General features: G+C 55.5%; 5 protein-coding genes across 9 annotated transcripts in view; 3 read left to right on the forward strand and 2 right to left on the reverse strand.

Moving 5' to 3' along the window:
* The first annotated feature begins 1,350 nt into the window (after window positions 1-1,350).
* Window positions 1,351-2,281, forward strand: SMIM44 (small integral membrane protein 44). Its single transcript, XM_082623378.1, has 3 exons — window positions 1,351-1,445; window positions 1,626-1,836; window positions 1,978-2,281. The coding sequence occupies exons 2-3, from the start codon at window positions 1,635-1,637 to the stop codon at window positions 2,214-2,216; spliced, it is 441 nt and encodes a 146-aa protein (XP_082479504.1). The 5' UTR covers window positions 1,351-1,445; window positions 1,626-1,634; the 3' UTR covers window positions 2,217-2,281.
* A 1,781-nt stretch (window positions 2,282-4,062) lies between these two features.
* LOC309804328 (small integral membrane protein 24-like) lies at window positions 4,063-7,003 on the forward strand. Its single transcript, XM_082621686.1, has 4 exons — window positions 4,063-4,317; window positions 4,925-5,036; window positions 5,298-5,363; window positions 6,553-7,003. Exons 1-4 carry the CDS (start codon window positions 4,251-4,253, stop codon window positions 6,683-6,685), a joined length of 378 nt encoding a protein of 125 aa, XP_082477812.1. The 5' UTR covers window positions 4,063-4,250; the 3' UTR covers window positions 6,686-7,003.
* Window positions 7,004-8,296: 1,293 nt separating this feature from the next.
* On the forward strand, window positions 8,297-10,897 carry LOC309804329 (small integral membrane protein 24-like). The gene is made up of 3 exons (XM_082621687.1): window positions 8,297-8,449; window positions 8,541-8,652; window positions 9,824-10,897. Exons 1-3 carry the CDS (start codon window positions 8,371-8,373, stop codon window positions 9,921-9,923), a joined length of 291 nt encoding a protein of 96 aa, XP_082477813.1. The 5' UTR covers window positions 8,297-8,370; the 3' UTR covers window positions 9,924-10,897.
* Window positions 10,898-13,014: 2,117 nt separating this feature from the next.
* On the reverse strand, window positions 13,015-83,942 carry NFIC (nuclear factor I C). Of its 5 annotated transcripts, none has more exons than XM_082621071.1 (11): window positions 83,820-83,942; window positions 67,599-68,130; window positions 41,254-41,325; window positions 37,469-37,543; window positions 36,550-36,673; window positions 35,791-35,915; window positions 28,689-28,814; window positions 26,466-26,650; window positions 25,735-25,882; window positions 23,651-23,736; window positions 13,015-19,438 (listed from the first exon to the last, which is right to left on the reverse strand). In XM_082621071.1, exons 1-11 carry the CDS (start codon window positions 83,820-83,822, stop codon window positions 19,421-19,423), a joined length of 1,494 nt encoding a protein of 497 aa, XP_082477197.1. In that variant the 5' UTR covers window positions 83,823-83,942; the 3' UTR covers window positions 13,015-19,420. The 5 variants fall into 5 exon arrangements, with proteins under 5 accessions (XP_082477197.1, XP_082477196.1, XP_082477200.1 ...); XM_082621070.1 differs by lacking the exon at window positions 83,820-83,942 and adding an exon at window positions 77,455-77,591; XM_082621074.1 differs by lacking the exons at window positions 23,651-23,736; window positions 83,820-83,942 and adding an exon at window positions 77,455-77,591.
* A 50,193-nt stretch (window positions 83,943-134,135) lies between these two features.
* Window positions 134,136-140,095, reverse strand: part of CELF5 (CUGBP Elav-like family member 5) — a gene marked incomplete at both ends in the record, with an annotated part of 47,374 nt that continues 41,414 nt past the window's right edge. Inside the window, 4 exon segments of the mRNA XM_082621231.1 lie at window positions 134,136-134,315; window positions 134,317-134,357; window positions 136,657-136,800; window positions 139,434-139,517. Coding sequence (XP_082477357.1) covers window positions 134,136-134,315; window positions 134,317-134,357; window positions 136,657-136,800; window positions 139,434-139,517 — 449 coding nt within the window.

Consider the following 140,095-nt stretch of genomic DNA (forward strand, 5'->3'; position numbering starts at 1 on the left):
GGAACCAGGACGAAGACCAAACAGATCTCTTGTTATCTCACAGCGTCACCCTCGGGCGCTAGCTGCGGGCCCCCTCCCCCATTTATCCCCTGGCCCCCAGCCCCTCTCGCCAACTCGGCCACCACTTCAGCCTTTCTCCCTTCTCCAGTTTTCCTTCTGCCCGTCAGCATAGACAGGCTGTAATTTTTTTTCTTTTTTGAATTTTATTTACTATTTATACAGCAGGTTCTTATTAGTTATCTATTTTATACATACTAGTGTATATATGTCAATCCCAATCTACCAATTCATCCCATCACCACCCCCTCCGCCATTTTCCCCCCTTCAAGCTGTAATTTCTTAAAAACATGAACCACCACCATCCACAGCCCTTCCTGACTCCATGACTTGCAGCTCTCTCAAACCCGCGCCAACTAGGACCGCCCCTCCTGTCTCCAGAACCGTCCTTGCCCACAGGTGACCTCCCAGTGTCGAAATATGGTGGTCACATCTCAGTCTGCGCCCTCCCCCTCTCAGCAGCTTCTGACCCGGCCAGCCACCCTGTTCCTGGGAAATTCTCAGGGACTCCGCCTCTGGGCCCGCCTCCATCTCCCGTTCCTCTCCCTCACTGGCCCAGGGCTGAGTCCTCCGGCCCCACCCACACCCCCGCCCGGGCGGTCTCATCCACTCTTGGGGCTCGAACCCCATCTATGTCCCAATGACGCCCACTGTCCTGACTCCAGCCCGGGGCCTCCTCTGAGCTCTTGACTCGGGGTCCAGTTTGGACATTTCCACTTAGATATCGATGAGGCATCCCAAACTTAGCATGTCCTTAGAATTCGTCGTTACCTCCCAAAGTGGCTCCTCCCACAGGAAATGGAACCTCTATCATTTCAGGTGCTCAGCCTGCAAACATCGGGGTTTGATCAGTTTAAGATCTACCCCAGCTCTGTCCATTGCCCCCCCCCCCCGCCAAGCCTCTGCCTCCACCTGGTCCAGCATCATTATTGCCCACCTGGACCAGCTCAATCCCTCCTCCCCATCCCTGGCTCCCATCCTCAGCCCACAGTCTGTCTTCCCCACAGCAGCCACCGGAGGGCGCCCGTGAGCACCTGAGTCAGGTCCCGTCCAGCAAGCCCAGCAAAGTCCTGCCCCAGGGCCTTTGCACCGAATGTTTCCTCTGCCTGGAAAGCTTTGGTACTCCCATGGCCGGTTCCCTTCCTCCTCTGGGTCTCTGCTCACATGTCATCTGAACATGGCCTTGGCTGCTCTACTGTGAGAGGCTGCTCTATTAGACCATGGTCTCCCCCCACAGTACCCTCAAACCACTCTTTGATTTCTAACACAATATATCACTTACTCTAAGGTTATGCATTTCTCAGAGTCTATCTCTCCATCTTGAACGTCAGCTCCACGAGAGCAGGGATTTTCCCAGAAGAGGGAGCATCCTGTGCAAAGGCCCTGAGGTGGGGATGGACGTGCAGGGTAGCACCTGGCATGGTTGGAGCTGAGCGAGGGAGGGGGCCAGTGGGCGGAAGTGATTTGCAACGTGATCCATCCAGGCAGATGGAGGCCAAATCCTCTTACCCAAAAGCTCCTTAATACTTCCGCCCGGCGGGTCACCACCTGGCCGACCCCTGCTCCAGGTGGCTGCCATGCCAGTGCTGGCAGTCGAGGAGGGGATGGAGGGCTGGAGCCCGGCCTCGCCACTCTACGAGGAGTACCGCCCACCGCCGCTGGACACCATCCGCCTCCCCAGGTACGCGCTGTACCTGCTTCTGGCTGCATTCGTCGTGGTGGCCGTAGCCTATGCCATTGTCGGGCATCTCATCAAGGACCTCGCCCACGACCTGGCCGGTGAGCCACTACCCACTACGAGCCTGGCTTGGGCTAGTGCTGGGCCACTTGGTGGGGGGGTGTCCGAGGGCCTCTCCTTGCCAGGGAGGGGGCAGAGGGTGGCCGGGCCCGGGGATGCTCCTCACCAGCCTCCTGCCTCAGACTGGGCATTCGGCCCGAAGCCGCACCAGGAGGATGCCCCCCGGGAGCTGCCCGAGAGCCCCGAGGACGAGAGTCTAGAGGAGCTGGACCTGCAGCTGGCGCTGGCCTGGCGGGTTGACGAGGACGCTGCTCGGGACAGCGAGGGGGCCCCCGCAGAAGCCACCGCCCGGCCCTGCCACCACCCCTCCATTGCCTTCAAAGACCCACCAGCCCGAAGCTCCTTCTGGAAGCTGGGCTGAGCCAGGCGCTGCCCTCCAGCCTGGGAGCCGGTTCCAGCCCCTTTGGCGGTTGTATAAACCGGACTTGTGCCCATCGGAGCCCTTTCACCTTTGATCTGCGCTGTCTTGACAGAGAACGTTCTCTTTCTTGGCTGGTGGACTCTAGTGGCTGGACACTGATTTTTTTAAATTAATTAATTTTATTTTTAATTTATTTTTGGCTGTGTTGGGTCTTCATTGTTGTGCGCGGGCTTTCTCTAGTTGCGGCGAGTGGGGGCTACTCTTCATTGCGGTGCGTGGGCTTCTTCTCATTGCGGTGGCTTCTCTTGTTGTGGAGCACGGGCTCTAGGCACGTGGGCTTCAGTAGTTGTGGCATGTGGGCACAGTAGTTGTGGCTCGCAGGCTCTAGAGTGCAGGCTCCGTAGTTGTGGTGCACGGGCTTAGTTGCTCTGTGGCATGTGGGATCTTCCCGGACCAGGGCTTGAACCCATGTCCTCTCCATTGGCAGGCGGATTCTTGACCACTGCGCCACCAGGGAAGCCCTGGACACTGATTTATTTCCACACTCTGGTTTCCCCCATAGTCCCAGAGCCTAACTCCACCCGGCCTCCACCAAGCCCTTGGCAACCTGTAAACCAAAAAATACTAAGATTAAAAATAATAATAACAACAATAATAGTAGCCAACCCTTAGCTAGAGCTTCAAATGTGCCTGCTGTTGTATGCTAAGCAACCCCCTTCCTTGTACTAACATTATCTCGTTAAATCCTCTGAGGTATGATTTATTGCACCCATTTATCAGATGGGAAAACAGAGGCACACAGCCCAGAAATGACTCGGTCAGAGTAGAGAGAACGTTTTGCGGAAAGAGGCTGGCCCAGCGACCTGCCTCGGAAAGCAGAAGCCTGCTCCGCTGGGCTCCTCCACCTCAGAATCTTCTCAGCTCCCGTCTCTCACCTCATTCCTGGTTCGGCAGCTGGATGGGTCTGTCTTTGGGGGTCCTGACTTCCTAACTAGACTGAGGGCTTCCTTCGCTCCTGAGTTTTGCATGGGCTGGGGCACACAGTAGGAGCTTCACCTGTGCCTGCCTGGCTGGTCGAACTGGGCTTGTCCTGGGCTCCACTGAGTGGCCCTCGGGCACAGCGACCGTGGTCAGACCTCGGGAAGGGAGGGGGCTCCAGGAATTCGCAGGCACTCCGTACATGTGTGGGCAATGATGCTGGTGCTCCCCCAGCCCCTAGGCGTCCGATGGAGGTCTCAGGCCTGGAGAAGGGCCAGGCCTCCCCATCCCAGCCTTCCTGCCATGTGCTTGGGCTGTGGCTGTCCCGTGGCAGCTGGGGTGGGGTCCCCATTCGCCCGGGCAGGGCCCCCTATCTAATCAACCTGGGGATCAAGGTTGACACGCAGGAGAGCCAGGAATCTGAGTCATCAGCTATCCCAGGGGCCCCATTCTCCGACCACACGGTAGCAACTGGGTTTGGAGGTGGATGGTGGCCCATCCCTTCTTGCCCTGTTTGCTCCCCCTGGAGCTGGCTGTGGGTCCCCAGGGGTCGGGGACCCAAGAGGAGCCAGTATAAGCTGGTGGTGGGAGAGACCCGCGTTTACATCTAGCTCTGGCTGCTTCTGCCCAGCCTGATGCTCCTGGCTTCCCTGGCTTCTCTGTAAAACGCAGGTGGCAAAATTTCATGGTGCATGCAGAGAAAGGATCGTAATGATGTGTAAAAGCACTGAGCCGGGAAGGAAGCTCAGGGCCAGTTCAGCCCGGCGCCTGTGGCGGGGAGCCTGGGGACCCTGAGGCTGGCGGTCTTGGGTGGGGTGCAGGGCAGAGGGGCCGGACTCCCGTGTTAATCGTTACACCAGGTCCAGAGTCTGCCCTCCTGGAAGGCAGGGGAGAGGGGGTGGATGCCAACCAGGTGGGGCAAAGGGAGGGGCCCTCTGGTCTGGGCCTGCCCCGCCCCCAGAACTGCCTGCCCCCTTATCAGGGGCTGGGCAGGGTCTCCCCTGATCCTGACCAGACTGTGCACTCCCATCCCTGGACTGCTGGATCCTCCGTGCCATGGGGACCCTGGAGACCCTTCTCCTGCTCAGCGCCCTGCTCCTGTCGCCGGCTGAGGCCCAGCAGGGTAGGGCTTCGACCTCTGGGGCGGGGGCGGGAGGACGGGTTGTGGGGATGGGCTTGGACACAGGCTCGCCATCTCCCCCTTTGATGAAAAACCAAGGCCTCCGAGTGGGCAGGCAGAAGAGGAATGGGGTCAGGCCCCTCTTGGAGGCAGCCTCCCTAACTCCCCCACTCCCTCTGGGCCTCCCACCTCATCCCTGAGCACCCCTTCCTCTCAGAGCCCCGTCCCCTTCTCTAAAACCCACCTGGGTCACTGCCTGGGACCTGGGTTCAATCCCTGGTCAGGGAACTAAGGTCCCAAAAGCTGCGGTGCAGCCAAAAAAAAAAAAAGGAAATAAAAATTTTAAAGGACTTCCCCGGTGGTCCAGTGGTTAAGACTTAGTGCTTCCACTGCAGGGGGCACGGGGCACGGGTTCGATCCCTGGTCGGGTAACTAAGATCCTGCATGCCGCAGGGCGCAGTCAAAAAACAAAAACAAAACCACCTGTGAAACCCAGCCCCTTTCCAAGACTCCTCTGTCTGAGCATCCCCTGCACCCTTCGCCCCCTGTCCTTTCGGGGGCCCCCCACCTTTCCCATTTCTGAGTCTCCTCTGCCCCAACCTCCTAACAGCCTCAGAGCGCCATCTGAAGCCATGGCTGGTGGGCCTGGCTGCTGTCGTGGTGTTCCTGTTCATCGTCTTCATCCTCATGCTGGCCAACCATATCTGGTGCTCCAAAGAGAGGTGGGAGCCCCTTTCCCCACCCTCCATCTCCTCCCCACACCCCAAAGCGCTGGGCACCCCCTCCTACCTCATGACCCTCTCTGGTCCCTTTCTTGTCTCCCCATTTCCCTGCTCCCCCTGCTCCCACAGCTCAGGACAGCCATGCAGCTCCCCTCTCTTGCTTCCTGGAGTCCCCCCAGCCTGGGGGAGACTGAGGCTGAGGCTGCCCCCACTTCCCACCCTTCACCCGCCCTCACCCCTCCATCTCCATCTCTTCTGCAGAACCGAGGATGAAGAGGAGTCCGCATTCAGGATGGATCCCTGCTTGAACGAGGAGGTGGACCTGAGGTACTGCCGTGTGAGCATGTGTAGACGTGTGTGGGGGTCAGGGGGTCTGCGTGAGGCCCCTCCTCGAGGAGGGGAGGGGTGGGTGTGCGCGGATGACCTCTTTCTGTCCTTGAACACCTCAAGCACGTTCCTGCCCCAGGGTCTTTGCACTTACTGTTGGTTCTACTTTGTACACCTTTCCCCATATCTTCTGGCTGGCTCCATCTCTCCTTCAGTCCCTGCTCAGATGTTTCTTCCTCACAGAAGCCCACCTTGACCACCAGCCTTCCTCACACTCTCTCCGCCACAGCCCTGCATCTGCCTTTGCATGTATCACCAGCTGAAATTATCTTAGTCATTTACCGGTTTCTCGACACTAGATAGTGGCTTCCAGTAAGTGAACAGAACTTAGCTTTGGTCCTGGCTCTGGCCCCAGGGCCTGGCACAGGGCCTGGCACACAGTAGGCACTTAATAAATACCTGTTGAACAAGACTGTGGTGTGGGATTGTGTAGGGACTGTGCACAAGTGTGTGATTTGGTGTGGGTGACTCTCCTGGGCTCAGTGTCTCCCATGATCCTGGCTCAGGGATGCAGGCAGGGCTGGGGGCTCTTTCAGGGCAAGATCCCAATTTGGGCAAAGGCTTGGGGACAGAAGTAGGAGCTCAGGAGCTGGGAGGACACTATCCTGGCTGGGAGATTCTCAGCTGAGCCCAAGATGCCTGAGGGACAGGTGTGGGCCAGACTGTGCTTTGTCTACGACCCAGCTCAGCCCCAGTAAAATGTGATTCCTACTCCCAGGATGTGCTGGAGGTTCCAGATCCCACAGGTGCTCCTAATTTGTAGTTTCCTCCCTGCCTTATTCATTCCTCCATCCATCCATCCATCCATCCACGCATCCACCCATCCACCCACCCACCCATCCATCCGTGCATGCATCCGTCCATGCATCCTCCCATCCATGCATCCTCCCATCCTTCCTTCCTTCCTTCCTTTCTTCCTCCCATCCACCCACCCTTCCATGGGACAATTGACCCTTAGTTTCTGCCTTTGTGAAATGGAAATAACAAGGCTGCCTTGTTAGGGCTGTTTTGAAGATTCAACAAAGATTCTTTTTGTAAAGCGCTCATCATAAGACCTGGCACAGGTAAGTGTTCGTTAAATGGGAGTGACTGTTTCTTATTGTGGTCTGGGGCCTTTGTGTCCCTACAGTAAAGAAGACAAGAAGGGGAAGAAAGAGAAGGAGAAAAAGGCCGAGAAGGAAGGAGAGAGTAACTTGGGGCTGGAGCTGGAGGAGAAAGAGGAGCGCAGAGACCAGGAGAAAGTCAAGAACATGGCTATGTGAAGACTCCTCAGCCGCTGCCTCCAGGCAGCCCCCCAGGGGTGCCCCTTCCACACCCTAGAAGCAATGACCTGAACCTGAAGCCACTGCAGTGACTCCATCTGGGGTTGAGAGTACAGCGTCCTGAATGAAGAGGCTTGGGACCACCCCTCCCGCTCAAGGAGGGATCTTTGTGCGTTATGTGGTCTATATGTGTTATGATTTGTACCACTGGGTGATTCTTCTTGCATTTGGAGAGCACTCCTGGTTACTGAGAAAACCCAACCCCTGCAATTTCATGGCCCCACCTGCTTCTACCCATTGCCTGATTTCTTTGCCCTCTGCCTGATATCTATCTGCCAGAGCCTCCTCCCTCCCACTCAGCTTCAGGACCAGTATCGGCCAGGGACTGCCTCTCGGTGAAGAGCCCTTCAGAAGGGCTACTGTCAGCCCGTGGGACTTAGTTTCCCCTTGAGGAGACAGCTTTTGGGGTTGGGGGTAACGCCCAGGCAAGGGTGGGAAACCAAACTCCACGGTGCCCAGATACACTGGGCAGATTAAGCGCTCCCCCTGCAATCTCGATTCTGCTGTCCCGAGCCCCGAGGGCCGTCTCCTAGGAAAGCCTTGCTCCCCCCCGCCCCAACCCAGGGTTTTGGGTCACGTGACTCCATTTCTGGGAACTGGGTCTTGGAGGGTGCGGTGCCCCCGCGTGCGCGATCTTGGAAAGGGATCTTGGAAAGGGATCCTCCCTGTTTCCAACCTCCCCCCTCTCCTCACTTTCTACGGGCCCTGGACCTTGCCCTGGATGTTAACCATTTCCTAATGAGAACTTTGATAAAGGCTGGCATTTAGGGCTCCCTTTTGGAGCAGGTAGCTGCCGTTGGTAGGATCCAGTCCAGAAGGCGGGGAGCTTCTGTCTGAGAACATCCCAGGATCGTCCACTAGGGGGCAGAAAAACCATAAATTAAAAAAATGTAATAATCTCCCTAATAGGTGCTCCCACTGAACGCCTAGCATCCTTATGGTCTCTGTCTCAGTCAGTTTGCAATTAGTCTCATTTTCCGGCTGAAAATACTGAGACTTAGACAGAAGGAAGCCACTGGCCTAGCTCTCCCTGGCTGTTGCTGGCAGAGCTGGGATGGAAGCCCAGGCTGCCCAAAGGATGGGGCATGTGCAGGCTCTGGCTAAGGTCAAATTTGGAGGTTCATGTCCCAGGATGGGAGAGGTCTGGGGTAGGGGGTGTTCCTAGCTGGGAGAACTATGTTCTTTGGGGATGCTGTGTGGCCAAGGGGAAGTGGCCTGACCTCTCTGAGCCTCGAGTTGTCTCCTCTTCTGCAACGTGAGGACAAGAGTTCTGACCGTCAGAGTGTGAGGCTTGAAGGAGGTGCCGGAGCTCAAGAGCCACTGCAAGACCTGGCACATAGCAGGCGCTCAGGAAATGAGTTCCCCATCTTTCCTGAGCCTCCCCTCCCATGTCCCTGGCCGTGGGGAGTGACCGGGTCAGGATAGGCCTCAGGGAGATGGGGGCTGGGACGGACGCTTGGGACCCTGAGCCCCTCCCCATGGTGCCCGGAACCCAGTGAGGGGGCCCCACCCCCGACTTCCTGCGGCACCGGCCACATCCTGCCCTGGGGTGCCCTGCGCAGGCCACTTCCCCCTCTGGCTGGGGCGGCAACCTGCTGGACAGGGGCGAGGACAGACGGAGAAGGATGGATAGATTCTGGACGACCCCTGGCCAATTCTCCCTTCTCGCAGCTCTGGTCCCGAGGCTGGTTCAGGCCCAACCCTGTAAGGCCCTGGGAGGGAGTGGGAGTGCGGTGGGGAAGAAAGTCCCAAGCTGGCGGCCAGGCTGCTGACCTCGCCTTGCTCCCACCCGCAGTGGCCCAGCGGAAGCCGTGGCTGGTGGGGCTAGGGGCTGCGCTGGCCTCCCTGTTCCTCATCTTTGTCCTCACCTTGGTCTATGCCATCTGGTGCAGCGAGCCCGGGGACAGGTGGGTCCTCATCTTTCTGAGCCCCTCCCTCTCGAAATCTCTAAATCTCTCCTCTGTAAGCCCCTCCCCTCTATGAGTCCCGCCCCCTAAGCCCCTCCCCGTGTCGGGCCCCCTCTTAGCCCCTCCCCTCTCCGAACATCCTCCAAGGAAGCCGGGCAGGACCAGGGGGTAATTCTTTTTTTTCTTTTTTTTATAAATTTATTTATTTATTTTTGGCTGTGTTGGGTCTTCGTTTCTGTGCCAGGGCTTTCTCTAGTTGCAGCGAGCGGGCGCGGGCCTCTCACTATCGCGGCCTCTCTTGTTGCGGAGCACAGGCTCCAGATGCGCAGGCTCAGTAGCTGTGGCTCACGGGCTTAGTTGCTCCGCGGCATGTGGGATCTTCCCGGACCAGGGCTCGAACCCGTGTCCACTGCATTGGCAGGCAGATTCTCAACCACTGTGCCACCAGGGAAGCCCCAGGGGGTAATTCTTTGATTCAGAATCCATGGGGGCCTCACATAACCTCACTCTCTTCTCTCCTGACTGCCGACCTGCAAAATGAGGGTGGCTTCCTCACAGAGAAGCCCATCCCTAATATGTGTTTCAGTTGGGGTCTGTAAAATCTTTTTTGGGGAGAAGGGGTCTGTAAAGTCTTTTTTGGGGGGAGGGGGTCTGTAAAGTCTTTTTTGGGGGAGGGGGTCTGTAAAGCCTTTATCACCCCCCACGCGAAACCCATCCATTTATCCATCCAACTGTCCTTCCCTTCCTCCCTCCAGCCGTCCATCATCCATCCATGCATCAGCCCTCCCTCCCTGTCTCCCTCTGTTTCTCTCTCCTTCCCTCCCTCCAGCATCCAATCCTCCATCTGTCCACCCATCCAACCACCCACCTTCCCACCACCCATCCACCCATCCGTCGGTCCATCCCCCATCTCTCTGCCTGTCCACTCACCCACGGTTTTGAAACCCCTTATTGGTTTTGGCTCATGCAGCTCACCTATGGGCTCAAGCACTTCCTTCGTGTTCAAACGGGGCGGGTGTCCTAAGCTGCCTGAGCCTCGTCGTCCCCTTCCTTACCATGGGAACAACAAGGGTGCCTGCAGGACTCAGAGGTTCTGTGAGCATTGTAAGAAGCCCGGAACACTGTCTGTCCTTATTAACTTGGGTTACCTGGGCCCTTCTTGTCTCCACAGCAATAAAGAGGAGGAAGAGGAGACTGTGAGAAATGAGGAGAAGGAGGGAGAGGGCGACTGGGGGTTGGAAATGGAGGAGAGAGGGGCCTCCGAACCATGAAGCAATGGCAAGCTCCTCCCCGTGAAGGTTTCCCACTCATCTCCTCCAGGCAGCCACCCAAAGATGCCCCAGTGCCTTCTCCATACCCTATCAGCAAGGACCCGGCCTTGGGGCCAGTGAGATGACTCCATCTGGGATTCAGGGTAAAGTGGCCCTTGAGTGCAGAGGACCCAGGACCTGCCCCAAGTCCCTCTTGGAGGGCTCTCTGCGTGTCACCTGGTGGCCCTGTACCCGTTCCCAAGCTTGGTCTCCATCTGATGATTCTTCTTGAGCTTGGAGGACACCCCTGGTACAAGGAACAACCCACCTCCCCGAGACCCCCTGCTATCTCGTATCTCTACCCAGTCTGCATCGCTGGCAGCTTTTGGCCCTTTTGATTTCTTCTCCCACCTCCGATTTCTATTGCCCTTTGGATATCATCGGAGAAGCCAGGTCCTCCTCTTGCCCACGTGCAAGCTCTTCCAAGAGTTTTCCAGGCCTGCTTCGACGAATCCATAGGAGTCACTTGTTTCCCAGCCCCCCTCCTGGCCTCGGCTTGCTACTCTTGAACGTGAACTTTGAGCTGGCTCAGAGCAAGGCCGTTTCCTGAGAGATGAGGGCTCCTCCTACCTTGTGCTGATTTCGGGGCACAGTCCTGGAGGCTGGGACTCCCAGGGCCTGGGGTGAGGGTGCAGGAGTGCGAGTAGTGGGGGGGGAGCAGCAGCACCACCCCTTCTTCCAGTCCTGCACTCCTTGTGGGGAGGCGCCATGGAGAAGGGGAAGGAGTTGGAGTCCCCACTTCTTTGCTGTGTAGCCCCGAGGCAAGTAACTTAACCTCTCTGTGCCTAAGTGTCCTGTCCTGTAAAAGGGGAGGATAATAGATTCTTCACAAGTCGTCATGAGGTTTGAATGAAATACGGTCTACAGAAATCCTGAGCGCAGAACCCAGCAGCCCAAAAGCGTCTAATAAATGTCGGCTTTTTGTTATGCTGAAATGGTGAAGATGGAGCGGGGCAAATGGGCCTCCCACCACAGACTCGGGGGATCCTGAAGGTCAGAGGGTGTTTTCCGACGGCAGCTCTGGGAGGGCAGTTTTCCGCCCTCCAGTCTCCTCTGTGCGAGGTCCGGGGCTTCCGGGTGGGTGGCAGTGTTGAGGGGGTCGGGAAGGGAGAAGGGAGGGGCTATCGGGGCTCCTCCCCTTCCTCAGGGGGCGGGACTTCCCCACTAGGGGGCGTCGAGGGGCGTTTGGAGGGGCGTTCTTTTGGTTGTCGCAAGCCTGCCCCTTTTATGGCGTTTAGTGGGGAGCCAGGGCTGGGACAGCCCCTCAAAGCCAAAAACTGCTTCACCCCAGGGGCCAATGGATGAAAAACACTGAGGCTTTCCTTGAGATAAAAGTACAGATTGAACCCCCAGCCCGGCTGAGACGCGGCCCCAGGATGAATCTCCAGCCCCTGGCTGAACCCTCCATCCCAGCTGAACGCCCACCCCCGGACTGAGCCCCTCACCCAAGATGAGATCCCCACCCCGCAAAGAAGCTCCTGCTAGAACTCCCCTTCCACCCCTCCGCCAGGAGAGCCGGACTGTGGGGATGCGGGTCAGCTGACCCCTCCATCCGGGATCCGCTTTCTGGGTCCAGGTCCTAGGTCCTCCCACAGGGGGGCGCCAGAACCTCGCAGCTGAGCGCAGAAGAGCCCACCCCTCTTGGGGGTGGGGCATGGGAAGGGTACGTGTCCATCTTGGAGGGGGTCTCGGACTCCACCCCTGCCCCCCAACGATTGTGTCTTCTGTGCCTGTTACTGGGCAGCAGCGTGGGGCTGCGCACCTGCGCGTCAGCGTCGGCGCACCGCACCTGGGTCCCTCTCGGTGCGTCTTGCCTTCGCTTCGTGCCTCAGTTTCCCCGCCAGTGAAAGGGGATATAAACGTCCTTCCCGGGGAGGCTTGTGGGTAGGATGGAAGGAGCCTGTGCAGTGGAAAGCTTTGACTGCACGTCTTGGGGGTCCCTGGGGGACTTGGAATGGGGGCCAGGATGGGGGACAAGGTTTCAGACCCCAGCCTCCAAGGAGAAGTGACTGCCCCTCACATCCATGATGCTTCCCTGACCCCAGCCTTTGAGGAGCCCCTGTGGCTTCGGGGTAGGAGCTGGACATGGATACTGCCAGCTCTGAGTGGTCAGGGGTGGTGTGGAAGAGACGGGGGTGCTGGGGTGCTAGGAGGGCTAGCAGGGGCTCTGCCCAGGCAGGTAGAGAGGGCTTTCTGGAGGAGAGGGTATTGGCACCAAGTTGTCCTGTCCTACCTCTGCTCACTGCCCCCCGGGGCTCCCACCTCCCTCCTGGGGTAAAAGCCCAAGTTTCCCCGTGGCCCACAAGGCCCTGGATGACCTGCCCCGTCCCCTCCCTGCCCTGACCTCCTCCCTCTCTCCACCTCGTTCACTCTGCTCCAGACACACGGGCCTCCTTGCTGTTCCTCCAACACACCAGGCATGGTGCTGCCCCAGGGCCTTTGCATGGGCTGTGCCCTTTGCCTGGGAAACTCTTCTGCCAGATTTTCAGGGGGCTGTTTCTCTCCCCCTATTCAAATCTGTTTAAACGTTACTTCCTCATGTGAGGCCGACTCTCCTATCCCTTATTCTGCTTCATTTGTTTCCTTGGCACTTACGTCCTCCGACATTTACTTATTTTTATTGTTTATTGTTCATTTTCCCAACTTGGAACTGTAAGTGCCATGAAGGCAGATCATTTGGGGTGTTTTTTTGTTCTCCACTGTGTCCCCAGTACTTGGTACCCAGCAGGTACTCAGGAAATCTTTGTTGAATGAATGGGAGTTTGCTAGGTGGAAAAGAAACAAAAAAGAGGGAAGACATTCTGTGCATTTTTGGAGCACCAACTGTGTGCCAGGCTCTGTCCTTGAAGCCAGGTAGGAGGTGGAGTTCCCTGTGCTTGGCACAGAGCAGGTGCTCCATAGATGCCCGTGGAATTTGTTGATCAAGGACTCTGGGAGAATCCCGGAACTGGTTTCCTGAGGCCGCCTGCCCTCCAGCCTCTTCCCTTCACTTTGGTACAGAACACAGAAGAGCCCGAATGGAACACAGAAAGGAGGACCCAAGACAGCTAGAAAGAGTCGAAGCATAGCTTGTTTAATTTTTATACATTTTTTCTTTTTTTTTTGCCTTTTATTGAATCTTTTATGGAACCCCCCTTTTTCATTTTTTCTTTTTTTTTTTTTTTTTGCATAGGGAAACAAACAAAATAATAACAGCCAGAGTCACTTTCTGTAAATGGTACTTAGGTAGGCGCGTCGGCGGAAACCAAAATGACTGAGTAATATACAAGGTTATGATCAGAGTATGATGTGAGGGCGCAGGGCAGGGGAGCCGGGCAAGGAGAAGGCTGGGCCTGGGTCTGCTCAGATGTCCCCTTGTCCCCCGTTCTGTCCCCACCTTGGGGAGGAGGAGGAGGAGGGCAGTGAGCCTGGCCCGAACCTTCTCCCAACATGGGTTCATGAGCATGGGGTGTGTGCGTGTGTGTGTGTGTGCGTGCGCGCGTGTGTTGTATCCGGTGTGCGCAGCAGCAAGCGAGAAGCAGAGTAAACTATCCTGGTAATATCGGTAAAATACAAAACGGGGGGAAAAAAACCTCAAAAAACATCTCAGAGGGAAAAGGAAATTAACAGCAACACCACCAAAAATTTTAGAAAAAAAGAGAGAAAGAAGGAAAGAAAATTCAGAGAGGAAAATGGGTCCCTCTCCCCTCTCTCTGTCGTCCCTCCCCCAACGACACGTGTTCTGTCCATCAGACACGGCTTGTCCCACCCCCACGTGCGGTCCTGGGGGGTGGGAGGGTGACAAGTTGCGGGTAGGGGCCAGGACCCCTGGTGTGAAGGGGCTTTGGTTTCAGGGGGCCTGGCTGGGGCCCAAGATTGGGAGGATGGGATGTCAATGCATTTTTGGGAATGGGCTTTGGGGACTCACCACTAGAGGCGGGGCTGAGGTAGCTCCTGTCCCTTTTCCAGTGGGTCCCCTTCTAGCCAGGTGGCGTGAAGGCAGGGCGGTAGGGAGGGTGGGAGCTTGGGGGGTGTGGGACTTCCTTCCTCTCCTGGAGCCTTTATTCCTGTTGGATCCCACCTCCTCTTTTCTGAGGCCTAGGGGACCCCCAGGGACTGGGGGAGGAGAACCCCAAAGCCACACCAGCAGACATGTGAGGCACTGCTTGGGAAAAGTCTGTTTTGGTATCGCTGGCAACAAGTCCTGCTGGGATCGCTCTGGGTCTGTCTCCCTGCCTTGCCCGGGGAAGGGGCTGGGGGGGAGTGTGGGCCTCTGGGGCCAGCTCGGACCCCACGCACTCTGAAATGCTTAGGGATACATGGATGGCGGAGAGGTGGTGTCAGTGTGGAGATGAGACCCTCAGGAAGTGTCCAAAGCGGCAGAAACAGGGAAAGATGGGAGGATGCAGGGGATGCTGGATTTGAAGATGGGTCTCTGGAACCTCTCGCCCATCACCCTCCCTCCCCCCCGCCCCACAAAAAAGTAAAAATCAGGGTCTCAGAGAGAGAATCCAGGCCAAAATAAAAAGTAGCCACTGTATAATCTGTATTATGAGAAAAAAATTCCAAAATTATACACACATATATATATATAATGTATAGTATAGCCCTACGCTGGAGGTCAAAGTACCGTCAGAGAAGCCAGAGGAGGGGGGTGTGTGGGTGTCCTGTGTGCTGTCTCTTCCAGGGGGCTGGACGGTTGCTCTGGGCCCCGGGATCCTGCCTCACTGGCCGCTGTCCAGCCAAATCTGCTAGCTCTTGATCACTGCTGTCTCCGAGGACACAGAGAAAGTTCCGGAGCAGGGAGGGGGGTGCTGAGGCTGAAACTGCTGCTTAGGGAGCTGCAGCAGCCCCCCACCCCGCCCCATGTCTCCTCTGGGGTTCCTTTCCGGTCTGATTGTCTAGCTCAGGGTGGGAATCTGGGCTCAGAACTTGGCCAGAACCGGGGTTCCAGACCTGGGCACGGGGCACCCTGGACCCCCGCCCCAGTCAGATAGGGCCAATTCAGCTTGACCTCTCCACACCACCCTCTCCACCCAGGTTGGGGTCCGGTGCCCTCCCTCATCCAAAGAGAGGGATGGGGGCAATTTGCATATATTGGGGAGGTCTCCTTAGTCTTTTCCACAGCAAGGGCTGGACCCCAAGGTCAGGCTGGGGGACTCCGTATGGGATGGACAATGGGCCAAACCTGCGCCGCAGGTTTGAGATGTCAGTTTCATCTATGTTCAAAAAAAAACCAACAGCACCCAACCCCCTGCCCGCCCTCCTCCCCGGGCATCGACCCAAACTGCAAAGGCAGGTGAGCTGGCCGGTTCCTAGTGTTTCTGCCTTATCCTGACGCACAGCTGGGGGCGAGGAAGGGTGGAGCTCTGGGGCCCCGGGTGCTGTGGAGTGCGGGCGTGAGGGACAAGGTGGTCCCGGTGAAGCCCTTGGGGGAGGGGTCCTGCAGGGACGGGCCACCCACTCCCTGTGCCACTGGCTGCTCCCACTTCCCTGGGGCGGGCCGGGGATGAAAACCAGAAATCAGCCCCCACGGAAACTGACAAGCATGGCCTTGGGCTCTCAGGCCAAAGGGCAGTTCTCAAGGGCAGTGTCAAGGCCCAGCTGAGGCCGTGGTCTGGGCTCTCGGTCTGGCCCCTGGGGCTTGCTGAGGTGACTTTTCAAAAGAAAACATGACATGAGCGTATGGTGGATGAAAGCCCGGGCCTGTCTGCAAGGCCCCAACCAGCTCTGGAGACAACTCTAAAGTCTGAGGTGGTGGCTGGGGAATGAATGGGGACCGTCTGCCTGGTGGATCCACAGAGGAGATGTCTGAGAGGCTTGGGGACGGCCAGCCAGAGGTGGCAGGGATGGAGGACCCGGCCCTTTGGTCCTCTTGCCTGGACACCCCGCCAACTGCTACTGTCTCAGCTTTGGTTGAGTGAAAGGCAAAGGAAATTGGGGAAAAACAGAAAGAGAGAGGAAGGAAGGAAGGAAAATACGAGAAAATAAAACCGAGGAGAAGACAACAGCACGGCCAGCCCGCTGCCCACCCCTGCCAGGGCCTGGGACGCTGTGCCCCTGGCTGCCCCTGCCCCCTGGCCCCCCGGCCGGGCCTCTGATGGCTGAACTAGACCTACAGGTACAGACAGACAAATATTGCATATATTGGGTTCGGTTTTTGTCTTTTTGTTTCACACCAGACCCCCCTCCACAGTTACAGCTGGAAGACGTAGTAGAACTGGGTGGGAGAGCAGGAGGGTCCTTCCTGCCACCCAAGGCCAATCTCCAGGGGTGGGGTGGGCTGGGTCCTTTGGCAAGAAGGCAGGGGGCTGCACAGGGGGAGAAGGGGCTGGGGGCGGGACAGCGATTTGACCCTGAGCCAGGGGGACGCCAGCCTGAGGGAGAGGTGGGACCGGGGGAGTCTGGCTGTGGGTAGGGCGGCCGCCCCACGGGCGGACCGCATGGGTCGCGGGTGCATGCGTGGCGTCTGGGGGGCTGGCCTGTGGCCCAGTGAGGGGAGAAGCCCTTGCCCGGTGTCAGGGGACACCCCTGAGGTCTGTCCGCCAGCCTCTGTGGGCAGGGGATTCAGAAACAACCCCTCTGGAGACCGAGGGTGGGGCTGGGGGGGGTCGCAGAGCACCAGGGGGCACCCCCAATGCAGCAGGAGACATGGAGACGCGGCCAAGGGTGGGCTGGGGGTAGGGCAAACCGTGGGGCGATTGTTCCGTGGATTGCTTTTTTTTTCAGCAATGTGATTTTTAAGCATGTGATTTTTTTTTTTTAGCAATGTGATTTTTTTTAATTCTTAATTTTTTTTTTACAAATAGAAATACATCCCTTTTCAATTTTTACTTTTTATTTCATGTCATTGCTTTGTCTTTTTTTTTTTTTTTAACTACACGAGCAGTGCATGCAGCTATCTGTGTGCGCTGATATTGTTTAAAGGTAATACTTATTTTTGGAAGGCAAGGCACATCATGTGGTAGAAAATTTCGTGCAAATTAGGAAACATGGAATTTTTTTTAAGGTTTTTTTTTTTGTATCTTTTTTTTTTCTTTTAAAGAGGAGGGCGGGGGAGGGCTGGGGGAGGGCTGGGACAGGGAGATAGAGCCAGTATCATTCGCCATGCAGTTTCAGCCGCCGCGAGCTGACGTCAGGAGCCAGGTCACAGGAATCCTCGACTAAGCACCATGCAAAGTTAGGTAGCTGGGGGCTGCCAGGTGCCCCCTCCCCTCCCCCACCTACCCACACCCTAAGGTTCCCGGCTGAGAAGCTTCCGGATACCCCAACTACACAACCCCCTGCTCTCCTGGAGAGCGGCCCATGCTTTGGTCCCCAACAGCCACCTGGTGGAGGGGCCCTGGGGACAGAGGGACAGACCAAGGGTTCTTGAACCCCTCCGGACAGCGGGAGTGGGGCTGGTGGGGAAGGGTCTGAGGGGGAGGGGTCGTTTCTCTTTATGATCGAGTGGGTTCGCCAAGCCCCTTGGGCTGGTTTGGGAGGAGGAAAGTCTGGTGTCTGGGGAGGTTGTGGGGGGGTGCTGGCCGGGCCCGGGGCACCGGGGTTTCACCGGGAGAGGGAGGGGAGGGCCAGGCTGGGAGCAGGTGAAGCAGAGGCCTGCCCAGGGCCATGGCTTTGGCCTGGGCCCGGGGATGGAGGTCAGGATTCCCCAGCGCCAGGCATGGAGGAGGCCAGTTGGGGCTCAGACGGGTGGGCCGGGAGGGGTCCTTGTGTTTGGGCCTGGTTACCCTAGAACACCTAACACCCCCTCCCAGGCTCCCCACCCAAGATGGCCATCCCGGGGTGGAGGCATGGATGGGGCTGGGCAGCTGGGGTGAGGGGGCACCCGGTGGCCCCAGGTTTAGTGTTTTTTGGAGCGGCTCAACGGAAAATGTTTAGCAGATGGGAGGCCCCCTACAAGGCTGCAGGGAGCCCCGAGGCGCTGACCCTCCCTGCCCCCAGCCAGAGCCCCCTGCCCTGTCCAGGCACACGTGGACTGCACCCGGCCTGGCCTTCTCTCCTTCGGGCGGCCCAGCTGCGATGCACCTCCCGGCTGTGTTCGGCGGGGGGTGGGGGGATGAAAGTGCAAACCGTGGTCCCCCTTTGGGCCGGGAGGCACCAGGGAGGGGGTGTCGCTCCAGGATGTAAGGCACTGGCAGAGTAGGCGCTGGCGGGGGGCGCAGCGCCCTCCCCAGACCCCACCCCCGTGCCCCAGCACGGCAGGACGCTGGGGGGATGCCCAGCTCTGCCCCTTGGGCCCACTGGGTGGGGTCCCATCGCTCTAGCTCTGAGGGGGGGGGCATAGCAATGAGGGGTCAGCAACTGGAGGGGCCGGGTTGTGGGGGGGAGGCTGGAGGATGCCCACAGCCACTCGCTTCCCAGCTGGACCAAGGGGAGGGGGGGCGGGCGGTGGGAATCAGGCACTTAAACCACTCGCTCTCACCTCCCACACCTCCATGGGCTAAGCGGGGTGGTGGGGTCCTCCCCATTCAGGGCTTGGGTGGATGGAGAGTCCAGAGCAGCCCCGGGCCCCTCCGCTCCACCGCCCCCAGCCCCCTCCTCGGAAAGTGCATTTCTTACAGTGTGTGCAACGCGGGGCCCTCCCCCGGGGGCTGGGGTGCGCTAGGGTGGCCTCCTATGCCTGGGGCGGGGCGGGCTGGGGGTCATTTGCATAGAGATGTCTCCCAAACCGGGCCTGCGCGCGGGGCTTCACCAAAGACCAAGTCCCCGGCGCGCCCTGGGGGGGGGGCGGAGACGTCCACAACCGCGGGGCACTCCTGAGAGAGTATTGGCCATGCGTCCTTGTCCCCCGGCGACGCCCGGGGTCTCCCCGCAACCCTCTTCTGCCCCCGTCGCACCCCTGCCCACCCCAGCCTCTGCGGTGGCCTCTGTTGCCTGCCACCGGGGTCCTCGCCGGCCCCCCGGGGGCTGCCTCCCCACTTGGCAAACACTGTCCCGGTGGCAGTGGCGATGGGGGCGCGCGGGAGAGGCGGCCTCGCTGGGTGTCCTGCCCCGTCGGCTGGGCATGGGCACCAGGCTGCGCTCACCTGGTCCAGGGCGGAGGTGGGGGCAGCCAGCCCTCCCAGAGCAGCAGCAAGAGGAGATGAATAACTTAGGACGCCCCGAGCGCCCGCTCCCAGGGGCGGTGGGGCCTGGCCCTCTGGTCCGGTCCATCCGGCCGCAGCATCCCGAGAGTCCGAAGCGTTGCCATCTTTACCTTTTATCTTCTTGGTTGGGTGGGTTTATTTTTATGTGTGGTTTTCTTTTGTTTTTGTTTTTTTTCCCGTTTGTCTTTTTTTTTTTTCTCCTTTTTTTTTTCTTTTTTCTTTTCCTCCTGTGTGTTATGTGTCTGTGTGTTTTGTCTTTCGGCCGGGCTGGGAGTCAGCGGGGTGTTCTTGCTTGCTCTAGCTTGCCACCGAAAACGTGGGCCGGGGGCCGGCTGTGTGGCTCCCCGCGATTCCCGGGACGAAGGAGCAGGGCGTGGGAAGAAATCTTTCTTATCCCAGATACCAGGACTGGGCGGCCCAAGGGGGACACAGAGAAAGAGAAGGAGAGAGGAGAGAGATGGGGGTCAGGCTCCGCCAGCCACTGCCCATACCCACTGAGGCCCCCCTACGTAGCCCTGGGACCTGGGACCTCTGTCTCCTCTATCCCAGACCTGGCATCACCTGCTGGGTGACCCTGGGCAAGTGACTTTGCCCCTAAGCAGAGCTGCTAGATAAACCTCAGGATGTACAGTGAAATCTGAATTCTAGATAAACTATGGATAAATCTGTTAATATAAGTCCATCTCATGCAACTTTTGGGATATACTTATGCTAAAAAATTTTTTTAATCCTTTATCTGGAATTGAAATCTACCCAAGCATTCTGTGCTTTTGTTTGCTAAATCCGGCAACTGCACCTCATTGCCCTGAGTATAAAATAGGGGAGGGGATCTGCCCACCTTGTCCGCAGAGGGTGACATTTTCCCATTTAACGGTTCCCCCAGAACCCCCATGAAAGAGGGACTACTGCCCCCCAACCCCGTTTTGCAGTGAAGAAAACCGGGGCTCAGAGAGGTAAAGTAACTTGCCCAAGTCCACCAGCATGGGAGGGGAGAAGCCAGAATTCGAACTCAGGCCTGAGAGGCCTCAGTCCTCACCTGTCCCCCTGCCTGGGGCTGACCCCTTAGCCTGGCCTTTGAGGGGGTCATGACTCCCACTTTCCAGAGGGGGAGACTGAGGCTCCAGGTCAGGTGGCCAGGTCTGCATGGACAGCTCTGGCCTGGGTCTCCACAGGGAAGCCGCTGTACAGACCCTTCCCCTGGAAATGCATCCAATTCGCCTGTGTGGGGCGGGCCTGGGGGTAGGTAACCCCCATCCCCACCCCGCTGGGGTCACAGCAGCGCTGCTCCCCTGCCCCCTGCTGTAAATCAATCGCACCCCCTCCAACCAGGCCACCCTGCAGCCGCTGGGCCATCCCATCGAACTGGCGCCATGGCTCCCAGCCCCCCACCTCCAGCCAAGTTCAAGTTCATCTTGGCCATTACCTCATGTCTGGTTTCCGTTGGCAACCAGACAGATTCTGGGCGTGACCCTCCCTGGTGGTGGCTGGCCTCCCCTAGGCCCTTCCTCCCTGCCTCCTCCCCTCCTAGGCTCTCTGCCCATAGTGGGGGCGGGGGGGGCACCCTCAACCCAACATTGTCCCCCATCGGCTGAGGGGGAGACAGAGGCCACGCGGTGCCAATAGTGAGTTCTGGGCTCTTCTGGCATCCCCCTGGCCTGGCTGGAGCCACCAGTGTGGCTTTGGGCATGTGGCTTAAATTCCTCTGGCCCTCGGTTTGCTCATCTGCTGAATGGGCGTGATGGGCAAAGAGCTTCTGGTGTAAAATGCTCGGCCGCGTGGACCCCTTCACACAGCGGAGGGGGTGGGGGTGTCAGAGCCCACAAGAGCCCCACTCTGGGGGCCAAAGTGATGGATGGCTCAGGACTGGGGAGGCTGATGGTGAGAGACGGGGGTGGAGGGGATGAAGAAGGTGGGCAATCGATCAGGGAGAGATCAACCGACATCGATTGGAGGAGGGGTGCTGATTGGGGGGAGAGGATATTGATCAGGGGGCAAGGCACTGACTGTGGGGAGGGCAGGAGATGGAAGGGCAGGTGGTGCGGGGAGAGAAGCTGCTGCAGGCTGGGGGGCGGGGGCCGGGGGTGGGGGCAGAGGTAAGCCAACCAGCCAGGAATAATGAAGGCGGAGGAAGTGCTGACTGGGCCAGAAAGGAGAGGCCTCTGGGCCCTGAGCCCTTTGCAAAGGGGCTCCAAGAGTGGGGAGCGGGTCTCACGGCCCCTTCCTCCCCACCTTCCCTCCTTCTGGGGTCTGCCGGGGGGGGGAGCCTGAACCCACTGGGGGACTTGGGCGCCCTTAGTCCAGGGACCCGTGGTCCAGCCTGCATGGTGCTGGCGGGGTCCTCCACCAGACCCAGATGGGGGGGCCTCGCCTTTCCCATAAGTCTTGGGGTCTCTCATCCGTCTGTCACCTTCTGTGCCACCCTCCCCTACCAGCCCCACAAAGTTCTTTCCAACTCCCAGCCCTGGCTGCGCTCCTCCCTCCCACTCATCCCTTCAGTGGCTCCCTTTGGCCCCGGGGCCAAAGCCCACATTTGAGGTCTTCCACATTCAGGCTGTTTCCCCATCATTTCCAGCCCTTGGCAGTGCTGATCCCCCTGCCTGGACACCCTACTCTACCTGACACCAGGCTCTTACCCCTCCCCACCCAGGCGGGGCCCTGGATGCACCCCCCGACTCCCAGGTTCCTCCACAGCCCCAGACCCACTCTCTCTGGGTCCCCAGCAGGGCCTGCTGGCCAAGGGGGGTGGTGACCAAAGATGCCCCCCTCCCTGGCACCTTGGTTTCCCTCCCCTTGCAGGCCATTGGCTCCGGGTGGTCCCCCGTCCCCCCATGCAGGGGTTGACAATGGGGTGGGGGGGAGGCTGGGGAAGGGTTAAGGGGCCAGGGCCCCCTCCCTGTCATTTTTATTAGCTTTGCTTTCTGCAGCAATTAGGACACTCCCAGCCTCCAGCGGGGAGGGCTGTCAGGTGGGGGTGGGAGAGGAAACGCCTGGCTTCCTGAGCACCGGGGGGCAGGGGTGTCTAGGCCGGGACAGAACCCAAAACCCAAGGCGGGGAATCCTGGGGCCACCCCAGCTCGGTGGGTGACCCTGACCAAGTGACCCCTCTGTCTGGATCCTGGCTGGGGCTCTGTAAAGCAGGACACTTATATTTTGGGTGGGCGAGGGTGTGTGGGGTGGTCTTGGCCTTTCAGCGCCCTTTCTGGATAAAATTGGTCCCCTAATGCTCCAGACCCTTCAAAGACTCCCAGGAGGTGCCCAAGGCCAGAAGAAGAGACAGGTTCAGAGCTCCCCCTGGTTAGCCCTGGTGCCCTGACCCCAGCACCCCCAGCTAAAGTCTGGGCAGGGAGGGAGGGGGATAGCCAGGTCCTGCCCACCCACTCTGTCCCCCTGAGCTGCCAGCAGCAACCTGGCCAGCCTCAGACGGTCGCCAGGGGTCCAGGCTGTGGCGGGAGGTTCCTTGGGCCTGGTCAGCGTGGCTGATTCTGGTCTCATCCTCATCTCCGGGGATGTGGCTACTACTCCACCGCCTCCCCACGCCTCCCCATGAACTCCACTGCAGGGGACCCCCCCAAAGTGGCTTGAGGATCCGAACCTGACCCCTGGGGACCCCACAAATCCCCATACTCTATGGCTCTGGGAATTTGGAGATGCTGGGGAGCCCTGAAGAGGTTTCTCTGTGCATCTGGGCCTCAGTGGGCCTGCAGCAGCTGGTGCTGCCCTCTGGCTGTTTTATATCCCGTGACCCCCTCCCCAACACGCACCAGGGAGCACGGCTCTGGGGTCCAGCCACCACCCTTGAACACCCCCTGCCAACACACTCCTGGCTTGCACGCAACACAGATGTGGACCCCGGCCCAAAGGCGGGTGTCGGGGACACGTGGGCAGGGGCTGAGGCCACCTCCCACCCCGAGAGAAGCTGGGAGCCATGAGTCTCAGTTCCAGACCCATCAAAGCTCTGCCCTGCACTGCTGTGCAGCCTCACGCAACTCACTCCTCCTCTCTGAGCCTCCTTGTCTCATCCTCAGCCAGCCTCATGCCCCTCACCCTGGTGCACACTCAGCTGCAGTGATCCTAACCCCGCCTCTGCCGCCCCACTCCCACTTCGCAGGCTGGAGCCAGGGGTGGGGGCTTGCATGTCCTACCAGGAGGCCCCACCCCCCGCCATGGGCTGCCTCAGTTTCCTACCTGCCCCTGGTGTCCTGGGGTCCTCTGGCACCCCCTACCCTCCCTCTCCGGTGGTCCCTCCCTCCGGCCGGCGTGGGAAGGGATGAAGGCTGGGGGGTTGAAAGCCTGGGCTGACGCGCTGTGTGATCCTGGGCAAATCCCCTTGCCTCTGCGAGCCTCAGTCTTCCCATAGGTACAAATGGGGCCAGGGCGGTGAAAATCCCAGCCCCACAGCAGCTCTGCCAGGAGTGTCCCCTGGCAGGATTTGGGGCCATACCACGTCCCCGGGCATGGGCTCGAGGCCCTGGAAGGGGCTGGGAGGCTGGCCACCATGCCAGGGGTGCGGCTGGCGGGAGCGGCACGGGACCCAGCAGGCCGGCCTCTCCCTGCGCGCCCAGGCCGGCCCCTCTGCCCTGCCCCTCCCACCCCCCCACCAGCCGGCCTCTTGGCCCCTACCTGTGCCTGATAAATGCCCGTTGGATCCCTTGGTCCTAATCCCACAAAGGAACGGTTTGCAGGGGACGTGCCGGGCGTAGAGTAGGCTGCGGGGAGGAGAGAGACCGAAAGCCCATTAGCGCGGGGGCGGCGCGGGAGCACCAGAGAGGGTGGCCGCTGCCCAGGGTCACACAGCCAGGCCTTCACACCCAGCACCCGGTGCCTCCGAGCTTGCCGCCCTCCCCCGATGGTCCAGGCACCCCGAAAAGCCCACGGTCTCGGGCCCCCGGGGTCACGCGGGGTCTGCTGAGAGGGAAGGCGCAGGATGAAAGTTTCATAATCCAGAAGCCGCCTGTGAATTATTCAGAGTGTTCCACTGCCTGGTCCATCCTGCTCCTGTGGCCTGCATCCCGCTGCGTGGGGTGCCATGAATTATTGAGGGCGTTTTATTTATTAATTTCCCTCCTGGAGAGGGCATGGGGAAGGCTGCGTGTGTGCACATATATATGTGATTATATTTTAATCGCACTATGTTTTGCCGGTGAGTGAATGATTCGCAACCCAGGCTGGGGAGGGGACGGGGGTGGCGGGAGGGTCCCCATGTGGTCTCCACCAGAGCGCAGATAAGTGGGAGGTGGTGAGGCTTGGGGGATTTGGGGGAGGGGGGGTGGGAAGCAGGCAGAACCTGCAGTTCAGAAGCCGGTGCAGGGGAAGGAGAAGAAATCCATGTTTCTCTCTCGTCTATTAAGCGTCACTGTAAGCCAGGCACTGGGCACCATCCCATTTTAACCCTCGGCAGCCTCAACGCGGCAGACGTGAACATTATGCCCATTTCACAGATGAGAAAGCAGGGAGAGTAGGTGAAGACCAGCGCTGCATGCCAACTCTGTCCTCTGCACCCGGCCTCCCGCTAAAAGTTCTCCCTGATCTATTGCACTGACTCACTCGCCACCACCCTCTGGTGACTCTCCCATTTTGCGGCTGAGAAAACTGAGGCTCAGAGAGGGGAGGACGTTTGCCTAAGGTTACACAGGGAGCGAGATGCAGGAGCAGGATTGCAACCCAGTGCCCTGCGCTCCATCATGGTGTTTGGAGAAAGCCTGTCTGCACGTGAGGCTGCCCCGGGTCTCGGCAGGCAGTGGATGCTGGGGAAGAAATACTGGGGTGCTGCATGCGGGGAGGGGGGCCGATGGGGCCCAGATGGAAGGGCTGGCCCCTCCTGCTTGGGTGGGGTGAGGAATCTCATCTGGGGAGCAAGGGAGAGAGACACCCAAAGAGAAAGGGGATTTAGGGAGAGGCTGGGAGCGGCCTCTGATGCCATCTACCACTGATGGGGTAGATAGACCCCAGGATGGGGATTCTAGGAACCTCTTCCCAGCCTGGAGCAGCCCTGGACTGGGGTGGGGGGTGGCGGGGGGGGGAGGTGCCCTGGGGGCTGGCGAGCCGTAATCTGGAGCCACATCCAGAGAGTGGAAAGTTCTAGAAGGTTAGGAGACCAAGCCAGGGCCTCCCACCAGGCTACCACCTGGACCCACAGCCAGAGAGCAGAAAGTTGCAGAAGGCGAGGCAGCCAACCCAGGGCCTCCTGGGGTCAGGTGGGCAGGCGGGGTGTGTCCTGTCTAAAGATGTGGCCCAGCCCAGGTTACCAGCAGGAACAGGGCCCACTGGGGCCAGTTTCCCCAGAAAATCCAGAACTCTGGAATTTCTATGTGAGATGTCATAATTTTAAAACCACCATCACCACAACAGATTCTCATTTTCCTCAGACAAAAGGCTTCTGGGGGCCGGGTCGGGCCCTCCCACCTCCAGTTTGAGATCTTCACCTACTGCCAGCTGCTTGTTGCACGGAAGAGGGTTTAGAGGCCCAGAGGGGAGACACGGGGGCCCCAGGCCACTCGGCCAACGGGGGCGGACCCCAGACTTGCCCCTGGCCATCCCCTCAGGCTGCCTTGGCCCTGTGTGGACCTGACCACGTGGGCCCCAGGCCTCCGTCTGGGGACCCACCAAACTCGCCGGTACCCACCGGGCTGGGCCTGAGACCCCGACCCCAGAGGCAGGGCCGGGGAGGGGAGGGGCCCCTCGGGGACGCCTTCCCGGGTGCTTACAGGGCGAGGTCGGCGACGAGCTTCCTCCCTCGGAGGTGGGTTTGGTGGCGGGGGGGAGCGCCAGCCGCGGCAGCCCGGGGGGCGGGGGTGCCAGCATCTGAGCAGAAAGGCAGTGACTGGACATTTTGAGCTGGCCACTTCCATTTAACTGGGGGGAACAGAGAGACAGGTGGTTAAGGCGGCGGGCGCCCCCTCCGCCTCGGGCTGCCGTCCACCCCGGGGCTGTGGACCGGCCTGGTGGGCACGGCCAGGACGAGTTTGGTGGGTGCCCGGTGCTCGCCTGACCCCGCAGGCCTCCAGCACCCTGGGATCGCCATGCCTTCCCTGCCTCCTCAGGCTACTGTGTACCCACTTGCTTTTCTTCCACGCCTCCTAAACAACATCGCTGGACCTCATGGGCGGCCTAGACGCATCTCCCCGCATTTGCCGCGAGTACGCATTCATTCATCCACCACCTCGCCCGCGGTTCCCAGATCTGAAAGGCTCCGAACACCAAAAGCTTTGGTGGAAGTCTGGCCAAAGGCGGCCTGAGCTCAGCCGTAACTGTGTTTGATTTGGGGGCTTCCTAGAATACCGTCTGCTCAGACATCTGAAAAAGCCTGAATTCCCACCCGGTCTGGCTCCAGGAGCTGTGGACCCTGCCGTTTGTAAAATAGAAGCTGCCCTGGCAGAGGAAGGGTTGCCTGACACTCGCGCCAGGGCCCCAGGGAGGTCGTGCCCCCCACACTCACCGGTCCAGGTTGCTGACTGGCTGGATCGCAGGCCAGCGACACAAGATCTTTGAGCGGGTCCTGGGGGTTGAGGTGAGGTGGGTAGCGGATGGCCGTGTGCGGGAAGTAGGTGGAGGCCGTCTGGGGCAGGATGGACGTGGTGGGGAAGTGCAGGGCCGAGGACGGGTGAGGGCTCCGGGCGATCCCTGTGGAGAGGAGGGGGGCCGTGGTCACCAGGGGCTCCCGCCAGGCCGCCCTGGCTCCGAGTGACTGTGTTTGTGGGTTTGTGTCACGCCCACGCTGCAGCACCTTTAATACGAATATGTGGAGACCCAGCGGCATCTGCCACGACCAGGCCCTGCTGTCATTTACACGCCCAGATTCGATGAAACTACTGTGAACCTACAGAGTTCTGGTGTCACCCCTTTGAGCATTTTTATTTTTTTAAATTAATTTATTTTTCGCTTGCAGGATCTTAGTTTCCCAACCAGGGATTGAACCTGGGTCCTCGGCAGTGAAACTGCTAAGTCCTAACCACTGTACCACCAGGGAATTCCCATCACGTCTTTTTTTAAGACAGAGGATGACGGTGGCTCTCAGAGCGTATGTCCTCTGCCCCAGCCACAGAGCAAGCAGGTGGCAGACCCGGGGTTCGAGCCCAGCCTGACTGGCCACACCCTGACCTGGGGCTCGGCTAGCTCTTTCCATAAATGGCTGGTGGGTCAACATTTTTTTTTAATTGAGATATTATTTGCACACTATAAAATCCATGCTTCTAAAGCATACAATTCACTGTGTTTTTTTAGCACATTCACGGAGCTGTATGACCATCACTACAATCCCTTTTAGAACATTCTCATCCCCCTGAAAGGAAACCCTGTCCCCATTAGCACCACCCCCATCCCCTCCCCCAGCCTGACAACCAGGAAGCCACTCTCTGTCTGTGGATTTCCCATCAATGGAATCACACACTGTGTGTCCTTCTGTGTCCGGCTTCTCTCACTGAGCATCATGGTCTCAAGGTCCATCCATGTTGTAGCGAGTGTCCATGCTTCACCCCCTTTCATGGCTGAGTAATATTCCAGTGTGGTATTTGTTTTTTTTTTTCTTTTTCTAAACAAGTCAGTGACTTTTAGTATATTCACTTCGCAATTCCAGAACCACTTCACTGCCTCCAAAAGAAGCCCTGTGTCCACTAGTGGTCACTCCCCCTTCCTCTCTCTCTAGCCCCTGTCCAGACAGTAAATACTTTTGGCTTTCCAGGCCACAGGGTCTCTGATGCAGCTACTCAACTCCGCCCTTGTTGCCTGAAAGCCACCATAGATGACATGTAAACAGATGGGTGTGGCCGTCCGCCAATAAAACTTTATTTACAAGAACGGTGGCAATTGGGGGCCCTGCTTGGCTGGCTCCTAGTCTAAACTGTTGTGCTATTTTTTTTTTTTTTTTTTTTTTGCGGTACACGGGCCTCTCACTGTTGTGGCCTCTCCCGCTGCAGAACACAGGCTCCGGACGCACAGGCTCAGCGGCCATGGCTCACGGGCCCAGCCGCTCCGCGGCATGTGGGATCTTCCCGGACCGGGGCACGAACCCGTGTCCCCTGCATCGGCAGGCAGACTCTCAACCACTGCGCCACCAGGGAAGCCCCTGCTGTGCTATTTTGATGTTTGCCTCTGCCCTGTATGTGTATTTGCCCTTGTATGGAACTAAATCATCATTATCACAACCAAGGGGCAACAGGTGGCATTCAAGCTCTTATTTAACTCATTCTGATTTAATTCATTCGGTCCTACGGACAGCCCTGGGAGGGGGATGTTTATGACCCCAGTGGACGGGGGATGGGCTCAGCTCACACCCCACACTGTGAGCGTGGTGCTTCCTGTCTGTGTGGCTGAGAGCTCCCGTACCCCTGTGTGGCCTGTGTGTGTCCTTCTGGGTGTCTGCCTCCTATTGCGGCCATGCCGCCCAGGGGTCTGTCAGTGTGGGTCGCTTGAGCATGACACATGGGGAGCAGGTTGAGGGGTGAGTCCCTGGCTGCACCTCCATGTACAGAAGGGGAAACTGAGGCCCCAAAAGAGTCAGGCCCAGGTGCTCTCTACCATGGCACCTGCAGGCTTTCCTGCCCGGGTGGGAGGCTACAGCAATAGGACTCGTGGTCAGACGGCCGGTGGGACTTCCCTGGCCATAAGGGGCCTGATTAGAGGGCTCAGCCGCCCCTCCCCGCCCAGGGCCCACGGTGCTTACCACTGTGCACGGCGATGACGGGCCGGTGGTGCTGGGTGAAGCTGGAGAGGCGGGGCGAGTCCTGGGGAGACGGACTGTTGAAAGGGGACTTGTCCATCTCTGTTTTCTTCACCGGGGATGAGATGCCTGCAGGGAGGGCCAGAGGGTCAAGGGCCGGCAGGCAGGGTTGTTCCACTCCCAGGACCCCTGCACCTCCCTGCAGAGCCCCTGCCCCCCACTTCTCCCAGCAACCCATGGACAAGGGGCTGGGAGCCCATTGTAAGGAGGGGTAAACCAAGGCTGAGAGCTGGGAAGGGGGCTGCCCAGGGTCACACGGCCCACGGGAGGAGGAGTGTGACGCCACACGGGCCCCTGGACAACAGAGTCCGGCCCCCACCTTCTCTCCTTCCAGACATAAGTCGGCTCAGGGCTGCCCCCCAACCCCCAGGGACACCAGAGCCCTGGAGAAGGCGGCAGGGTGGGCAGAGGATTGGTCCAAAGCCCCAAAGCCCAAGTGGCTCTGTGCTTGTGCCCCCCCACCGATCCTTACCCGGGGGACAGAACCTTCCCTGTAGGGTCATCGTGAGTATTAAATGCGATACAACATGTAAAGCCGTAAATCAGGGCCTGGCACACACCCACGCACTGGAATTACTTGCTGCCATTCCTCTGCAGATGGGGGTCTCACTACCTCCCCTGGTGGCCCTGGGGAACCCAGACGGTCTCCAGCTCAGCCTCAATGAATAAAAGGTGTAAAATGGGCACATACAGACTCCGTGGAGGCCGTGGCACAGAATGGACGCCGGCTCAGGAGGAGCCTTGTCATGACATGGAAGACAGACCCCAGAGATGCGGGGCACACGTCCGCCCTGAAGAACCATGAATGCCCCCCGCCTGCCTCTCTGCATCCCACCCCCTACTCCCACCCCCCTCTGCAGAGGCTTTGTCTAGTGATAGCAAAGGATGACGACGTGTCTGAAAAAAGGCAGAGTCCTTGGCCTGTGGCCCCTTTTCTGGAATTGGGCTCTGGGGGACGTGGGGATCTGGACATAGACATGTTTAGGAATTGTTTTAAAATCCATTTTACAGTGAAACACACCCACTGAGGCCCAGAGTGGATTCACACATGGTGAGGGTTGTTGTTTTTTTTTTAAATAGTTTTTATTGGAGTCTAGTTGATTTACAATGCTGTGTTGGCTTCAGGTGCACAGCAAAGTGAATCAGTTATACACATACATATATCCCCTCTTTTTTAGATTCCTTTCCCACATAGGTCACCACAGAGTACTAAGTAGAGTTATCTGTGCTACACGGCAGGTCCCTATTAGCCAGGTATTTTATACAGAGTAGTGTGTATATGTCAATCCCTATCTCCCAATTTATCCCTCTCCCTCCCTTGCCCCCTGGCAACCATAAGAGTCTTTCCTACATCTGTGACTCTACTTCTGTTTTGTAAATAAGTTCGTTTGTACCATTTTTTTTTAGATGCCACACATAAGCGATATCATGTGATACTTGTCTTTCTCTGACTTACTTCACCCAGTATGACAGTCTCTAGGGACACATTGCCTGCCACCCCACAAAAGGTGGCCTCTCAGGTTGCACACATCAAGGCCGGGGTCATTCTCTGTGGGTCATCCTCGGCGCCATGGGGTGTGGTGCAGCCTCCCTGGCTCCACCCACTTGACGCCAGGAGCACCCCCAGTCATGACAACCACAGATGTCCCCAGACACGGCTCAGTGTCCCCTGGGGCAGAGCCGCCCCAGTTAGGACCCCCACCCTCCTCCGAGGCCCGCCACCACTGTTTCTGGAGTCTCGGGTTGATGGTTCTGTGAGTGGGCATCTGCGTGGGTCCCCAGGGCTGTCCCACCTGGGATGCTGCTGCATTCCCCCCACCCCTACTGTGGCATTTCCACGTGGAGTGCTTTCATCCTCTGCAATGGCACGGCCAGGGGTGAGCCAGATCTGGGAACCAGCCCCCCGATGGGCACTCAGGCCACCATCTGCTATTGCTGTTACAGACGCTGCTGCCCTAGTCGGCCCTGGGTGCGCAACAGTGTGTGAGCGGGGGGAGCGTGTCCTGGAATGCGGTTGGCGGCCCAGAGGGATCTGGCAGCCAAGCGGGGCCTTGGGTGCAGGCCCGGGCTTTCCCAGGGACAGGAGGAGCTGGTGGCATCCAGGGCGGCCAGCAGGGAGGAGGATGGCCCTGCTGTGTGTGCGTGCATGCGTGCGTGCGTGCGTGTGTGTGTGTGTTTGTGTTGGGCTCCCGGCTGGCTCAGGGCTGCAGGGGGAATGAGGTTACGGCTGTCAGACGCTCCTAGAACAGCCTGTCCTGGATGGAAATAGCCCGGCGTGGACCCCGCCCCCAGCTGCACCTCCGTAGGCCCTTCTAAAGCTTCCTGAGATGGGGCCTTTGGGAGCCAGGGTCCAGGAGAGGGGTGGGGGGCGCCCGGCGCTGCAAGAGTCACTCTCCTGCCTGCGTTCCTGCATCTGAACAAACATGCTGGGAACGGCCCCACGTGAGCAACCGATGTTGGTTATTAACACAGTGCCCGTACATGCCCCATCAAAGCACGCGTCTCTCCATTTAACAGGTGTGCCCTTGACCTCCCCGATCCGCATGGCCATCTTTCTGCTTAACATACATATCTCCACATAAGCATCAAGCATCCCTACGTCCCCCGTCGAAGATACAAACCTTAACGGACACACGTGCCTGTAGGTGCCCACTCCCAAGTATCTTTCCACTTGCCTGTCACACGTGCCTGTCTGTCCCCCGTTTAAGTACATACGCTTCATCTAACAGGTGGGCCTGTACATCCCCCATCTGAGCACCCACCCGTCTGCTTGACAAACTAGCCCGTTCCCCTGCAGTGCCAGCTCCCCTGGGGGGCCCACTGCATCCAACCACTGGGCCTCCGGGGCCGGGAACACAGGGTGGGCAGAGAGTGTGCGGAGTGTACGCGTGGGCGGACGGAGCGCAGTTCTGCTGGGATCGGCCACCACTCACTGGGCACTTACCACGTGGGATGGCCTCCCCCACTACCCCTAGCACTGCTGACACCGGTCATCCTCAGCGGGCCCATCCTGGGCGCTGGGGGGTGTGGAGCAGCGTCCCTGGTCCCACCCACTGGACGCCAGGAGCCCCCCAGTCATGATGGCCAGAGATGTCCCGGACACCGCCCAGTGTCCTCTGGGGGCAGAACTGACCCTCTGTGAGGTCCTGGGGAGCCAAGAAGTGGTGGAGCTGGGATTCAAAGGCAACTCTATAACTCCTCAGGCCACACTCTGCCACCCCCTCCTGCCCCCCAAGTTCAAAGAGGAGAGAGATGGGAGTTCCCTGCTTCACTCCATATAATAACTGCTTGTGGGAGGCCCATGTCCCCTGGGGGAGGGCCACAGAAGCAGCAAGAGCAAAGCACTCTGGGACCCCCTTTCTGCCCCGCTTGGCTGGATAATCAGGGAAGGCCTCGGGAGGAGGTGGCCAGAGGAGAAAGGGCACTCCTGGTCCTCCTGGCCCGGGCACAGAAGGGGCAAAGGGCTGGAAGCAGGTGTATGGGGTCTGAGAGATGTGGCTGCAGAGGTCTTGCCTGGGCGGGGCTGGCAAGATTTCCCCCAGGCCTCTGCCCCCCACCCAGGCCTCTGCCCCTCCAGGGCACCAGAGTGAGGAGGCTGGGGCTGGGGGGTTAGCTGGGCGCTGCCCATGGCGGCCACAGCGGAGGAAGGGAGAGAGTACTCTAATCAGCTTAACCCCCTTAATGAACATCTAATTGGGGGCTGTCTAGACAGGAAGCCGGAGGAAGCCAGGAAGAGGAGAAAAAGGAGGAGGAGGATGGGCAGGAAGGGGAAGAAGAGGGAGGGAGAAGAGGAGGGGGAGGAAAAGATAGAATTCATCTCCCCACAAGCCTGTGAGCACCCGGAGGGCAGGGGCAGGCACACACTAGAGGGTTGTACTGAGACTCCCACAGGAGGGAGGGAGTCTGCCATCACCTGAGGCAACCAATGGGAGCTATAGGAGGACTGACCCCCTCTGGCATTCCCTTCCAGCTCTGTGATTTCCCCATCGCACACCAGAAGCTGGTACAGGCTTCCTCCTTGTCCTCTCCCATCATGGCCACTTTATTCTCAGTGTAGGAAGGTTGGATCAAGCCCCAGTGACTCTCTCTAGCATTTCCTTCCTTTTAAAATTTTGTTTTTCTTTTTTGAGCATCCTGAGTTGAATGCTGGGTTCTTTATTTCCAGCCTTTCTCTTTTTCCAATTAAAGCTATAATTTTTCCTCTCAGGGCTGCTGTGGCTACATCAGCACAGGCTGTCTTTCAGCTCTAAATAGTATTCACTTTATATGTAGACAACCTCTTCAATCACAGAATTAGTGAGAAGTGCTTTTGAGTTCCCAATCAGTAAATGATAGGGCAGAAGTTAACTGTCTCCCAATATCTGCTTTATCCTTCTTCCTTAGTAACAGAACCCTTGATTTGAGATGGGCACATAATTGACCCAAATAAGATTACATTTCCCAGCATCCTTTGCAGCGGAGTATGGCCTTAGGACTAACTCAGGGGCCCAGAGATAAGCAGAAGGGGTAAGTGCATCTTCTGAAAATTATTCTTAAAGGGAGAGGACATGCCCAGACTTGACCCTTCTTTCCTGCTGGCTGGAAAGCAGACATGATGGCTGGAGCTCCAGCAGTTATCCTGGACCATGAGGTAGGAATGAAAACCACATTCAGTGGTGCATAAGGCAGGAGACTGAGTCCCTCACATCACACTTGCCCAGGGCGGCTGATGGCTGGACATTTATCTGTGAGAGAAATGCACTTCCTTTTGTATTTTCTGTTATCTACAATCAGACTTAAAGCTTATTGAATACAGGTCTTTATAGAGAAAAACTTTAGAAAGATAGGGAACCCACAGAGATAGAACCATACAGACACTCTGACCCATAAATTAAAGCCTAATAAATAGAGAGGTCCTCCCAGCATTAGATACCTGGGAGCCCACACTGAGGAAGAGGGAGGAGGCTTGGGACCTCAAATGTCACAACCAGCTGTGTTAGAGACCAATTCCAAGAGATGGGAATTTTATAAAGACATGACCACCAAAGAAACTCTCCTGTTTCCTGGTCACTTATGTGCCAGATGGTTGCTTAAGTCACATTCTACCGTGTCCTCCTTCCAACTCTCCAAAAGAATGATGGTTCTCATCACTCCCACTTTGAAGATGAGGCAACCGAGGCTCAGAGATGTTAAGTCACCTGCCCAAGGTTACACAGCCCACACAGTGAGCCAAAGACAGAGCTGGGATTTGAACCCTGGTCTCTCTGATGCCTGAACCTGCCCTCTTTTTCTTTCTCTCTCTCCCTCTCTCTTTTTTTTTTTTTTTTGCGATACGCGGGCCTCTCACTGCTGTGGCCTCTCCCTTTACGGAGCACAGGCTCCGGACACGCAGGCTCAGCGGCCATGGCTCACGGGCCCAGCCGCTCCACGGCATGTGGGATCCTCCCGGACCGGGGCACAAACCCATGTCCCCTGCATCGGCAGGCAGACTCTCAACCACTGCGCCACCAGGGAAGCCCCCTATCTCTTTCTTTCTTTTATTGAAGAAGAGTTGATTTACAATAATTCAGGTATACAGCAAAATGATTCAGTTCCATATATATAAGTATATATACGTGTGTGTGTACATATATATATATATATATCAGATTCTTTTCTGTTATAGTGAACCTGCCCTCTTAATTGTAATGTTATATTGCTTTTCAAGAATCCTATAGGTATGGCACTTTGTACAGACAGATCTTTATAAGAAATCAGACTCTACAGGGAAGAGGGAAAGAGGAGGAGGGGGAGAGAAGAAAACAAATCCTAAGGTATACTGGGTACCTATTATGTGCCAGGCCTGTTTTAGGGACATCAAATGCATTAATTCACTTAATCCCCACAATAAACCTATGGGGTGGGTACTGCAGGTATTAACACCCCCATTTTATAGATGAAGAAACCGAGGCCCAGAGAGGTGGGGTCACCAGGAAGCTGTCAGGGCTGGGGGGCTCGAGTGTCCACGTTCATAACCACTAGGCTATACAGTGGGGTGAACCCTTGTTAAAGGATAAGGGGTAGAGACATGCTTCTAAAACTGGGGGGCACAGACCCCGTTGAGAATCTGAGGAATGCCAGGGGCGTCCTCCCCACAGGCTACTCTGCAAACCATTTCCTTTAAGTGCAACGTTGGCCCGCTGGAGAGCAGAATCTTAAGGTGAAAGGGATTTTTTTTTTTTTTTTTTTTTTTGGCTGCGCGGCGCGTCTTGCATGATCTTAGTCCCCCTATCAGGGATTGAACCCAGGCCACAGCAGTGGTGAAAGCACCAAGTTCTAACCACTGGACCACCAGGGACTTCCCAGAAAGGGATTCTTTAGATGAGAACGGTGATGGAGATGGAAACTCCAAAGGGAAATCTTTGGAGAATGCCCTTAGGGAGAAGGTAAGTAAACAAAGAATCAGGAGCCAGCGTTCACAACGGAACTGCTGACCCTACAGAACAGGAGCCCCATGAGACAGACACTCTGGAGAGGACCCTATGAAGACAGAGGAGCAACAAGAAAATCTACCAGGAAAAGGATGCTATAAGAAAAGAGGCGGGGCTCCTATGGAACTGGACTCACAGAGAGCAAGATCCCATGGAGATGGGAATCTTGCAAAAAAAAAAAAAGGACTCCAGGGAGGACCCCAGTGGAAAGGGAACCCACGTATCAGGACGCTCTAGTTGAGGGTCTACGGCAGACCCGAGGATGAAGCACCCTGTTGATCGGAATCGCTACTGAGTCAATTCTGTATAGCAGGAACCCCACAGAGATGGGCCGTTAACAGGCAGAGGGCAGGAAAGTCGGGCAAGGGCTAATCTCCATCCTCCCCGGCCAGAGCGGAACCAAACAGCTCCGGGAACGCGAACCCGGACTTTACTTCCAACCGCGCGCATCCTGCGAGACTACAATTCCCAGGAGGCCCCGCGGCTCCAGGCCGACTCTCTGCCCCGGGGCGCCCGCGCAGTGCCTGCCGGAACACGTAGTCACCGCCGCGGTAACCCAGACCGGAAGGTCAGTCAGCCCCCGCCGCCAGCCCCACCTCCTTCCATGTCCTCCGTCCAGTTGCGGCTGCTACTCGTGGGAGAACTGGGCGAGGTGTAGTAATCGCCGCCGGGGCTCGTGTCCACGTCTTCCTCCATCGAGCCCGATTTGTGCCGCTTGCTCCTAAGGGGCGAGGAAGGAAGCCAGCAGACCAGTTACCACGGAGACGGGCCCGGCGGGCTTTGCTACTTCCGGTTCTTAGGGGGCAGGGCGAGGAGGGTGCTATCGCGAGACGTCACGCGAGCCGCGGACTTTCGGCTGTTTCTCGGATGACATCCGCTTTAACCTGCCCATCACTTGGGTGGGACACCTGGGGCCAGAGGCCCGGAGGGACTCAGCAGAGGGCCAAGCTAGCAAGCTAGCAGAGTGGAGACTAAAGCCCTGAAAACCTGGCTGATCGCTTGACCTACTGTAATCCTCAGAACAACCTGGTAGGATTATGATCCCACTTAGCAGGTGGGGAAACCGAGGCAAACAGAATGTGACCGGCTCACGATCACACAGCATATCTCAGCAAGAACCGATGTCTGTGTTCTCATGGAGTCGCAGGGGCTAGGCCTGTAGGACTCGAGGCTGTGGGAGCCCAGCGTGGGATGTCAGGGCTGGGGAAAGAGTCACTTGGGGGCTGGGTTTTGAAAGATGAATAAGAGTTTCCCAGGTGGAACGTGAAAACAGGGAGAGGAATGAACCAGCTGGGGCCAGATGGAGGTGGGGGGGGGGGCGTGAGGTGCCCAGAGGTGGGGCCCCGGGGACATACCCGCTGGAGGATGTGCTGGGTAGCGTTCTTCTCATGCCGGTGCTGGCTGGATTTAGGTCATATGCCAGGTGTCCCTGCAGCTCCCCCAGGGAGAAGTTGGGTCCTGTTCCAGTCACCACAGGTGCTGTGGAGGGCGACAGAGAGGAGGATGAGGGAGGAACAAGGTCCAGGGCTGCACTTTGTGCTGGAGGGGTGAGGAGAGCCATCTGGGGGCTGGCAGAACGAAAAGGAACTGCTTCCCAAATTGGCCTGTTCCTAATTTGGCTGAAACTGGCCTTATACTATGGGTCAGAAGAACAAGGCCATTGAGAAAGGCCAAGGTCACACTGTGAGGCAGAAGCATAGCCAGAGCTGGAGGCCAAGCTTCCCAGAACTCTCAGAGGCCAGGCTCTGCTGATCTGGATGGGGAGGGCAAGGGTTAGGGTTAAGGCAGGATAGTGCCCAGAGGTCCCTGGGGTAGGATTCAAATGGGGGTGTCTGGGGATGGGGGTGGGTCCCCAGCAGGTCCATAGGTAAGGCAAGAGGACAAGAGGTGAAATAGGTGGGGGGGGAGCCCTCTGGCGTCTACTGGGAGGGGTGAAGGAGGTCCCAGAAATGGGGGATACTGGGGCAGAAGGTTCTTTAGCCCTTCCACCCAGCATCTGGAGTCTTTTCTGGGGAAGAGCATGTCACCCTGACCTTGGACTCTGGGAAAGGCCTGGATACCGCCCTTCCTAGGGACTTAGGCTTGGTGACAAGGGTGGCTGGAGAGGATGTGGGGGAGTGGGGCAGGGTGATGGGCTCCTTCCTCCTCCCTCCCCGAGTCCCTTTCCCTCTTAGAGCCCCCATCCCAAAGCCACTTCTCCTTTCTGACAGTCCTCCCCTGTATGAGCCCACCCCCCACCTCGGGTCCCAGCACAGGGTGGGCGGGGACACTTACTCCGGGACACTTGGATGAGCTCAGTGACGCTGAACACACCGGAGGTGACGAAGCTCTCCTGGAAGTCGGTGGTGTCTGGAAAAGAGAGGAAGGATGGGGGTCAGCAGGCGGCCAGCTGAGCTGGGTCTGTTCCCCCCCTTGACACCTCCAGGCTGCCCAGACTCCGGGGGCTGGACCCAGCCTGGCCAGTCACCCTGTCTACCCACCTCCCCAACCATCACAGCCCTGCAGCAGGAGGATGGCCAGCTCAGCCCCTCCAAGCCGACGGGGACTCCTCCGCCCTAACACAGCTGGAGCGGATCTCCTTTCCTGAGTCTCTGCTCTGTCCTTCTCACTGCAGCCTCAGCCAGCCTCCCCTTCTCCAGCCTGGGCCTTCACACCGCCTCCCAGCCCTCCTCGGGAGCCCCTGTGCTGTGGCAGGCTGCACACACAAGTGGAGGCCAGACCTGGGTTCACAGCTCAGCTGCCCACTCGGCGTGGGATCTTGGATAAGTCACTTTACCTCCCTGAGCTTTGATGCTCCCTGATCTCAAAAGTGGGGACCATACACCCCGTCATCTTGGGTGGTTGTGAGCTATGAATGCTACTACCTAGGAGGGACCAGCTTGCTTCCTTTGCCTCACTCATCACCCCATGCAATGCTGCAGTCTCTTAGCCTTCTGCCTCCAGGCTGTGAGCTCTGTGGTGTCCCCAGTACCCGGACCAGAGGCTGGCAAATGGCAGGGGCTCAGAACCATGGGGTGAATGGAGGGTCCACAGGCAGCAGTTAAAATCCCCAGTGTGCCCGGACCCATTCCCGCCTAATGTCAAAGGAAGAGGGACCCTCCTCTCTGGGCTGGGGTGGTTTAGACCCATTTCATGGATTTGGAAACTGAGGCTGACCTCGAGAGGGTGGGAGCACTGGCCAACCCAAGACAACTGGGAGCAGGCCTGTCCCACCCGGAGACCCTCACAGGCTGGACCCGTTACCAGGCACCTCCAGTGTCCGCCCCCTGAGCTGGGCACTGGGGACACAGTAGGGAACAAGACGTACAGGAGCAGCTGCCCTCTTGGACTCACAGCCCAGGGTGGGCAAAGGACGCCACATAAAAGCTCCTGCTTGTACGTCAATGTTCACAGCAGCATGATTTACAGTAGCTGAAATTGGAGACAAATGTCCATCAACCATGATGGATACACAAAATGTGGTCCCTCCACACACGGGAACGTCACTCAGCCGTGAAAAGAGGTGAAGCCCTGACACTCGCTACAACGTGGATGGACCCCGAGACCACTATGCTCAGTGAGAGAAGCCAGACACAGAAGGACACACGCTGTGTGATTCCATTGATGGGAAACGTCCAGAACAGGCAAATCCACTGAGACAGAGAGTGGGTTCCTGGTCACTCGGGGAGGGGGAGTGACTAATGGAGATGGGGTTGCTTTGTGGGTTGATGAGAATGTTCTGGAACTAGACAGAGGTGATGGGTGCACAGCTCTGTGAATGTACTTAATGTCACTGGACGGTACATTTTAATAGGGTTAAAATTCTACATTTTATGTGTACCACAATTTAAAAAGAAAGTTATTAAAGATGATTCAGTTAAATGTGAGATGTGTCAGGCAGTGGTGAGGCAGTCAAGGTCGGGAGAGCCTGCTGGGGAGGGGACCTATTTTACACGAAGGGCTCAGAGAAGGCTTCCCTGGGAGGGTGACAGTCAACCTAGATCTCAAGGTAGGGGTGGATAAGGCGAACACGTGAGTTAAAATTTGGGTAGTGCCCAGACAGCGCCAGGCACAGAGAAACTGCCTTGTGAAAACTGGCTGCCCCAATGAGGATGATATTAAACTCGACGTTTTGCCACCTCCCTGTGGGTTACGATGTTCCTGGGGCTGGCAGTGGGAATGGCTTGTGCAAAGGGCCTGGGGCTGGGATGCACTTGGCAAATCGGAGGGCAACAGGGCTGGAGTTGAAGGAGCCAGAGAGAGTGGTCAGAGTGGAGGTGGGACCCACAGAATGGCAGCTCTTGGCTTTGGGGGGTGGTGGGAGCAGTTCTTGTCCAGGCCCCCAGGGGGCAGCAGTAGCCGCAGGGAGCTCACAGCAGTGCCCAGCTCCTCAGCTGTCTGCCACCCGAGCCTCCTGCTTATGAGTTTTGTGTCCACTATTCATTGAGCAATTACTACCTGCCCAGGCCCATGATGGGAGGCTCGGGACCACAACATCCCAAGGAGGACAGGGCGGTGGCTCCCAGTGTCCAGGGGGAAGTGGCCGTGGCCACTTCCTGCTGACCCAGCTGGCCGACTGCTGTCAGCACGCCCCTCCGCCCCACCCCCACCGGGGTTTCCTGTTTGTGCAGTGCTCGCCCAGCTCCATCTCCAGGGGACTCCCTGGCGGGCGGGGAGGAAGTGATTTCCTCTACCAGACGCTGGAGCTCCCCACGGGACCAGGCCAAGCGCCATGGCCCCCGCCGCCTGCCTTGAACATCTGGCTTGGAGGGAGGCGCCTGGGGATCACAGGAGGTCAAGGAGGACTTGGGTCACAGATGGCCAGTGAGGTGTGGCCTGGGGGCCTGTGAACCTCCTGGAACCATCCAGCCTCCCTGTGCATGCCTGTGACGGACCTTCCAACGGGGATGCCCTCACCCGCTGGCTGTTTCTTCCTTTCTCCCTTTTCATCTCTCCTCCTTCCTTGCCCCTAACATACTATCCCTCTAGTTTCTCTTTTTCCCTCTGCTTCATCCTTCCTTCTCTCCTTTTTTGCTTTCTAGAAATGTTTTTTGAGCACCTAGTGTGTACCAGGTCCTGTTCTAGGTACTGAGGACACAGTAGTGATCAAAACAAACACCTCTGCCCTTGAGGAGGTGATGTTCCACTAGGTGAGATAAGCAAACACATTTGCAATCACTAAGCAACTAAGCAAATACATATGCAATCACTAACTTCCTCGAAAGGAAATAAAACAGAGGGCTGAGATTGAGACTGACTGAGGCCGCTTGAGCTGAGGGGCTCAGGGAAGATCTTTCTGAGAGGGAGGCATTTGAGCTGAGACCTGGGTGATCTGGAGCGAGAGAAAGCAGTTAGCTGTCCAGATAGCAGGCACAGCACGTGCAGAGGCTCTGGGACAGGTGGTGCCTGGCATGCCGGAGGAACAGCAAGGAGGCCTGTGTGTCTGGAATGGAGTGAGCGAGGGGGGAGAGGGAGGAGGGGAGGAGGGGAGGAGGGGAGGAGGGGAGGGCAGGAGGACTTGGGCTTTTACCCCCAGGAGGTGGGAGCCCTGGAAGGCTGTGGGCAGAGGATGGGCGGGGCCTGACTCAGGTGCTCATGGGTACCCTCTGACCGCTTCAGGGAGGACAGACTGTGGGAGGGAGTAGTCAGGGACCCAGAGCAGAAGCAGGGGCTCTGAAACTTCCAAATCCTCTCTGTCCTTCTGGCTCTGCTCCCACACCGGCAACACAGAACTGAGTTGTCCTACTCGTCCACTCAATGTCCCATGAGACTGCAGGGCCCACCAGGGCCTCTCCCATGGCGGGAGCACCTCAGAGCCCAGACGCTGGAGCTCAGGGTCAGGGGTTCCAACCCCAGCTCCCTGGATGCCCCTGGGAAGGCCCATATTCCTCTCCGGACCTCAGTCCCTGCCTCTGCAAAATGGAACAACAGCAGCACCTATTCCACAGCATGGCTGGGAGGAGTGACTCAGGTGCTCACACAGGACCACACAGAACCCACAGGGGGCTCTCCGGAAACGATTCCTAAATAAAAGATGGGGATGAGCCTGTGCCCTCCACCCCCGCCACCTCCAGACTCACCCAGTGTGATGGGCTTGCTGTCCTCCTGGTCGGAGCCCATCCCCGCCCGGGGACTGCCGCTTTGCTCTGCATCTGCAAAGAGAGGGAGGGGGAGTTGGTGACGTCGCAGGAACCCCCACTCATGAGGGGAGGAGACATCAGCCCAGTGCTAGGCTGGGCCAGCGCCGTGGTCTGGAGCATGGCATGGCCCCCTCCCTGGCTGCTGCCCCAGGGGGTCATGGACGTCTGAGGTCACTAAGCGCCAGCCTGCCTGTGTCCTGAACCATGGCGAGAACCCGAGTGGAGGGGCTGGCTCAGTCGTGGGGAAGTGCTCTCTGAGCCTCAGTTTCCTCATCTGTCAAGTGAGGTTAACTCATTTAATCCTGCCTCTGCCATATGAGGTGGGAACTCTCATGCCCATTTCACAGACAGGAAAACAGAGGGCCAGAGAGGTGAGTCCCTGGCCCCTCAGGACCCCTCCCCACCGCCTCTGCCTTCCGAGTCCTGGGAGCCCAGCCTGTGGTCTTGGGTTGCCACTCAGGATCCCCGGAGAGGGGGCCGAGGGGCATATTTCTGCAGCTGTGACATTTCCGGCCCCACCCGCTGGGCTTGGGGGCTCCCTCCCACCCCGGCGCCCGCCCCTCCATCTTATCTAAAAATAATCAGGCTCCTTGGCAGCCGGGTGAAGCAGACAGACGCTGAGCTCAGCGTTATTGGCTCCGGAGGCCTAGATGGAGGGCGAGTAGAGCCAGCCCCCTCTGCAGCCCTCACACCCTCCACCCCAGACTGCGGGGGGGAGGAAATGGACAAGCCCAGCCAGACAGGACCCCTAGCCCCCCCCCCATTTGTCTCTCAGGTCAAGGACAAAGGTGGTGGGAATCACCATCAAATGCCAGAGAAAGAGAATCAGGCCCCTCCCACCTGCCACACTCCAAAGCCCAGAGCTAATTGCTGTGTGACCTTAGGCAAGTTGCTTAACCTCCCTGAGCCTCAGAGTTTTCTCCTTCAGATGTGCGAAAGCATCTCACAGGCCTGGCTGGGTTGCCAGGAGGTGGCAAGGAGCTGATACATATGAAGCGCTTAGGGCATACTGAGCTCTAGACCCATGGTGACATCTACCCCATTATTATTATTACTGTTATTTTTAAGTCCCTAACGTGACTACAGATGTTTTTTCTTGTTCTCATTTCACACTTTCCCTTAAGTCATGAAGAGAGCCACAAATCTGGCATTGTTAGTGTACCCATTTTGTACACAAGGAAAAGGGAGGGTTAGAATGACGAAAAAGTGCCCCGCCCCACACCCTTGCTGTTGGTTTTTACACAGTAGTGTATCATTTTATTTTATTTATTTATTTTTTGTCCACACCGCTTGCGGGATCTTAGTTCCCTGACCAGGGATCGAACCCGTGCCTGCTGCGGTGGAAGGGCAGAGTCTTAACTCCTGGACCGCCAGGGAATTGCCCGGCCCCTTGTTGTTTTAATTCGGTAGCTAGTGCTTACATCCCGACATCCAGCAGGCGCTTTCGTGAGCCGCCTGGATTCTGCGATGAGACGCGCGCGTTCCCATCCCAGCTCTGGGAACCTCCAAGGACACGTGGTCCCGGGGGGCGGGGGTCACTTCCCCTGCTGGGGCCTCAGTGCACCCAGGGTTGCTTTGGGGATAATAATAATGATGACACCTCGCACAACAGTCACTGGGCCCTCGCCGTCTGCCTGGCATCGCGCTTTTGCCTTTGCACACACGCTGTGGGCTGAGCACCTACTGGCGGACAAGACCCAGGGATGCTGTAAACAGCACAGGAGCGGCCCCACCTGCCTCAGTTTCCCCATCCACGATAGGAGCGGATGCAGGCAGCCCTCCTTGGCTGGGCTGCGCAGCCCCTGCGTGGCCGACTAGGCGGGGCAGGCTGGGCAGTGGTGAGAGGGCTGTGCCCGGCTCGGCCCCGCGCCCTGTGGCCGCTCCCGGGCTCGGGCAGCCAGCAGCCCCTTGGAGCCGGCCCGTCCTGCTTGGATGGCCGCATGGCTGGGCACGGATGGCCACTGGGTTGGGAAGGGCCCAGCCCGGGCAGCCAGCCGTTGGGCTCCAGGCCTTGGGCACAGACCCTCTTCCGGAACCGGCACCCACACAGACTCAGCGGGCAACAGTGGCCGGCTGGCACTCAGGGGCCTACCCGAGAAGGGGGATGTTTCTTGAGCGCCGCCTGTGTGCTTATGCTTTGGAACCAGGCAGCCCAAGCTGTGGGCCTCAGACGCCACCCCTCATCTCTCTGTGCCTCACTCCCTGCATCTGTGAAATGGGCACAATTACAGAATCTCCCTCAGAGGCTGTTCAGGAGGGAAAAGGTGACAATGAATGCAGTCAAGGGCCCCAAACAGTGGCTGACATGTAGTAAGCACTTCAGCAACTGGAGAGAGGGTTTTATTACTATTTTTGCTATCTCCTTGCTGTTTCTGTCTTGGGTGCTATTACTTTGTATCTTGAAAGCCATGGCCCTAGGCTACGGCTGGCTCTAGTCTGGAGCCCTTATTCACTGCTCTTGACCTCAGGCCAGCCGTATCACCTGTCTGAGCCTCAGTTTCCTCATCTGTAAAATGGGACTATAATAAAACTCACTTCCCAGGGTTTGTTGGGTCTCCAAGTCAGCTAATAACAAGTGTAAAAGGGTTGGTGCCAAGTTGACATTCAATACATGGTAGGTTTGGGCAGCAATTGTAAATGAGAGTGTGTTTTTAATTTTGGTTTCTAATTGATCATTGCTAGCACTTAGAAATGCGATTAGTCTGGGGGTGTTAATCTTGTATTCTGCAACCTTGCTGAACTCACATATTAGTTCTAAGAGTCTTTTTCTTTTTCTGGTAGATTCTTTGGGATTTTCTACGAAAACCATCATGTTGCTTGCAAACAGGGCAAGTTTTATTTCTTTCTTCCTAATCTGTATGCCTCTGATTTCTTTTTCTTGGTTTATCGCACTGGCTAGGACTTCCAGAACCCTGTTGACTGGGAGTGGTGAGAGCAGGTGTCCTCGTCTTGCTTCTGACCTTAGGGGGAACCCATTCGGTCTGTCACCACTAAGAATAATGTTAGCTGTGGTTCCTGCAGATCCCTTTATTGGGCTGAAGAAGCTCTCTCTATTTTTTCTCCTATACTCCTGGTAGTTCTTTTTAAATTTAAATAAATGTCGTTTCTAAATAATATGATGCTGTAATTATATGCCATCTCATTAAAAATTGTTTTAATTTGATTTTTAGATTGTGTTGAAATATACATAACATAAACTTTGCCATTTAACCATTTCTAAGTGTACAGTTTAGTGGCGCTGAGTACATTCATAGTATCTTGTGACCATCCCCACCATCATCTCCAGAACTTTCTCATCTTCCCAAACTGAAACTCTGTCCCCATGAAACGCTGACTCCCCACCCCCTCCCCCGGCCCCCACCATCTACTTCCTGTCTCTGTGGATGTGACTCCTCTGGGGACCCCCTGTGAGTGGAATCACACACTGTGTGTCCTTTTGTGTCTGGCTTCTCTCACTGAGCATCGTGTCCTCAGGGTCCATCCATGTTGTAGCAGGTGTCAGAACGTCCTTCCCTTTTATTGTGCCATCTTACTGGCCATGCCGCAGGCCATGTGGGATCTTAGTTCCCGGACCAGGGACTGAACCCCACCCCCTGCAGTGGGAGCACGGAGTCTTAATGCTGGACCGCCAGGGAAGTCCCTGCCATCTTATCTTTAATCACCTCTAAAACCTCGAACTATTTCTCATCCACCTGCTGACCACCTGCCTGTCATTTGGCTCCTGGAAACCCAGTATGGGAGCCCCGAGTCACATGCAACTTGAAATTTAAATTGGCTAAATTGAAATTAAATTTTCAGGACTTCAGCCGCACCAGTCACCTTTCAATACTCGACAGGCACACGTGGCTGGTGGCGACTGAATTGGACGGCACCGAATACGCCCACCATCGCCACACAAAGTTCTATCGGGCTGAGCTGCTCTGGATGTTTCCATGAAAAATCAAGGGGAAAAAAAAAAAAAAGACACCGATAATTCTTCCTCCTCCCATCTAGAGGCCCAGTCCTAAAATGGACCTTCCTTCGGTCTGAACAGATGGACCCAGAGTGTATAATGCTAAAGGCCAGCTAATGTCCAATGCCCCAAGATGCCCCAGACCCCAAGTGGGCAGCTTTCATTTGCTGAGTTTTTACTGTGTTAGGAGCTCCACAGCACCATCTGATTAAATTTACCCAACTGATGAGGTTGGTAAACTGAGGACCAGCTCAGGGAGTCTATATCCCAAAGCTGATGTCAATTCAAAGAAATGGTCTGCCTAGCGCAGAGGTTCCTAACTGGGGTGATCCTGCACCCCAAGGCGATGTCTGGGGACATTTGTGTTTGTCACGACTGGGGGGCTTCTGGCATCGAGGGGGTGGGGACAGGGAGGCTGGTCTGGGATAGCCCCACAGAGTCATCCGGCCCCCAGTGTCAGCAGTGCCGAGGCTGAGGGACTCTGTTCCAGATCCATCCATTCTCAGTAGGGGCAAAAATTGGTTCTGGGGGCAATGGAGGGGGCTAAAAATTTTTGCTCTTTTTATTTATAAAACATAGATAGATAGATATACATATATAATATACCTGTGCTATTAAAATTTCATGAGGTGCAGTGATTAGGGAAAAAAACTGTCTAAAAGGGCTCTTTAGAGGGAGGCAATAATGAAAGAAAAGGGTCTTGTACAATTTTAAAGGGCTGTCAAAAGAGAAAGAAGAGTATGCAACAGAAACTGTAGGTGACCTACCACGTCTAAAGCATTCACTTCACTGAAAGTCTGCCAACCTCTGCTGTGTGTCCTTGTGCAAGTACTTTGACATCTCTGAGCCTCCATTTCCTCATCCATAAATTAGAGCTGAATTGCACTACCGTTTACTTCTCTACTTTGATCACTTGACAAACTGATTGCTGAGCACCTCCAGGGTGCCATGTGTCTAACACACAGCAGCAACCAAGATGGACACAATTCCCTGCCTTCGTGGCACTGACATCCTAATGGTGGAGTGACAGGCAATGAACAAGTAAGCAAATAAACCAGGAGTATAATTCCAGGCTGTGCTAGGTGCAAGGGAGGCCATCCAACCCAGAGGTGTGAGTGGCAGCCCCTGGTGAGTGAGGGGCTGTGACTGGAGCTCCTAGGAGGGTCGTCAAGGTCACACCGTGTGAAATGGTACATTCCAATAGTTAATACGTGGTGAGTCACTCCTTTGACTATGTCGAGCTACAAGTTTTCCCTCCACTGACTCATCTAATCTTCGAAACTCCCCCAAGAGGGATATGCGATTATCATCCCCATTTTCCAGATGGGGAAACTGAGGCACAAAGAGAGGCAGGTGACATATTCAAACTCAGGCAGCACCAGGTGGCACCGATGGGCCTGGGATCAACCCCCAGACACCCCAAGGCCTCACAATTGGGTCCTGTGCTTTTGACTAGGAGGTGTCCAGTGGGCCCTTGGAGGGGGGCTCAGTTTGTCTTGCCCCAACTCCAGGACCCCTTTCTTATCAGTGGTTTGGAGTGGCCCCCTGTGTTTGGACCCTGTTGTCTGACCAGTCAGATAAAGGCCCCAGCTGGGGGTCCCCTGCTGCTCTGCGTTTGCCAAAGGTCCCTTCTGTCACTAATTGTGGTGCTGGGGACAGCTGGGGGCAGATAAGTTGTTTGCATATCTCTGTTTCACTTGGGCTGAAAAACACCCCACGGAAGCAGAGCCCCCAGACCCTACTGTCCATGGGAGCAGCGGCCCCAGACCCTGATGCACAGGCCAGGGAAATTTCAGAGCACATCCACCTCACTGAGGTGGGAGCTGAGGTGTAGAGTGAGAAGATATGGGATGATGATGATGATAATAATAATAAACAATAACAACAATAATAATGGCAACTGCTAAGCACAGACAGCTTACCGAACACCAGATGTCAGGCTACGTATTTAACAGTTTTGTCTAACACCCTCCAGTAATCCTTGATCGAGGCTGACAACCATGGGTTACCCAGAGAGGGTAAGTAAGTTACCCAAGGCCACACAGCAAGGAAAGCTGATGGGCCGACCAGGTTTTATCTGCTCCTCTCAAAAATATATCCATGAAAACCATAATTCGAAGAGATACATGCACCCCAGTGTTCACTGCAACACTATTCACAGTAGCCAGGACATGGAAGCAACCTAAATGTCCATCAGTGGAGGAATGGATAAAGAAGATGTGGTACATCTATACAATGGAATATCACTCAGCCATAAAAAAGAATGCAATAATGCCATTTGTAGCAACATGGATGGAGATTATCATACCAAGTGAAGTAAGTCAGACAAAGACAAATATCATACACTATCACTCACATGTGGAATATAATTTTAAAAATGATAAAAATGAACTTATTTACAAAACAGAAACAGACTCAAAGATTTCAAAAACGAACTTATGGCTACCAAAGGGGAAATGTGGTGGGGAGGGATAAATTAGGAGGTTGGGATTAACATACACATACTACTATATATAAAATAGATAACCAACCAGGACCTACTGTATAGCACAGGAAACTGTACTCAACATTCTGTAATAATCTATATATGGGTAAAGAGTCTGAAAAAGAATGAATATATGTATATGTATAACTGAATCACTTTGCTGTACACCTGAAACTAATGCAACACTGTAAATCAACTATACTCCAATAAGATTTACTTTAAAAAAAGGGGGGGAATATTCTTGAATGTCTTATTGAATTTTATATCATGTCGATCAGCGGCTTTAAAACGTTTGCCTGTTAATGAGTTCTTTCCTGACCTGGTCGCTGTCCCCCAGATCCCCACTGCCCATCCCTGAATACGTGGCTTTCTGCAGCCCTGCTTAGATCAGGCGTTTGATTTGGTGCTTTGTGCTCCTCAGAATACATTCCCGACCGCACGAGGGAAACATGAACAGGCCAGAGCAGGACCATGGAACCAAAATGCATGCTCTTAGCTGCCGAGTAGGGGATTTGGGGGATTTTCTATGGGCGTGCCTCGGGGGTGTCTGCAGACTCCACCCGAGCATGGGGTTCATGGTCAAAAAGCATGAGCATCGCTGCGGGTTTCTCAGGGCAGCTGTTGGACTCCTCAAAGTCTTTCAAATGCATTGGGGTCGTGAAGAAGAGGCTCCAGGTTCCAAACTCGTATGACCTTGGGGCATCTTTTAGAAGCTGGAGTCATACCCTGAAACCTGGGTTGAAGCCCCAGCCCTGGCACAACCCGGCGTGTGACCTGGGACTAGTCAGGCCTCTCTACCCTCTGAGCCTCAGTTTTCCCCATCTGTAAAGTGGGCTTTCTCTATTGTTGCCTTACTTTATACGGGTGTGAGGTTGAAATCAGAGGAGCCCCGGGAGGGGAGGGGCCAATCACAAAGGGATAAATACTGTTTGGGTGACAGCATTTTTCCAAACTCAGAAGTTAAACGAACTTTGTCCCCCCTCTGCCCACAGCCCTCCAGGGCTCCCACTTCCCTGGGGGTAAAAGCCCAAGTCCTCCCCATGGCCCACAGGGACCTGCACGACCTGCCCTGTCCCCTTCCTGCCCTCCCCTCCTCCCTCTCTCCCCCTCGCTCACTATGCTCCAGCCACATGGGCGTCCTCACTGTTCCTCCAAAACACCAGGCCTGGTCCTGCCCCAGGACCTTTGCACATGTGGTTCCCTCTGCCCACAACACGGTTCCTTCTGTATGTATGTGGCTCACATTCTCCCCTCACGCCGGGAACTTCCTGAAAGGTCTTTTTTTCCAAGACACACACAAGGCTCTCCAGCACAATGCATGAAGCACAGCTAACCACACTCATGCTAGTATAAGTGAGACTGGCCCCGGACAGCGGCTGTATTTCAAGTGACACCCTGGTTTGGCCTGGGACCAGTTTTCTCGACTTCCCAGGTCCGCCGGGTGTTCACAGGCAGCCGGAACGTCACCATCGCCTGTGGCCTTTCCCTCAAACAAACACATGACCATACCGACAATAGAAATGTAAACTGGATCCCATTGACGGAGTGTACAAACTGTTCTTTCCTGTCCGTGGCCACGAGCCCAAATTTGGTCTGTCCCAGCCCATGACAAAGGCGCCGCCGTGGCCTCCGGTCCAGCCCTTCCCGGCCCAGAGCACCCGCCCCCTTTGCACCAGACAACTCCCTCCATCCTGGTTGCCGAGGCTCCCGCAGTTCCTAACTGGGAGATCCAGGCACCGCCCCGGCATTCATGTCCCAGATGTTTACCGACCACCTACCACTTGCCAGGCACTGGGGAAATGGCAGGGAGCCAAGGCGGGGGAGACAGACAGGAAACGAGCCGACAGAAGGAGCCCGAGATAATTTCGGTGGTTCTAAGTTCCACCGAGGCAATGAAACTGGGTGAGAGGACAGACAGTGGCTGGGGGTGGGGGAGGTGACTTCTGACGGAAAAGTCAGGCGAAACCTCTCTAAGGGCTTAGGGATGGGACGGAGCCAGCCATGGGGAGAGCTGAGGGCAGATGGCACAGCAAGTGCAAAGGCCCCGGGGCAGGAACATGGGATGTTTGGGGAACAGAGAGAGCACATGGCCCCAACACGTACACAAAGCGGGGAGACATGAGACCACTCAGGGCCCCGTGGGATGCGTGGGAAGCTTGGGTTTTAGTCTCAAGGGCGATGATCTATGTTACATTTTAAAACGTCTCTGGTGATGAGGGTGTGGAGAAATTGGAACCTTCGTGCACGGCTGACGGGAATGTAAAATGGTGCAGCCATAGCGGAAAATGGCTTGGTGGTCCATCCAAAAGTTAAACATAGAATCACCAATGTGACCCACGCCTACATATACGCCCAAAAGAATTGAAAACAGATACTTGCCCACCCATGTTCACAGCAGCATGATTCATAGTAGCCATAAGGTGGAAACACCCCAAATATCCATCAGCAGGTGACGGATGCACAAAATGTGGTCCATCCCTATAGTGGAATATTACTCAGCCTTAAAAAGGAAGGAAATTCTGACACTCGCTACAGCATGGATGAGCCTTGAAGACATGATGTTCAGTGAGATAAACCAGACACAGAAGGACAAATACTGACTGATTCCGCTCACAGGAGGTCCCTAGAGGACTCAAATCCATAGAGACAGGAAGTAGATGGTGGGGGCCAGGGGCTGGGGAGTGTTTAATGGGGACAGAGTTTCAGTTTGGGAGGATGAGAAAGTTCTAGAGATGGATGGTGGGGATGGTTGCATGACAGTGTGAATGTACTTAATGCCACCGAGCTGTGTGCTTAAAAATGGTTAAGATGGTGGATTTTATATTATATATATTTTACCACAATAAAGTGCGCGTGCACGCACGCACGCACACACACACACACACATTAAAAAAGTCTGGCTGCTGAGTGAATTCTGGATTCTCAGAGACTGGAAGTCCGGGGGGAGGGGTGGACAAACATCCCGGTGGGCATAACAGCCTGGCCCAGGGTGACGGCCTGGGGTGTACAGAGGCGTCATGTATAATTTATCTTTGGGATTTACAAAGGACAGGACTTGCTGATACCGTAATCGCACTTGTTTAAACCTGGCGGGATACGGGAGAGCCTAGGGTTCCCACTGGGGCCCAGCGGTGCGTCCGCTGGACCCGCCTCGGCTGCCACGGTGAGCTCGCCCGCAGGATTTCTCTTCCAACCTTAGCGGGCTTCCAAATGTAGCTGGCTCTGCCTTGCTGCCACGTCCACCTCCCAACCCCAGCCAGCTAGAGAGAGAACCAAAGCCAGGCCCTGGAATTCCCAGCTCCCCAGTGTCACCGGCCATTTTTAAACATCGCCAGCTGAGGTTCAACTTTCTCTGTCCTGGAAGGCCACGCCGTACACGCGACCCTGGCCTTCATCCTTCTCGCTCTTGCCATGAACCTTCCCTGCCCCTCTCACTCTCAGGCAAACTCCAACCATCTCTCCAAGCCCGGTTCTAATGTGTCCTTCTCTGGAACACCCCCCCCCCCGGCCCCTTGTGCAAACCTTGTCCTAGTTCTCATCACACTGGACTGAGTCTGGGTCTTTAAACGTATGAAAGTCGCAAGTCCTCCCCAAGGCCCTACACGACCTGCCCCGTCCTCTCCCTGCCCTCCCCTCCTCCCGCTCTCCCCCTGACTCACTCTGTTCCAGCCACATGGGCCTCCTCACTGTTCCTCCAATATGCCAGGCAGAGTCCTGCCCCAGGGCCTTTGCACATGCTGTTCCCTGCCTGAAACGCCTTTCCTGCAAACGCCCGCCTGGTCTAGCTCCCTCTCTTGCCCAAGAGGCCAAGGTGGGGATTATGTGTCCACAGGACCTGGGCTTGACGCTCTGGAAGTCTGGGTTTCATGTCCTCGTATCCCTTCTAAGAAGTGTGACAAGGGATTCCCGTGTATGTCCAGCTATGTTACAACCTGTTTTGTGTCCTGAGTCTCTACCCCCATCCCATATGACTGTGCAAACCCAAACATAAGGGGAAACGGTGATTCTTTCACTCAACACATGTATTGAGCACCTACTGTGTACCAGGCCCTGTCCTAGGATGCAGGGACACAGCAACGAACAAAACAGACACAAAGTTCTGCCGCATGAGGTTCATGGTCAAGGCTTTCTCCTGGTCATCTTGAGGAGGGCCAGGAGTTGAGTCATGGCACGAAGGCTTCGGGCTAGACTGAACTTGGACTTCCCTGGTAGTGTAGCAGGAGGACCAGAACCGAAATTGCCCTGGGCTTCAAGCAATTCCAGTACAAACCCTGACTCTCACTGGGGACGCCTCATCCTGCCCCTGCAGGCTCAAGACCGCAGGCTCCCAAGGCCAGCAATCACAAGAACTGGATGTCAGTCTCACCAATGCTGTGTGACCTCAGCAAAAGTACGTTCCTTCTCTGAGCCTCCACATCCTGGTACACAGGATCTAAAACCCCCAGGCGACACTCTTCCAGGGGCTGTTTGGACAAATCCAAGGGAAAAAAGCAAGATGCTAGACGTTCACAGCCTTCATCCGCCCCCGGGGGAAATCTGGGTAAGGCGTCAGGGCCGAGAGGCAGAAGGCCACGGCCGGAGTGACCTCCCGGACGCCGGCCCCCGCCCGGGCCTCCCCAGCCTTGTCCTTCCTGACCCGCCGCGTTCCTCGAGTCTGGACCACACTTTCCATCTCCCTCTGCCCTGCCGCCGGCCGCCTGGGCCCCAGCCAACCTGCTTCGGAATCACTTTCAAAGAAAAGTTTCTTTTTTCTTCCCACCCGGCCTGGCTCTCGCCCCCGCCTGCTCCGCGGCCTGGCTGCGGGCCCTGCCGGGCACTGGTGGACACCTCGGGCCAGCGGGTCAGGGCAGCGGCCGTCCACCGCCCCCCGCTGGCCCCAGCGCAGGCCCGGGCGGTGAACGCGCGGCCTTGGGCTGAACTTGGGGCGTCCGGCGGGTTCCAGGGGGGCTTTGGCACAGGTGGTTTGGGGGCGTCCGGGCCGAAAAGCCGGCGGGGAGGCCCCATAGGCCGCGGGGCCCACTCTGAGGCCTGCAGGCCGGGACTCGTCCCACCCCGGCCGCTCTTGGCGGCCACGCCACCGATGACATCAGCGCTCTGGCGGCCATTTTCTCAATGCTCCCTCCCGGCTTCCAGATGCTTCTCTGGCCTTGGCGGCCATTTTGTAGGCGCGGGAAGAGCGGGCTGGCGGGGCCTGGAGCCCGGGCTCCCCTCCCGGGGTGGGGTGGGGGGGAGGCCATGGTTGGGGGTAGGGGGGGCTGGGGCGGCCTGCGCGGGTTAAAGGCACTTGTGCCAGGAGGGCGGCAGCCGTGCCAGGCGGGGGGAGGCGCCCGCCCGCTGCCACCCGAGCCCCGCGCTCCCCACCACCACCGCCGCTCGGCACAAACCAGACTCCGGGTGGCACCAAGGATGTGAAAAACAAGGTTAAAAATACCCACACGCGCAACCTCGGCCCCCCTCCCCCCTCCCCATCCCCTCCAATGTCAAATGTGTCAGCGCCACCCGGGGAGGGGGGCAGACTTAAAATAACTCGCTGTTTACATTTGGAGCAAATTCTTGGCTTTGCCAGCAGCCAAGCCAAGGCCTCGGCCTGCCTCCCTGGCAGCCCGGCCGGGGGGGGGGGTGTTGGGGGTGGGAGCCGGGGAGCCACATGTGCCCACGGGCTAAGCGCTCACGTGTGGCCGCAGGAGGGGACGCGGCCCCGGAAGCCGTCTGCGGCCACGCGGTGGATGGAGGCGGCGGAAGCCCGCAGCATCCCCCCTGCCAGGGACGGGGTGGGGGCACCCGGCCGGCCAGCCAGGGTCTGCTGAGGAGCCCGGCCCCTCCCAGCTTCCCTTCCTTCTGAAGTTTCTCCGGCTGCTGCGTCACCAACGCGGCAGCCCCGCGGGAGTCGGGGGTGGGGTGGGGTGGGGTGGGGGGAAGGCCGGAGGCTGGCAGCCAGGCCAGGGAGGCGGGCACCAAGGGGAGGGCTCCAGAGCAGGGCAGGGTCCCAACCGGAGCTGTGTGCCCTCGGGCCAGCCCTGCCCCTCTCTGGGCTAAGATGGGTTCCCTCCCAGTGTTGCCCGGAGGGGTTTCTGGGGAGCCTGCCTGCTTACTACCTTAGTTTCCTTCTCTGCAGAAAGTAGGTTTTGAGCTGCAAGCAGATTGCTGGGCGCTCCGTTTTACAGAGGGGATCAGAGATGGGAAGGGGCTCGCCCCAAGTCTCACGCCAGTGATTGGACAAGCGGATGGGGACTCAGTTACTCTGGTTCCAGCGCCCACATTTTTAACCCGCTGCCTGGAATGCAGGAGGAGGGTGGAGACTAGAGGGCCCAAGCCTGGAGGGAAGGTTAGTGGGAGCCTTTTCTCCTCCCCTGGGCTTCCTTTCTTCCCAGAGCCTGGCATGCAGTCGGTGCTCAAGCAATGCTTACACATAGCTGGCAGTCGACAGATGTTTGCAGACAAGTGAGTGCGATTATTCCAGCAGAGCCTGGCACACAGCACCCAATACATGCCTGTTGCATGAATAATTGGGATGGTCCTGATAGGACCTGGCATACAACAGGTGCAAAATAAATGCTTGTCAGACAAAGGAATCTGAGGAATGTTGGGAAAACTGGGGGATATTCAGAGGGAAAGACCAGGTTTAAGGGCGTGGACTCCAACCAGTGGTGATACAAGGGATTTCTACAACAAGCCGAGGGTGGGGTATGGAATATCACCTAAGCATTGCCTATCTCGGGCCCCCTTCATTCTTTGAGGATCAGCAGAAATCCTCTTTTGGGAAGCCCACCCAACTGCTCCATGTCCTGGATATCAGAGGGCAGGACCTCTGGGCAGGAGGAACCCAAGAAAATAACAGAAACCTGGCCTGGGGGCCCAGGAGGACTTCCTGGAGGAGGGGACATTGGAGCTGGGGCCTTGATGTCTGAGTAGGAGTTTGCCAGGCACGGAAGGGGCTTGTAGGGAGAGAGAACAGTGTATGAAAATGATAATAATAATCATAACTTCCATTTATTGAGTGCTTATATTGCCAGGAGCTACATATAATCCTAGGAGCTACATACAGATTTACAGAGGGGCAGAGGAGGCCTCAGGGAGGTTAGGCAATTGGGCCAAGTGCACGAAGCTGGTACTGGACCCACGCAGAGAGACTTGGCCACACCACCTGCTGCCTCACTGAACGTGTCTGGGTCTGGCAGAGGCTAGGCAGGCACATGGTAGGTATGCGGCAAAGACAGACAGCCCTGTCTGTCTGGGGTGGGCCAGACTGTGCAGCTCCAGCCCTTCTACAGGGCAGAGGAGGACAGGCCTGCTCCAACCAGACAGGGCTGCAGTTTCCAGGCAGAGGGGCCTTGGCTCCCACTGCCCCCTCTTTGGCCAGAAGGGCCCCAGCTAACCCAGGAGCCTCCAGGAATCTCCTCCTCAGCCAGCACCTAAGGGGAACTGGGTGAGGGGGATGGGGGGAGACCAAAGACCCCCCATAGGTCATGCCAGTACCCCAAGAAGAAGGTGTCTAGACTGGCCAGATAAATCCTTGCAGCCTCTTCCTGGGTGTCCAGTAATTCCTACTGACCCCCGCCGTGTGCCTGTTTCACGGATTTGGAAACTGAGGCCCTCTGAATGGCTTGAAGCCAGGCCATCTGTTCCAGGGGCATCTCCTTGCCCGATTGGCTGTATGACTCCAGGCTAAGCACCCCCATTCTCTCTGGATCTCAGTTTCTCGAGGTGTCACACGGGGCTGGGACAGTGTGATAGCAGCCTGCATGCCTTTCTGTGCTGGCCTTTGACCAGGTGTCACAGGGGTTCTGTGACCATGGTCCCATTCTGCAGGGACAAAACGGGCTCAGTCGCGGGGACTCAGTTAGTTGCCCAGTGGCCCACCTCGGTGAGTATCGTGGGTTTCCACACGCCTGCCTTCCCTGCTGGGGGCTCCCTCACTCCCAAGCCTCCCGCACTATTGCTGCTGGTCACTGAAGTGCTCCTGGAACCCACCGAGCAGTTACAGATGATCATTCCCATTTCACAGATGAGGAAACTGAGGTGCAGGGCGGGGCAGATGCCAGCCCAAGCTCACCTGGCGAGATGGGAAATAAAAACAGGAACAATGTAGCCATGCAGGTGGAACACCCAGCTTGGGGCTGGGCACCCGGCAGTTGCCCGCGCAGCCCGCCCAGAGCCCCGCGGGCCACCCAGGCACCACAGCCCTACCCCAGCTTGCCCGCAAACAACGTCCTGACTCCAGGAGGGGCCCTGGGTGTGACCGGGGGCCCTGCGCTTGCCCGCCCCTCCTTTCCCTGCCTAGGTCCAAGCAGGAGGCAAGGGGGCCAGCGCCAGCCTCCGAAGGGGCCCCGTAATCCAGGTGACCAACGTGCACTGTCCTGCTCCACCCAGGCTGACCACTGTCACTGAATTCTCACACTTCTGGAATCAGCCTCTTCCTGGCTGGCCCCCACTGTCGCCCGCCTAAGCCTGAACCAGTGCGGTGGCCTCAGCCCTGGTCTCTCAACTCCTACCCTCACCGCCCCCCAAGTCTGTCCTCCCCACAGTGGCCAGAGGGCGCCTGTGAGCACCTGAGTCAGGCCCCACCCCTCCTCTGCCCACAGCCCTCCAGGGCTCCCACCTCCCTAGGTGGTGTAAAAGCCCAAGTCCCCTCTCTGCCCTCCCCTCGTCCCTCTATCCCCCTCCCTCACTCTGCTCCAGCCACTCTGTTCCTCCAACACACCAGGTCCTGCCCCAGGGCCTTTGCATAGGCTGTGCCCTCTGCCTAAGGTGCCCTTCCCCACTTCTTCACACAACTGCTTCCTCTTCACCCTCAGGTCTCAGCTCAAATGTCAAGTCCTCAGACAGTCCCTCCCCAAATAGCCCACCACTCTCTATTCCTTGCCTTTCTTAATTTTTCTCAGTAGCCCTTATCACGAACTTGTTCTTTGTCCATCTCCCCCACCAGACTGTGAGCCCCGCAAGGCCTGGATTTTTGTCTGTCTTGTTCGCAGTACAGGGCTTGGCACACAGTAAGCGCTTAATAAATATTTATTGACTACCAAGAAGTTGTACTGGCTGAATGTGTGCTCGATGCCGTCTTAACCCTTCGCGTGTCTGAATTCAGTTCCCCCTCAGTAACCTAGAGAGGCAAGCATATTTTACAGATGGGGAAACCAAGGCCCAGAGAGGATCGCCATTTGCCTGAGGTCACACAGCGAGCAGGTGGCGGGGCCAGCACCCCCGTTACGCCCCACTGCCTTCCTTCACTGACACCACCCCCCTTGCCCAGATGGGGAAACTAAAGCTCAGGGAGAAAAGGGACTAGCCGAGGGTCAGAAGCAGAGTGGGCTTTGTGCCTCCTGGGAAAGAACAGAGTGATGATAAACAACATCAACAGCAATAATAATAATGATGGCAATGATGGCGCTGATGAGTACAGAATCGGCCAGAGTTTATAAGGCTCCCCTCCGTGGGTTGGCAAAGGGCCCTGGAGGGGAGACTCGGGAGACACCAGCCCCTTTAAGAGCTTCCCCCTCCCCAGCTGGGGCTGGCCCGGCCTCCCCTTATGTAAGCAGGCCAGCTGCCCTTGCATAACCTGGTTACATAAGGAAGCAGGGAACAGGCTTGTCCATCCGGCAGCAACCTGTCCCGGGCTGTCTGTGGGGCCGGCCTGGGGCACAGGAGCGCCGAGGCCGCCCAGAGTGGCTACCGGGTGCAGCCCCGTTCGAGGCCCTCTGGGTTGGCTCCTATCTGGGGGATGCCCAGAACTCCCAGCCACAGCATCCTCGGGGCGGGAGAAGTGAAAGGCTTCTAGCCTGAAAGTGGGCAGGGGCGGTTCCCATTGCTCTGAAGGGGAAACTGAGGCCCAGAGACGGCAAGCGAGCAACCTGAAGCTTCACAGCCCCAAGCGGAGGGTGGAGGTGGCAGAGTTGGGTGAAATCTGGGCTGCGTAGCCTCAGCCAGAGCCTTACCGCTCAGCTCCTCTGTAAAATGGGGCTACATAATGCACGATGGGCACAGAAGAGCGCCGTCTGTGTACCAAAGCTGGCCCATATACTATTCCATCTGCCCAACGACCCGCCCGGGGTGGGGGGGCACAAGGAGCTGCAGATACAGATGCGGAAACGGCGGCCAAGACAGGAGAAGGAATTTGTCCCAGATGAAACCCAAGCCCCACCATGCACACATAGCCCCAGGGCCACCGTCTGATCACATGGGTCTGGGATGTCCAGGTGCGGTGCTCCCCCGCATGTATGCACTTCAGTTCCTCCATCCTTGGGAGGCTGGGGGGTGGGGCTTGGGAGCGAAGCGGCCCCCTCTTTTCCCCTCTCTCTGGGCGCTGGCTCTTTAAGACAGCAGGCTGCCAGAGCTCGTCCTGGGGTGACCCTAAGGGGAGGGTGTGGTCAGGAACAAGGGGCCCATTCAGCTGCTGTTGCCGCCTCCGGGCAGCCCACAGGCTGGCCGGAGGCGGTGAGGGGAGGAGACTGGCCTAGACCAGGAGAGACTGGGACTGGGCAGAGACAGGGGCTGAGAGAGACAAAGAGATGGAAAAAGAGGTCCAGAGACAGAGACTGAAAGTGAACACGTGACCTTGGCTGCATCTCTTGCCTTCCTGGTTTCCCCATGTCGAGGGTTTGAGGCTAGCCACCCCCTCACCGGGCCCCGGCCAGGCTGCAGCCCCCAAAGGTGCTCCTTGATCCAGCTGAACCTGGCATCCACTCACCAGCACCAAAATCCTCTAGGCCCAAAGGAGGGATCCTGGGACATTCTGGGGGAGGTCCCTGACACACCCCAAACAGCCCTTTCCCAGGGGACCGTTGTAGGCCCTCAGATCTGCCCTCAGACCTGGGTTTGAATCCAGATGCTACCTTTTAGCTGTGTGACCTCAGGTTGGTGTCTTAACCTCTCTGGGTCTCAATTTTCCCATGTGATAAATGCGGTTCATGATAATCTCTACCTTTGTGGAATTAAGGTGAAACGAAATGGTACTAACAATTCCTGACATTTACTGAGAATTTAATTTAGTAAGCCCTCAATATGCCTGCAGTTCCCCCATAAACGCACCCCAACACCCCAAACACAGACAGACAACCCCTGCCTCCTGCCAGATGTCACAATCCCCAACTATAGCCACTGCCTTCCAGAGAGGACCTACTAAGCGCCCTTTCCCAAAACAGCCCCACAAGAGCCTCTGGCAACACATGCAGGGTTCCATGTCCAAACATCTAATAAATAACAGACATTTACTGGGGATTAAACAAAGTCCTGATTCTTATTCCTGGGCCCCCCTAGTCCCAGGTTCTCATAGTCATGTATCCTCACAAACTGCTCCCAAACCTTTTCCCACAACAGGGCCCCCATCCACCTTGCTGCCCCCAAGCATGCAGCCCCTGACTCAGCCAGTCTGGAAAAAGCCTCAAAAAAATGAAAATCGACCTCCTTCTCCCTCTGTAGGCATTTTTTTTTTTTTTTTTTTTTTTTTTTTTTTTGCGGTAGGCGGGCCTCTCACTGTTGTGGCCTCTCCCGCCGCGCAGCACAGGCTCCGGACGCGCAGGCCCAGCGGCCATGGCTCACGGGCCCAGCCACCCCGCGGCACGTGGGATCCTCCTGGACCGGGGCACGAACCCGTGTCCCCTGCATCAGCAGGTGGACTCTCAACCACTGCGCCACCAGGGAAGCCCTGTAGGCATCTTTTCTGTAATGTTCTGCTCAGTCACCCGGGGTCTGAGGACAGGCTTACTCGACTCTGACCTGAACTTTCTGGATTCCTGCCTCAGAGAATTCTAGAACCTGCCCTGGATGTTCTAGAACCCAGCTCGAGAACATTCTAGAGCTTGTCCTCGGCCCTGTGAAAACCCAACGAGTGGAATTCTGGAAACTGTCGTCCATGGTCATGAATACACTAAAGGGCTTCTTGGATATTGACGAAACCAATACTTGATTGGATAATTGATGATTGATTTGGGAGTTTGAGAATCTGTCCTCACATTCTCAAGAACCCAACTTGGGAGATTTGAGATCTGCCTTGGAATTCTCTGGAACGCAGATGCTCTAGTGCTGACATGGCATCCACTGGCCACGTGTGGCGTTGAGCGCCTGAAATGTGGCCAGTCCGAAACACACAGTGAATCTCAAAGACTTAGGACAAAAAAGAAGGTGAAACATCTCAATAATTTTTTCATATTGATTATGTGTCGAAATGACAATATTTTGGATGTCCTGGGTTAAACAGAATAGGCTGTTAAAATTAATTTTCCCTGTAGGTTTCTACTTTTAAGCGTGGATACCAGAAAAATTATCTGTATGGCTTGAGTTGTATTTCTACTGAATTGTGCTGCTCTGAACCCACCCGGGAGAATTCTAGAATTGTCAGATGGTAAAGATCCCAGCTCTGAAGCGTCTAGAACTCAGGCCTTGGAAATTCCAGAACTTGTCCCTTGGAGGATCTAGAGCAGACCTCAGCTCTGGCAATCCAGGGCACCGCCAGCCACCCGCCCCGGGCCTTGAAACCCCTTTCCCATTTGCAAGCCATTTACCCTGAAGTACCCGGGCCCCCCATCCTGGCACCCATCCAAGTCAGCCTGGGACAGAAGATGGGACAGAATGGACCAGAGGAAGGTCCCTTACTGGGCCGCCCTGGGCAATGCCCCGCCCCTCTCTGGGCCTCAGTTTCCTGATCTGGACAAGACATCCAGTGTTCCCATGTGCCCCCTCCCTTGTCCCTCACCGACTCTGACCATCTGTGACTTCCTGCCCACACCCAGCTGGAGGGAGGGGGGCCGGCCTGGCAGCTGTCTGCGGAAGGGGGGGGGGCCCGGAGATGTCCCTAGCTGCCCTCAGCCTCCCCTTGGCTCGCTGGGCACAGGGCCAGGGTGGCAACTGCAGCCCCGCCACGCCAGGGTGGCCGCCACAGGTGCATCGAGATGCCTCCCGTTTTCTGAGGGCTCCGCACCTCTCAGGTCCTCAGGAGCCTCTGCGGCCCTGCCTTGGCAGGTGCAGGCGTGCAAGCTGGGCGCCCACGCAGGGGTGTCCATGGGGGAGGGAGGACCTACTCAGGCTACTCAGGAAAGAACTCCAAATATTTCTGAGCACTCATCGTGCTAAGAGGTTCCTTTCTCATAGATACGATCTGATCTTAACTCCAATCGCTGGACACTCCCTCTGCTCAATTTGCAGATGAAGAAACAGAAGCACAGAGATGGGCACTAACTTGCCTAAGGTTGCCCAGCTGGCCAGAGGGCAGAGCTGGGGCTAGAAACAAAGGCATGATGATGATAATAAAGGCAGTGGTAATAATAACTAGGATTATATCGCCATCACTGATTTTATTTTTATTATTTATCATTGCAATATAATAGATGATGTACTATTATGCATTATTATTATCGGTTTTTTTGAATTTTTAAATTGAAGTCTAGTTGGTTTACAAATTATTATTATCAACAACAAATAATTTTTTAGATTGTGGTAAAATATCAGTAGCATAAACTTTACCATTTTAACCATTTTGTTTGTTTGTTTGTTTGTTTTTCGGTACGCGGACCTCTCACTGTTGTGGCCTCTCCCGTTGCGGAGCACAGGCTCCGGACGCGCAGGCTCAGCGGCCATGGCTCACGGGCCCAGCCGCTCCGCGGCATGTGGGATCCTCCCGGACCAAGGCGCAAACCCGTGTCCCCTGCCTCGGCAGGCGGACTCTCAACCACTGCGCCACCAGGGAAGCCCCCATTTTAACCATTTTTAAGTGTGCACTTCAGTGGCATTAAGTACACTCACACTGTCCAGCGACCATCCCCACCATCATCTCCAGAACCTTCTCATCTTCCCAAACTGAAACTCTGTCCCCATGAAACACTGACTCCCCAGCCCCTCCCCCAGCCCCTGGCCCCCACCATCTACTTCCTGTCTCTGTGGTTGTGACTCTCTAGGGACCTCCTGTGAGTGGAATTAAACAGTATTTGTCCTTTTGTGTCTGGATTCTCTCCCCGAGCATCATGTTCTCCGGGTCCATCCATGGTGTAGCAGGTGTCAGAATCGCCTTCCTTTTTAAGGCACCAAATCATGTTTGAGCACTTACTGTGTGCCAGGCCCTGTCCTAGCACTCTTCACGCAGTAACTCATTTAACCCTACCCAGCCCGGTGAAGCAGGCACCATCTGTATCATGCCCATTTCAGAGGGAAGGAAACTGAGGCCCAGAGCAGTGACGTCACCTGCCCAAGGTCACACAGCCCACGAGCAGCGGGATTTGAACCTGGGCCATCTGGCTACAGATCGTACCCCTACCTCTTCCGGACACTGGGCTCCCACCTGCTGGGTGAGCGGCTCCCTCAGCACCACTAACCAGGAGCGCAGAGGCCTCCTGCTGCCGCTATAAATACATCGTCAGCTGGTGTCTGGACCTCACCCCCCAGGCAGCCACCTCCTCTGCACAGACAGACGGCTGGTCCACCTGGCTGCTCAGCCCCGCGGGAGTCCAGGCTGCCAAGAGCCCCTCACCCCTCCGCCACCCAGACACCTGGAGAGGAGGCTTCCAGTGGCGGGGGGGGGCCCATCCTGGGTCACAGGTGCCCCTCTGGTTCACTAGATGAACTGAGGTTCTTCCCCTTTGCCACTTGGGGCTGAGAAGCGGATCCGGGAAGGGACTGAGCGTTTATCCAGGGCCTCCTGTATGCTGTCCAGGGATCACTCCAATCATCAATGCAGTGGACATAGTTCTTATTTTCTCCACTTTCCAGATGGAAAAACTAAGGCGTAGAGAGGGGAATGCACCTCACACAGCCTGGAGCACGTGTGGACACAAACTGTATCCATTACACAAGCCAACGGGTGCCCTCACACGCCCTCCTGTCCACATCCGCCCTCTGTCTCCCCAGCACAGGGCCAGTGTTGGGATGAAGATTAACAGGGGTTGGAGGAGACGGCAGGACCCTCAGTCAGGGTCTGTCTGGCTTGTTTCTCTCTGTGGCCCCACAAGGCCCTACCTTCCTGGCCTCGGCTCTCCTCCAACCCCAGACCAGAAAGGGCAGGGCTCTGCCCTAAGCCACACAGCAAGCCAGGAGCAGAGCTGAGACTGATCCAGGCCCCCTGCTCCAGGCCCTTTCTCCTGCCATCCGAGCCCAGGGTGCGCTTTATGGAGATCCCAGCCCCCAGGCTTGGGCACGGTAGGCACTTCGGAAACGTTCACTGATATTCATTCATTTGTTCACTGTGTATTCCGGGCCAGCTCTTTTCATGATCTGTACAACTAGGAAGGAGTGGGTTCCATCTGATAACCTCAAAAGCGGTTTTTAGGTTTTTTCCTTTAATGGCTTCAAGGAGTCAGGATCTGTGGGTTCTAATTTCGCCCTACCTCTTAGGAGCTGTGTGACCTTTGGCGAGTGGCTGACCATCCCTGGGACTGTTTCCTTATCTGAAACAGGGGAGAAGGTAATAATCCCTCGTTCCCAGAGTGGTGGAGAGAATGAAACCAGATGCAGGATGGGCTCAGCACTGGGCACACGATGTGTGTTTGCTGTTACTATTATCTCTGTTGTTATTGTTTCCCAGGTCCATCCAGGAGGCGACGGGGACCCCTGCCCCCAGTTCCTCCTGACCCCTCCCTGGGCACCCTGGGCAGCTCCTCTAGCAGCTGCGAGCTTCCCAAGCCAGCCCCTGCCCACAGTGCCCTTCCGGGAGGCTGGCACCAAACAACGCGGGAACAGGAGGCGGGAACGGGAGGCCAGCCCACGGCAGCGTCAGCAGATGGGCACCATCTGGGCTGGCGGGGCTGGGGCGGGCTGGCAGCTGCTGGAGCGGGCGGGCCTGGCAGCCCCTCCCCCTCCCGCCCTGGCACGGTGCCCGCCCGCGCCTCAGGTTTCTCAGGCCGCCAGAGGGGGCGGGGAGGCCTGGCTGGGCTTCGGGGCTGGGCAGGCGGCTTCCCTCTCTGGGCCCTGCTTTCTCCAGACTCCTTCTCAAATGGGAGGCAGGAGAGAGAAGAGCCGGCTCACCCGCTCCTGGCCTCCCCATCGCCAGGCACGGGGCCTCACCTCCCCAACTGGCACCTGTGCTCGGGGCCATTCCAGCCCCAGGGCCTTTGCACTCACTGTGTCCCCCCACTGCCCCGCACACTCTCACTCAAATCCCTCTGCAGCTCTCTCACTTCTTTCAGGCCCTCCCTGGCCAGAGTGCCTGCCCCGCCATCCCTCTCCACACCCCTCCCTGTCATTAGGTTTTTAGTAATTTAACTGAGAATTGTCAGGTTGCCCATGCCCTGCTTGACTGCACACATCTCTCCCCCTAAAGTGCACGCATTGAGTGGGCAGCCCCAATGTCCCAAGGTGAAGCTCATGTCTCCCCCTCATCACGGCCCCCCAGCTGTCCCCTAGCCCACCCACAGGGCACACACAGAGTCCACCCCTGGAATCAGGCCCCTGTGTCCACAACGGTGCCAGGTGGATGCCTGGAGCAGCCAAATTCGGCCCCAGGCAGTGCCCTGGGCTCTGATCAGCCTGGCAGCCCCGGCGCTAAAGGGACCGCCTCACGGCTCGTCCCCACCCTTCTCTCCTCCAAAATAAACCCAAGGATGGAGGCCTGGGATTCCCCTTTGGGGTGCGGCTCCAGCAGTCCTCCTGACACCCTCTGGGAGAGATAAGGACAGAGGCCATGGGGGGAGCTGGACTCTGTCCCCTTGTCTTGGGACAGGGAAGGGCCGAGTGTATGATGCGTCTGTGGGTCTCTCTGTGTCTCCCCATGTCTCTGGGTCTCTCTGTCTCTCTCTCTCACTGTCATTCTGTTGGCTCCACGGCCCCGCTTCTGACGCTAGAGGTGGTACCTCCTTTCAGCCGAATGGCGGGTGCCTGTCCCACCATCCACCCTGTGACACCCGCCCCCAGAAGCCAACTGAGGCCCATTCCCTCACTCCCCATCAATCCCATGGCCTCCTAGCAGGGCTGATTTGAGTGGGCACCGCACTCTGGCCTTGGCCTGGATCCCCTGCAGCCCTGGGACCCACCAGGTGAGAGGAGGGAGGTGACCAGTTGTCTCTGAGGTCAGATGACTACCTGGCTGAGAAGAGAGACATAACTCTGGCCCAGATGAAGACGGGGGTCCTGCGGTGGAAGTTGGGGAGCTGAAGCTCAGCACAGGGGTTCTGGGGACCAGCCTTGGCCTGGGAATCCCAGATGAGGCCCTAGCTGGTAGGAGCCTAGAACACAGACCCAGCCCAGAGGTGGTCAAGCCACGTTGACTGGATACCCACATCCTACACTGTGATTCACTTCCATCCCCTTCTGCCACCGAGCGTAGAAGGCTAGCAGGGGTGTCAGCAACAGAACCTGCCCATGCTCAAACCCTAACTCTGCCCTTTCCTAGCTGTGTGACCTTGTGCCGGGCAGTTATCTTCTTTGGGTTTTGGTTTCCTCATCTGTAAAATGGGTACAATGATCCCTGCCTTGGAGGGTTGCCATGAGAATGGAAAAGAATTGCTAAGTCCTCAGAAAAAATGCCTGATGGAGAGAAAGTGGAGCTGGGAGTTGGGGTTTTGAAGCATAAGTAGGAGTCTTCCAGACGGGAAAAGCATTCTAAGCAGAGGGAACAGCATGGGCAATGGCATGGAGGTGGGAAATCATAATCCTAATGAGGATGGTAACGTTGATAACAACGGTCCACAAAGCCCTAGCCCTGTGCCTGGCACCTGTGTTCATGACCCCATGGGGGTTATTTGTTGAATGCTTACCATGAGAACACAACATTCCTACCAGCCAGCTATTTTTGAGCGTCCCATTTTAAAAACAAAGAAGGCAGGCACAGAGAGATTAAGTGACTTGTTTAGGATCACCCAGCCGTTAGGCAGGCAGCTGAGCTGGGCGTGGGTTCCTGGCCCGGCCCTCATGCCCGACCCTCACTCCCAGCCAGCTGAAGCTGGGTCAGCTGGGGCCTGTCTGAGCAGCAGTGGTCCCCTGGGATGATGGAGCCTGCACGGGAGGGCGCAGCAGCCTTGACCTTCCCCGGCCCTCACGTGAGGATGCTGACCAGACCGGCCAGCAAATGCATGGCAGTCTGGATGCGAAGGTGTCTGGGGAGGCCCAGAGGCCTTGCCTGCCTGCTGAGCTGAGGGGGGAGGGGGCCGATGGGGGAGGGGAGGCGCCCGGAGATTGTGCTGACGCTGGCAGAAAACTCGCTTCAAAATTTTATCAGCTCAGCGTGGAGGAGGAGGATGGATATGGTGAGAGAGACCAGGACCTGCATGGTAATGGGCACTGCAGCCCCCAAGGCTGCCCCTGTCCACACCCCCAATCCCGCCCGCAGCAAACAGTCACATTGTCTACCCCTCTGCCTCTGGCCCCCTGCGTTTAGTGCTAATTGGTGGGGGCGGGGGAGGGGCAGATGGGGTCAAGGTCAAGGAATCAAGGTCAAGACTGGGAAACTCTGCCCCAGCTCTCCCTCCCACACACAATGGAGACCAGGAGACCTCATGGAATCCTCAGAGCATCGCTAAGAGTTGGCATGGTTGTTAACCCCACTGTACAGAGGAGGAAACTGAGGCACAGGACAGGGACTGAGGCAAAGTCACACAGCCAGCACACCACATGGCAGGGCTGCAGTCCAGCCCCGGAGTTCCCTCTCTTCTCACCACCCCTCCCCCAGTCTTCCTCCGTCATTTCTGGTTGTGATCACATGGGCTCCTGTGGGGTCTACGGGGGCTTAGGGCTGGGTTTGCAACCCGAGTGCACCCACCTGACACGCTCAGGCAGCCCCGGGTGTGTGCGGGTTTGCACCCAAGTGTGTACCAGCCTGGGTGGGCACGGTGGGGCATGGGACATGTGCCTGTTAGGGTCTCCGGGCACACCTGATTCCATCCGCATGAAGACAGTCACAGCTGCCACTCGCCACGTGGCAGGCCAGAGTCCAACGCGCTACACACACACACACACACACACACACACACACACACACACACACACACACACACACACACACGATCTCGGCGAGTCTCCCCAGGCCCAATCCAGGGTCTCCCCAGGCCCAATCCAGGTAAGGATGCTGATACCCTCCATTTGACAGCTCCACTGGCCACACCACCAGGAACAGCGGGGCGACAGACCCTACTGCCCTCCCAGCCAGGGCCTGCCCTTGGCCACCAAGACCTGCTGACAGTCAGCCTCCACATCTCTGTCTAGGCGGCTGACCTCCTGGGATATTCCCACACTCATCACTGCCCAGTCGTTCTGCAGAGCTCAGCTCAGTGGAGCCCCCTCCTCTGGGAAGCTGCCGTGGATTTCCCCATTCTCGCAAACCCTGCAAGTCTCTATGTGGGCCATCTGACCACAGAGCCAGCAAACACCCAGCTCGAAGGGCCAGAGTGGGGGCCGCTGGAGACCAGAGAGACTGGTGACCTAGCCAAAGTCACACAGCGCCCCAGCTTCCCACTCTGCCGAAATATGGGACCTGTCAGGTCTCTGGGGGAAGTCTGAGAGTCGATCAACCAGCAGTCACCAAGTGAAACCCCAGCTCTCCTCCAGCTTTCCCAGGAGGGATAAGATTGTCCCCCGCGCGTCCGTCACTGGCCTATCCTCACCCCTGTTGCCAACAGACCTCCTGGGACAGGGTCTCACCTCCTGAGACCTGCCACCCCCTGGGACCCCTGACACCCCCAAGGTCAGGGCCTGCCTCTACCTTCAGAGCCCCAGGACGCACCTGCCCCCGACCCCAGACTCTACCTGAAACGTACCTCTTCCCCTTGGCCCTTCACAGGGCTCAGATCCTCCCACTGCACCTGTCCCCGCCCTCGGACTTTAAGGCCCGCCTCCTGGCTCCTACCTTAGCGTGCGCCCACCTCCCCCCCTCGACAACCTTCCAACGCACCCCCTTTGGGCCTCCAGATCCGCGTGCACGCGCAAGCCCCGCCTCACCTCGCTCGCGCACGAAGTAGGCCAGGTAGAGGTCGAGCTCCTTGACTGCCACGCCGATGTGGTGCGGCTGCACGCAGAGCACCGGGTGGCCGCACTGCGCCGCCTTGACCAGGCGCTCGCCATCGGTGCTCTCCAGCGGGATGCCCTTGAAGAGGATGACCATGACCAGGTCCAGCCGCCACACCTTGTCGGCCTGGCGCAGGCAGTCGATGCGGCGCATCTTGCCCTTCTGGTCGGGGTTGGAGAGCACGCAGCCCGGCGCCTTCTTGCCGGTGATGGCCAGCACGAAGTCCTCGCGGCACTCGGGCCGGATGTCCTTGCGCAGCTTGGCCAGCAGCCGCGACGCCCATTTCTGCTTGACCTCGGCCTTCTCGCCCAGCAGCTCGTCCTTCACCGCGCGCTCCTCGTCCTTCGACATCCGCTTCTCGTGCTTCTTGAAGTACTTGCGCTTCCGCGCCTGCAGGTTGAACCAGGTGTAGGCGAAGGCGCGGACGTGAGGCAACAGCGCCTCGATGAACGGGTGGAACTCATCCTGCGGGGCGGGAGAGACCAGAGATCAGGAGGCGCTGGGGCCCGTGGACCCACTGCCCCGCCCGTAAGAATGAGGCCGCAGGGGCCCCAGGCAGACCCGCTAGAAAGAGGGTCAGGCAGAGGTGTGCAGGGGGCTGCTGCAGACTCCTCCACATCCTGGGGAAAAAAGTGGAGACCAGTGGGGGACCCAGCAGAGGTTCACTGGGTCGTTTGAGAACCCATTGCCCAGATGGGGAAACTGAGGCTTGGACCACGTGGGAGGCACAGGCAAAGGCAGCCATTCACGGAGGACTGTCTTGAACCCCAAGGTACAGGCAGGACAAGCCAGGGGTCCCAGGTGGAGGCTGATGGGGACCCTTTGTACAGATGGGGAAAACTGAGGATGGTGGAATGCTGGTGGCACGGATCCGTTCTCTGCCTTCTAGAACTGTGGTCAGCAAACTTTAAAAGTACCATAAAGAACCGGATAGTGAGTATTTTCGTGTCTATTTCAACTGCTCCACTCTGCGCTGTAGTGCAAGACTGGCCACAGAGGAGATGTAAGGGATGGGCATGGCAGTGTTCCAATAAAACTTTATTTATAAAGACAGACGGTGGGCACTGGGCCCTGTGACTATAGTTTGCAAACCACTGAACTAGAGTGTGAGCTCAAATGTCCAGAGCAGGGCTGAGCACACGCTGGATGCTCACGATTCCAGGAGCAACCAGGCTCAGAGGGTCACTTGGGGCTTGTCTGTCAGACACTGCTCAGCAGAGGAAGCTGACACCAGACAAGGGTCCAAGGGCTGCCTCCACCGGCTCTTGGCAGTGATGAAAAAAATGAGGACAAGACATCATTCCTATAGCCCAGATGTATAGACAGGGCTGGCTGAGGTCCACAGGCCAAGATGAGCCACCTGGATGTCAGGGGCTGATGGAAGGGGTGGAGGCGGTTCCTGCATAGAGGGGGTGGTTCCTGCATAGACCCATTACAGGGGTGGGGAAAGCTGAGGCCCAAGGAGGCAAGAGAGCAGAATGCACCAGAGAAAGGGGAGCTCAGCCATGGAGGTTTAGAGCTGGAGAGAGAGGCCCCTGGGGGCCAGTTCACCCTACCCTGTCCCCCACAGACCTATTCCACAGATGGAAAAACCGAGGCCTGGGAGGCTCAGCGACCTGGCCAGAGCTGTGACTTGAACATCCCCCTCCCTCTGCCTGAGTGGTGCTGCTGGGTGGCCACAACACCCATTTTATGGATGAAGAAACAGACCCCAAGAGGGGACCAAATCATAAGGGGCCCCAATCATGAGGGGCAGAGTTGAGACAGGAACCCACACCCATCTGACTTCCCCACGAAAACTACGGCAGCCGCCGTCAGGCCCCTCAGAGAATAACGTGGGGCCATGGGAGGCCCCCATCCCCTTCTACAGGGGTGGGAGGGGGCTGTCTCATTCTCGCCATTTTTCAGCAAGGGAAACTGAGTCTGTGTAACATCCAGGACCTGGTTTCTCAGCCTCTAGGGATGAGAAATTCAAGTAGAAAGGAAGACAGAGAAGAGAAACTTCGGTCCCCCCTCCCTGCTCTTGCCTGGGGGCTGTGCTGGGCTTCTTGAATGGGAGTGATGTCTTTTCCTAGCATGTGAATCTCATTATCCGCCCAGCTCTCAAAAGCCTGCCTTATGCTATTATTATTATTATTATTGACATCGTTGTTGCTGTAAAGATTATTTCGGTTGCTTACAATCTCCCAGGGGCAGGAAAAGGCCCGAGGCTCCACTACGCCTTGTGTGATGGAGAAACTAAGCTCAGAGAGGGGCAGAGACCTGGCCAAGGTCCTGGAGGGTCTCAGAGTCGGCGTAAGACCAAGAACCCAGGACCCCATCGGCCCCTTTCTCAGAGCAGCCTACTCTCTGTGAGGCCGGGGTCTCTCGGGGAGACAGGGAAACCGCTGCTCTGGGCCACGAATTGGTTTTTCTAAATGGATGTGGCCAGGCTTGCTCCCACCTCCAGGCCTGGATGCACACGGTACCGCCCACCCAGCGCCCCTCCCTGCCCTGAGCTCCATTTCCCCCGGGCCACCTCTGGCCATCGGGTGCTGGGGCTGGGGGATGACCTCACATCTCCCCTATTACTGAGGCTCTGAAAATAGCCACCTGCCCTCGCGGGGTGGGGCGGAACGGGGCTCCGTTTGTGCCAGCCCAGCTCCCCCATGCCAACGGCCCCCAGCGTGTGAGTCACCGTAACAGCTGTGGTGGGGACCGGACCTCAGGGCCCTTCTCCGCCGCTCCCCCATCCCGTCCCCGCCCCAGCTGACCTGCTGAGGCAGAGGGAGGATAGAGGGGGCCAGTCCCCTGTCAGGTCCTATCCAACCTCAGAGGTGCTTTTTCTGTGTCACCATGTCACTTGACATGCCAGCCCCAGGGGTGGGGAGCGATTCGCCCAGGGTCACACAGCCGGTCAGCAGAGCTGGGACCAGAGCCCAGGTCGTCTGGCCAGAGAAGCTGGGGTGGGAAATCGATGGAGGCACAGGACACTGTCCCCTGTGGAGGGGACGCCAGGGTGGCAGGAGGCCTGGGCAATGGCTGTGGCCGCCACCCGAGGCCTGGAGCTTATTGGGGCGGTAATAAGAGGTAGCTGGGAAGGGGCAGCTGGAGCGTCAGCCAGCAGGCCTTCTTGAACGGGGTGCCACCTCTTCCTAGCATATGAACCCCATCATCTGCCCGGCTCTCAAAAGCCTGCATTATTATTGATGTTGTTGTTACAATTGTTTTGGGCCCAGACTCTTCCTCCCCTTGAACACCTTTGTCTCTGAGCCCCCTCCCCCTTTTCCGAGCTCCTCTCCTCTTCTGGTTCCTCCCCTCTCCAAGCCCCCATGTCCCTGCCTTATCCCTACCCCCTCCTCCCCAGGCCCTCTCTGGGGAAAGATGCCAGGGAGGCGGGCAGGGGCGGGAGCCCACGTCACTGGTGACCCCAGCTGGTCCTGGAGGAAGACAAACAGCCTGTAACTGGGTCATGGACCTGCTGCCCTAGCCTCCCACATCCTCTTGGGGAGGTCAACCCAGGAGAGGCAGGCCTGTCACTCTCTTTGTCCCATAAGACCTGTGACAACCAACGCCTGTTCCCCAAGCACTTCCCAATGCCCTCACTGGCTGACAGGGCAAGGGAGACAGCCAAGGCAAGCTAGATGCCAAGAATCCTCCTGAACTCCTAGACATCCCTCAAGGCCCTCTCTCCAGTGTTCCTTCCTTCAGGCAGCCTTTCCTGCTCTCCTCAGGGTTCTCCCAGACCCAGCCTGGACCACACAACTTGGGGTCTCTGAGTCCAGCTCAGTTGCTCTCCCCCAGTCCTGAGGCCCAGGGCTGAGGCACTCGCTGCCAGGCAGACTTGTTGAGGGAATGAGCTTGGGTGACAACAGCCTCCATTTTCACCTTCTGTATGATCCAGGAACAAATCACTGTTCCACCTTGGGCCTGTTTCTCATTCTGTACAAAGGGCAGAAAAGGACATTGCACCCTTTTGGGGGTTGGTGGGGGGGCTTATCCATTGCCCTGGTAATCAGAGCTGCAAGGTGAGGGGAGGCAGCAAGACCAGGCCTTTCGCAGAAACCCCACTTGGCCAAGGCAAGTTAGATGCCAAGAATCCTCCTGAACTCCTACACATCCCTCAAAACCCTGTCTTCACTGTTCTTTCCTTCAGGCAGCCTTGCCTTCTCTCCCTGCTGGGACTTCCTGGCCAAAGAGGACAGCAGCAGCTGGGAGGTCCAAGCCCCTGCTGGGCACTATGGACTGGTCAACTGCACACTGGATTGTGCCCCACTCTGGGCCTCCCTGTAGCCCTCCCATCCTGACAGTCCAGGGCAGCAAACCAGGACGTGAAACTCCAATTCCCAAACCAAAAGTTTTCCACGAAGGATTCTCTCTCCTTCATTCACTCAGTGATTCAACAAACATTACTGAGAATCTCTTATCCATCCCTAAGCTTTTATCCCAAACCCCTAGGCACCCTTCAAAGTCCTGGTTCCAATGTCCCCTCCTCCAAGTTAAGTGTCAAACAGCAGAGCTCATATTCGAACGCAGGCCCATCTGGTGCCAGAGTAAGTGTTCCTAACCTAGAGTGGTTCCTCCCCTCAAGCTCAGAGCATCATAGCTTATGAACAGCTCTTATCCAATGAGGGAGATATTCATTTGGTTGTTCAACAAACATTTACTAAGTATGTACTTTGTGTTAGCTCCATGCATGATGCTGGGGACCCAGCAGTGTCCTCGGCTCGGCCCTCACCCAGATCCTGACGTGGGCAGGGATGGATATTAAACAAACTAATAAACATGGAATAAAATGCCAGGTTGAACAAAATGCTCTGGAGAAATTTAAAGGAGTTTGAGGAGGGGGCCGGGGGTTGTTTTTTTTCAGCTGGGGGGTGTCAGCGAGGGTCTCTCATAGGAGAGGACACTTGAACAAAGACCTAAAAGATGACACTCCACGGTAGGAGCTTTGCAGGTGGAGAACACAGTACATGCAAAGGTCCTGAGGCAGGACCATGCCTGATGTTTGGGGAGAACAGCGAGGAGGCCGGTGAGGCTGGAGCAGAGTGAACAGTAGGGAAAGTGGAGGTGGTGAGGGCAGGAAGGTAAGGACCCCTGGGAAGACTTTGGGTAAACTAAGTCCAGGGAGTAGAAAGTCCCCACCAAAGTGAGGAGCGAGTCTGAGCCCTGGGTCTCCTGACTTCCCTCTCCGTGCCGTGGTGTCCTGGGTGGATGCTGGGGGCTGAGCCAGAAGGCCACGGTGTCGGGGAGACAGACAGGGAGCGAGGCGGAGCATGTACTGAACTGTCAACTCTACGAAATGGGAACAATTGTTGTGCCCACTGCCCAGAGGGAGAGACTGAGGCACTGAGCACTGAAGCCACCGGCCCAAAGTCACGCAGACAGGAAGGAGCCGAGCTGGGACTTGGACCTGGGTGCCTCCTGACTCCCTGGCCCCACTTGCCAGCTCCCTGAGTACAGGGTCTGGCCCCATCCTCAGGACTTCCCAGCAACGCCCGTTCTGCACCCCACCGGCTCTCTCTGAATCCCATGTGGCCCACTTCCCCGCTCAGCCCTGGGTCACGTGCCAAAGCGGCAGCACGGTCCTGACAGCCCCTCACCTACACTGTAGCCCCTCGAGGGCATGGCTTTGATCCGTTTCATCCACTGCTGCGTCCTCAGCATCCAGATCAGCAAAGGAGCAATCTCATCCTTTGCCCGTTACCTATGCACACACCCCGACAGACAAAGGATGCTGGTACCCACGTGGGTCTCGCCAAACTCAGGGAGACCCTGGACAGGGCTGGGCGGGCGGAGAGGAAAGACCAAGAGAAAAACCTTGGCTGGGGGGTCAGGGCTCAAGGTTTGGGGGAGTCGCCACTGTCCCTGTCACCCGGCCCAAGCTGAGCAGATAGCGACAGAAGGAAAGGAGGGCAAGTTGGAAAATGCCTATGGGATGTTTAATACAGTTATTACTTTAGAGACAACCACAATCACAGCCAAGCTTATTTGGCACCTACTGTATACCAGGCCCTGTGCTAAGGGTGAAACATCTGAAGAAGGGCTAGGTCACCTGCCCAGAGACACATAGCCACCTGGGCGAGATCTGCATGCGGATCCAAGGCCGCCCTGGGTCTCTGCCCGGTGACCCGTCAGGGCACGTACGTGTGCATGTCTGCATGCTCACACGTGTGGGAGCGGGGGGGTGCAGGCACTACGTGCCGAGGGTCTACACACACCCAGGTGAGGAGGCAGTGCACGCGCGTGCGGGTCGCTGTGAACACGTGCTTTCGTGGGGCAGGAGGTCCCAGGACATTCGACGTGTCCCATCCATTTGGTGTGAGGGAGGTAGGAGGTTCAGGCAAAGAAAGAGATATTGGAGAGAGAGAGAGAGAGAAAGAAGAGAGATATGGGAGGGAGACAGGGAGGGAGGGAGGGAGGGAGGGAGGGAGGGAGAAAGAGAGAGGGAGAGAGGGAGGGAGAGAACGCTGACTCGGCCAGAATCCCAGCGTCGTGATTTACAAGGCGCCCGACCCTGACGCACAGAGGCACCTCCGCCGCAGAGAAAAGATGGGGGAGAGACACGGACACGGAGAGAGACAGAAAGAGGGAGAGAGATGTGGGGCGAGCTTGTGCATACAGGAGCCAATCAGAGGCCATCAGACCACGGGTGGGGGGGCCACAGGGAGCACCCACCTGCCCAGCCTGGCCAAACAGCCAGGTGGGCAGTGGCCCCGAATCCCCAGCCCCACCAGCCATGCTGTGCCACCCCAGGCAGGCCCTAGCCCTCTCTGTCTTGGCCCCTGTCCCAGCCCTGAGGTGCTGGGGGACCCTCAATCCCAGCAGAGTCTCCCAGAACCCACACCAGGCTGGCCCCTCGTGCCTTCCCCCCCTAACCCGCAACAGACACCTGGCCCATAGGAGGCGCTTAATGAAGATCTATTATATTAAATCAAGCCAAAGTCGGGGACCCTCTCGCAGCCTCAGTCTCCCCACTGGAGAAATGGGGTAAAAAGAGTGCTGCCCAGCAAGGCAATGAGGTGAAGGAATGAAGGAAAGAATGAATGAATGAGGAAGGGGGCCCTGGCGGCCGCACTGCTGTGGCTGCAGCCCAGGCCCAGCTTGCGGCCCCGGGGAATCCTGGGCACTGCAGCCAAGAGGGATTTGGCCCCAAACCCGGAATAACTAACGTGGCGGTGGAGGCGGGCGGGCGGGAGGGAGGCCCAGAGCGGGGCAAGCGCAGGGAGGCCGGCCTTCCCGGCGGCAGGATTTATGGAAGTAACGGCTGCCCCACACAGTTCCTCTTCAGAGTAAAAGTGAAAAGCACTTGAGTCACCACTGAAACAGGGACGGGGCTCCCAGAATCCTCCAGGGCCACCCGGGGCCGCGGCTGCCACCCCCTCGGTGGGCAGGACCCCAGGGGCACAGGGCGGGCTGGCATGGGAGCAGCCCACCCACCCCCCTTCACACACCCCGAGCCGGTCTCAGCTCAGGATCCGGGTCGGATCGGCTAAAAGGGAGCTATTTTAGGATGGGCTCAGGTTGTAAAATTAGTCAAGGGGGGAGATGGAGGCCCAGAGATGGAGAGACAGGGAGAGACAGAGATGGAGAGGAGCGAGACAAGGAGAGGGAGAGACGCAGACAGAGAGAAATGGGTAGGGTGCGATGAGGTAGCCAGGAGTGGGGGTCCTGCACGGGTAGTCTGGGTCCTTCCGGGTTCCCCAGCTGGAGACCGCAGACTAGGCTGGGCCTGCAAGCAGCTGTGCGGATTACACTGAGGGGGTCCTGGGAGGGGGACCTGGGTTCCCCTCCAGGGTGGGGGCACCCATAGGAGAAAAACCAGAGGAGGGGGAGCCCCCTGCGCTTGGGCCACCCCATCCCCATCCTAGCCTGGGAGCTCCCTGGTCCTCTCTCTGCCTGTCTCTGTCTCCTGGTCGCCCTGTCCCTTGCACACAGCAACCTCAGGTATTTTTTATTGTCATGTTTCCACCAAGAGCCCGCCTGGCTGATCCTTGCCCTGCGCCCCAGGGAAAGCCAGGCCCGGGGAGCGGAACACCAGCTCTGGTTCTCACTGCCACCCACTCTGGGCAACGTGGACGGAGGCCTGTCTCCCGAGGAGTCCTGATGGGGGAATTCCAGGGCCCAGTGACAATAGGCTGCCGTCCAACCTCCTCGCCTGGAATAGCCTCCCCGGGCTCAGCCCCCTTGGGCAGCTCTGGGAGCGAGCGCGAGGAAAGGGTGGAGGAGGCGGGGGCACCCCGGGGCCACCCAGGCCACCCCCTGAGCCCAGAGACTGGGAGGCCCAAGGTCACCAGGCAACCCTGACTAGGACCCTCGTGGCTCTTGGGGGAGCTTCAGGCGACAAGAGGCAGAGGGGGGCCAGTGATGACTGCGTCGGGGGACCCCCAAAGTTGCTCTGGAGGGGAAGGAAGATCTGGGGAGGGGCAGGGACGTGCCCAAGGTCACCCGGGGATGATGGGTAGGACAGGCCCTGAGACCCCCTAAGCACCGGCCCTCACATTCCCCCATGGGGAGCCAGAAACTGGAGGAGCTGGAGGGGGCGGGTGAGAGGGAGCCTGCCATGAGTGAGGGGCACCCTAGGATCATGAATGGGGGACCCCCATTGGAGACTGGCATCCACGTGTTCTCTGTACAGTGGTCCTCAGGACACTCAGCCACCCGCTGGACTCCCACCTCCCTGTGCCCCGCACTTCACAGCTTGGAGGCCACACTGCCCCTCTCCGGGACCTGCCTTAGCTCCGTGTCACTTCAGGGGAAACTGAGGCCGGGACCCCAATGGCCTAAGGACACACAAGGACCCGGGGTGGGGGCAGAGCTGGAGGGTGGAACCAGTAGACCTGGGAGGGTGCCCCCCCTCCCTGCCATGGAGCTGGGGGAGGGAAGGGGTCCCCCAGGGGCGACCCGGGATAGGGGCAGCCGCCCCCTTCCCACACATCCCCTGGGTCATTGCACAAGGGCCGAGCCCCGGCAGTCTGGGAGCTCGGCCAGGGGTGAGAGGCAGCGGGCGGGGGCAGGGGCAGGTGCCGGGCTGGCGAGGGCGTCCGCAGCGCCGCAGTGCCCGGACCAGACCCCGGAACGCCAGGCCTCCCGGCTCCTCCCGGCGGCGGCGGCTCAATAACTCACAATCGATGCGGCGAAAATATGGGGATGGGGTTGAGGGACGGGGGGAGGGGGGGAGACGGAGACCAAGCCGGGACGTCGGGGGGGCCCCCCTCCCCCCACTCCTGGAGCCTCCAACTTTGCGGGCCCCCTCCCCCTCCGCGCACACGTGGGCCAATAATGGGGGGAAAGGCTGCCCAGGGCCTGGGTGGCGGCGCACAAGCTTGGGGGGGGCGGTCCGGGGGTCCTCGTCTCAAGAGTCCCCGGGCGTCCAGGGTCCAACCAGGACTCCCTCGATTCCTCCTAGGAGCAGGCCTGGATCCAGGCCTGGGGCTCGCGCAGAGCCCCACCTTTGGCCTTCTCCTGGGCGCCCCCCGACCTTCCTGGCTGGGGTGGAGGAGCGCGTCCTGCGTCCGGGGAGGGCGAGGCTGTAGGGCGAGCCAGTAGGGCGAGCCAGGGGGAGAGGTCGCGGGGGGCGGGGCGGGAGTCCCCGGTGAGGGTCCCGGGTAGGGGGGAGGTGTCCCCGGCCCAGCCCAACCCCCCACCGGACCCCGGCCGGCGGCGGGGGCATCCCGGCCGCGGCGGCGGGAGGGACGCGCGCCTTTTTCGTCCCGCCTCCTCGGGCTTCCAAACTCCGGGGCCGGGCTGCGGGGGACGCGGGGCCGGGGCGCAGTGGGGCGCGGGCCGGGGGCCGGGCGGGGGGCGTACCTGGGTCAGGCAGAGCGGGGACGAATACATCCCGGGCGCGGCGGGAGGCGCAGGGCCGGCCGGAGCGGGCGCGCTGAACTTACTGAGTCATTTTTCCAAACCCCCCCCCCCGCGGCCGCGGCCGGCGCGCTCCTCGCCGCCTCCTCCCTCGGTCTCCCTCCCTCCTCCCTCCCGCGCTCTCCCTCCCTCCTGCGCCCGACTCCCTCTCTCTCTCCCTCTCTCTGTCTCTCTCTCCTCCTTTCCTGTCCCCCCCACCTCCTCCTCTGTCTCTGTCTCTCTCTGTGTCTCTGTCTCTCCTCCCTCTGGCAACCTCCTCTCTCCCTCCCCCAATTTCTCTCCCCTCCCACCCCGAACCTCCCACTTCTCAACATCCAACTTTCAAACAAACGAGGGAAAAAAGAGCGCGAGCGAGGAACGAAAGCCGCTCCCCCTCTCCATGCCTCCTGAACCCCCATCGTTGCTTATTATTACGAATTTCCAGCCGCCCTGGGCCAGGCCACCGGACGGAGACCCACGGGCCGCGCACACCCCGACCACAGCGGGTCCCCCTGGACCGCCAGCCCGAGTCGAGTGGGCAGGGGGTGGGCTGCTACAGGACATTTGGGGTCCATAGGTGGACTCTGAAGACCCCCCCAACCCGCCCCGAGCGAGCCGGGAAGTTGGAGAAAGGAGCGGGGGTGGGGGTGGGGGGGTTGGGAAAGAACGAAGAAGTGACGTGTGCAGAGGCCCGGCGCGAGCGCGCCTCTTTCCCCTTAAAGATGTACAACCCGGGGTGCTTGGCGGGAGAAGGGGTCCCACGGCATCCTCTCCCGCTGCTCCTCCCGAGAGCCAGACAGGGGCTGCAGTTCCCAGGCAGAAGAGCTTGGCTACAGCTGCCCTTCCGTGGCCAGAAGGGCCTCAACCAACAGGGGAGCCTCCAGAAATCTGTCTCCTCCTCAGCCAGCATCAAAGGGGAACTGGGAGTTGGGGGGGCTTCGGCCTCCCCCATATGTCGCCCCCGTACCCCAGGAGGCAGTACCTCAGGCTGGCCAGATAAAACCTCGCAGCCTCTTCCCGGGTGTCTGGTAATTCCTACTGACCCCCGCAGTGTGCCCATTTCACGGATCCAGAAACTGAGGCATGCAGAGTGGCTTGGAGCCCGGCTACCTGGCCCCAGGGCCCACACTCTGCAAGCTTGGTTGTTCTCCCTCTGGAATAGATGGGCACAGACCTGCCGCTGACGAACTAGCCTCACCCCTCCCCCAGTTCACTCCGAGAATCCTCCCAGGCTCGCTCAGAGGCCTCGGCCACCTAGCAGACCAGGATGCTCCCCCATTGGTGTCCTCCCCTGTGAAGTGGACGAACAGTGCCCACCCCATGGGGTTGATCAGCATAAGAATACTGGCACTTAGCAGCGCCTTGACCTTCCGTCAAATATGCACAGAGACATTCTTAGAAAGCTTGGCCATTTTGCCCCGTGTGTTCCGAGTACAAATGATAACCTCTCGCCAACTTCGGGCAGCTGCCCCATGCCCAGGGGCATGGAAGACGCCAGCAACTCTGTTACTCTCCCGTGTTACAGGGGAGGAAACCGACGCCCCAGGAACGGATGCTACTGACCTGGGGCCCTGGGGCTGGACCAGAAGTGAGCAGGATTCATACAGGACACATATGCCCTCCGTCCCGCCGGCTCCCCCTGCACGTGGGTAACGGTCATTCAAATAGCACTTCACAAATGGTTTTTTAAAAAAACCCACTGTGCAGCCATGGGGGGCATTTAAACCCCAGAAAGAAAGGGAGAGGCACGTGTCTAGGAATCAAAATGCCGACGTAACATAAAGCAATATTTTATTATTTAAAAAAAAACGCCATGAACACCTGGAGGGCAGAATCCCCAATTCACAGACATTTCCAAGTTCAAGTTGGCTTCGGAGCATTCTCCCAGGTGGCAGTGACCCCCAAACTGCCCCCACGCCTGCCCCACAGGCAGCCTTCTCAAGGCAGTTTAGGTTACTCTGGAAGGCACAGTCTGGAGACCACAGACTCTGTCTCTTTCTCTCTCTCTCTCTCTCTGGACCTCAGTTTCCACATCTGTAAAATGGCAACAATAGACGCATCTCGCATTTTGGAAGTCTGGGTGGATGGGAATCCTTAAGATAACGTGTGGGAAGACTGTGTTAATATATTAGTGGTGGCAGGTGCCAGTTCACAAACATCAGTGAAGAGTTACATATATATATACATATATATATATATATATATATATATATATATATATATATATATATCATCCAGTTCAGCAGGAGGGGTCCCTACAGTGTACACAGTAGGTCCAAAGCAGGCCAGTTGCAGTGCAGGGTTGCAGCCTGGGTCTATGTCTTCTCCATCCAAGAGCTAAAACTCCCTGTGCCTCAGCTTCCCGCTCTGTGAAATGGGATGATAATAGTTGCTACCCCTCTGGGCTGTTGTGGGTAAACCAGCCAGTGTTTGGACTGCACCTAGTGTTTTCTAAACAAAGCAATTGCTGGATTGGACCTGTGTGTATAACATCCCAGAAAGGGGCCGCATGATTTAGCTCCTGGCACTCTGGCGCACAGTTTAGCTCATTTTAGTTTAAAAATGCACTCTCCCCATCACTCACTCTTAGGCTCAGATACGGACTGTATCTGTGACTGTCCCAGATACGGACTCATGAGGGTGTTGACTGTCATCCTGTAACACTAATGCCAACAATTTGGAGCCAGCCACCGTGTCCATCTGTGGGGACCAGTTCAGCAGTGCCACCCGGGGGCACAGGCTGCAATACTATGGAGCTCCACAAAAGAACAAGGGACCCCTACATGGAGATGCCTCCAAGAAACGCGCAGGGGAAAGCATGCTGCAGCGCAGGGCTCCTCCCCCCTCAGCATTATGGACCATCCCTGGTGGGGCCGTCTTGGGCACTGTGGGGTGGAGCAGCATCCTTGGCCCCCACCCCCTGGATGCCAGGAGCCCCCCAGTGTGACAACCACAGGTGTCCCCGGACATTACTCAGTATCCCCTGGGACAGAACCACCCCAGTTAAGAACCCTTGCTGTAGACTCAGCAAGTAGACTCAAGATCTCATTTGGGATTTTTTAAAAAAGAATATACATATATCCTTTATAAGAATATATGTGTATCCTTTATAAGAATGTGTATCTGTTACATGTGCAGTTGCTCAGACAAAGCTGGATGAAATAGGGCTTTTCTGGAGTAGGGGGTGCCAGCGGGGTGGGGGTGATGAGGAAGGTTTGATTTTTACTCTGGGTACTTTTGCATCCTCTTTAGATGTTCATGAGTCACTCATGTTATTAAAAAGCAAACTTAAAACATGTGAGTGGAATTCACAGCAGCACTTTCAAAAGTGAGAGCAGCTCAGGGAGGGATGATCAAAGCCTGAGACCACCAGGGAACTCCACAGCGGCCGTACCCAGCGAATAGAGGACACAGCCAGGGGGCCTATGCATGCACGGCTGACATTGCCACCCCTCCTGCAACCTTGTGGGGTATCCTGTGTGTTCCCATTTTACAGATGAGAAATTGAGCCTCCAAAAGGGGATGTTAAGGTCCTCAGCCTTGAGAAGTAACGGGGTATGACATATGGGCTGGTACAGGCACAACACCGAGACACACACACAACATGCCACGAAGAGACACAAAGACACACAGAAACACACCACACGGAGACACACAGAATCTCACACGTCACACAGACTCCAGCAGATACAGACACCCAGACCCGTGGGGACACACACAGACTCATGCAGACTCACACAGAGACACACAGACCCACACGAGGTCATGCACAGCCCAAACACAACACACGTGCAACCAGCCACAATAACACACACGCCAGAACACAAGTATACACTTACAAGCACACGAACCCATGGACAGAACCCGTCCCACTATTTATACACTGGCACACACACACACAATACACACACACGGTGACACACAGCACCTGCATTCCTGCTCCCCCTCATGGTTGTCCTCCCCCCAAATGCGCCCCAGCTGCCCACAGCTGGGGTCTTTGCTTTCCAGATCCTGCAGGGACCTGGCTCGGACGTGGAGGTGGGGGGAGGGCGCGATGGGCTTGGCTCCTCCCCCTCCCACAAACGCAGGTGCCTGTTTACGAGTGTGTCTGCGTGCCTCTGTGTGTGCACCTGTGTGGGGGCAGAATTCTGTACACGTGTGGCTGTGAACAGATAGGTGTAAGAGCGTGTCAGGAGCGTGTGCTGCTGACTGTGCACCAGGTGACAGGTGGGGATAGAGGCCAGTGTGGTGGAGGGCAGTGCCCGGGCGTGGGGTGGGGGAGCGCTGCGTCTGAGCACTGGCAGTGGGTGTAGGGCAGGGTGAGCACGGGGAACGGAGGAACGTGAGGATGGGTGATCTTACCTGAGCTGGAATCCCTGAGTGTTGCGTATGGATGCATCCCTTTGTCAACGTGGGACCCCTTTTCTCCTCTTCCCAAACAGCCCCCCAAAAGGGAATGCAGGTTGAAAGTTGAAAGCAGAGACTCCCACCTGGGCTTGGGGCTTTTATATTTAGAAAATTATATAAAGCTTCCTGGGGTGGGGATGGGGGCGCGACGGGGATTCCCCTGGAGGGGAGAAAACAACCCTGTGTGCCCGCCCGGTCTGGCCCGGTCCCGGGCAAGCGCTGGGAGGTAGGGCTGGGGGCGCGTCTCCCTGCCCGTCCGGGCGAGGGGGTCTCCTTGGCCACCCCCTTGGTCCAGACTTAACCCACGCGCTTCGGTAACCACCCATCCCTCGAGACCTCTTCTGGGGGGAAGGGGGGGACCCCCCCGCCGCCCCGCCCCACTCTGGGCCACGCGCACGCGCAGCCCCTGGCGGGAGACATCGGCGCCGAGTGATCGCGTCCCGGCGCCACCTCGCGCCCGAACCTCAAGCTGGGACCACCTGGGGCCATGCAGATAGGGGACCCCGAGGCAGGGGTAATTGGAGCGGACGGGGTAGGGAGTGAGAGGAGAGGACAGAGCTTTGGCGAGGTGGAGGAAGCACCCGTTCCCCATCCGGCAGCCCGGGTTACAGGAAAAAAGGAAATGGGCGGGGGGGGGGGAGAGTGTAGACCCATCCCCAGGAATAGTCACTCAGCGCGTCAAACGCACACAGCGACACCCAACTGTCCCCCTGAGACGCAGCCACGCGACACAGTTCCCCACTCACTGGCAATCCCCTAACCTCCACACACTCATACGTGGACACCCCCATGGTCATCCAGGGACATCACGTCCCCCGGGACATCCAACTCAGCCACACAGCTTCACAACACCGCCCCACGGGGACCCGTGGCACAGTCGCCCAGTTACCCTAACACACACACACACACTGTCCCATAGCCGCACAATGCTCTAATAACACGCAACACAACACACACACAGCCACGTGGATGTGCAGCCACAGATACATAAAGGAAAGGACCCCACGCCCGGGGACCCCCGGACCCACGGACAGGCATGGGGCCACCTAGCTGCACAGACCCGCGAATGCACCCCCCGGATTCCCGTGTTGACTCGTTTGAGAGCACAGGGGCCCCCAAACGCACCCCACGAGTGAAGATGCCACTGACACCGGCGGACCGGACACCGGAACCCTCAAGTGCAGCTACCGGCGCTCGCGGGCCTGGGGCGCGCCCGGCCTAGACCCGGTGACCCCTCCCGGCTGGGACCGCGGCGGGGCTGGGGTCGGCCGGGGGGCGGGGCTCAGGCGGCGCTAGGGCCGGCCGGGTGGCTGCCCCTGCGCGGTGCCGAGAGCGGCCGCCCTCCCGGCTCCAAGTTCAAGGCGCCCGGCGGCGGCCGCTGCGCGCTCTCCGCCCCTCTCCGCAGCGGCCATTTTCCGCTAGCTGGCGCGCCGCGCTCGCCCGGGCCGGGGCAGCCCGCGGGGGCCGCCGCGACCCCCGCCCCGCACGGCCCCGTCGGGCGCCCCCTCCCTGGGCCCGGCTTCCCAGCCGGCTGCGCGCTTGGGGGTCTTGCGCCCGGAGCCGCGCCCTCCCGCCTACCTTCTCCCGCCGGGCCAGGGAGGGGGCGGAGGCCTGCCCTGGGGGGGACCCTCTCCCGGGAGCCCCGCCCTCCCCTCCAACTCCACGGTGCCCGCGAGGGGCCCCCCACTTGGGGTCCCCCACTGCGCCCCGCGCGCCAGCTCCGCCCCCAGCCGCGGGGGGGTTGGATTGGCGGGCGGGCGGGGGTCCCGGGGCGGCGGGTGTGTGTGGGGGTCCCCGCATCGAGCCCCTCCCCCCGGCGGCCCCCGCCCCCTGCCCCCCCAGACCTCTCAACTTTCGCCCGGAGCCCACGCACCACCCCAAAAACTCCCCGGGCGAAAACGAAAGTGGGGGCGGCGACGTACCATGGCGCTGCTGCGAGGAGGCGAGGCCGGCGCCGGAGCGAGCGCGCTCGGTCCCCGGCGAGGGGGGGCCGGAGGCGGCGGGAGGAGGCGGCGAGGGAGGGCGCGCGGGGGAGGGAGCGAGCGCGCGAGGGAGGGGGCGCGCCGTGCCCGCCCCCCCGGCCCAGGACCCTCCCCTCGGCCCGCCCTCCCCCCGGTCCCGCGCGCCGCCCGCGCCTCAGGCCGCTCCGCGCCCCGGCCCCGGCTCCGGCGGCTCTGGCTGCGGCTCCATCCCCGGCCCGGCCCGCGCGAGGGGAGGCCAGGCGAACGGCCGCGGCGGCGGGTCGTGGGGCCCGGGTCGGGCTCGCTGCGGAGGGAGCGGATCCACCTTCACGGCGCGCGCGCGCTCACACACACACACACACAGATACACACACACGCAGACAGCTGGGGACACTCGCGGCCCGGGCCTCCTCGACTCCGACACCGACACACAACGCACACCGACGCGCCTGCGGCGTGTTACAGACACACACAGTCTGCGGGTGTCACCTAGATACACCGGGGCCCACGTTCACAGCCGCTGCGGTTCTTGGACGCACACCTCCTGCAGGATGCCACGAACACAGACTCACACTCACAACCTGCGGTGTCACCCAGACAGACACACGGGGACCCACATGTTCACAGCCTTTGGGGTGTCATCCAGACACCCACAGCCTCCACGCTGTCACATACAGACTCACAGCCAGCAGGGTGTCACTCAGACACGCACACAGATTGACAATCGTAGAAAGACATTTCAGACCGCGGACTGAGCCACACGCCGACCCCCCCAGGACCCCTCCCCCAGGCCATCGCAGCAGCCACCCTGGCCCCTGAGTGCAGGTGTCCCGTATACACAGACACAAACACGCACAGCGGGGAGACGGGACAGATGGGGACACAGACAGAGACTAGGACACTGAGGGTGACAGACCTGGGGGGCAGGGGTTCCCTGGGGGTCCCGCAGGGGCTCCAGGCGGGGCGGGGGGCGGGGAGCGCGCGCGGCGGCTCGGTAGGTGTGGGGGGGAGCGGGCGCCCCCTCCCCGGGTCGGGATTAAGGGAGAAGCCGCCGCAGCGGGGGGGAGGGGCCGGGCCGTGGAGGGTCAGCGCCCCCGCCCCTGCTGCGCGGGCTGCTGCGGGCTGGGAAGCCGTGCCGCAGCGCCCCCGCCCCCCACCACGCGCTCTCCCGCAGTCCCCCCTCCTCCGGCAGCCGCAGAGTAGGCACCGCCCCCTTCTCCCCGCCCCCTCTCGGGCTCTGCGTCTGGCGCAACTGGGGGACGACGGGAGGGGGGCTTGCCGCGACCTGGTGGGGTGGAGGAGGTTCTGCTGCCGTCCTTCTGTCTGGGTTTCCCCCTGCCTGCGACCTCACTTCCCCCCAACTGGGGCTCCAGGGTTCAGGGACCCCTTTGAGGAGGTGGTTCTCAGCTCCCCCAGGGAGGACGCCAGGGTTTTGGGCGGGGGCAGGCAGCACCCCGGGAGCAGAATCAGGCCCTGCACCGCCCTTCTGGAGCCATGGCTGACTCTGGGGTCTTCTGGAAGTTAATTCTGTGTGTTGTTGGGCACCCCGGGGGCCGGAAAATCTCAGGCAAACGGTGGTTAACAGCAGCCCTGCCTACATAGTAGGTGTTCAGTATGTAGCCAATATCTCAGGCGTCCAGGGAGCGTTCGCTCTGGGACGCTGAGGTTTTCCGGCTTCGTCTGCACATTCCTTTCCCCATTTTTAAGAAGAGAAAGGTGAGGCCCAGAGAGGGGGAGCTCCTCAACCAGCACGTCAGAAGCCCAAGGGTCCTAATCCTAACGGCTCTTCCAGGGTGCTTTGCAGGTGAGGGGGGGAGGTTCTGGAGGTGGCCTCCCCTCTCACAAACCTGAAGCCAAAAGGAGCCAGGGCGGATACACCGGCTCTGGCTCCGGAGAAGAAAGGGTCAAGAGGATAGAGACCCCCTGCTCTCAGCTCGACTCTAATCGGCCTCTGTTAATCCCCGGCTTGAACCCTCAGCTCCTCCCCTGTCTCAGGGAATTAGGTACCTGGGAGGAGAGGCGAGGGTGGGGGGATGGACTGATGTCAGCCAGGCAGGGATTCGGGTCCAGATGGCAGTAGTGGGGGCACAGAAGCTGCCCCCCACCCATCATTTTCCCCACAAGGCCACCCCTGGGCCTGCAGGCATAGAGTTAAATGCTTTACACGAGGCTACGCATTTACCCTCATAGCAGCCCCATGAAGTGGGTGGTGCTATTACCTTTTTAAAAAATTTTTTTATTGGCATGTAGTTGATTGCTATTACCTTTGTATCCCCATTTCACAGATGAGGAAACTGAGGCTCAGACTGGTTTAGACTCTTGCCCAATTTTACCCAGTCGGTAAGTGATGATTGATGGTCCGGAGGACACTTTCCTGACAGTGAATCTCCTGATTTTAGCTTCTTTTGTGAGAATCTCCCAAATTATCAAGTCCTGGTTCTTCCCTCTATCTATCTATCTCTTTCCTCTCACATTTTGCTATAAGCAGCGAGAAGAAACGGGGCTGCACTTCCGACACTTGACTGGAAAGTCCCCTCTGCTAAATATCCAAGTTCATCACTTACAAGTTCTGCTTTCTGTATAACTGTAGGACACAACTCTGCTAAGTTACTGCCACTGTATATAAAAGATCCCCTTTCTTCCAGATGTGTTGGCTTACATTTCTTCCACCGTAGAACATTCCCAAAAGACAGACTGATTAGTAAACATATAAAAAATGTCAAAATGTCCAGGCTTACAGAGACCAAAGAAAGGATAATGAACAATGAACAATGAGAACCTACCATGCTTTGGCAGCCATCAAAATCAGTAAAGATTTCTAAATTGATAAAACCCAGTGCTGGTGAGGATGTGGTAAAACAGGCGTTTTCATAAATTGCCTGGAGGTAAATGTGTATATGAACTGGGAAAGCAGTTTGGCAGGCATGGCAGAGGCCTAAGCCAAGTTCAAACCTTATGGTCCAATTTCCAGGAGTCTATCCTGAACTTGGGAAAAGGTATGTATGCCCCTAATCGCCATAGACTTGTGAAAGTTGCTATAAATCAGTGTTTCTCAGCCTTTTTTTCATTATCCCCCAAGTTGTTTTAGACATTTTTTTCCTAATCACCCCTTATGAAATTTTAATACCCAGATATACTGAATATTTGTTTATATACTGTATGTATATCTGCGTTTTGTACATTAAAAGAGTAAGATTTTTTTTCACCGCCCCAAGAACTGATTTTTGTCCTTGCTGAGAATGCATGCTATAAATAATGGTATAGCCTTCTGATGGGATTATACAATCCTTTAAAAAGAAGTTTCAGTATGAAAAAGGCAGCTACCCCAAAAGAAAATGTACAAAAAGCACGCAAACAATGAAACACGGGTGGCCAATAAGTGCATGAAGAGATGTCCAACCTCATTAAGGATCAAGGAAATGCATGACAAAGCCACATCAAGGCCCCATTATCATTGCCCCAAATTTAAAACGTCCAACAATACCAAATGATGGAGAGGCTGTGGGTACACAGGGCTCTTCCACACTGCAACCACTTTGGAAAACAGACTGATATTAATGACAACACCGAACATTCATGTGCCACATAACATAGCCTTTCCTCGCCTAGTTACATATCCACAAGAAACCCTGGCTTTTTGCCCCAGGAAACATGCCACAAAATCATCATTACTGCGCTGTGAAGAAGGCGGACACCCAGAAACAACCCAAATGTGCTCATCGCTGAGAGAATGGAGAAGTGCATTGTGGGAAATTCATCCAGTGGCATGTTAATCAGTAGCCACAGTGGTGTTCTCAGCCACAGGCAAACAGTAAGGATAGACTTAGCAACATTACATGGAGTGGAACAAAAAACTCCCAAATATTGGACACAGCATGAGTCCCTCTTTACGAATTCAGAGTAACTAAAATGAGACAATATTTTGGGGAAATATATATTTGAGATACCATTATTTTCAAGAAAAGAGAGGATTCAGGAGTATGGTTAACTTTGGGGAGAGGAGCCCAGAAAGTAGTATGGGGGAGAAACACTTTGAGGTGTGAGTTATTGTGAAAGTTCTGTTTACCCTGGTGGTATTTATTTTGAGGATTTGGGTATTTATTCTTTTAGCAAACATTTAAATTTACTAATAAATGGAACAATGATAAGTGCAAGTCGTGAGTCAGACTGGGATTAAACTCATGCCAGCATCTAAAGCCCAAATAAACAGCTAAATCACGAACTCAAAATTAGGATGTTCTGGGAACACTGTCAACTCCATGTCAGGGGAGGGGAGGCTGTCTGTATGGTTCACAGCTGTGTCCCTGACACTGAGAACAGTGCCTGGTACATAGTAGGTGCTCAATACGTATTTGTTGAATAAGTGAAAGTCTCAGAGGGACAACGCCTGTTTAAAATCCCATTTTTAAAAAGAATCATATGTGTGTGTATCTTAAGTCTTTATATACATATAAAAATGAATCATAAAATTTATGTGTACTAAATATGTATTATATATTATGAACACATGTATAATTATTAAATATTATATAATTTATATTTGTACATTATATAATATGTGTATATGTTAAATGTATATTTAAAAGAATCACCAACACACACGCACCAGTGTTCCTCAACCACAGCACTGATATGAGCTAATCTCCAAGATCCTTTATTATGCAGAGGAAAAAAAAGAAAACCCAAATTGCTGAATGATAAAGACATGATAAAGACATGCGTCCAACATTTACATAAGAACATGAAGAAAGCCACACAGATAGCCACACCTGTGCGTAGGTGATATGCTTAGCCCCATTTTTACAGATGTGGGAACTGAGGCCCAGAGAGTTACTTACTGGCTACCCAAAGTCACCTACTACTCAGCTCTGTGTCTAGCACAAAAGCAGACACAGACAGTAAGTAAACCAATGGGCGTGGTCAAGTGTCAATAACATTCTTTTGTGTCTGGCTTCTTTCACTCAGCATAATTATTTTGCAGCTCATCCATATTGTTCCATGTACCAATAGCTTATGCCTTTTTATCACTGGCTAGTATTCCCTTGTCCAGATGTGTTAACCTTGTATCCGTTCACCTGCTGAAGGACATCTGAGTTGTTTCCAGTTCCAGACTATTACAAATCAAGCTGCTACGAACCTCCGTGCACAAGCCTTCTTAGGAACATTTGCTTTTGTTCCTCGTGGCGGTAAATGTCTGGCAGTGGAATGAGTCGTATGCTAAGTGCATTTATGTCAAAGTCTTTCATGGCCATAGGCTTTCATTTCTCTTGGACAAAGACTTAGGAGTAAAAGCTGGATCCCACGGTGGTAGGTGTGTGTTTTAACTTTTTAAGAACCTGCCAAACTATTTTCCAAAGTGGTTGCACCATCTGACACGCCCTCTAGAAGGATGGGGAATTTCAGTTGCCCCACATCCGGTGGCCAAGACTGAACAAACAGAGGAGCAGATGCATCATTGCAGACCTGGTGAGCGATGGGGAGAGTGCCAGTCAGATGGCAGCAGGGTGGGGGAGCGGGGAAGGTGAGGGATAAATCCAAAGCTTGCTGGATTCTGCAGAGCCCTGCTGGCCCCGCCCCCCTTCCCAGGCCCAAGGGAAAAGCAGCTACTGGTTTGGGGCAGGGCCCCCAAATCCACACCTGGATTCTACCCAAGGGTTGTCACTTCCCTGTCTTGGCAGAAATGGCCAGTTCTCCTGGCTAATCTCAGAGTCCAGGGCCTGCCTTTGGGAGGCCTTAGGTGGGGCTCAAGCATCAAACGCCACGTTGGCCCTAAGTGATCTTCAAATATATCCAGTGAGGACAGTTTGCCAGTGAACCAATGGAATCTTTGAATCCTTGTCCCCTCTGCTGCAAGGACTGGGCTTCTGGGTCTCTATCTCAAGGAACGAGGAGAGCGGCCCAAGGCACAGACAGGAGTCACCTAGCCTGGGTTCAAATCCCAGCAGTGTGACCCTGGGCAAGTCACCTCATATTTGCTGAGCCTCAGTTTGCCCATCTGTAAAATGGGGGAGGGGAACACAGTGGTCATACCGAGGATGAAATAAGTTGATATTTCCCAAGTGCCTAGAATAGAACCTAGCACCCAGTGAATGATGGAGGGCGTTTGTTGCATAAAAACAAATGAGCTTGAGACATGAGGCTGTCCACTGCAGCTCTGCCTTAGCAAATAGGAACAACCTAAGTGCCCAGCCGCAGGGGATTGTGGAGGAGATGGCACAGGATGGGGGAGTAAGGCAGACTTTCAAGAATCCTCAGTGGTGTGGGGAAAAAGCTGGATATTAGACGTTGACAGGGGAAAAATAGCCCAGATTTAATAACAGTAGTGGACCCACCTGGACCAAGCTCATTGTGTGCCCACTGAAGTTCAAAGGAAGCCAGGGCTTGCAAACTTTTTCAGCAGAGAGCCATAGAATGACTCTTTTCAGCCTTGCGAGCCAGAGGGTCTCTGTTGCACCCACTCAGCTCTGCCCTTGTAGCTCAAAAGCTGCGTTGGACAACATGTCAACGGATGGACATGGCTGGGTGCCAATAAAACTTTATTGACAAACATCAAAATGAGAATTTCACATAATTGTCACAAAATATTATTCTTTATGATTTCTTTCAACCACTTAAACATTCTTAGCTCAATGGCTGAACAGAAAAATCTAGCCCCTGGGATGTGGTTTGCAGATCTCTGCATTAACTCATTGTTACAGCTCCAAGTGGAAGGTACTGTCATCATTCCCATAGTATAGATGAGGATGCTGAGGCCCAGAGAGGTTGAGGGAGTTGCCCAAGGTCACACAGCCAGTGCTCCTTTTCAATGTTTCTGCAGGAGGTGTTATTCTAATGGAGGGGCGAGGGGTCCAGACTTCCCAACAGAAGCGATTGTCCCCACTCTCTCAGCCTTCACAAGGTCCCTCTGCAAAGCATCATTATTCCCCTTTGAATCCTCCAGGACCCTGGGAGGTTAGCCATAGCAGGTATCATTATGCCCATTTTATAGATGAGGAAATTGAGGCCCAAGGGTGGCCCTGAAGCCCTAATAACAGCTTACATTTTGTAGGCAGCCATCTCCGGCTATTATGCTATTTCACGCACAAACAGCCCTCGGGGTCGGCAGGAAAACCCTTATTAGATTGTGTGATAGAAGAGGCATCATTCAGACCTAGGGAAGGAAATGACTTACCCAGGGTCACACAGCGGGTAAGCTGAGTGACCAGTGGGCCTCTCAGTGCTGGCGCTTTTCCATTATTGCTAGCGCCTATGTGGCTCTCTCCTGTTCAGTGTGTGTCTCCAGTGATGGGGGCCAGACGCCTGACCTTTGTATTCTTTGCCTTGTCTCCATCCCCAGGCCTTGGTTTCAGCCTGGCACAAACTAGATGCCCAGGGCTGAAATGTGGATGAGGCCAGTAGAGGCACTTATAGAGGGGTGCAATATTTAAGGGGGCACCAAAAGCTCAGTCATCAAGAAAACTAATCTGTTAAAGCATCTGCAGAAAATCTGTGACAAACAAAATGTCATGTTTAAATAAAGTCAGGATTGATATTACTGATTTTTTTTTTCGGCCTCAGGCTCCAACCTCAGGCCTCTAGGCCCAGGGGGACGGAAGACCAGATCCGAGGTGGCCTGGGGAGACCCTGAGATGGATGGGAAGGGCATCCAGGCAGAAGGAACAGCCTAAGTAAAGGTGTGGAAGCAGCAAAGCCCGTTGAGCAGTTAGTGGGAGATGGGACAGCAGCCGGGGTTGGGGGTTGGTTGAAGGCCAGGTCTGCTGTCCTTCGAGGAGGCCACCCCCTTTTCTGAGAAGGTGGTGCAGGCAGAGGATAAGTGCCATTGTCCCTTCCCGCCAGCCCCCTCCAGCTGCCGAGCGCAAGGCCAGGAGCGTGATTCAGAGTGAGCCGGGCCCAGGCTTAGCTCCAATCCCTTCCTCCTGCCAAAAACTCTCTCTCCTCCTTTGGATTCTGTTGGAAAAAAAACAAAAAACAAAAAAATCTCTCCCTCCCCCCACCCCCCAACTGCTGCCGGGAGGAATTTGACATGGCAGCGGGCCCAGGCCTCCACCCTCCCCACAAGGCTGTCTTCTGCCAACCATGACGTGGCCAAACCGGGGGACCCTCCGAGGATGGCACCCCCCCAAACCCCGGACGCAGAGGCACTCCCTGCACCGGCGATCCCTCCAGGGGGGCCGCGGTGCCCCTCCAAGGCTCAGTCCAGCACCCCACTCCCCGCCAGGCCTGAGACCATCTGTTCATCATCGAAAACCTCAGCACCAGGGTTTGCTTGGCAGAGATTCTAGAGCTGCGGGGCAGGGACCGTGGGCCCAAATACAGGAGCAGAGGGCTTGCCCCGGCCTCAGCGCCCCCCAGCATGAGCCACGCTGGGCTTCTGGGCCGGATGGGGGGTCGAGACCCCTACACACGTCTGCACACACCCACATGGACCCGTTTCCTCGGTTCCCTCCCGGGAATCGGGCCAGAACTGAGTCCCAGCCAGCCGCCTAGCAAGGCCGCGCCAGGCCGCCAGGCCACGAAGCCTTCCCATAAACACAAACACGGCCCTCCCCGATTACTCCCCCTCCTCTAATTCAAAAAGCAAATCCTGTGGACAGCGGAAGTGGCTGACGGCTGCTGGAGGGGGCTGCCCTGCTGCCAGTGCATGGGGGGCCCTGTCCAGACTCTGGAGTGCTGGGGGGCCCCTGCCTGGTTCTTCTCGCCACACCTGCCATTCCCTCTCTCGGCCCAGCGAACCCCGGGGGCGCCCCCAGGGCTGGCGGTGGTGGGGAAGTGGTGGGCTGGAGGGGATGGACAGGGGCTGAGCTGGAACAGTGCAGGGAGGGGGGTAAAGATAATTAAAGTCTTCTTTCATTAATTCATCCGTTAACATTTATAGAGTACCTCGTGTGCCAGGCGCTGTTCTGGGCACTGAGGTTGCCATAGGGAACAAAAAAGGCAAAATTCCTGCCCTCATGGAGCTGATGGTGCAGTGGGGGAGACAGATGGGGAGCAAGATGTGGAAGGAGATGTCAGGTGGTGACAACACAGAGAAAAATAAAGAAAGGGAGAGAGAGGGAGGGGAAGTGGGGGGTCAAGCTTGGGGGTGCAATATAATAAGCTGAGACCTAAAGGAGGTGGAGGGGGAGACATGTAGGTGTCTGGAGGGAGAGTGTTCCAAAGGGCACAGCACATGCAAAGGCCCTGGGCAGGGCCATGCCTTGTGCGATGGAGGAACAGCGGGGAGGTCTATGTGTCTGGAGCAGAGTGAGCGAGGGGGAGAGAGGGAGGAGGGGAGGGCAGGGAGGGGACGGGGCAGGTCGTGCAGGGCCTTGTGTGTCCCAGGAGGACTTGGATCTTTACTGGGAGGGAGGTGGGAGCCCTGGAGGGCTGTGGGCAGAGGAGGGGCGGGGCCTTACTCAGGTGCTCACAGGGGCCCTCTGGCTACTGCGTGGAGGACTGACTGAGGGCACGGGTGGGAGCTGGGGACCAGGATGAGGGGATGTGCTGGTCCAGGTGGGTGGTAATGGGGGCTGGGCTGGATCAGGTGAAGGCTGTGTACCCACCATGTACCAGCTACCTTGCTGGAACCTTCCTTTACCGTCATATCAGCTCCCTAGGTAGATATTATCACTCCCCAATTTGATGAATGAGGAGATTATGGCCCAGAGAAAGGAAGGACCATACCCCAAATCCCAGTCCTTTGGTGTCACAACACATCTTCCCACGGTCTAAAGATCTCCAGGGCTCCGTTGCCCTCAGGATGACTAAAGTCCTCCCCGCGGCCCACAAGGCCCTTCACGACCTGCTCCGTCCCCTCCCTGCCCTCCCCTCTTCCCTCTCTCCCCCTCGCTCACTCTGCTCCAGACACATGGACCTCCCAGCTGTTCCTCCAACATGCCAGGCCCGGTCCTGCCCCAGGGCCTTTGCACGGGCTGTTCCTCTTCCCAGACTCCTCTCCTTCAGTGTGGCTTTTCCTCCCCATCTGCCTTGCTCATCTTCACCTTCTCACTGCCCCGCACGTGGCAATTGATCAATAAGTGTTTAGTGAATGAATTACTTAACTTTTACGTATAATTCTGGCTTTGATAAGGTGATAACAGCCCTGGGGCACATATCTGAGCAAGGAGCTCCCTCAAACCAACCCTGAGGCCCCCAAATTAAGAAGCACCAGCAAAGGGATGTCTGTAAGGGACCCAGAGTGTTAGATATGGGGGACCAAATGGACCCACCCCCACCCCTTCATTGGGCCAATGGGCTTCGCTTGGAGATGGGGCCTGACTCTTTGTGACATTCTCATTGGTCAGCACGTACCCAGCTGTGTCCTGATAGGCCACACAGCAAGGTGCAGTCTCTGATTGGGCCCTTCTTCTCCCCCCCCCCGACCCCGCTCCACCGCCGCATCCACATGCCTCGGTTTCCACCGTTTGTGCTGGTGCCCAGTTCTGAGTTGCTTTTTCTTTCCTGGCGGTGCCCACGGGGCCGAGGCAGTGGCACTGCCCAGGCATGCCGCCCTTAGATTTTGCAACTGTGGCATGTCTTGGGCTCCTTCTGCCAGTTCCTGGAACCCTGGCATGGCCGGTGGCGTTGACTGTCCACCTCTCCCCGGGTGGGACCAGAGTCCTGCGCAGCGCGGGCGCCTGGGGCAGCAGCAGGGGCTGGCTCCACCCTAACGTGCTGTGCGCCCTCTCTGAGCCTGAATTCTCTCTTCTGCTAAAGGAGATCTCTGAACGTGAGGGTGCTAATGAGGCCATGGAGGTTCTCAAGGGGGCCCCCCAGGGGACACTGGACCATGTCTGAGGACATTTGTGGTTGTCATAACGGGTCGGGGGAGAGGGATGCTGTTTATCACCCACAGTGCCCAGGACAACCCCACAGAGAACGATGCGACCCCAAATATCCACAGGGTCCACGGGGGTAGAATCTCTGCAGGAGAGGTCTAGGCATTTTGGAAACTGAAAAACATTGTGTGTAAGAAAGTGGCTGCCTGAACATCACGATTTACTCAACAAGTATGTATTTGCCTGCTGCCGCAGGCCAGGCCCTTACAGGGTGGACTTCACTGATCCTTCTGACAGCTATGGGAGGCATGGACAACAAAAGCACGACAGGTTTATCGAGCACCTACTCTGTGCCAGGTACCTCCCATGCCTCTTCTACATGTGACTCCACCTCGTACATACACATCCCCCATCGACGGGCCCATTTCTCCTCAACCCATTTCACAAGAGTGCAAACCGAGGCACCTACCCACAATCACACACTGAGCCCGAGACCAGCTCAGGCTCCCTCCGCCTCACTGCCCTGGTCCTGTCCTGGGCTCTCTGTCCTCTGCCCTGTGACCACTGGGTCTGCTTCTCCAGGCTGCCCTGGGCTTCACAAGAGTGCACAATTCGCGGGCCTGTGGTCCAGTTCACCCCCCCGCCCCCGACAACGGTCGCTTCCCTGGGACACAGAGCCTCCTCTTCACCTATCCAGAGGTCGGTTCCCAGCGTCCATAGCTGAAATCTATTCTTATTAGTCAGCCTGGGCTCTGCTACTCGTGAAATGCTTTGGGTAGCACCGCTGCCTGCAGTGTAGACACACTTGCTCACTTGTATCATAATAGGAATATCAATAGCCGATATCAACCAGCGCCTGCTGGGGGCCCGACCCTGTGCTAAATCTTTTACACACTCAATGCAGGGATTCTCAAAGCCGCCCTATGAGGGGGTGTAGTACTATTGCCCCCACTTTACAGGTGGGGAAATTGAGGCCCAGAGAAGAGCAGGTCTGTTTCAGGGCTCTGTGGCCCCATGCGACATACAAGTTCCCAGGTCACTTCAGACTTGCACCCCTGTTTCTGCCGACCTGGGCCCTCCCTAGCCCTTCACCCCAACCCTCCCAGAATGTGGGAGGTGCTGCTGTCGACCTGCTCAGGGTGCAGCACCCCCACCCCCACCCCCGGCTTCTCTGGGCTCATCTCTGCAGCCCTCCAAAGAGCAGGGAAGGGAAGCAAAGCAGCAAGAGAGACTGGGGCTAGACACGTGGTAGCACTTCCTGGGTTTGGAGACTCGGGGAACAGGAAATTTACCCCAAATTTCTCCCCCTCTGGACACACTCCACGCCCCTGAAAGTGGAGCAGAACAAAGAGCAGGTGACTGATGGCGCTTCTGGGCGAGGCAGGGAGACTGTGGCTCCAGAAGATGTGAGCCCTCGCCTGTGGGCAGGGGGACTCCTGGCTGGCTGGCGAGCTGTATCCCTGAACGCTTTGAAATTCTCCAGACGCCTTGGCTCCGGAGTCGGGCTGAGCTGGGTTGGAACCCCGCTTTTGCCACATGCTTGCCCGGTGACTTGGAGGGGCAGCTTGCCATGTTTGGGGACAGCGAGAAGACCATGGAATGTGGCGGCCGGAGTCAAGCCCAGCCCTCCACGGAGGCGATCGGGGAAGGCCTCCACCCAGCGCCTTTGCCGGAGGGCCTGGCGCAGGTAGGTACCTGGGTGTAGGCTCGGGCACTGCCTGGAACTCTGAAACCTGCCCACACACGCCGGCCCTGGGCCCAGCCTCCGAGGTCCTGCTCATGTCTCTCTGGCATCTCTCCTTCAGTTGGAGAAACTGAGGCCAGATCTCACGGGGTGGGAGTTGCTGAGCCATCCAGGGCAGGCGTGGGGACACTGCCCACCTGGCCCCCAGTACTAACCAGCTTAGGCGTCTCCCACTGTCACGTGGGAACTCGGACAAGTTGCTTCCGGTTTCTGGGCCTCAGTTTCCCCATCTGTCCCGGAGGAACTCACTGACGTGCCTGGTAGGGGCCACTGCAGGGAAGAGAGCATCCAGTTCCGTGCAACAATGGGAGCGGGAGTGGCACTGTTAGGGTCTGGAGGCTCAGACCCTAGCATTGCTGCTCACAGATGGCGTGGCCTCAGGCAGGAGGTATCCTTGCCTCAGTTTGCCCATCTGTAAAATGGACACAGTCATATGATGGCCGTGGTTGCCATTATTTGCAGGCTGCCCTGCTGGCTGGAGGAGTGTCCCCACAGATGCCCCCTCATGTCCCTTGAACAGGGCTGGGGTCTCCTCTTTCCACCGTGGGTGCTCCCTCCCACCTCCTGCCAGCAGCTGAGAAAAGTCCTGCCAAATGGGAGGTTTCTTTCCCTTCCAGAAATCAGGAGGCAATGCCTGCTCCTCTAGATCTGAAAAGGGGGCTCCTTGGCCTTTGCCCTTTGCCCTCTGACCTGCAGCTGTGGGTTAGGAGGCAGCCAGTAAGCGATTTCCCAGGCGAGCATCAAAAGGAGCCTGGTGATGGCCCCTGGCAGCCACGGTCACTCAGGTAGACATGCCACTTGAGGGGGTTGGCTTCCTGGGAGTGGGAGTCTCGGATACGGACTGGACTCCCTGGCTCTGTGGCCCCGGGGGTGGGGGCGGTGGGGAGAGGGCAGCTGGCATCCAAGGTGGGCCATAACCGCAGGAAGTCGGTTACAGAGGGAGAGAGTCGTTGGCACCGTGATTTCCGGCTGTGCTGCTGGGTTACGTAAAGGGGCAGAGCGGCAGGGTGGGGAGGGCGGGCACCCTGACATCGCCACCCACCCGGCCCATCTGTTGGAGGAGGGAAACAGAGGTTCAGAGCAGGGGTGGCCATGACTTGGAATCGGGCCATGGGGACTGATGCCCTCAACTCAGTTCTCCATCTCAGCCTCCCCTCCACTGGGCGCCAACTCCCAGCCCTGTCCTGGACGCACAGGGGAACCCAGCCTCAGTTTGCCCATCTGTGCAATGGGCCTGGCTTACGTATCTATTTATTGACTTATTTCTAGGTTTTAACTTTCTTTTTTCTCAACGATAAGAGACTTTTTAATTTATTTTAATTTTTCAGATGACCACCATACATTTATCCATCATTCCATGTAGATACAAAATTAAAGGAATAGAAAAAAATTTTTTCCTTATGATGAGAACTCTCAGGATTTACTCTCTTGACAGGCTTAGCTGAGGGGAGGTGGCCTCCCCACTTCACAGAGGGATGCACCGAGTCTTGGCAAGGGCCACCAGGGTCATGGGGATGGGGTCCTAGGGCCAGTCCCGGGCTGTCCTGTACCCACTGCCCCATGGTGGGGGTGGGCATCCCACCTCTTGGTTCATCAGAATGGTGACCGGCCCGCGTTAACTGACCACCTACTATGTGCTCGCTCCTTTCGTGGCCTTCTCTGCAACCTGGAGGTCAGGACCCCTACTTTCTGGAGGAGGAAACTGAGAGTGGGGTCAGAGCCTGACTTGGGTGCCCTTGCTCTGGGCCCTATGCTCCCGTCTCTCAGACACGGTGCATCCGCCATGCCCGCCCCTCCTCCCGACACCCCTTCCACCACTTCGACCTGGCCTTGGGGAGTGGCAGAGGCTCCCACTTGGATCTTCACGGAGAAAGACGTGAGTGGCTGGGGTCGGGCTGCAGAGAGAGGCCTGGCCGGGAGCTCTGTTAACAGGGCGATTAAAGAATGACAGATGAGGGGAAAAGCCTGAAAGAATTAAGCCAACGAATGGAGAGGCTGGTTTATATAATCTCTAGTACAACGTGTCCTCTGGAGCCAGGATTAGGCGTTGGCATTTTCCAGGCAGCCCTGGGGGTCAGTGGTGGCACCCTGCTCCCTCTCTGCCCTGCTCCAGTGTCCGCCCTGGCCATGCCCCTCCCCAGTACAGCCTTCCTGGACCCCTGCTGGGGGAAGCTCAGGGCTGGTGGGGCCGGTGCAGTTGGGAGGATGCCAACTCTGCCCAAGGAGGGCAGGCAGGTCCAGGAAGTGTGCCGCCCAGCAGGTCCGCTCCCAGGCCCTGCCTGCACAACTGGCTCGTGACCTTGGACAAACCCGAGACCTCACACTCTCTTCTGGGAAATGGGTTTTGCAGGGTTAAGCCGCGACTGGAGCATGGTACACAGTTGACACTAAATAATCCCAGGCCTTGGGAGGCCTTGTGTGGAACATGGGCTGTCCATACTGTCCATTGGCTATCAACACCACCAGTTGAAATAAAAGTAAAGTCTAACGATCATTTCTGTTTTCCTTATGGCATTCAGTGTCCCTCAACACTGTGTTCTTCTTCCTTTGTGGTCTCTCTCTCTCCCTGGAATTCCAGCTCCACAGGGACCTGGCACCCAGGAAGCACCCTGCACACATTTAGGGAGCTCTTCGTGTGTACTGCATAGCCACTCAGGACCATGCTCTGTTCTGGGATGCTCACGTGGGCATCCCTCGGGAGCCTCACAAAACCAGGAAGGGCTGTTTTATTGTTCCCATTTCCCGGAGGTGGAAACTGAGGCTCAGAAAGGGAGGGTCAACTGCTCAAGCTCACCCGCTCAAGGTCACCCTGCAAAGAAAAAACAGAGCTGAGGTTCAAATCCAGCTCCCTTTGATGTCCAAGATTCCCAGCCGAGTTGCTGCCCTGCTCCTCCTGGATCCAGACGTCTGTGGGACCAAGGCTCAAGAATGCTTGGGGCGGCCAGGGATGCCTGGGCCTTTTTCTGCACCCACTTGTCAGACCTTGCAGGGAGCTGTGAGAGGGGTGGGCAGTGTCACTTCGGGGCGGTGGGGAACGTGTGTTGGGGGCAGTGTGAGCACAGTAGGGGGTAGAGAGTGCAGGGGGAGGGGAGGAGGAACCTTGACCCGATACACATCATGGCCATGGTACCCTGGTCCCCAGCAACCAGACTGGGGACCCAGAGTGACCCCAACCCCAGGAGGATGCGCTGCAGCCACTCAGCTGCCTGACTTATTTTTCCCGTAACGATTACTCAGCTCCGGGATCTGGGAGAAAGGTCAGGGCCTCGGCTGGCAGCAGTAACTGGACTGGATGAGGGAGAGGCTGGAACTCCCGCTCCTCCCAACTCCCGGGCTGGCTGCCCGCTGCCCCTTGCAGGTGTCTGATGTCCCCGGAGGCAGGGAGGGGGCAGTAGAGGCTCCTTATATGGCCCAGGCCGTCCCACAGGGTGGTCCCTGTGCTGGCTTACCCCATGATCCACTCCCTCCCATCCCGACCACCAGTCCCCAGCCTTTTCAGGAACCACACCCATCATAGTAACTGAATCTACTAGGAAGTTCTGGGGAAGCCCCCACCCCGTGACTGGCACAGACCCAGGGAGAGTGAAATGGGAGAGGACAGGAGGGCTTCTGCCCCCGAGGACTTGCCAAGCAGGGCACAGCTTCAACCCTTCACCCTCTGCCCTGCACCCCCATCCCGTGCCTCTATCTTCCTGAAATTGGGCATTTACCCAGTTTCCTCCACTGCTCACACCCTGTAGCATCCCTGCGGGCCTACTGTGTGTGGGGCACTGACCGGGCCTAGGTGGTTTCTAGCAGCTCAAGTTAGACCTCGGATCTTCATCCGACTCCAAGACCTGTGCGTGTGAACATATCGTGGGCTCTTGCTTTGCTGTGGAGTAAGTGGGTTTCATGGGTCCCATTTTACAGATGGGGAAACTGAGAATCTGAAAGGTGAAGCCATTTGCCCAACGGGGGCTGCTGCAGCTCCTTTCTGGTTTCCTGGATTTCACTCCTGCCCCTACCCCATCCCATCTGTAAAAAGGCCCTCGATTTCTCCATGGTTCCCATCACCCTAAAAATAAAATGCCACTGTCCTCCCCACAGCCCACAAGGCCCTGCACGACATGCCCCGTCCTCTCTCTGCTCTCCCCTCCTCCCTCTCTCCCCCTCGCTCACTCTGTTCCAGCCACACGGGTCTCCTCACTGTTCCTCCAAAACTCCAGGCCCAGTCCTGCCCCAGGACCTTTGCATGGGCTGTGCTCTTGGCCAGGGACATCTTTCCCCAATTTCTTCAAGGCTGGCTTCTCATCTTTCAGGACACTTTCTTTATGAGGCCTTCCCTCCCTTCTCCCCTCCCACTTGCTACCCACCTGTCATCCTGTTTTTTGTTTCACAGCCTCCTCATTGTTAGAAGTTATTCATTTCTGTGTTTGTGCACATCTGTCTTGGTCACTGCTGTATCTCCAGTGCCCAGAACAGAGCCTGACACCCAGCACGGTTTGCTAAACATTTAGGCCAGTGGTCAGCAGACTACAGCCCAGGGGCCAAGTCCGGCCCACCACTTGTTTTTATAAATAAAGTTTTATTGGCACACAGCCATCCCATTTAGTTACATGTCATCTATGGGTGCTTTTATGCTGGAACTGCAGTGTTGAATAGCCATGACAGAGGCTGACTGGCCCACAAAGCTAAAAATATTGATTATCTACCCCTTTATAGAAAAAACTTGCAACCCCCTTCTTTACACTAACGGTTATATATAAACAGAACCAATGAAAACACTCAACCTGCCCTAGCTTCTGGTCTTGACTGTACCCTCATCCTCCCACAGTATGATTTTGGGAGTTCTCTTCCCTTCCCTGAGCCTCAGTTTCCCCAACTGTCAAATAGAGTAAGTGTCCATACCTCACCAACGGCATCCAATGGGGCAAGATGTTTAAAATAATCAAATGAGCCCATCAGAGAGATATGAGAGCCCAGAGGTGCATCCTCGGATATCTGCAGAGGTGATGCCTCAAGCCAACGAGGAAAAGACTTGGGTGGCTGGACCAACGGCATTGGGGAAAACTGGCTTGCTCCATGAGAAAACTCAAACTGGTTCCCTGGTTGATGTCACCTGCAGATGGATGCCCCCCAGATTAAAGACCTAAATGTGAAAGAAAAAACAGGAACATTGATAGAAGAAGATGTAGGAAAAGAACTTTAGGACCTGGGGGTGAGAAAGAACTTCTTAAACAAAGCCTTGGAAGCACAAGCCAGAAGGCAAAGGATGTGTGAATTCCATGACATTAAAATTAAAGATTTCTGTCCAGTCCAGGACACTAGGAACAGAGTGAATAGAGAGATGATGGGACAGGAGGAGAAATGGCAGGACCAATAGCTGGAGTATACAAGGAACTCCTACCCAGGGCTGCTGTATTGCATATTGCAGGGGAAGTCATTCTCACTCTAGTCTAATTGAGTTCTAAGACATCCCAGTGGGAATGTTTGCCCTGGAGGTGTGCAATACAGTGGCCCCACTCCTCAAAACCATTACAAAAAGATGACACCCCTAGAGCAAAGTGGACAACGTGTGTGAAAAGGCAACTTTCAGAAGAAAGCAGAAATGGTCAACCCAGGAGCAATGCAGAGTAGCATGGCTGTATCACTTTACACCTGTCTGAAGGGCAAAATGAGAAAGATGGATGATGCTGAGGGTTGCTGGGAGCCCACGTGTGTGTGTGTGTGTGTGTGTGTGTGTGGACTGCGGCAGCCCCCTGGGAAGCAGCCTGTCACTATCAGGTGACACAGGTAGGTACACACCTAATAGCAATGCTGCATCTATCCACCAGAAGGCACATATAGGAACGGCCATAGCAGCTTCACTCATAAAAACCCCAAAATAGAAACAACCAGAATGCCCATCCTTACTAGGACAGATGAAAAAAGTGAGGTATATTCATACAATGGAATATTATACAGTAAGGAGAAAGAACCATCCACATTTATAACAGGTTATTACTAGTCAAACTGTATCCTCCCCAAATGCGTACACGGGAGTCCTAAGCCCCAGGACCTCAGAATGTGACAGTATTTGGAGATGGGGCCTTTACAGAGGTGATCAAGCTAAAAATGAGGTCATTAGGGTGGGTCTTAATCCAATATGCCTGGTGTCCTTCTAAAAAGGGGAAATTTGGGCAGAGATGTGCACCCAGGGAGAGGCCGTGTGAACATGAAGACAGACGTCTACAAGCCAAGGAGGGGGATGTGGAACAGATTCTTCGACGCGGCCTCAGAAAGAACCAGCCCTACGGACACCTTGATTTTGGACTTCTAGCCTCTAGAGCTGTGAGACAGCAAATTTGTGTGGCTCGAGACACCTGCTTTGTGACATTTTGTTCTAACAGCCCCAGGAAATTAAGACATGGGTGTTGGCACGCTGTGGCCTATGGATCAAATTCAGCCTGGGATGGTTACATTTTGTGATCCTTCGTCTAAATGTTGCTGTGCAAGGATTGTGTAGATGCCGTTCACATTTGCATCAGTTGACTTTAAGTGAAGGACATGGCCCTCCAGGATGTGGGTGGGCCGTGTCAAATCAGTCAAAGGACCTAACTGCAAACACTGAGGTTTCCTGGTGAAAGAAGGGATTCTGCCTCAAAACTGTAACACAGAAGTCCTGCCTGAGTCTCCAGCCTGCTCGGCCTACAGATTTCAAGCTCAAGGCTGCAACACTGCCTCATAACTGACTTTCCAGCATGCTGGCCTACCCTACACATTTCAGACTTGCCAGCTCCCACATGGCATGAGACAACTCCTTAAAATAATTATCTTTATTTCTACATCTATCTGTCTGTCTATGTCTACACACACACACACACACACACACACACACCCTATTGGTTCTGCTTCTCTGGAGAACCCTGACCAATACACAGCCCATCCCTGGCTATTATAAATAACGTTTTATTGGCACACAGCCACACAGTCACACATGCATCATCTTTCCAGGCATATTACCTATACATGCAACCTAACAAAATACATTTTCAATGACACATAGATGTAAAAAAGACACACGTTGAACACTTGAGACGTTTGCCTATGGAGGGACAGTAATAGGAAAAAAGGATAGAAATACAGAGGTAAATAAAACAAAACAAAAAAGGTGGGAAACAGAAAGGAAACCTTCAGGAACGTGAGAACGTGTATCAAAGCGTTAAGGCAGGTCTCCCGGTCATGTGCTGCCCTCTCGCGGGACCCATAAGCATTGCAGCCTTTATCACTTGGTTTGTCCTAAGAGATGGTTGCCCATCAACAGCCAAAGCAGCTTGCTAAGGACTGAAGTCAACTGCATGGATGCACACTTTAAAAAAAAAAAAAAAATTGTGGTAAAAGATATATAACATAAAGTTTACCATGTTAACCATTTTTAAGTGCACAGCTCAGTGGCATTAAGCACATTCACATTGTCGTACAACCATCCCCACCATCCATCTCCAGAAATTTCTCATCCTCCCAAACCGAAACTCTGTTCCCTTTAAACACTGACGTCCCATCCTTCACCCCAGCCCCTGGTCCCCACCATCTACTTCCTGTCTCTATGGATTTGACTCCTCTAGGGACCTCACATGAGTGGAATCAGACACTTTGTCCTTTTGCGTCTGACTTCTTTCACTTAGCATCACATCTTCAAGGTTCACCACGTTGTAGCATGTGTCAGAATTTCCTTCCTTTTTAAGACTGAATAATATATTTCATTGTATGGATGGACCACATTTTGTTTATCCATCATCTGTCGACAGACACTTGGGTTGCTTCCACCTTTTGGTTGTTGTGAATAATGCTGCTATGAACATGGGGTGTGCAAATAGTTCTTGGTGACTCTGCTTTCGATTCAGTTGGGGATGCACCCAGGAGTGGAATTGCTGGGTCATATGGTGATTACATGTTTAATTTTTTGAGGAACCACCATCCTGTTTTCTGCTGACCATGGTTTCTATAAATTAGTCTTCTCCTGAGGCTAATTTTGGTTGTTGCCAGTGTTTGTTACCACAAACAATATGGTGCCAAATACCTTTACACACGTATCTCTGCAGACATGGAGGACATATTGCAAGAATTGGAAATGCGGTGTTAAAAGGTGTTTGCCGGGTTGAGGGGAAAGGTAAATTATGAGTTTGTGATTAACATATACACACTACAGGGACTTCCCTGGTGGTGAAGTGGTTAAGACTCTGCACTCCCAATGCAGGGGGCCCGGGTTTGATCCCAGGCCAGGAAACTAGATTCCACATGTGTACCGCAACTAAGAGTTTGCATGCCGCAACTGAGGAGTTGGCGAGCCGCAACTAAGGAGTCCGCCTGCTGCAACTAAGACCTGGTGCAACCAAATAAATAAATATTTTTTAAAAACCATATACACACTACTATGTATAAAATAGATAACCAACAAGGACCTACTGGATAGCACAGGGAACTAGACTCAATTTTTTATAATAACCTACAAGGAAAAAGAATCCGCAAAAGCCGCAGAGCAGCTAAGTCCGTGCACCACAACTACTGAGCCTGTGCTCTAGAGCCGGTGAGCCACAACTACTGAGCCTGGGCGCCTAGAGCCTGTGCTCCGCAGTAAGATAAGCCAACCGTAAGGAGAAGCCTGAGCACCACAACTAGAGAAAGCCTTTGCACAGCAATGAAGACCCAACGCAGCCAAAAATAAATAAGTAAAATAAAATAAAATAAAAAAGAATCTGCAAAAGTATACATACATAACTGAATCACTTTGCTGTACATCTGAAACGAACACGACATTGTAAATCAACTATACTTCAATTAAAAAGAAATTTTCTTAAAGATGTTTGCACTTTAAACTTTGGCAGATGCTGTAATACCAAATTGCCTCTAAAAAGTGTATGTTCTCCCAAGTAATACACAAAAGAGCTTGCTTCCTTATTGACGTTTTGGGCTGGACCATTCTTTGTTGGGGGAGGGGCAGGCATCCTGTGCATTGTCGGGTGTTGAACCCCATCCCCTGACCTCCTCCCGCTAGATCCTAGTAGCCTCCTCTCCTTAGTCATGACAATCAAAAATGTCTTAAGACATGGCAGAGTATGCTCTGGGGTCAAATCACTCCTGGTTGAGAACAAGTGCCCCATGACTTACAATGCAGCATACAAGAAAGCTTTAGCTTTTTAGCAATCCAAACGATAGAAATCCCATTGTAGCTTTATTGTGAATGTCTCACGCTATAAGGTCAAACATCTTTTCACAGATTTTGAATCCATTTTTATTTCTTTCAGGTCTTTTCTGTGATGGTCCATTCATATCCTTTGTATCTTTTTTCAGTTGGTCTTTTCTTGTTGATTTGTAGGCACTCTTTACATATTTGTTGTTTGGCAAAAATCTTTTGCAAGTATGTTCAAATATTTCTCTCACATTTGTTGTTGATTTTGGGGACTTTTTGCCCTCCATGAAATTTTATTTTTTATGTAATAAAACATAACATTTCTTTTATGACTTCAGGGGACTTTGTGCTTGCTTAGAAAGGCCTTTCCACTCTGATCCTATAAACAGTTTCTCCCATATTTTCTTCTAGTACTTTTGTGTTTTAATTTTTTTATGGCTTCACTGTTAACCCATTTGTAATGGATATTGATGAAAGACATAGTATAGGGAGACAATTTAAGTTTTCTTCTCCAAGGCTTAAAAAATTGTCCTTCCCCCTCACAGGAGCCACCTGAAAGAGCTCCAGTGTCAAAGCCAAAAAAGTCAAAGCAAAAAAATGAATAATGCAGTATCAGATGATAAACTAGAACCTAATATTAACATGTCATCAGCCCATACTGATCATAATAAATGAATTAATAAATAAATAAATGGAGGAGACGAGAACAATCTTCCTTGCAGAAGAGTTTTACATAATTCATGTAGCTATTCCTCCCTCCTGGAGGTGAGTCTAGGGGTGCTAGACTTAGTGACTGGCTTCCAAAGAACAAAGCACGAAAAGGGGACAAGGGTAGCCTCACAGTGAGGAAACCTGGTGGACGATCAAAACCACGTGATCAAGGTTGACCTCAGGGTATAAAGAGAATGAAAAGACAACTTACAGACTGGGAGAAAGTATTTGCAAATGATGTGACCAACAAGGCTTAATTTCCAAAATATACAAACAGCTCGTACAACTCAATATCAAAAAAACAAAGATGCTCAACATTGCTAATTATTAGAGAACTGCAAATTAAAACTACAATGAGGTATCACCTCACACTGGTCAGAATGGCCATCATCAAAAAGTCTACAAATAATAAATGCTGGAGAGAGTGTGGAGAAAAGGGAACCCTCCTACACTGTTTGTGGGAATGTAAGTTGGTGCAGCTACTATGGAAAATGGGATGGACGTTCCTTAAAAAGCTAAAAATAGAGTTGCCATATGATCCAGCAATCCCACTCCTGGGCATATATCCGGAGAAAATTCTAATTAAAAAAGACACATGCACCTCAGTGTTCATAGCAGTATTATTTACAATAACCAAGACATGGAAACAACCTAAATATCAATTGATGGAGGAATGGATAAAGAAGATGTGGTATATATATACAATGGAATACTACTCAGCCATAAAATAATGCCATTTACAGCAACATGGATGGACCTAGAGACGATCATATTAAGTGAAGTAAGTCAGAGAAAGACAAATATCATATGACATCACTTATATGTGGAATCTAAAAAATAATACAACTGAACTTGTTTACAAAACAGAAACAGACTCACAGACATAGAAAACAAACTTATAGTTACCAAACGGGAAAGGCGAGGGGAGGGATAAATTACGGGTATGGGATTAACAGATACACACTACTATATATGAAATAGATAAACAACAAGGATTTACTGTATAGCACAGGGAACTATATTCAATATCCTGTAATAACCTATAACGAAAGAGAATCTGAAAAAGAATATATGAATAAATATGTAACTGAATCACTTTGCTGTACACCTGAAACTAACACAATATTGTAAATCAACTACTGTTCAATTTTTTAAAAAAGGTTATCCTCAGGGTGATGTCGTGTGCACGTCAGGGACCCCTGATGGGGTGTAATGAGAAGGGCATTTCACCTCTGTGTCTTCCTCCCCAAAACCCCGGTCTAATCATGAGAAAATATGCAAGAAACCCAGATCAGGGAATGTTCTCAGGACGCCAGCCAGTCCTCCTCGACACAGTCAAGGTCATGATAAACAAGAAAGGATGGAGAAATTATCATAGCCCAGGGAGCCTAAGGAGGCATGATGACTAAACTCCATGTGGGATCCTGGAGCAAAAAGAGGGCATTAATAGAAAAAATGGTAAAACTCAGGTAGTGATGTTAAAAGACGGAGTTTAGTTAATAGTACTATCCTGATGTTAATTTCTTAGTTGTGACAAATGCACAGCTGTTAAGAAAGATTTTCCCATCAGTGCAGTCAGGAGAGGGTACATGGGAATTCTCTGTGTTACCTTTGTGAATTTTCTCTAAAACTATACCAAAATAAAATGTTGGAGTTTTTTTCCTTAAAGCTGTCCTTCGATCAAAATTTATCGAAGAGGGCTTCCCTGGTGGCGCAGTGGTTGAGAGTCCGCCTGCTGATGCAGGGGACACGGGTTCGTGCCCCGGTCTGGGAAGATCCCACGTGCCGCGGAGCGGCTGGGCCCGTGAGCCATGGCCGTTGAGCCTGCGCGTCCGGAGCCTGTGCTCCGCAACGGGAGAGGCCACAACAGTGAGAGGCCCACATACCGCAAAAAAAAAAAAAAAAAAAAAAAAAAAATTTATCGAAGAATCTGTCATTTCTCCACCAATTGGAAACGTTCCCAAATATATTGAGGTCTGTTTCTGCCCTCTGGATTTGTCTTATCCTGTATGTAACTGAATCTTAAAAACGGAAAGTAAAAAAAAAAAAAGACTGGCATCTATGAACTATTTTAAAATTATCATCAAGTCAGCCAGAGCAGGGCGAATAAAGCTCACTTTCAGCTGAGCTTGGAGAGATGGGAGTTTGTGACTGCTCTGTCATGCACATTATTTGTGTGATGTTTATCTACTCTTGTTCATTTTTCAATAAACGTTTATTCGGCGCCTCCTGTGTGCTATGTCCTATGTGGAGCCCTGGGGACCCAGAGAAGGCCAGGGCAGAAATCCCTGATCTCATTTGTGGTCCAGTGGGAGATACAGAATTACACAGAATATAATTGCAACTTGTGTTAGTTGCATTCAGGAGAAGAATGGGGAAGGGGTAAGGACAGCACAGCAGAAAGACCTGCTTTAGTTGGGAAGGGGGGCTGTCCGAGGGCCATTTGAGCTGAGAATTGAGGAATGAGACAAAGCCAGTTTGGCCAAAGGATATGGAACAGCATCTTGGGTGGAAGGCACAGCTCGTGCAAAGGCCCTGGGGCAGGACCAGGCCTGGTTCCTTTGGAGGAACAGCGAGGAGGCCCATGTGTCTGGAGCAGAGTGAGCAAGGGGGAAGAGGGAGGAGGGGAGGGCAGGGAGAGGACGGGGCAGGTCGTGCAGGGCCTTGTGGGCGGTGGGGAGGACTTGGGTTTTTACCCCAGGGAGGTGGGAGCCCTGGAGGGCTGTGGGCAGAGGAGGGAGGAGGACCTGCCTCAGATGCTCACCTGCACCCTCTGGTGGTCATTATGGGGAGGACAGACTGTGGAGACCAGGGTGGGAGCTGGGGAATCAGGGCGGGAGCTGGGGAATCAGGGCAGAAGGGATTGTCCTGGTCCAGGCACACAACACAATGATGGTATCAGGTTAGTTTATCTAACTGTGGGCCTCAGTGACCCCAGCCCTAAAATGGGATTGCCCAGCACATAGTAAGTGTTCAGTAATTACAAGTTTGCCCTGAATAGCTCACTGAATCCTCCCAACAGTTCTATGAAGAAGGGGTTATTATCATCCCTGTTTTACAGATGAGGAAAATGAGGCACAGAGAGGGAAAGTGACTTACCCAAGGACGCACAGCTGGCGAGTGGCAAAGTGAAGTTCTTGCTCTTAACACCTGTGTATCCATGAGGATAACATTATACATACAGGTGAGCAGGGCAAAGAGTAAATGATTGGAGGAGTTGATCTGGTCTGGGGAGGGCTTCCAGGAGGTGGTGCCATTGGGCCTGAGACTTAAAAGAGGAGCTGAAACTACCACGCACCCCTGCAGGAGGGATTGGAAGGCAGAGGCCCTGAGGGAGGACCCACCAGAATGCAGGGCCCAGGCTGGTCCATACCTGGAGCCCAGCACCACCTTTTTCCTGGATTCCCATCACGACCACCGTACGGCCCTTCCCCTCTCCCGGCAGCACTGTTTCCAGGGATCACCCCCTCCCTCTCCCTTTCAGATTGGGTGGCTCGGCGCTGATGCCCACCCCCAGCCACCTCCAGCTGGTAACAATCCCCAGAAAGGGATCATTAAGTGGCCCAGCTGCGGCCACCGATAACCAGCACACAGACACTATTTTAATTTTCCACTGATTTGTCTGCGGTGGGCCCCCCAGAGCTGAGCCATGTGTGTGTGGAGAGGAATATCTAGCCCCGCAGCTGTCTATGGAGAGTGAGGACAGAGGAGAGGACTTGGCGGGGGGGCCTCACTGAGAGAGAGTTATGGGGCAACTGACATGGTTTCTGCCCCCCCGCCCCCAAATCTCACTGGCCTGGCCCTCACCAGGCTGTGCTGGGCCCTTTTTCCTTCACACTCAGGGTAGCCACTTCTGTCTTCAGCCTCCACCCACCCATCTGTCCATTTATCCATCCAATCATCCATATGTTCACCCACCCATCCATCCACCCGTCTATCCATCCATCCACAATCCATCCATCCATCCACCCACCCATCCATCCACCCACCCACCTATCCATCCACCCATCCACCCATCCATCCATCCACCCACCCATCCATCCATCCACAATCCATCCACCCATGTATCCATCCATCCATCCATCCATCCACTCACCCACCCATTCATCCACCCATCCACCCACCCATCCATCCATCCATCCACTCACCCACCCATTCATCCACCCATCCACCCACCCATCCATCCATCCATCCACAATCCATCCACCCATCTACCCACCCACTCATCCACCCCTCTATCCTTCTATCTATCCCTCCCTGACCTTCTGTCCCTCGCTCCCATGGATAAGCAGTTACTGATCACGTAAGATGCACCATGCACTGGTTTAGGCCCCAGTGGTTTTCTCCACGCCTTACTCAGTGTCCCCCCGGGACATCCCCTAGGATCCCTAGACTCAGCATCTTCCTGCCCCTCCCCCACCCCATGTCCCCACCTCAGGGACAATTTCACCGTTGCTCACCGCCCCTGAGGCTGGGATCGCAGCACCGGCCTCACCTCCTCCGCTTTCCCTCTCCGCAGCCTGTGGGTCTTCACGTTCTGCCCATTCTCCCCCTCGGGCCTCTCCCCCATCCATCCTCAGGTCTCCTTTTCTACCATCTGGATCACTGTTTCACTCTCCTCCCAGCCCCCATTCCCAATCCCACAGTCGCCTGAGATCTGGCCGTGCCCCTCCCCACTCATTCACCCCGCGTGGCTCCCTGCTGCCGGGGAGGGAAGGCCCAGCTCCGCAGCCCAGCATGCAAGGCCCACCAGGGTCTGGCTACACTCTCGTCTCCCTCTGCTACCTCACTCACCTCCTCCTGCCTTTAGCTCTGTCACACCCAGCACATTCCCACCGTCACACCTGTGTCTGCACAGTACCTTCTGCCAGGAATGCCCTCACCACCATCTCTCTGAGCTGAAAGCCTTAGCATACCCCCAGGCTTGGCTGAAATGCCACTTCCTCCAGGGAGCCCCACCCCCCCGCCCCCAGCCAGGGCCCGCTCCCTGCTCCCTGAGTTTCCATCCAAAGACCAGGCACCGCCACCCTGTCTTTGGCTCTAGGCCTCAGGCTCTCGGAGCCTCTCAAGGCCACCAGGGGCAAAGGTGGACCGAAGCACCGTGTCATCAGCTTGTGTGAGGCTGGGGTGTGACACTCACTAACTGAGTGAAGTGACCTCCCAAAATAGCAGCCTCTCATGGATGACAGACAGAGGCTGATCCTGCGGGTAAGCTCTGAACCACTGCATTATCCTGTCACGTCTCTTCGTCCTCATGCGGTGACCGTCCCTCTCTGAGCCTGTATCCCCATCTGTAAGATGGTGATCATGGCACTTCCTTCTTCATAGGCTTTTTGGGAGGACTCCAAATGGCTGTTATCTTGAGCTCTCGGCTCAGCGCTGCAAATTTACAGTAGTTTGCTGTATGACCTTGGGGAAAGTACTGTCCCTCTCTGAGCCATGGCTTTTCCTTCTCTTGACTTCCAGAATGAGCAGCAGCCCAGCTCTACCCTGCTCTTGGAGGGGCAGCCTCAGGAGCCCCCATGGGAGGCTCTGAACACCCCATGTTTGCCTGCCCAGGAGAAGAAAGGATGGAAGAGAGGAAGGATTTCCAGAAGGTAGGAAAGTGCTGGGACCTGGAGCCGGGGTTGGGTGGGGAGCTGATGGGTGCGGTCAGGTACTGATTGTCTCAGGCTCAAGTGAGAGGCGGGGCCGGCGGTGTTGGCTGCCTTCATTCACTTAGTTGCAGAGACCATTCATTCATTCATTCATTCTTTCTTTCTTTTTTTCATGCATTCACTGAAAGAATTGCACTGACTCCTTTAGGGGTTAAGCCCACAAGCTCTGCAGCCCGGGTTCGAATCCTTGTGCTGCTTCACCCCAGCTCTGTGGACAAGTCCATTCACCGCCCCGTGCCTCAGTTCCCCCATCTGTAAAGTGGGGGGGCATGATGGTGACCCCTTCAGCCCTCTGTGCTGCCCGGGTCTGCCCCCCTTCCCTGGCCCTGCTTTCTGTGTCTCCCCAACTTTCTTCTCCGGGGCTCCCCGCCCTTCCCCTCCTCACCGCCGACATTCCCGGCCCGGGCGCTCCGGGAAACATTCCGTGGTTTGCAGCAGACTGTCCGGCTCCTCGGTCCCTCAGATGTGGGCAGAGTGGGCGGCGGCCGGGCGGGCGCGGGCCAGGGGCTGGGGAGACTACGTGCCCCCCGAATCCCACCCCAGCGCCGGGCACACGGCGGGGGAGGCAGCAGGCGGCACTCACAGACGGGCAGAGGGACCCCCTCGGCAGATGGGGGAGGCCCTCTCCTGCTCACAGCCCTCCCAGGGCTCCCTAGTGCCCCTGGAATAAAACCCCAAGTCGTCCCCACAAGCCCACAAGGCCCTGCACGACCTACCCTGTCTCCTCCCTGCCCTCCCCTCCTCCCTCTCTCCCCCTTGCTCACTCTGCTCCAGACACACGGGCCTCCTGGCTGTTACTCCAACACGCCAGGCCCAGTCCTGCCCCAGGACCTTTGCACGGGCTGTGCTCACTACCTCCAGCCCTTTGGTCCCTGAGATCACTCAGGTTGCAACTCGGAGAGGCCTCCCTGCCCACCTGGCTTCCTCCTCAGGCCCATTACCCGCCCCTTTAATGTCTTTGCAGACTTCCTCCCAATTTGGAATTCTCTCATGCATTTATTCATTTTCTCTCTAACTCCCTAACCCCCAACTGGACCATGAGCCCAAGAAGGGCAGGGCTGGGTCAGCCTAGCTCACAGCTGACACGTAATAGGCACTCGCTGAACAGGTGGAGCAGCCACGGAAGTCCTCCTGGAATCTAACCACAATCTCTCCTGCTTTAGCTGTGTGTCAGTTCCTGACCTGGGCACAGCCCTTAACGGTTTGCCAGACACCTCCATGGTCATTGGCTCACTGGATTATCCCACAAAGACCCTGTAGGAGAGAGGCTTTATTCTTCACGCACCCTCCCCCATTTTACAGATGAGGAAACTGAGGCAGCAAGAAGTGAGATAATTTGCTCTTTGCATGAATGAACAGAGACTGAATAAATGTAGCTGCATTATGACTTTTGAGGGCCTGATGCATTTGGCCTTCCTCCCTAAAAAATAAAATTATTAAAAATTATGTTTTGGGCCTCCCTGGTGGCGCAGTGGTTGAGAGTCCGCCTGCCGATGCAGGGGATGCGGGTTCGTGCCGCGGTCTGGGAGGATCCCATATGCCGCGGAGCGGCTGGGCCCGTGAGCCATGGCCGCTGGGCCTGCGCGTCCGGAGCCTGTGCTCCGCAACGGGAGAGGCCACAACAGTGAGAGGCCCGCATACCGTAAAAAGAAAAAAAAAAAAAAAAAAAAAAAAAATTATGTTTTCTGGTTGCGTTGGTATACACGTAAACATAATTCAGGCTAGATGTATTGCTATCTATTCATTATTATCATATTTTGCGTTCTTCTGGTTGTAAAATAAATAAATAAATAAATTTAAATATTTCTGAGGGCACTGAAAGTCCCATGGACCCTGGGCGCTGCGCCTCCCATGGCTGCAGGAGATGGGAGTCTGCCTGGGATTTGGGGGCCGAGGCTGGAATCTGTGGCTCCTACTCACACTTCCCTGTCCAGTCCCACATTTTGAATGCTGCCTGGGGGTCCCTCACCCACCTAGGGATCTTTGCTGCTCTGAGCATAAAGAGACCTTTTTAGAATGGCCTGGTCCTCTCTACTTAAAAGGATGGAATTCCCACCAAGCCTCCTGTGACGGATGCCTCATTACCTTTCAGCCGGGGGGGTGATAGTCCTTACCAACGTTGAACTGACCCCTGTGGAGGCTGAGCTCTGCCCTCTGGGGTTGCACAGACCACCTTCCCAGCTCCCGCATCAGCTTCCTGTGCCCAAGGGCAGCCCCACCTGGGGACATTTGAGAACTGTCTTGGGTCTGCCTGTTTCAGCTCTTGTGTTGGGGGCTCCATGTGGGTGGGGCTGGGGCTGATCTTCTGTGGGGTGTCCAGATGACCCAGCTTGGGACTGAGCCCAGAGCAAGGTGGTGAATTGAACCAAATTTGCCCAAGCATCTTATTAGGGCTGAAGCCCTGAATCTCTCAATCTTTCTCCACAGGCTGCTGAAACCCATCCTCTTTCCTCTTCTGGATATACCGCAGTTTCGCAGTTTGATACCTGTCCTTAGCTGATTAGTGGATCCATAACCTCCTCTGTACTGGGGCCTCTACCTCTATTGATAAGACCTCAAGTTTGCACAGAACAATTCTCCTTGTCACAGACTGCTTGACATTCCCAGGACCCCGGAGAAAGGTGATGCGGAATCACTCTCTCACCTCTGACCTCTAGCCCCAGGTCTCTTCTCCAGTTCTCAGCTCTGCCCTCCACTTGCCCTGTGACTTTAAGCAAATCACGCCATTATCTGAGCTTCCAATTTAATCATCAGGTTCTTGCCTTTCTTCATCAGAAACCCACCCACTTCCCTCCACCCCCAGGCCCCCATCATGGCTGGCCTGGATGCTGCCCTGGCCTCCCCTTGGTACCAGCTGCCACGTCAGCCTCAGACTATCCCTTCTCCCCACAGAAGCCCAAGGGAGCTTTAAAGAATGTAAAACAGGCCCTGCCCCTCCTCTGCCCACAGCCCTCCAGTGTTCCCACCTCCCTCAGGGTAAAAGCCTGAGTCCTCCCCATGGCCCACACAGTCCTGCACGACCCTGCCCCATCCCCTCCCTGCCCTCCCCTCCTCCCTCTCTCCCCCTCCTCACTCTGCTCCAGACACACGGGCCTCCTGGCTGTTCCTCGAACATGCCAGGCCCCATCCTGCCCCAGGACCTTTGCATGGGCTGTGCCTGCTGGGGATGCTCTTCCCCCTTCTCTTCTAATGAATTCTGTCATCCATCTGCCAGGTCTCAGATGAGATGCCACCTCCTCAGTGAAGCCCTCCTAGATTGCCCAGCCTAACTCAAAGCCCCCAGCTCCTTAGAACCCCTTCCACAATCATAATTAAGTCCGATTTTGTGCACTGATACTTTTTTTTATTTTTTTTATTTTTTATTTTTTTCTTTTTGCGGTATGCGGGCCTCTCACTGTTGTGGCCTCTCCCGTTGCGGAGCACAGGCTCCGGACGCGCAGGCCCAGCGGCCATGGCTCACGGGCCCAGCCGCTCCGCGGCATATGGGATCCTCCCAGACCGGGGCACGAACCCGTATCCCCTGCATCGGCAGGCGGACTCTCAACCACTGCGCCACCAGGGAGGCCCCCTGCACTGATACTTTTATTTTCCGTCTCCCTCACTGCAACATCAGCCCCAAGAGGACAGTGGTCTTTGTCTGGGTCACTGCTGTGTTCTCAGCAGGAGAACAGGACTGGAGACACAGCAGGTGTTTAATCAATGTTGGCTAAATGAGGAATGAAAAATGAAACCAACGTGTGATGCTACTCAGGGATGTGGGAACATCTCTGTCCTCATGGACCCCAAAGCCTTGATACTCTATAACTCCCGCTTCACCCAACCCACCTGAGTCACCTGAACCCCAGGGGCAGCAGTAATGAGGGGTCGTGGGAGGTATTCCACCCAAGGCCCAGCTCTCCTTGGAGAACACTTGCTGAGAAGCCTGAGACGTCTAGGCCCCAAACCCATTTCCCTGATAGGGGAACCTGAGGACCAGAGAGGGCAAGCCACTGGCCCAAGATCACACAGCACACCCAGGTTCAGACCTAGAACTGTATAGGTAGGTAGAAGATTTCAGAGTTCCACTTTGGGTGGCAGGCCAGCTCCTGGAGGGACAGAGGGGTGGATGGACGGCGGGGCAGACAATGGTGCACAGGCTTGTGGCTTCATGCTGGCTGGAGAGCCTCAGACAGCAAACACCCAGCCCCCAGGTGCCACAGCCTGCCTTGCTCCAGAATGTTTCCTCTCCCATCAGTTGGGTCCCGACTCAGGGAACATGGCCATCCCCCTCAAAGTTTCCAGAAGGGTGCCCAGTCTTAAGGGTGGATGCTACAGGGCGCCCACTCCCTCCCCAGGGTCTGGGGGCACAGAAACAGGCAGAGGTGTGGCCAGAGTCCCACAGCAGCTCAGACCATGAGTCTCCCATCTCCCGTCTGTTAACCTGAGCCCCCCACCCAGCGCCCCTAGCCCCCAGACCTCGCTCTACTCAGAACTTCCCATCGTAGGCCCTGGGGCAACGGAGTCATGGCTACTGCAAGGTTTCAGATCCAGCTAACATACTGCAAACCTTCCCAGAGGACGGCCAGCCTCGGCACCCTCCTGGCCACAGACACCGGCACATTCGGACTCTTAACCGCCTCTGGGCAGCCCTGGCCGCGCTTCCAGGTGGAAGACTCCAGAATGGCTTTCTCTCCATTGTCTGGCCTTGGTTTCCCCGCTTCTGACCACCTCTCCTCCTTTTCCAAATGCCCAGGGAGGGGTCACTGCTGCCGTCAACCATGTCTGACCCCCCTTCACCAATGTCCAAGCGTCCCCTAATCCGAGAGGCCAGAGAACGGGGCGAGAAGCCCTTCGGCTCCCCGCTGTCCCCTCCTGCTCCCCAAGACTTCCACCCGAGCCCCACCCGGCACTGGTGGGTGCCTTCCCACTCACCATCCACCACATCTTGGCCGTCATGTCGTAGCAGAGCTGCCATTTGACCGAGGTCTCGCCCGGCTTGCTGGACACCAGGGGCCCAGGCACCTCCATGCTTGGAAGGAGGCAAGGGCAGCCCGAGCTGCCTCACTCGGTCAGAAGCACAGGCTGGGCCGGCCGCCTGGGGTGCAGGTCTGGGGTCCAGACTTCCATAGCCCCAAGCGAGGGGCTTTCTCTGGGGGAGTCGGAAGAAGGTGCCGGGGACTCTCAGAGCTGGAGATCACAGGCTTGAGAGAGAGGGGGAGGGATGCAGATGTATTGGTCTGAAACACACCAGGCCAGTCTCTTGCAAGTGGCCACCCACAGCCCAAGGAGGCCGTCGCAGGCCGTGAGTAAGTGTGTGTGTGTGTGTGTGTGTGTGTGTGAGAGAGAGAGAGAGAGAGAGAGAGAGAGAGAGCGGTCGGTACGTGGATTTGTGAATGAGCCTCTGATTGGGAATACCCCCCTCCCACCCCCGGAAGGCGTCTGGCTTGTCCTTTTCCCCCTCCCCTGCTGATTCGCCTTCCCATCAACTCCATCAGGGAAGAAAGCTCTGGGGCCAGAGGGAGTTGGGGTTCATGCAGCGGGGGGCCTCGACCCTCTCTCCCTCCCTCCCACCCACCCCTGTCTTGGATGCTGGCTGGGGAGGTGCCCGGGCCCCGAGGCCTCATTAACTCCAGGCGGGGCCCTGAAGCCAACGCACAGCAGATGGTACGTTTTGAGAGGTGGGGAGAGAGAGGCACTCTCGGTGCACAAAGAGGGTGGCGTCCGAGGGCCCTGGATTGTTGAGTCCTGGCTGTGTGATCTCGGACCAGTCCCTGGGCCTCTCTGGGCTTCACTCTCCCTGTCCTGAAGATGTCAGCTGACCACTGAGGACAATGGTATGGGTGGGGACGGGGGATGAGACAAAATGCAGACGCGCATAGAAGGGGGTGGGATCATCGTCTCACTTTTTTCCTTCCTTCTCCCAATTTCTGAGCAGAAGCAAGCCAGGGGGATTCTTTTGATCTCATCATCTAATGGTGGTTGTGCATCTATGGAGCGCCGAGGGTGTGCCTAAGCTCGATGAGAAGGGGCTGGTCTCTGCTCTGTGTGGGCTGATGCCCTGGCCCGACACTGGCAGTAGGAGAGACTGAAGGTGGACAGCAGGAAGAACCCCCCGGCCTGGCCAGGGGCTGCTGGGAGCTCTGAAGTGGCTGCAGCGAGGTCTGGCTGGAGAGCGTGTGGCGTCTGGTTTTCCACTGGGCTTTAAGCCTGCCAATTAGGAGTGGACAGAGGGAGTGGGAGATGGTGGCAGTAGGACTGGACATGAATGGGGACCGAAGCTGACCCCTGTGGCATCGGGAGTGAGCACAGTGGCGCACCAGGAATGGCTGCCCCAGGCCCGCCCCTTCTGCTCTGCCACAAACTTAGCGGATTCTTCCTAAAACATGGCTCTGACGGGTTCTCTTTCCCGCCTACCACCCTCCATGCTCCCCAGGCCCCCACTGAGACTGGGCCTGGCTTCCTCCTGGTCCCCTCTGTCCGGCACACCCTTCCTCCTTTCGTTACCTGGCGACTCCTATGCATCCTTCAAAACCAGCCCAATATTCCCCACCTGTCCCTGAGGGTGAGAGATAGAGTCAGACAGAGATAAAGAGAAACAGAGACACTAAGAGAGAGACAGAGATGGAGAAACAGAGTGAGTGAGAGAGACAGACAGAGAGACACCCAGCCATGCCCTGTCCATTGTCTGGGCTACACGTACACGCTCTTACCTCCCACCCTGAGAGGCTTGGATTATCAGCCACCATTTTCTTTTTTTAATACTTATTTATTTATTTGGCTGAGCCGGGTCTTAGTTGCTGCACGCGGGATCTTTGTTGCAATGTGCAGGACGTCTAGTTGCGGCATGCGAGATCTAGTTCCATGACCAGGGATCAAACCCGGGGCCCCCTGCACTGGGAGGGCGGAGTCTTAACCACTGGACCACCAGGGAAGTCCCTCAGCCACCTTTTTCTTGTTGGAAAGACATTGTGCAACCCACACCCTCTGGCCCTAGGTTCCAACCCTGAGCACACGGGACTGAGAGTTTCTGTGTCTGGCTTGGGGACTCCCAGAGGACAGGACCTGGGTCTGAGCCCTAGCTGGGACTCCCACACACAACAGGCTCCAACGATCCCTGACCAAGCGCAAGGGTGTGGATCAGATGTGATTATTCAGATCACTGTTATTAACAGCAACTGTTTCTTGACCACCTACTACACGCCAGAAGCCGTGTAAGGTCAGTGCAGACAGGAAAACCGAGGCTCCGAGAAGTTTAGTCACGAACCCAGGGACACACAGCAAGTAGAACTCACTTCTGTGATTTGGGGCAGACGCTGAACACCTACCCAGCTTCCACCCTCGCCTCCTTCGGGTCTCAGCTCAGATGACACCTCCTGAGGAAGGCGCCCGCCCAGCCCCCTGCTTAACAGTGCTCGCCACCACGCACATGCAGCCCCCTGCCAGCTTTATTTCCCTTAATCACTTTACTTAATGATTGTCTGTGGCCCCCAGCTGTGGGGGAGATGTCAGCTTTTGTCTGTCTTCTTCACGGCTTTGGCCTCAGTGTCCAGAACAGTGCCTGGCACAGAGTAGGCACTCGGTAATCTATTTGTTGAAATGAATGAATGAAGAGCGGGTCAGGGTTTTGCAAACATTGGCATTTCCTGTTGACTCTCCCCAAAGGCATTTTCCTCTTGGCACAAAAGCTGCAGGTCTGGCAAGGGGTTGGGGAGGGGCAAGGGGCCGGGCATGGCTCTCGTGGCCCGAGCGGGGCCACGCCTCAGCCAGCTTGCCCAGCTGAGGCTGGCAGGGCCCAGCCCAGCGGACGCGGTTCACCCACATGGAGGCCCCCGCCCCGTAACTATAATTTGCCTCAGTACCTTGTGATCGTAGGAGACCGTTACCCCACAGATGTGCGGTGGGGGTCAGCCATTCAGACAGCGGGTCAGAGCCCCGTGGCGGAAGGCAGATGTAGGAGGTGGCTTTCAAACGGGAAGGGTGAGAGAAGGAGACTTCACAGGGAGAGCCAGGGAGAGACAGAGGGGCTGAGACAAAGAGAGACACAGAGAGACACACAGAGAGACAGAACAAGAAAGGCCTAGAGACCCAGCCATGCCCTGTGCGACAGGGGAGCTGGTGAGGCTGCTGGGCATGCCCCCCCACCCGACACACACACATCCGGTGGAGGGGCCTGGCTCATCAGCTATATCTCCATTCAAGGAAACTGAGACCCCTGCGGGACAGCTGGATGCCCAAACCCTCAGTGGCAGCTGAGCTGGACCAGGGCCCAGTGAGGGTCCCCCCAGCACCTCCCCCACTTCCCACCCCCCAATCCCAAGGACAGAGGGCCCAGGGCCACTCTGAGCCTCAGTTTCCCCAGCTGCTAAAAGAGGAGGTTAGGTCGGAAAGCCCCCCTCAACCTCCTGCCATGCACAGACCACCCACCCCCTTTTGTCTGTGTCTGAGTATTACTGAACATTTTTCTTCCCGTCCGACCATTTCTAGAAAAAGACTTGGATGTGTTTAAAGAGAAAAGTACAACTCACCACTACAGGCTGCCACCAGTCAAGTTCAGCTGAAAAGATAAATACAATAAAAATCCTCCCCAGTCCTATCCAACTCTAACCAGAAAACAAGCCTGAAGCCTGTTCTGTCTTTCCTAAAAAGATGATCAAGCATTAAAGAGGTGTTGTAGACAGGTTGGGAGCCCCCAAAGGCCATAGGACAAGATCAAATGATCCAACAGATGTGTAACTGGAATCTCAGAAGGACAAGGAAAAGTGGGCAGAAGAATATTTTGAGAGAGAATGGCCCAGCATTGGAAGCTCAGAGTCCTAACCACTGGACCACCAGGGGATTCCCTCAATTGACTTAAAAGAGAGAGAGAGAGAGAGAGAATGGCCCAATAATTTTACAAAATTTAAGACACCGAATCACAGTTCCAAGAAGCTCAGAAAATACCAAACGGAATAAATGCTCCCACAAATACATACTCAGACATGTCATACTCAAAACGCAGAAATTTAAAAATGAAGAGAAAATTCTTGAAGGCAGCTGAGGAGAAAAAGACACATGGCTTACAGAGGGGCAAAGACAAGAATGATCACAGACTTAACCGTGGGAAAAAAAAAAAAAGGATGTCTTTAAAGTGCTGATAGGAAAAGACTGTCCACCCAGAAGCTTATACCCAGTGAAAATATCATTTGAATATAGAGGAGAAATAAAGGCTTTTCCAGCAAACAAAAGCTGAGGAAATTCATGATTAGCAAGACACCCATTTTAAATACAAAGACATAGATAAAACTAAAAGGACAGGGGAAATATACCAAGAAAATAGTCATTTAAAATATACTGGGGGGCTTCCCTGGTGGCGCAGTGGTTAAGAACCCGCCTGCCAATGCAGGGGACATGGGTTCGAGCCCTGTTTCGGGAAGATCTCACATGTTGCGGAGCAACTAAACCCGCGAGCCACAACTACCGAGCCCGTGTGCCACAACTACTGAAGCCTGCGCGCCTAGAGCCCGTGCTCCGCAACAAGAGAAGCCACTGCAATGAGAAGCCCGCGCACTGCAACGAAGAGTAGTCCCCGCTCGCCGAAACTAGAGGGAGCCCGCGCGCAGCCAAAAATAAATAAATAAATGAACAAACAAACAAATAAATAAATAAAATTTAAAAAGCAGACAAAGCAGACATCATAGCAAGGGACATATATGATAAAAGGGTCCACTTACCCATCCTGAATGTGTATGCATCTCACCACATACAAACAGCAAACAATCCAACAATATACAGTCAAGATGCACAAAACAAAAACTGATAAAGATGAAAGGAAAAGTGACAGATCTACAATTATACTTGGAGACTTCAAACTATGCTCCCAGCAGTTGGTGGAAAAAGTAGCAGAAAATCTGCAAAGAACTAGAAGACCTTGATAACATTATCAACCAACTTGAAATGGCATTTCTAGGACACTCCACCCAATAACAGCAGAATATACCTCCTTTTCAAGTTAACATGGGGCATTCAACAAGATAGACCATATTCTTTAATCATACGCACCAAGGTAGGTCATAAAATGAACTTTAAATTTAAGAAAAGTCAAATCATCCAAAGTATGTAACAAAATTAAACTAGATATCAGTAACTATGTGAAAAAAAAAATCAGAAAGCTATGTGAAAAAAATCTCCAAAGATTTGGAGATTAAACCAGAAACTTCTTACTAACCTAGATGGAAGAGCCATGAGAAAATACTTTTTATTCAATGAAAATGAAATTCAAAATTTGTGAGATGTAGCTAAAACAGTGCTTAGGAGAAAAATCATAGCATTAAATGCTTATATTATAAATTATATGAATGTACTTAATGTCATTGAGCTGTACTCCTAAAATGGTTAAAATGGTAAATTTTATGTTACATGTATTTAACTACAATTGGAAAAACCACAAGGGAGGAAAAAGTAACCTAACCGTGGGAGTGACGCCATCACCTTCGCATATTCCATCGGTTAGAGCAAGTCGCAGGCCCCTCCCACACTCAAGGGGAGGGGGTGACCCCCCCAGTCTGGGCGCGGGGCAGATACGGAAGCTCTTTTCTCTGCACCGGACAGACCTTCCCAGCTCAGGACCTTTTCCCCCCGACCTCCAGTCCTGCACAATCTCTCCATCAGGTTTCCAGCTGGATTTCATCCTCTTACCATCGCACGACGTGACGCTCGCTCATGCCTTTCCTGTAGCCAAGAGTGCCCTCCTCTGGCCCTTGACCTTCATTCCTGTCTTTCCAGGCCCCACTCAAATGCCACCTCCCCCTGGAAACCTTCCATTACCACCAGAGGCCTTGACCCTTGAGTCAGTCTGGGTTTGCTCAGGCATATTCCTTTCTTTGACTCTTAATTTCCCCATCTGTATGATGGATCCAATGATGTCCTCTTAGCAGCTTTGCTGTGAGGTCCCAATGCAATGTCAGATGTCTCCAAGCCAGGGTTCTGGGCATGGGACATCCCTTCCTTCTTTCCTTCCTGCCTCAGACTTTTATTGAGCACCTGCTGTATGCCAGGTCCTGTACTGAGCTCTGGGGGACATAGCTCAATCAAGGTAGACCCCAGATTCTCCCGAGGGGAATTCTGGGGGGCCCTGGCCTCATCTAAGCCACACCATTGCCCACCTGGGAGCCGGCACAAGCCTCCTCTATTTACATAGTGGGCAGTTTGTTCTTCACACAACAGCCAGAGGGAAACTAAAAGATGCAGATGTGATTGTCTCACCTCTCCTTCCTATAAAACAGTCCGTGGCTCCCTATTGCCTTTGGGATAGAGACCAACATTTCCACCAGGTCTACAGGGCCTGTGATGCCTGAAAGTTAGCCCCCTGCTAACTTATCGCACCCGCACTCGCTGTGAGTGGAAAGGAGGTGATATCCAGGGAAAAGAGGGTTCTAGGCAAAGGGTGCAGCCAGTGCAAAGACTCTGAGGCAGAGCCATGCCTGGCATGTTGGAAGATCAGTGAAGAGGCCCGTGTGTCTGGAGCAAAGTGAGCGAGGCGGAGAGAGGGAGGAGGGGAGAGAAGGGAGGGGACGGGGCAGGCCGTGCAGGGCCTTGTGGGCCGCGGGGAGAACTTGGGCTTTTACCCCCAGGGAGGTGGAACCCTGGAGGGCTGTGGGCAGAGGAGGGGCGGGGCCTGACTCAGGTGCTCACAGGCGCTCCCTAGTGGCTACTTCGGGGAGGACAGACGGGGGGGCACCGGTGAGGACTGGAGCCGAGGGCCTGGATGGAGGGGACTGAGCTGGTCCAGGTGGGAGATCCTAGGGCTGCGTCAAGGGGAGGCAGAGGTGGAGGGAGAAGTGCGCAGATTTAAGATAGACTTTTGAAGGCAGAGGCGACAGGACTTCCTAATAGATTGGTTACGGAGTGAGCAAGCAAGAAGTCAAGGATAACATCAAGATATCTGTCCCCAGCACCTGGAAGGATGGAACTGCCATCTGCAGACATGGAGACGATGTGGGAGCAGCAGGACTGGGGACCAGGAATAGTTTCGACCTAATGAACATCCGCCTGGAGATGTCAGGTGGATTCATAGATCTGGGGGGCTGGGCTCCTTTGAGGCTTGGATAGGGGGACAGACAGGCAGAGAGAGTAGGCCCTTGTTCCCGTGGGCTGGCTGAGGGCCTAGGGCTCTTTTTCGACCTTGTCCCCAGAGCCCTCTACACACCCGCACACCCACCCACTCAGGGCCCTCTGTCTGGGCCCTGGAGCTGTCCGCGACCCCCGGTGCTGAAGCTCCAGCTCCAGGCAAGAACCCAGCGCTGGACAAGTGCCTGGCAGGGAGTGCACGCGCCAAACGTATCCCTGACTTCACCCACGAAAGCAACACTCTTTCGGTGCTATTAGTCTGAGTTGGTTTCTATGCCTCGCACATCCCAACCTGTATTGTACAGACCCCCAAAGAGAAGCAGGTGTGCGTCGCTCTAAATCTGTTCCAAACTCCCTACTCTATAGGAGGTTACTGCGCCTTTAAGTATCACTGATGCGTCACTCCTGACGTCACAATCACCCGGGCTCCAAAGACCGGCCTGAGTTCAGGCTGTGGATTGGCTGATGGGCTCATGAATATGTAGATAACCTCCACCTCTACCTCGTTCTGGTAGGCTCAGGAAAGAGGGGGCGGAGAGGAGGCGGGTCTGGGGCGGGGCGATGCGCTGGGGGCGTGGTCAGGGGGTGTTTTGCTGCATTTTGTTCCCGGCTGTCTCCAGTAACTACCTACAACAGCGCCTGGCATACCGCAGGCGCTCAGTAAATGCCTGTTGACGTTCGAATCCAGTAGGAGTGATGTCCGAGAGTTCACGTTTCTGATTCGGGAGATCCTGTGTTGCCTTCTCTCAATGTTATATTATAATGACAACGGCTGTTATTCGTGTGCATTAATCTTCTTGATCGTATCAACAATCCTGGATGGTGCATAGTATTTTACAGATGAGGAAACTGAGGCATGGAAAGAGAATGAGGTTGTTCAAGGGCATGCACACCTTGAATAGCTCACCAAAAACTGAGGACCCAGATGTGAGCATGCCGGTCTCTGTACTTGTGGCCCTCACGTCCGTCCAATGACACCCTGTTTGACCACCACGTGCCCTGCTTGCATCCTCTGTGTAGCTTTGAGGCCAACCAGGCTGAAGAGCTCCCTGTTCTGTCACTAGGGCCCGGGTCATTCCCAACTCTACACCTTGGCCAGTACCGTTCCCTGTGCTCAGAAGATTACCTGTGCCACCACCCCAACCCAGCGCCTCAGAACTCCAGGGTAGGAGGGTTTCCCGGCGTGGGAAACCGCACGTGCAATGGCCTGGCAGCTGGACCACATTCAATCTGGAGAGAGGAGGGGGCAGAAGGGAGGTGGGGCTGATCCCACAGGCTTTAAGGGACGGGCTAAGAAATTTGGGCAAGGTAGCTTTTATGTCCCAGGAGAGAGCCCAGGGATCTCCTCATCACCTCATCCAGCGCCCAGCGCGCGCGCGGCACACGTTGGGTGCTCAATATGCTTGTGGCATTTCAAGTGAAGGTTCCAGTACTACTAAACGAAGGCGTGAGTCTCTGCTGCCCCCTGCTGGTGGCCAGCAGCGAAGCCTCTGGAAAGTGAATTTTCCGCGAGACTGATTTACTTTGACACTTCTGTAGTGCTTACTCTGGGCTTTGTAAATATAAACTCGTTCATTCCCACAACAGCCCTCAGAAGCGTGCCCGATTAGACCCATTTTCCAGAGGTGGGGATACTGAGCTGAAGAGAGATCGGCCACTGGTCTCATAAATGTCATAACTGGGATTCAAACCCTGGGCAGTCTTCAGACTTAAGCTCAAGCCTCCAGACTTAAGCACTATGATTTTAGGACATTTAGAGAGCAGATACTATGTGTTGGGCTCTAGGGGATAGAAGAGCAAATAAAACAGGACAGGCACCGATGACCTGCTATTTTAGTTACTGTAGCTTTATAATGTGTCTTACTGTTGTATAGGGTAGTGTGGCATAGAGGTCCAGTGGGCAGGCTCTGCAGCCAGCCACCCAACCTCTCTGTATTTCCATTATCTATCTGTGAACTAGATCCGACCACCTGGGGTTGCTGCGGTGATTAAATGAGTTAGTTAATTCTAATAACTAAAGCACTGGGAACAGTGCCTGGCACATAGTATATGCTCAATAAACAGTCATTCATTTCGGGACAGTCCAGCCTTGCTTCACTTACAATTCAATTATGCACATGAATTTGAGAATTCGTTTATCCACTTCCAAGGAAACTATTGCAAGGATCTGAACTGTGATGATGTTCAAGGTTCATCAGGGAGAGAACTGATCCTTTAAGATCATGAGTTGCCCTGGGTACCTCCATCATCCACTTCACCACTTGTCTGTTTTTTGTTTTTTTGTTTGTTGGTTGGTTTTTTTTAAAAAAATGTGTATCAGTAAAATGTTACCGTTTTCTCTCTGTAGATTTTTCTAGGTTTATTCCAGGTACTTTGTAGTTTCTGTCGTTGTAGTTGATGAGGTTTTGCTGATGTGTTAGTTACCATTGCTGCATAATGAATTACCTTAAAACTTTGTGGCTTAAAACATGTATTATCTCAGTTTCAGAAATCTGGGGTGCTTAGCTGGGTCCTCTGCTTCAGGGTCTCCCACAGGCTGCAATCAAGCTGTTGTGCTGGGCTGGGGTCTCATCTGAAGGCTCGACTGAGGCAGGATCTGCTTCCAAGCCTATGTGGTTGCTGGTAGACTTCAGTTCCTCACTGGCTGTTGGCTGGACGCTGCCCCACCCCATTCCTTGCTCTGAGGGTCTCTCTGAAGGGCAGTGGAGCAGTTGAGTTACATGTAGGTACTTTCCCCCAAATAACTCCCACACTTGTCTTTCCCATTCTTCCATCCTTAAAAAAAAGGTTTTAAATTATTAATTTTCTGAAAAATAACTAAATATATTCACCTTGTAAAGATTGCAGCTGAGGTTCAACTCTGCTTAATCCTGGCCTCTAATTCTTCACTCCCCCCAAAGCCACCCCATCGTCATTTTGGTGAATACACTTCTAGCCTTTTCTTTTTTTTAATAAATTTATTTATTAACTTATTTATTTTTGGCTGTATTAGGTCTTCATTGCTGTGTGTGGGCTTTCTCTAGTTGAGGCGAGCAGGGGCTACTCTTTGTTGTGGTGTGTGGGCTTCTCATTGAGGTGGCTTCTCTTGTTGTGGAGCACAGGCTCTAGGCGCACGGGCTTCAGTAGTTGTGGCACACGGGCTCAGTAGTTGTGGCTCGCAGGCTCTAGAATGCAGGCTCAGTAGCTGTGGCACACGGGCTTATTTGCTCTGTGGCATGTGGGACCTTCCCGGACCAGGGCTTGAACCCGTGTCCCCTGCATTGGCACACGGATTCTTAACAACTGCGCCACCAGGGAAGTCCATGTCTAGCCTTTCCTTCTCATTCTTTTTTTTTTTTTAAGATTTTTTTTGATGTGGACCATTTTTAAAGTCTTTATTGAACTGGCTACAATATTGCTTCTATATTATGCTTTGGTTCCCTGCCCATGAGGGATGTGGGATCTCAGCCCCCTAACCAGGGATCAAACCCGCACCCCCTGCATCGGAAGGCGAAGTCTTAACCACTGGACCACCAGGGAAGTCCCATCTTCTCATTCTTACAATCATATACACGTCCTCAGAGAGAATGTTTTAAATACATATATCCTTCTTTCTCTCTCTCTAGCTCTCTCGCCCCCACCCCACCCCCACATTGGATCACACTCTCTCTGGAGGAAGCCAGCTGCCATGTCATGAGCAGCCCTATGGTGAGGTCCACGTGGTGAGGAACTGAGGCCTCCAGCCAACAGCCATGGGAGGGAACCAGCTTGGAAGCAGCTCCTCCAGCCCCAGTTGAGCCTTCAGATGAGGCAGCCCTGGCTGATGTCTTGACTGTGACCTCCTGAAGGACCCTGAGCCAGAACCCCTCAGCTAATTTACTCCTGGATTCCTGACTCATAGAAACTGGGTGAGGTAATAGATGTGTAGTGTTTTAAGCAGCTAAATTGTGGGGTGGGGGGTTAATTTGTTATGCAGCAACAGCTAACTGATATGCCCTGGGTGTCACTTAGCCTATTCCCCCTGGATGAACACCTACATGACAGCCAGGGCTCAGCCATCCCAAGCACAACCCTATTCTTCTCAGGTAGAATCTCTGTTTTGCACGGGTGCACATTCTAAATGTTTAATGATTTTGAGTTAAATTTATTTATGTACTTTTTTTTTTTCGTGCGCTGCAAGGCTTGAGGGATCTTAGTTCCCCAACCAGGGATCAAACCCGGGCCCCAGCAGTGAAAGCGCCGAGTCCTAACCACTGGACCGCCAGGGAATTCCCTGACTTTGAGTTAAATTTAAAAGCTTAAATTGGACTATCGCAAATAACAACTTGAATTACAATTTAATACATTCAAATTGAAGCCACCACACAGGACAGGGAATTGGGATAGCATAGTGGTTAAGAGACCAGCCTGAGAGCCTGGGTTCAATTACTGCTGTGCAGCCTCGGGGAGGTCACTTAACCTCTCTGGGCTTCAGTTTACTGGCTCATAAAGTGGGGCCATTAATAGGACATACCTCACAAGGCTGTGGCAGGTTGAGTTATGTCGTTTAAAATGTTGAGGCTAGTGTTGTCCGAGAGAACTTCCCAAGTGACGGATGTGTGACTCTTGAGCCCTTGAAATGTGGCTTAGTGTGACTGAGGAAGTAAAGTAATAATTTGATAAATGGATTGAAATGTAAATAGCCACAGGTGGCTAGTGGCTACTATATTGGATGACACAGGCTTGAAACAACGCTTGGCAAATAGTGCTTAATAAATGCTTGGTAGGAATATTATTCTGCCCAATTGTTCTCCAGAGTGCCAATTTACACCCCACCAGCAGCATAGAGGTCACCCAGGTATCCTCCTAACACCCCAACCTGATCACACCCCTCCCTTTTGCTCAAAATCCTCTGTAGCTCCCATCTGACATCAAGATAATGTCCCAGGGAATTCCCTGGTGGTCCAGCGGTTAGGGTTCCATGCTTCCACTGCAGGGGGCACGGGTTCGATCCTTGGCCAGGGAACTAAGATCCCACATGCCACATGGCACGGCCAAATAAAATAAAATTAAATTAAAAATCTCCCAGATTTGCTGGTCTCATTGTGATTACAACTTTTAGCATACTTGAGAATTACTTTTTCTTGTGGGGATGGGGTACTTTTGATTTTTTGTCCAGAAGTACTTTCTCTTTGATTGAAACCTTGGGTGGGCGGGGACAAGGTCCGGCACACAGAAGGTGCTCAGTCGCAAAAGAACCTCTGTAACCCAGCCCCTGTCATCTCTGCACCCATCTCTTCACCCAGTGCTGTGGTCTTAGCCAATGATCCAATAACCACAACATCCCAAGCCTCTGAGCCTTTGCCCAGGCTGTTCCTTCCACCTGGAAAACCCTTCCAGGTGGACTCAGACTCACCTTTCCAGCTCCCACTCCAGATGGGCCTCGTTCTCTCTGCTGGAGCTGGAGCAAAGCACTTCCTGTCTCTGAGCCTCAGTCTCCTCAACTGTAAAATGGGATGAGTCCTTGGTAAGATTAAAAGACATCGTTTCTGCAAAGACCCTGGCAGGATATTAAGTAGCTCATTAAATCGAGTGGTTAGGACCCCTCCCATGAATTTGGAAAGGCTCAGCTTGGGTGTGGCCATCCCCCTCTACTCACACCCCTACTCCAGGATTTTACCCTGGAGCCCACTGTCCCCCATCCCAGGTCTCAGGAATTTTTTTCTTTAGGACCTTTGAGGCTTTCACTGGGGTGGGGCAGGGGCCTCAGACTGTTTTGTTTTTTCCGCCAAAGCCACATCATCTCTTAGATCTTATCTCCTCCAGGTCTCACCTCTTCGGTACATTTCTGGGTCCTTGACTGTGTCAGGTCCAATGGGGGGACTTCTCCCTCAACATTCCAACTCAAATCTACTGTGTAACAAGTATTGGTGAGGATGTGGAGAAACAGGAACTCTCATGTGTTGCTGGTGGGAACACAGAGTTACCAGGACACAGCAATTCCGCTCCTAGGTATGTACCTGAGAGAACTGAAACGGATGTTCAGACAGAAACATGCACACGAATAATTACAGCAGCATAATTCACAATGGCCAAAAGGTGGAACCAAGGGCCCACACACTGGAACATCAGTCAGCCATGAAAAGGAGAGAAGCCCTGACACTCGCTACAATGTGGATGGACCCTGAGAACACGATGCTCAGTGAGAGAAGTCAGACACAGAAGGACACACAGGGTGTGATTCCATTGATGGGAAACATCCAGAACAGGCAGATCCACAGACACAGAGAGTGGCTGCGTGGTTGTCAGCTGGAGAAGGGGGATCAGGGTGATTGCTCATGGGGACGGGGCTTCTTTTTGAGGTGATGAAAACCTTCTGGAACTAGATAGGGGTGATGGTTGCACAACCTTGTGAATGTACTTAATACACTGAATTGTACAGTTCGAAATGGTAAAAATGGTGAAATTTATGTTGCGTGAATTTTACCCGAATTGCAAAAATGTGTATCGAATAGTGAGTGTCTCCCCCGCGCGCCCCCCTGGCTGCTTCCTTAAGGGCAGAGCCCAGAACCATCTGGTCACTGCTGCAACCCTTGTGGCCAGCACAGGGTCAGGCACTCAGTAGCCATTCAATAAACGTTTGTTGAATGAATGAATGAATGTGTGAATCAACAAACACAGGCATCGGCTCTTCTTGAGAAAGAACACTCAATTTCTTCAATGTCTGGATGAATCCATCCGAATCCCGGCCATGGGAATGTCAGACCCTTTTCCTCCCGCACCCCTTCACTCTAAATCCGATTTATCTCTGGCCCAGGCACCCGATCCGGCCAGATGTACTTCATCTTTTTCGACAAGAGAGGGCAAATGAGGGAGGACCCAGTCCTTTAGCAAGTAAAATTTTTATTAAATAAACTTTCAGTTTCTCCAGACCAAAGAGAGGCGTTTTGGACATGAAGATGAAGTCTGCAGCTTCTCACCTGAAACACGCCACAGTGACAGGGACCTCGAGATTCAAACCAGGTCAACCCAAAGTTCCCTCCAAGTCTTTTTCTCCTCTTTCTTTCTCTGTGTGCATGTGTGTGTGTGTGGCGCGGTTTGTCTCCAAAAGTCGGTTTGCAAGTTGAAACTTCATGAAATTACTTGTAGCAGAAATAAAGTACATCGTACAAATCACGTAGGTCTTTGATGTGGAGTATAAAAATGGTATTTACAGCCAGTAAACATGGACCAGAGGACACACGCCACTGCACACCAGCACGCACTCCCAAGCAGGCCTGGCGGGGGCTGGGTGGGACAGACACGGCCGAGGCCCCGCCACCCCTGAGCACACGCGCACGCACACGCAGACGCACAGGACACAGGCGCACTAGACAGGGTCTCGGAACAATTATCAAACTCTGGAATATCGAAACAGGTTGGTCAGAAGATATTTTTTCTTTTTTTTTTCTTTTTTTTTTTTTTTTTTGCTATTTCTTTTTTTCTTTTTCTTTTCTTTTTTTTTTGCTATTTCTTTTTTCTTTTTCTTTTTCTTTTTTTTTTTTCTGGGTCGGTCAACACATTTTGGTAGAAACAAAAGGGAATGCTTTTTCTTTTCAAAAAAAATTTTTTTTCTTGAGCTTATGAAGTTCTCTGGTGCCTCGTCTGGCGCGAGGCCCCACAGGACGTCCAAAAAACAAAAAACAAAAACAAAAAAACCCGAACTTGACTCTGTGCTTCAAGGGGGGTTTTCAAGGTTTGGGTAGCTATACAGAGGCACCCCACAGGATTTCCCTCCCCACCCCAACTAGGAAACAAAAATCCACTGTAGTTTGATTTCCCCCCCCGATTTCTTTTCTTCTTTGTACCTGCTCAGAAAGATTAAAAAAAAAAAAAACTTTGTAGAGGTATCTCCGGTGAAGGGATGCTGGGCCCGTGCAAGCTGGGCTTGTCCAGTGCACGTGGCGATCTTGGTCATGAGATTGTGAATTCCAGGCTGGTGATCCAAAGGCAGGGAGGGTGGCCGCCTACCCTTGGGAGGGGGCTCCAGGGGTGGGGAGGTTCCCCGACCCTGTCTGTCCCCGACGGAAAGCTAAGGGCTATTGGTCACATGAGTAAGGCTATGACTGGGGAGGGGAGAGGGTGGGAGAGGCCAAGGGGTCTGTTTTGTGCCTACAACCGGGGAAGGTAGGGCCCTGGAACGAAGGGGATGGGGGTTCCGGAAGCTGCAGCTAGGACCAGGGACACTGAAGCCGGCTGAGCCCACAGGCTCGCGAGAATCGTCGATGGCGGGGCGGGAGGGGGGGGGGTCAAAAGTCCTGGAGGTATATCGCGTTGGCTGATGATTCCCAGTGCTTGGCCGGCGCCCTGGTCTGACATGACAGCGGGAGGTGGGGGACACTGGGCTGCCCCGCCAGCCTCAGCCCTTCTGAGCGTCCCTGCTGAGTGACCGGTCCAGGGTCACCTTCTCTTGGATGGAAGGAAGTCGGAAAAGTTTGGTCCCTTGATCTATACTCAAAAAATATATATACTGTCTATAGCTCTATATATATATGCATATATATATATAGGAAAAGTTGCAATTTCATTTGGGGAAGCCACAAAGGTTGTGTGTGTGGGAGGAAGGTGGGAGCGAGGGAGTCTCCCAGGAGGGGGCAGTGAACCCCTCGGCCCACAACTCAGGAGTCCCCCGCAGACCATGAAGCCTCCTCCCCATTCCACGTGGCCTTGGGCAGCGTTTCACATTATGGGGAGGGGGTCAGGGGAGAAGGGGGGGCTGGTGTCCAAACTCAGTTGTAATTTACGTAAAAGTCCTGGATCGGTTGGAAGTGGGAAGGCCCCTCACCTGGCGGAGAAGGGAGGGGCGTTAGGGCGCGGCGCTGGGGGCGGGAGGGTCACGTCGGCCGACGACATCACCTCCCACCCACCCCCCTGCCCTGGCCAGACTGGTGTCTGGGAACCCAAGGGCCCCCACCTTTGCAGAAAGAGTCCATTTCGGGGTTTGGAGGCTGACACACCCAGCTTGGAAGGGACCGAGGGTCGCCAAGCCCGTGTCCTCATCCGGCCACTGGGGACAAACATTTCTGTTTCTTTCTGCCTCCTCTTCCCAGCTCCCTGCCCCTGAAACTCCACGAAGCAGTTCCCCGCCCCCATTTCTGTTCATTCGTGGTGCTGGAAACTGTGCCTGGCGCACAGTAGGTGCTTAGTGAGGATTTGCTGTCAGCATGTTCAAAGCACGCCGATATCCTGTTGTTGGCTTCCGGTGGCGGATTTCCGCGCGCGCGCCCCCGACGACACACGACCCGGTGACTGAACACCCTCAAATCTGTGGGTGCTGCCCCGGCAGGGTCTGGGAGCAGCCCCTCACTGAGCACCTGCTTCGCACCAGACCCCAGAGGAGCCTCTGTGATGACGATGGCGACGGTGGTTAAGAGGAAAAAATCAAAACGACTTATCCAGAGCTTTCCAGGTGGCTGGTTCTGGGCTCAGCCGGGAAAACACCGAGTGCCCTGTAAATCCGCCCCACGACCCCTGGAGGAGGCCACAGGCACGGGCCCATTTCACAGATGAGGCTTGTCAAGGCTTGGGCTCACTTATAAGTTTCCCCATTGGCCCCTGAGGCTCACGGCTCATTCCCCAAAGAAGCGATGAGTTGACAGAGGTGTTCACTCTGATGGCACAAACGCTCTTGGGGATTTGTTCATTTGTTCGAGGGGATTTCCGACACCCCCCAACCCCCCACCGCATGCTGTCGGGTGGGGCAAATATTCCACTCTCCCATCAACCCACTGGGTATGAATTATGCCAAATGAAGCCTCCCAGAGGGGCCCAGCTGAGAGAACAGATTCTAAGGACAGGACAGAAGCACCTCCCCACAGCCCGCCCCCACCCCAGACCAAGACCCGCCTCTCAGGTGAACTTTTTTTCATCCTCCAAAGCCTTCTCCAGGAAGGATTCCCTAACTACCCTCCCCAACCCCATCCTACTGCTCCGGTTCCAGCCCTGACCACGGTGGGGGGGGAGGGTTGGGGGGGATTGGGGGTGTCTTCGTCCAGCTCTGTCCCCGTCAACCAAACCTGGGGGCTCCTTGTAGCCTCTTGCAGCATCCCCCCAGCCTCGGGAGGGTTTGGAGAATGAGGAGGGGGTGCGGACAAGACCGGGGTGGGGGCGGGAGCGGGGGCGGGGCCGCCTGGCGGCTCACCTGGGCCAAGCCCGCAGCCTCGGGGCGCTGTGGGCCGGTCAGTAGGGGTGTCCCGGATCTTTGGGCCGCTTCAGCTGCACTTTGAGCCTCTTCATGCCGATCTGAAAGCCGTTCATGGCCTGGATGGCGGTCTGCGCGCTGGCCGGGTTGTCAAAGCTCACGAAGCCTGCGGAGACCGGGGTGGACCCACGATGGAGGGCAACGCGGGCGTCCTCTGCTCGCTCCAGCGCTGCAGCCCTGGCTGCCCGGCTCGCGGGGTCCTGGGGGCGGGGGTGTGCGCTCGCAGGGGCAGACGGCCCAGGGAGGTGGGAGGGCTTCCCAGAGCACACACAGCAGCCCTGGCCTGGTTCTGACACGCGCTGGGCTTGCGTGCCTGGGGGACGGGGCGCTCACTCCTTACCTGGGGTCTGCTCTGCTGAGACTTCCCAACTTACGTGGGGGACAGGCTGGGTCTCTGGGGGCCCTGGGAGGGCCATGTTCTCCCTCCCCAGACCCCATGCCTGCCTCCTTCTAGGCTCCGGATGCCCACCCTTTGCCTCCTCTGAGATCTCTATCCATCTGGGGTCCTGTCTGCCCATGTGACTGTCTCTGTCTAACCTTGTCTCTCTGTTTCTCTTTTTCTCTCTCTGTGTGTGTGTGTGTGTGTGTGTGTGTGTGTCTTTGTGTTTCTTCTCTCTGTCCCTCCCTTTCTGTTTCTTCTCTTTTGGTCTCTGTCTCTCTGTCACCATCAGTCTTTCCTGTCCCAGACCCCCCCTCACCCTGGGCCATCAGAAACATCCAGCATCCCCCACCCCCCCTTAAGCTTCCACCAGCATGACACCCTCCACCCGGCCCTACTCCTGCCCCTCACCTGTTGGTCCTCACAGACTTCCTGGGGGACTGTGCAGAGACCACAGGGGCTGGGGAGGTCCTCCAGGGGGAGAGGACAGCATGTGCAGGCATTTGGGGGCAGGATACCTGAGCTCCATGGGAGAGGCTGGGTGGGAGGTCAGGCAGAGAGATGGTGGGGTCAGGGCTGAGGGGTCTGGCTGAGGCCCATGGGGAGCCATAGGGGAATCTGGAGCTGGGGTGGGTGGATGTCTTCACATCACCCACACCTCCCATTACATAGAGGAGGAAACTGAGGCTCAGAGAAGGCATGTGACCCCCTGACTGCTGAATGCGACAGAGCAGGTTTTCCTCCAGAAATTTCCTTCTTCTTCCTGGAAGCAGCATGTAGAGGAGGGAGCCTGGGCACTGGAGGCGGGGGGGGTGTCCCTAACTTGCTGTGTGACCTCAAGCATGTCGCTTGACCATTCTGTGCCTCTCTTTCCTCCCCATGTAAATTGGGATCATTCTTCCCTTTTATGGTTGGATAATGAGTATATACAGGAGGTGCTTAATAAATAGTCAAAAGTCGACCCTTCCAAGAGGACAGGGTGGGTTCAGAGCCCAGATTTTGGAGTCAAACAGACTGGTTCTAACCTAGGTTCTGCCTCTTTGCTGCCGTGTGACTTTGGACAAGTTACGTGCCTCTCTGAGCCTTAATGTCCTCTGTTTCTAGGGACAAGGAAGTTCTCCCCACAGCCCAGAAGGCCCTGCACGGCCTGCCCCGTCCCCTCCCTGCCCTCCCCTCCTCCCTCTCTCCCCCTCGCTCACTCTGCTCCAGACACACGGGCCTCCTCGCTCTTGCTCCAACATGCCAGGCACTGTCCTGACCCAGGGCCTTTGCACATGTGGTTCCCTCTGCCTAGAACACTCTTCTCCAAGACACCCCATGGCTGGCTCCTCATCATTCAGGTCTCAGTTGAAATGTTGCCTCCTCCTTATCAGTCTGTATTTTCTTACCAGTTTTATTTTGATAACTCCCTGGCCTATATTCTATATTTGTTTATTTCCATCTCCTCCCCCTGATCTGTGCTTTCCAATTCGGTCGACAGCCACTGGCCATGGGTGGTTATTTCAACTGAAATTCATTAAAATTAAGTAAAATTAAAAATTCAGTCCTTTGGTCACACTGGCCACATTTCAAGTGCTCAGCAGCCACATGGGGTGGTCGGCTCAGACAGCACAGATGTAGAGCATGTCTATCATTGGAGAAAGTTCTAGAGGCAGAGTGGCAAGACTGTGAGCTTTCAGAGGGCAGGGATTTTTGTTGGCTTCTTTCACTGTGTGCCAGGCACAATGCTGAGCGCTGCACACAGTAAGTGTACCATATGTCTATTTGTTGATGAATAAGTAAACAAGGGAGTCTTAGAAATGCTGCATGGTGAGTGCTTGGCACACAGTAGGTCCTTAGTAAGTGTTTACTTTGATTATAAATGTGATTCTTTTTTCTTCCTTTTTTTCTTTTTTTTTTTGGCCACACCGCTCGGCTTATGGGATCTTAATTCCCCCACCAGGGATTGAATCCGGCCCTTGGCAGTGAGAGTACGGAGTCCTAACCACTGGACCTCCAGGGATTCTTTTGGACCAGACTTGTCTCATGGCTGACCACACCCTCCCAACCCCCATTCCAGGGCGAGGGGCGCATGGGATGGGGCTGGCAAGCAGGAGGGGGCACCCGCAGCAGGGACTCACCAAAACATTTGCTCTGGTTGGTGGCCCGATCCATAAACACCTTGGAGGAGATGATATTGCCGAAGGGCAGGAACATCTGGGTCAGCTCCGTGTCTCCAAACTCCTGGGGGAGGTGGTAGATAAACAGGTTACAGCCTTCGGGACCTGCAGGTGGGGGAGAGAAAGACATAAAGCCCCCAAGGAGAGGAGGTGGACCCCCGGGGGAGGGGCACGGGTCCGGAGCCCACATCTGGCATCTCCAGCTGTTGGGAGAGGGGAGCCCCGTGACACTCAGAAAGAAGAGGCATGGAAGTGGCAGGAAGGGGAGGCCGGGAGCCCTAATCCCTTGTCTATAAAATCCCACACTCAGACACTCCAAACGTCTAATGATCCTCAGGCCCCAGAGAACTTATAAAATTCGTATGATCCCTACCCTCCACAACTGAGATAAATTCTTCCATCCCAGACCCCAGATAATCCAAAAATCCCATACAACCCCAAACCCCGGAAAATCCCTAAGCCTCAAACTCCTGGTCATTTACAGAAATCAGATGAACTGGGCGTAGGGCATACGGACACTCTGTACCGTCTTTGCAATAACTCCATAAGTCTAAAACTGGTTTTAAAATGAAACATGCCTTTTTGAAAGTTTGATGATCACAGAATAAAATAAGACTAGTAATTGCCTGGTCCTAAACCCCAAATATCCAGATATTTTTCAAAACCTTGGATAACCCTCCAAACCTTGGATAATTTTCAAAACCTTGGATAATTTCAAAAATGATGCAAAAATAAAATCAAGTAAAATAAAAAGATTATTCTCTAGTCCCAAACCCCAGATATCTTGAAAGCACCGATTATTTTTAAATGATATGCTATACCAACCAGAAATAATTTTTTAAAGCACAGCTAACCCTCAGAATCATCCCCTCCCCCAGGAATCCCCAGCCATGGCTCATATAAGAACCATAAATAATAATAGCATTTTAAAACCTTGATTATCCAAAGTCATCAACAGTCCTCAAACCTGCCTCTAATCCAAAACCTACAGACAACCTTCTCCCAGGTCACCCCCCATCAAAAAGGTAGCCCTCAAACTACCGAGAATCCCCCCACCCTCACAATGAATATTCCCCACCCCAGAAAACACAAAATCCAAGATTACACATTCACATCCACTCCACCCTTATCTTCCTGGTGAGGACCACAGTTCTGCTCACATGCTTGTTGCTGTTGTCGTTGTCGTTGTTTGTTTTTGTTTGTTTGTTTGGCCATGCCCCGAGATTTGTGGGACCTTAGTTCCTCGACCAGGGATTGAACCTAGGGCCACGGCGGTGAAAGCGCCGAATCCTAACCACTGGACCTCCAGTGAATTCCCTAACATGCTTGTTTTTAAAATGCAAGTGTGTTCCCATACAACGGATATGTTATGGAACAATCTTGAGCAAACACGAATTTTGTGTTTGTCTGTGTGCTATCTCATCTCCAAGAAACACTAGGTGAATGCAGAAAACCACACGCAGTTGCACTGAACCTCATAAGAAAGCAAAATGCGCGCGCGCGCGCGCGCACACACACACACACACACACACACACACACACACACACACACCCTTCAACAACCATCAACTTTCTCAGTTCTCCAAGTATGTTATGAGCAGGACCCATCCCCGTCTGGGGTTCCGACTCTCCGTCTGATTTCAGACAAGCCTTTCCATCACTTCAGGGTAACTCACATGCTGCAACCCCTCCGATGCCACTTCCCCCTGCGAACTTGCGGTCTTTTCCAAGATAAAGTACCAAATTTATTGTACTATTCGGATATCTCTAAACTATCTAACACACATAAAACTGTGCTACTGTTTTCATTAGGATCTTATCTTTTTTCTTTTTTGGCACCTCACAGCCAACGTTTCTGAATGGTGTACCACGACCCCATTTCCCCCACGAGCCTTGTAGTTGGTATTGTGAGGTTCTGCGAACTCAGGTGGCTTTCCAGAAAGCATACATCCTGTTACAGCAGCACGGACTGCATCGGGACCAGCTTTTATCCACTGCACCCTGCCAGTGTTCCCCTTCCTGCAGGCCCAGGGCAAGGGAGAAATTGAACAGAGCCTCACAGAAATCAGTCTGCGGGCCAGGCCACCCGCAAGCATCCCAGGTCGTGGGGCGATTTGGGGCTTTTCTGGTTGGTTGCCTCTCCCCAGCCCCCGCCCCCACCCCCACTAGATGGATTAAGGAGAGGAAGGGCCTCCCTGGCTGAGTGCCCACCATGTGTCAGGAACCATCGCTGTTTACTCCCCAGCAAGGGGAGAAAGGTGGTCGCCTGAGTGGCAGATGAGGAAACTGAGGCCCGGAGTAGTGAGGTGCCTTCCTTATGACGCTCACAAATCAGAACTGGGTGGATTTGAATCCTGGTCCTTCGACTCCAGAATCTAACTCCTCGCCCCCTTGACTTTACTGAGGAAGCCTCGTTTGCCCCGAGATACCTCACCATCCCACCCTCTAAATTCTCTCAAAATAATTTCAGAGAATCATCCCGTTCTGGGTCACTGCTACTGCTACTGGGTCGGGACTAGTCCCATTCCCACTTTCCGGAGGAGGAGACTGAGGCTCAGAGAGGAAGAGTCAGTCGCCCCCCCCAAACACCCATGGGCTACGCCGGGGCTTGAACCCAGGTCTGACCGGACCCCAGGCCGAGCGGTTCCCCGAGGCCAGGCCGAGCCGGGGGTCCTGGAGGTGGAGGGGGGCGGTCAAAGGGCGGGGCTGGCGCCCAGGGCAGGTCGCGGCCCCCTCACCTTCTCGCTGCTGCTGCTGCAGGAGGGGCGGCGGCTGGGGGACGCTGTGCGCGATGGGCGTGATGGCCGCAGTGGGGTACATGGCTGCAGAGACCGGGAGCGAGACACAGGGCGGAGCGGGCGTGAGGCCGGTGGGCAGCCGGTGCGCGTGGGGGCGGGGCTAAGACGTGAGGGGCGGGGTCACAGCTGAGGGTGGGGCCAAGACCGGGTCTAGGGAAGGCGGAGGGGTGTGGTCACATGGGAGAGACGGTCTGAGGGCAAGGCCAAGGACCGTCTTGGGAAGGAGGGGGCGTGGTCATAATTGAGGACTGGTCTGGGAGGGGCGTGGTCACATTGGAGGAAGGGGCCAAGGCAACGGGGAAGAGCAGAGTGGGCGTGGCCATGGCTGAGGGCGGGGCCAAGGCAGCCTTTAGGAAGACAAGCCAGAGATCCGAGCGAGGCCCTGGCAGAGGCGGGGTCAGTCTGGGCAGGACATGAGGGGCGGTACCAAAGACAGGTTATGAGGGGCAGGGCCAAATGTTGAAGAAAGGCGGGGCGTGGGGGAGGCCAAGAACTGGGATTGGGCCCAAAGTTGAAGGCACAAGCAGAAGAGGGAAGGTAGGGTGAGAGGACGGCTCTGAGGGCAGGGACCATATCTAGGTGTGGCTAGGGGCGTGGCGTGG

This window comes from Mesoplodon mirus, assembly GCF_964341445.2.
Source record: "Mesoplodon mirus genome assembly, chromosome: 5".
Taxonomy (NCBI): Eukaryota; Metazoa; Chordata; class Mammalia; order Artiodactyla; family Ziphiidae; genus Mesoplodon; species Mesoplodon mirus.

Bases quoted from the DNA above. Each gene is read 5' to 3' on its own strand.
- SMIM44 (XM_082623378.1), top strand. From the start codon at position 1,635: ATGCCAGTGCTGGCAGTCGAGGAGGGGATGGAGGGCTGGAGCCCGGCC. The intron at 1,837-1,977 runs GTGAGCCACTAC...CTCCTGCCTCAG, and splicing joins CCTCGCCCACGACCTGGCCG to ACTGGGCATTCGGCCCGAAG.
- LOC309804328 (XM_082621686.1), top strand. From the start codon at position 4,251: ATGGGGACCCTGGAGACCCTTCTCCTGCTCAGCGCCCTGCTCCTGTCG. The intron at 4,318-4,924 runs GTAGGGCTTCGA...ACCTCCTAACAG, and splicing joins GCCGGCTGAGGCCCAGCAGG to CCTCAGAGCGCCATCTGAAG. The intron at 5,364-6,552 runs GTACTGCCGTGT...GTGTCCCTACAG, and splicing joins AACGAGGAGGTGGACCTGAG to TAAAGAAGACAAGAAGGGGA.
- LOC309804329 (XM_082621687.1), top strand. From the start codon at position 8,371: ATGGATAGATTCTGGACGACCCCTGGCCAATTCTCCCTTCTCGCAGCT. The intron at 8,450-8,540 runs GTAAGGCCCTGG...TCCCACCCGCAG, and splicing joins GCTGGTTCAGGCCCAACCCT to TGGCCCAGCGGAAGCCGTGG. The intron at 8,653-9,823 runs GTGGGTCCTCAT...TTGTCTCCACAG, and splicing joins TGCAGCGAGCCCGGGGACAG to CAATAAAGAGGAGGAAGAGG.
- NFIC (XM_082621074.1), bottom strand. From the start codon at position 77,484: ATGTATTCGTCCCCGCTCTGCCTGACCCAG. The intron at 36,674-37,468 runs GTAAGTGTCCCC...CGCCCTCCACAG, and splicing joins GCTCATCCAAGTGTCCCGGA to CACCTGTGGTGACTGGAACA. The intron at 26,651-28,688 runs GTAAGCACCGTG...TCCTCTCCACAG, and splicing joins CGTCATCGCCGTGCACAGTG to GGATCGCCCGGAGCCCTCAC.